The sequence below is a fragment of the Chiloscyllium punctatum genome, chromosome 5 (genome assembly GCF_047496795.1).
Source record: "Chiloscyllium punctatum isolate Juve2018m chromosome 5, sChiPun1.3, whole genome shotgun sequence".
Classification (NCBI taxonomy): Eukaryota; Metazoa; Chordata; class Chondrichthyes; order Orectolobiformes; family Hemiscylliidae; genus Chiloscyllium; species Chiloscyllium punctatum.
Window position 1 is genome coordinate 5,471,855 of NC_092743.1, and position 101,706 is coordinate 5,573,560.

General features: G+C 41.9%; 1 protein-coding gene across 7 annotated transcripts; it reads left to right on the forward strand.

Annotated features, from left to right (window-relative positions):
* The first annotated feature begins 213 nt into the window (after nucleotides 1-213).
* Nucleotides 214-71,371, forward strand: LOC140476849 (uncharacterized). Of its 7 annotated transcripts, XM_072569690.1 has the most exons (8): nucleotides 214-308; nucleotides 19,814-19,933; nucleotides 24,330-24,403; nucleotides 24,732-24,768; nucleotides 32,884-33,049; nucleotides 33,149-33,202; nucleotides 50,511-56,105; nucleotides 70,522-71,371. In XM_072569690.1, exons 5-8 carry the CDS (start codon nucleotides 32,905-32,907, stop codon nucleotides 71,211-71,213), a joined length of 6,486 nt encoding a protein of 2,161 aa, XP_072425791.1. In that variant the 5' UTR covers nucleotides 214-308; nucleotides 19,814-19,933; nucleotides 24,330-24,403; nucleotides 24,732-24,768; nucleotides 32,884-32,904; the 3' UTR covers nucleotides 71,214-71,371. The 7 variants fall into 7 exon arrangements, with proteins under 7 accessions (XP_072425791.1, XP_072425786.1, XP_072425787.1 ...); XM_072569685.1 differs by lacking the exon at nucleotides 24,732-24,768; XM_072569686.1 differs by lacking the exons at nucleotides 19,814-19,933; nucleotides 24,732-24,768.
* The last annotated feature ends 30,335 nt before the right edge of the window (nucleotides 71,372-101,706 follow it).

A 101,706-nucleotide genomic window follows, 5' to 3' on the forward strand; every position in this document is an offset into this window, starting at 1 on the left:
GGCGGGGTTGCCGCTGGGTGTCACGTGCCCATTGAGGCAATGCCGCGCCTGCAATCACGTGCTCATTAATGACGTCCAAATGGGCACGTGACTGAGCCGCTGCATTACGTGACGGTGGGTCATATATCCATTGGGGGCGGAGTTGATATAGTCACATGCTCATTAGGGGGGCGGGGCACGGCTGTCCGCTACGTGTCAGTTGCGGGGCGCTGACGTGAACAATCTCCTGTGTGTTTTGAGGCTGCGCAGGCGGATAATTTTCAAAACGCGTTGAGCGTCTGTGAGAGGCAGTGGGCTACGGAAAGCCGGTAGGTCCATAGCGAGAGCAAACGTAGCACGGTGAGAGGGGTAAAGGGAGAATCAGCTGGGACTCGACATCCAACAACAAACACATCCCACTCAACTCAAATCCCCCATCCCCACAGACACACACTGCCCTGATTGGTGAGTGCAGAGCAAGGGATCATTTTGCAGTCAATTGGGATCTGGGGATCACTTTGCAAAGTATTGGGATCTGTTATCACTTTTTAGGGAGGTGCAATGTGGGTTCACATTGCAGTGATTTGGGATCTGGGGTTTATTTTGTAAAGTGTTGGGATCTGTTGATCTCTGTTATTGAGTTAGGATCTGAGGGTTCACATTGCATTGAGTTAGGATTTGAGTGGTGACATTACATTGAGTTAGGATCTGAGTGGTGACACTGCATTGAGTTAGGATCTGAGTGGTGACATTACATTGAGTTAGGATCTGAGTGGTGACATTACATTGAGTTAGGATCTGAGTGGTGACATTACATTGAGTTAGGATTTGAGTGGTGACATTATATTGAGTTAGGATCTGAGTGGTGACATTACATTGAGTTAGGATCTGAGTGGTGACACTGCATTGAGTTAGGATCTGAGTGGTGACACTGCATTGAGTTAGGATTTGAGTGGTGACATTACATTGAATTAGGATTTGAGTGGTGACATTACATTGAATTAGGATTTGAGTGGTGACATTACATTGAGTTAGGATTTGAGTGGTGACATTACATTGAGTTAGGATTTGAGTGGTGACATTACATTGAGTTAGGATCTGAGTGGTGACACTGCATTGAGTTAGGATTTGAGTGGTGACATTACATTGAATTAGGATTTGAGTGGTGACATTACATTGAGTTAGGATTTGAGTGGTGACATTACATTGAGTTAGGATTTGAGGGTTCACATTGCATTGAGTTAGGATCTGAGTGGCTCCACTTCAGTGAGTTGGGATTTGGATATTCACAGCGCAATCAGTTGGGATCTGGAGGATTATGTAGCAATGTACTGATATCTGGGATTCTGAGTTGGATCTGAGTGGTTACTTTACAGTGATTTTGGTCTAGCTTTCACAGTTCAATGAGATATAGTTGCAATGAATTGGAATTTGGGAAGGTCACTGCCAAGAACTGGGATCTGGGGGTTATTGTTAGTATTTCAGAGTTCACTTTGCAATAGTTTGAAATGTGGATGTACAAGTTGCAACAACTTGTGATCTGGGGTGCTTTTCACAATGAATTGGGATCTGGATATGAAGGTCACAAAAACCTGGGATCTCAGGGTCACTTTGCAATGACCTGGGAATGTATGAGTCATTTTTCAATGAGTTAATATCTGGGAGTTTCACATCAAATGAGCCAGAATCTATGGGTTCACATTTTTGTGAACTACGAGCGCAATGAATTGTGATCTGGGGTCAACATTCTGTCTAGATATTGATATCACAGTGACTGGGTTTTCACATCAGATTGAGGTAGAATCTGGGTGGCTTAAGTTTGCAATGAATTGAAGTCTGGGGAGGGGGGTTACATTCCAATGAGGTGGGATCTGGGGACTACTTACCAAAGAATTGGGATCTGTGTGTTAACATTGCAAAATGTTAGGATCTGGGTGTTGACATTGAGTACGCTTCCAGCACACTGAGTTGGGAACTGGAGATTCACTTTGCAGTGGGGTAGAATCCAGATTTTACATTGTAATGAGGTGGAATCTAGAACTTCTGATTGCAATGGGTTGAGACCTGGGCATCTCACTGCAAAGAGTTGAGGCCTGTGGGTCATGTTATGATGTGTTTGTAACTCAGATTTTTTTAATGAAATGAGTTGGAATAGGTGATCTCTGCAACGAGTTGGGATTAGCAAGTTTGGAGAGTTGTAGCTCAGGTTGAGGTTCTAGATGTAAGTTTGCTCGCTGAGCTGGAAGGTTCTTTTACACCACACTAGGTAACATCATCAGTGAGCCTCCGGTAATGCACTGGTGTTATGGCCTGCTTTCTATTTGTATATTTAGGTTTCCTAGCATGGTGACGAAATATCTGAAAACAAACCTTCCAGCTCAGCGAGCAAACTTACATCCATGAATTGGGATATTGTTGCCTTTGTGCATTGAGGTGTGATCTAGGGGTCTCAGCACAGTGAGTTGGGATTGAAGGTCTGTGCAGTGTTGTGTGATTGGTGGCTCTACATAATGAGCTGTGATCTGAGGGCATTGTGTATGAGGTCAGATCCAGGTATTCAGTGCAGTGAATTGGATTCATGGGTTCCTGTGACATGAGCTAGAATCTGAGTGACTCCTGTGCAATGGATTGGGATCTGTGGAGGTTCTGCACAGTCAATTTGGGTCTGGGAAGCTGTGTGAAATGAGTTGGGATTGAAGAGCTTCATTAGTGAGTTGAGATCTGAGGGTTCTCTGCAATCAGTTGGGATCTGGTAGAGGGTCTGATGGAGTTTGTGCAATGAATTGGTATCTGACAGACTGCAGTGGTATGGAGTCCATGTGTTTTATGTTGGTTATGATTTGAGTGTTAATATTGCTGCAAAATCAAGGTCTATGGTGTGAATTGGGATGTGGGCATTTCTGTGCAATGTGACTAAATAGTGGAATAGCTTAAGATTAGTAAATATTGTGAAGTGGTTGAGCACCAAGATGCCTGACTTTACCAGCTTGATTCAGAAATAATTACAAAAATCAAATGAAAGTGGTGATAGTGCCAACTTGTTATTTGTTCACTGAATGTGGGCATCACCTTGATAAAAGTTTAGATGAGATTAGATTACATTACATTATAGTGTGGAAACAGGCCCTTCGGCCCAACAAGTCAACACAGACTCGCCGAAGCACAACCCACCCATACCCCTACATTTACCCCTTACCTAACACTACGGGCAATTTAGCATGGCCAATTTACCCGACCTGCACATCTTTGGACTGTGGGAGGAAACCGGAGCACCCGGAGGAAACCCACGCAGACACGGGGAGAACGTGCAAACTCCACACAGTCAGCCATCTGAGGTGGGAATTGAACCCGGGTTTCTGGTACTGCGAGGCAGTCTGTTACCTCTCTGATGTAGGTACATTGTGCTAAGCTTTGATCCAGAAGCAGCACAGTTGGAAAAGAAACTGTAATTACGTTAAAATGTCTGTGGAATCTGTAATTATGTTTGAGATTGTATGAAAAGAACTTTTTAAAAGGTAGGATCAGTTGTAAATGGATCAAATGTACCTTTCTTGGATAATATTAAATTTTGTTCAGTGTGACCCGGTTAATTCTTGATTGGAAGCAGTACCAACAACAATGAAGTTAAGCTCGAAGCTATGCGACCAGGCACAAAGGAGAGCTACAAGCAACTGGGAGGAGAAAGGCGCAGATGCAGTCATAAAACCAAATCTCAGACCGAAAAAGAAACACAGCAATTTCTTGTGAGGAAAAGCAAATCTCTCTCAGAACTGGGTTCTGGAAATTCACATTGCAGTGAATTGCGATATGGTTGCTCACATGTCAGCCCTCAAGAGGTGTTTTCTTTGGTGTTAAAGGAGACAAGAGCTGTTGGAACACTTTGCAAATTTACACAGATTTCCAAGTTTTTTCAGTGAATAGTGCAGAAATGCTGCAAGGCTTTGTGTTTTTCTAAAAGTCGATTGAAAAGAAACTTTAGAAAATTACACCATTAGGGCACATAAGGTTCATAGAATTGTATCCTTGAAATCTGAAGGAGAAACCTGTTATCAGCTAACACATTTGGAACTCTAACGCTACAGCAAGCCAAAGATATTTAAAGGGAATGTTTGTAGTTGAAGAATATGTATCTTTTTTTTTGTCTATCATTTGTATGTTAATTGATGATAGATTTGATTCATACTAAAGTAAAAGTTACCATAAGTAAAGTCTTGTTAATTTTTTGGTTTGGTAAATGTCCTTAGGAGCTTAGGAAGAGAAGTATGCCACTCAGTCCGTCAGGACTGCCACACCATTCAGTACGATCATGGCTGATTGATCACTTCTTTGCCATTACTTACCACATCTCCACAACTCTATATGTGCCACTAGTAATCAGAAACACGGGCTTCTACCACAAACAACCCATTGCTAGCCACAAATGGTCCCCATTAACAGCTTTTGATTCTCCCAAATTGACCTTTACCTATTCCTCTGTCTGCCCAACTTTTGTTCCTCTCTTCGCTTCATTTCCATTTATCATTTATTCCCACATCCCACCTTCAGCATATATGCTAATCTTTTCCTAGCTACAATCAATTCTGATGAAGGGTCACTGGATCTGAAATTTTAACTTTCTCTCCACAGATGCTGCCAGACCTGCTGAGTTTTTCCAGCATTTTCTGTTCTTGATTTCTTTCCCTAGTTCAGTAACGATCACCAATTGTGCATTGATCTAAAGCAGATTGTCATCAGACAATAATGCCTTGAATTTATTCATTCCTAATTCCTATCCCTCCATACCTTCACTCCCTCCCTTCCTTCCTTCCCTGTAATCACCAACACCTGCTGTTGTTCTAATTAGAGTCATAGAGTCATCGAGATGTACAGCATGGAAACAGACCCCTCGGTCCAACCCGTCCATGCCGACCAGATATCCAACCTAATCTAGTCCCACCTGCCAGCACCCGGCCCATATCCCGCCAAACCCTTCCTAATCATTTACCCATCCAAATGCCTCTTAAATGTTGCATTTGTACAAGCCTCCACCATTCCATACTTATTCTATACCCATACCACTCTCTGTGTGAAAAAGTTGCCCTGTAGGTCTCTTTTATATCTTTCTCCTCTCACCCTAAACCTATGCTCTCTAGTTCTGGACTCCCTGACCCCAGAGAAAAGGCTTTGCTTATTTGCCCCTCATAATTTTGCAAACTTCTATAAGGTCACCCATCAGCCTCCGATGCTCCAGGGAAAACAGCTCCAACCTGTTTAGCCCCTCCCTGTAGCTCAAATCCTCCACCCCGGCGACATCCTTGTAAATCTTTTCTGAACCCTTTCAAGTTTCACAACATCTTTCCGATAGGAAGGAGACCAGAATTGCACGCAATATTCCAAAAGTGGCCTAACCAATGTCCTATACAGCCGCAACATGACCTCCCAACTCCTGTACTCAATACTCTGACCAATAAAGGAAAGCATACCAAACACCTTCTTTACTATCCTATCTACCTGCGACTCCATTTCAAGGAGCTAGGAACCTGTAATCCAAGGTCACTTTGTTAAGCAATGCTTTCCCAAAATGCAGCCCCTCATATTTATCTGAATTAAACTCCATCTGCCACTTCTCAGTCCATTGGCCCATCTGGTCCAGATCCTGTTGTAATCTGAGGTAACCCTCTTCGCTGTCCACTACACCTCCAATTTTGGTGTCATCTGCAAACTTACTAACTGTACCTCTTATGCTCGCATCCAAATCATTTATGTAAATGACTAAAAGTAGAGGACCCAGCACCGATCGTTGTGGCACTCCACTGGTCACAGGCCTCCAGTCTGAAAAACAATCCTCCACCACCACCCTCTGTCTTCTACCTTTGAGCCAGTTCTGGATCCAAATGGCTAGTTCTCCCTGTATTCCGTGAGATCTAACCTTGCTAATCAGTCTCCCTTGGGGAGCCTTGTCGAACGCCTTACTGAAGTCCAAATGGCTCACATCTACCGCTCTGCCTTCATCAATCCTCTTTGTTACTTCCTCAAAAAACTCAAGTTTGTGAGACATGATTTCCCATGCACAAAGCTATGTTGACTATCCCTAATCAAATACTGGATTAGTGGTGCTGGAAGAGCACAGCAGTTCAGGCAGCATCCAACGAGCAGCGAAATCAATGTTTCGGGCAAAAGCCCTTGGCCTTTATTCCTGATGAAGGGCTTTTGCCCGAAACGTTGATTTCGCTGCTCGTTGGATGCTGCCTGAACTGCTGTGCTCTTCCAGCACCACTAATCCAGTATTTGATTTTCAGCATCTGCAGTCATTGTTTTTACCTTGTTGATTTTATCCCTAATCAATCCTTGCCTTACCAAATACATGTACATCCTGTCCCTCATGATTCCCTCCAACAACTTGCCCACCACCGAGGTCAGGCTCACCAGTCTATAGTTCCCTGGCTTGTCCTTACCACTCTTCTTAAACAGTGGCACCATGTTAGCCAACCTCCAGTCTTCCGGCACCTTACCTGTGACTATCAATGATACAAATATCTCAGCAAGAGGCCCAGCAATCACTTCTCTAGCTTCCCACAGAGTTCTCGGGTACACCCGATCAGGTCCTGGGGATTTATCCACCTTTATCCGTTTCAAGACATCCAGCACTTCCTCCTCTGTAATTTGGACACTTTGCAAGATGTCACCATCTATTTCCCTACAGTCTATTTCTTCCATAACCTTTTTGCATCAGTAAATACTGATGCAAAATACTCATTTAGTATTTCCCCCATTTTCTGTGGCTCCACACAAAGGCTGCCTTGTTGATCTTTGAGAGGCCCTATTCTCTCCCTAGTTACCCTTTTGTCCTTAATGTATTTGTAAAAAAACTCTTTGAATTCTCCTTAACTCTATTTGCCAAAGCTATCTCATGTCCCCTTTTTGCCCTCCTGATTTCCATCTTAAGTATACTCCTATTTCCTTTATATTCTTCTAAGGATTCACTCAATCTATCCTGTCTATACCTCACATATGCTTCCTTCTTTTTCTTGACCAAACCCTCAATTTCTTTAGTCATCCAGCATTCCCTATACCTACCAGCCTTTTCTTTCACCCTAACAGGAATATATTTCTCTGGATTCTCGTTATTGTACTGAGCAAATCACCAAGAAACCTTGAAAAGCATCTTCTAAACCCATTACCTCTGCCATCTGGAAGAACAAGGGCAGTACATGCATGGGAACACCATCACTTCATGGTCTGTAAACGACAAATCTTCCTGACATGGAAATATATCACTCTCCTTCCAGGAGGTGTAGGAAGACTAGGACAAAATCCTGGATTTCCCTCCCCAGTAACAGGATGTGTGTCCCTGGAAGCCAAGGTTTGTACTGGTTTACAACATCTTACCACCACAATTTCCATGGCAGTGAGGGATGGGTAACAAATGCTGGTCTTTTTGATACTGCAAAAGAAATATATAGTCTCTATTGCATCCTCAACTCCAGTATTTCAACTGTTACCCCAACGCTGAAGACTCCCTTTCAAACCTTTCCACCTTTCAGTTTTTGGCTGTCCACCCAAATGTGCTCTTTGGCTCAATATCTGTGTTTTTAATTTGTTATGTGTCTGTGCTGCAGCTTGGAAAGTTTTTCTTTTGTTTTAAAATACAGGAAGTGCTATTGAATGGCGATTGTTTTCTGCACATTTTTCAAGGTTGTGCTTAGATTATTTGGCCAGACTTCATGCATCCTGTGACATAGAAACATAGAAGGTAGGACATTATAATAACCAATCAGCAGTTATGGTCCAGAAAGATTTTTTTAAAAATAATTTTAAACTTTTTTTTGAATGTGCTTTGCTGTAGCTTGTAGTATTGGTAATAATTCAACCTCAGTTTTCCCATGAGATTATGGGAATGATCAAATACGAGGGCTTTGTTACTAGAGATATAAAATTTAAAAACCTGTTGGGTAAAGTTCAACAATGCATTTTGGGAAAGCAGGACTTATACACTTAATGGTAAGGTCCTAGGGTGTGTTGCTGAACAAAGAGACCTTGGAGTGCAGGTTCATAGCTCCTTGAAAGTGGAGTTGCAAGAAGATAGGATAGTGAAGAAGGCATTTGGTATGCTTTCCTTTATTGGTCAGAGTACTGAGTACAGGAGTTGGGAGGTCATGTTCCAGCTGTACATGACATTGGTTAGGCCCCTTTTGGAAAATTATATGCAATTCTGGTGTCTTTCCTATCGGAAAGATGTGAAACTTGAAAGGGTTCAGAAAAGATTTACAAGGATGTTGCCAGGGTTGGATTATCGGAGCTACAGGGAGAGGCTGAACAGGCTGGGGCTGTTTTCCCTGGAGTGTAGGAGGCTGAGGGGTGACCTTATAGAGGTTTACAAAATTATGAGGGGCATGGATATGATAAATAGACAAAGTCTTTTCCCTGGGGTCAGGGAATCCAGAACTAGAGGGCATAGGTTTAGGGTGAGAGGGGAAAGATATAAAAGAGACCTAAGGGGCAACTTTTTCACGCAGAGATTGGTACGTGTATGGAATGAGCTGCCAGAGGATGCGGTGGAGGCTGGTACAATTGTAACATTTAAGAGGCATTTGGATGGGTATATGAATAGGAAGGGTTTGGAGGGATATGGGCCAGGTGCTGGTAGGTGGAACTAGATTGGGTTGGGATATCTGATCGGCATGGACGGGTTGTTTCCATGCTGTACATCTCTATGACTCTAAGTCAGGCAGCATAGTAAAGAAAAGATTTGTTATCCTTGTGCCCTTTAATGCAGTTTGTTATTCGGATTTCAAAGGAGCAGGATGATGGTAGTATGGCTTCCTGAGCCTGCTCTGCCGTTCAGTCATACTTTAGTGATATATCTTAGTTTTCAAGAATCGACCAATCTCAGTCCACAGTCCTCTGCAAAGATTTAAAATGTTGAAGATAATTCTCTTCAATTTCAGTCCTAAAGTAGCTGATATATCTTTTTGATACTGTGACACTCCGATCTGGACTCTCCAGCCAAAGGAAGCAATCTCTTAGCATGCACCTTGTCAAATCTAACAAGAATTTTTGACACTTCAATGAGATTGGGCCTATATTCTCTTGAATTATTCTGTGTAATTATTTTCGTGAAAAGGTTGCTGAAAAAAATAAATACCAGCATAAACCTAGGATTAACTTTTGTCACCACAGCAATAGCTGCTTACTACTGTACCTTATCATCTGCCTGTACCCCTACTTCGGTCCATATGGTGCTGATGCCCAGCCTGACTCTAATACCATTTTATGTTAACTTATGCAGCCTTACATTGTTAACCTGTACAACGAATACACTTATATTTACTCCTCAATTCCGACCTCTTGCACAACCCTAATTAGTGGGATAAAAGCAAAACACTGCAATTGACATAAAAGTACTGGGAATATTCAGCAGGTATGATGACATCTGTGAAGAGTAAACAGCAAAGTGATCTTTAATGTTTATCACCTGCCTTACCTGTTGAGCATTTCCAGCATTTTTCTCATTCCCTCCTACCATTGTCAAGTGCACAGGACCCTTGGTTCTGTAATTCTTTCCCTGAATCACTTCAGCTTGCTCTCTCCTCTCTCACTTTCTATTCCTCCTTCCTCAAGACCCATCTTAACGTTTTTTTAACTCTGTTGTGTTATCTTAATTGGGCATGGCATCACATTTATGAAGCCCCTAAAATGTTTTACTATTTTAAAGATGCTGTATAAATGCAAATTATTGTTGGTGTGTTATGTTAGAGCATCATCTGCAGGCTGCATGTATTGACACCACTCGGGCTTGAATGTTGCAAAGTGCTCACAATAGAAAATGAGAGGATTATACTCATTCAACACTAACACAAAAGCATGAATACTTCCAGAATTTGCTGTTGGTTCTTTCTCATTCACCACTTTGAAATGTGTAATTTGATTAGGTTATTGTTATTAAGATTACAGAGTTCACAGAGCACTAGCAATACCAAAAGCAACAGCTTTATATTTAGAGAGCATCTTCTCAACCTCTCCCCTCACCTGAGGTGTGGTGACCGTCCGGTTAAACCTCCCTCTAATGAGACAGCAATTCCGGAACTTTTTGCAACATAGCAAAACAGGAGCTTCATGAATGTTACCAACCAAAATTTGACACTGAGATACAAATAATGGTCAAAGTACGTTTAAGAAGTATATTAAAAGTCTTCTTAAAGAGTACTTTTAAGTAGGGACTTCGAGAGCAGATGAAGGAACAGCTGCTAATGGTGGAGCAATTAAACTGGAAATGCTGCAGAGGCCAGCATTTTTGCAGTGCCGGATATCAGTGCAGAGAATTGTGGAAATGGAGGTCATTACAAAGAACTACAGATGAGACGACTGTGGGATTTGTTTTCATTGTTACATGGTAACAGAAGTAGGTCGCTCAATTTGTCGAGCCCACTCTGCCATTTCATTCTGATCAAAATTTTCTATTTCAAATATATTCAAAGACTGAACTTCTTTAGTCCTCTGAGGTAGAGAATTCAAAAGACCGACCCTCTGCTCTTTGAGTTGAAACATTTCTCCCCTATTTTTAAATTGTGCCCCTGGTTCTAGACTCACCAGCAGCTGGGGCTCAAATATTGATCCTTGTGAACTGCACCAGTCAATGTGCCCATGTGAGAATGACCCATTTATTCCTCCTCTCTATTTTCTGTCTGTTAGCCAATCCTTAATCCATCCCAATACATAATTGACTCAAACATTTACAGCACAGAAGAATGCCACTCGGCCCTAACCAACATTCTACACAGTTCCAGTATAACCTCCTTGCTCTTGTATCCAATGTCTCGGATAATGAAGGCAAGAATTCCATTTGCCTTGTTCAACTTATTGACATATTCTGCTACCTTCAGAGATCTGTGGGTATGTATACCAAAATTCCTCTAATCTTCTGTACTTTCCAGGATCCTAGCATTTGTAGTGTAAGCCTTTGCCTTGTTCGCCCTCCTTAGGTATATTGTCTGACATTTTTCTAGGTTGAATTCTATTTGCCATTGTGTGCTCAGTTGGCCAGAGCAGTTAATATCCATTGATATGCTTCTGCAACTTATGGCTATCCTCCTCACTAGTACCCAACCAGTTTTTGTCATCTGCTTAAATCTTGACCATATCCCCTATTTTTGCATTCCAAATTATGAATGGACACAACAAACAGAACCCCCTGGAGACAGAGACTTCTAGTCACAGAGTCATCCCTCTACTGTGACTCTCTACCTCTTGCCTTTCAGCCAATTTTGGATCTAGTGTGTCACTTTGCCTTCAATCGAATTCCTGCTTCAGAAGTTGCTAGAAAAACGTTCTGAAACAAGGTCACTGGATCTGAATTATTAACTGCTTTTTCCATAGATGCTGCCAGATCTGCAGGGTTCTTCCAGCAATTTCCAATTTTGTTTCAGATTTCAAGCAGTCCTTGATTAGTTGGTCAAGCGCGATCTTCTCAAAAGCCGAGCTAAAGTCCAAGTAGACCTCATCAAATGCTTGATCTTAGTCAAAAGGCCCAACAACAACTTTTTTTTATTTTAAAAAAATACTTTATTCATAAAAATTCTTTATATACTTAGTCGCCAGAGCAGTTCTGTTCCGTGCAGTCTTTGCATATTGGGAACAAACAAACATTAGAGTTTGACTCTCCCGATATTTCTAACAAATCCAAAGGAATTTCTTATTGATGCAACATAGTATTTAATATATATATCTATATAGAGGTACTGGGAGGGTCTGATAACTGAATGGAACTACATCATTGTACTTGGGCTGAAAGACCTTTGATTGATGGTCTTTCCCAACCGTTCCTTGGCAGCAGCTTCCCCAAACGTCAGTGCGTCCCTCGGCATGTAGTCCGGGATCTTAGAATGTGCCAGTCCGCAAGACTCAGTCAAGGTCAACTCCTTGCTCTGGAAGACAATATATTACGAGCAGACCAGAGCATCTTTCATTCAGTTGATGGCCCTCGAGGTGCGGTTGATGCTTGTTTCGATGTATCCCAGGGAATAAACCATAGAGCACAGAGTCCTGCATCACAGAGCAACCTTGTCAAAAAGCACAGCATCTCTCTCCAGACTTGCTTTGTCATATAGAGTCTTGGGATGTACAGCATGGAAACAGATCCTTTGGTCCAACCCATCCATGCCAACCAGATATCCCAACCCAATCTAGTCCCATCTGCCAGCACCCGTCCCATATCCCTCCAAACCCTTCCTATTCATATACTCATCCAAATGCCTCTTAAATGTTGCAATTGTACCAGTCTCCACCACATCCTCTGGCAGCTCATTCCATACACGTACCACCCTCTGCGTGAAAAAGTTGCCTCTTAGGTCTCTTTTATATCTTTCTCTTCTTACCCTAAACCTATGCCCTCTAGTTCTGGACTCCCCAACTCCAGGGAAGAGCCTTTGCCTATTTAGCCTAGCCATGCCCCTCAAAATTTTGTAAACCTCTATAAGGTCACCCCTCAGCCTCCGACGCTCCAGGGAAAACAGCCCCAGCCTGTTCAGCCTCTCCCTGTAGCTCAGATCCTCCAACCCTGGTAACATTCTTGTAAATCTTTTCTGAACCCTTTCAAGTTTCACAACATCTTTCCAATAGGAAGGAGACCAGAATTGCACACAATATTCCAACAGTGGCTTAACCAATGTCCTGTACAGCTGCAGCATGACCTCCCAGCTCCTGTACTCAATACTCTGACCAATAAAGGAAAGCATACCAAACGCCTTCTTCACTATCCTATCTACCTGCAACTCCACTTTCAAGGAGCGATAAACCTGCACTCCAAGGTCTCTTTGTTCAGCAACACACCCTAGGACCATTAAGTGTATAAGTCCTGCTAAGATTTGCTTTCCCAAAATGCAGCACCTCACATTTATCTGAATTAAACTCCATCTGCCACTTCTCAGCCCATTGGTCCATCTGATCAAGATCCCATTGTAATCTGAGGTAACCCTCTTCGCTGTCCACTACACCTCCAATTTTGGTGTCATGTGACAGTCTCTAGCCCCTCCACCTCCTACAGATGGTTTGAGAGCAGCATGCATTAGTGCAGAGAGGGTGGACGTTAAGGATCTCACAGGTAATGCCCTTCCCACCACAAACCAAGCGATGTCTTGGCTTGTTGGAAAGTTCTAGTGATAAGGCATTTTGCCAAGTGACTGACAGTCTGCTCAGGAAACCACCTGATAGGATCCACCCTCTCCTTTTCCCTTCGAGTCTCGAGGAGGCTATGTGTTGATCATTTCCTGATGGACCTGTGGTCAATGGTGCTTTTCTTTGCAAATTTCTGCACGAAGGACAGGTGATATAGAACAGTCCAACTAGTTGCAGCAGCGAGGCCAGGCCCATCCTTCGCAACACCGGGACAGATAAAACCTCACTACGTAGAGACACTTGATGTTTGCTTACCAAGGGTCCACACACAACATGATGCAGCAGCACACAAATGTGGCCATCTCGATGATGGTGATATTGGGTATGTTCTTCCCCACTTCATCCAGAGTTTTGTACGTTGGAGTTTGACTCTATTCAATGAAACAGATCAAAGGCATTTCTTACTTACACAGACCTCCATTTAACTTAGTCAGAAAGGCCTTTTTTATTTTAAAAATATACTTAGCCACTAACATAGTTTGGTTCTGTATAGTTGCGTGTGAAGAAAGAAACAAACATTGGATAAAAACTGAAAGAACTGCAAATGCTGGAAATCAGAAACAAAAACAGAAATTGCTGGAAAGGCTCACCAGGTCTGGCAGCATCTTTGGAGAGAAATCAGAGTTAATATTTTGGGTTCAATGACCCTTCTTCAGAACAAGCATTCTCCAACAAACAAACCAAAGGCATTTCTTTCTTGTACATAATTATATTTACATATATTTGAGGCACCAGGAGGGCCAATAACTGAAACAGACCCCTTTAAATTTCAGCAGAAAGACCTCAGACAACAGTCTTTGCCCACTGTACCTTAGCAGCAGCAGCTACCCCAAACTTTATACTCTGTGATACTGACTGACTGTCATTAGTTCCTTACCTTACCCACTCCTCTCACTGATGCTGATTGCTTTGCCATTTCACGTACTTTGTGATTTAATTTTGCTAACCCGTCTCTTGTGGGGAATCACCACCCCACTTTATCAATCTTGTTCATGACATCCTCAAAAATTCCCAAGTTTGTCAAACACGATTTTCCATTTACAAGTCCTTGCTGATTATATCAAATCATGTCACTTTTATCCAACTGTCAATTATTCATGCCCTTTATGATAGATTTTAGTATTTTTTTCTACTGATATAGGAATGGTGGGTCTAGAGTTCTGTTTTTTTCTTTGCTTCTTTCTCAAATTGTGGGTGATATTTGCAAGCCTTCAATCTGCAGAAATAATTTCAGAATTTATGTAATTTTTTAAAATGATTCCTAATGCATGAATTGAATTGAATAAAAATCTGGAATTAAGAGACTAACTGTGAATTGTTGGAAAAACCGATCTGGTTCACTGATGTCCCTCAGATTTATTTCAGTTCCTGGCTACTTTATATTTCTTTTCTTTTAATCTTTAGTAGAGTTCTTAACTTTGTTTTGTCAGCTAGAATGGACTGATCTTTTTTGAGTATTTGTACTTTGAAGGAATGTATAGTGAATTTTGAGAAGATATGTAGCTCAGGTTGAGGTTCTGGATGTAGGTTTGCTCGCAAAGCTGGAAGGTTCATTTCCAGGTGTTTCGTCACCCTACTAGGTAAAGCCTGGAGGCAGACTGAAGATGTTACCTAGTAGGGTGACGAAACGTCTGGAAATGAACCTTCCAGCTCAGGAATGTATAGTTACTGTAATTCATGTCATAAATCTTTAATGATGAGTCTATGTACAGGCATGCCTTTTACTGTATTGCTGAATACAGCTCAGCCAATTCAATCATATTCTGGTCACTCACCTCTAAATGTTCTTTTACGAGTTATTAATAAGCCTTTCTTTTCATTACATAACACCAAACCTAAAGTAGCCTGCCCTCTAATGGGATGTTCAACGTGCTGGTCTAGAAAACAATCCTAAGTGCACTCTAGAAACTCATCGTCCTAGGTGTAAGTGCTCAATTGTTTTACCCAGTCAATATGTTCATTAAAATCACCTATGAAAACTGTTTGCACATGCTACATGCTCCTCTCATCTAGTTTACGCCCTGTCCTACATTCCCACTACTATTTGGTGGCTTATAAATAATTCCAAACAATGTCTGCTGCCCCTTTCTGTCTGTTGGTTCCATTCATGCAGATTTCACATATTGCTCTTCTGACCTGAACTTTAACAATATACTGTTCCCAAATCTTATTCTCAGCACAACTCCTCCTCATTGTCGTTCTTGTTTGTTCTTTCCAAACACTGAAGATCCTTGAATATTCAGTTCCCAGTCCTGGTTACCATGCAGCTACGTTTCTGTATTATTACATTGTAACCATTTACCTCTATTAGTGGCTTTCATTCATCTCCCTTATGATGTGTGCTGTGTACATTCAAGTAGAGAGCCCTTTGACATTTTGGGCTTGGATTCTCCAGTCTTCCAATGTCCCTTGCATTGATTCTATTTCCTGATGAGCTCAACCCCACCACCCTGACAAGTTAGTTTAATCTTCCCCTAATTCGTGAGATTAGTAATTGAAACATGACTTGGTACGGCAACTGGTCCACCCAGGACTGTAAGAAACTACAGAAAGTTGTGAACACAGCCCAAGTGCAAGCCAACCTTCCACTCATTGACTCCGTCTATAAGTTTTGATGCCTCGGAAGTTCAGCCAATATATCAAAGATTCCCCTCCCGACCCAGGTTATCATCTCTGCCACCCTCTTCTGTCAGGTAGAAGATACAAAAACTTAAACACACGTACCAACAGATTCAAGAACAGCTTCTTTCCCACTGTTATTAGACTTCTGAATGAACCTCTCAAATTATAAAACCTAATGTCGATCTTGCTTTCATGACTCTGCTTTGCAGCCGTAACTTTGTATTCCCCATTCTGTTCAAACACCTTATGATCTTTCTTCTTTATGATCTGCCTGTATTGCACGCAAAACAAAACTTCACTGTACTTAGGTATATGTGACAATAATAAATCAAATCAATTTTAATTAAAATCTCCCTGTGAGGATATCAGTGCCAGTCCCAGCTGTAGAGCTTGTATGTGTCCCATCTGCCCCGGAGCCATTCCAGTTCCTCAAAAAAGTCCTCCCTCTTACACCATTCTCCAGCCATGTATTCAGTCAATTGTTCCTTCATTTCTTATGCTCACTAGTATGTGACATTGGGAATAGTCTTGATATTACTGCTTGTGGTCCTGATTTTTAATTTCCTTCCACAACTCCCTGAAGTTTTTGCTTTCAGGACCTCAATCCCTCTTGTTGCATATCTTGTTGGTACGAATGTGGGCTGCTGTTGATCCCCAACCTTAGAAGGTTGTCCTGTAGCTGCTCCATAACAATGTACCATCTTGGAGTCATGCTTCGTGCCACAGAAATATTTGTCTTATCCCCTGACAATGGGATCCTGTATCACTATTGCCCTTCAATTCTTCTCTCTCTTTGCTCTCCTGCACAGCTGAATGTCTGTGATGGCATGTTGCTGTACCCACTTACGTAAAGAACCACCACATCTACAAGTTCCAAAATGGAATACCGATTAGCAAGCATCATAGACTCACGGGACTGCTTGCCTGGTAAATACCCATTCCCTCTCTGTTTGTATATTTCTAATCTGTGGTGTGATCACATGCCTTTCCATGCCATCAATATAGACTTCTGCCTCACAGATGCACAAAAGTGACTCCAACCACTGCTCAGGTCCTGAAACCCAGAGCTTCTGTGGCTGGTGATACTTCAGGCAGATGGTGTCTGTCTGGGACACATAGTGGGATGTTCACCTGCATTTGTTGATTTGCCATCCAGTAACTCCCAAAGCTAATTGTTAGCTTTACTTAATATATAACTTACTATGAAAAGCTATCTCCATTTTGCTAGTTTTCCTTCCCAATATCCAAGTAGCTGCTTCTTTTATAAAAAATACACTTTTTTTGGTCATTATTTGCTTTGTTAATATTCTGCCCAATCTTCTGATCTGCCATATGACTTTGCACAATTATATGCTTTTTATTAAAAATCACACAGCACCAGGTTATAGTCCAACAGGATTATTTGGAAGCACTAGCTTTCGGAGTGCTGCTCCTTCGTCAGGTGGTTGTGGAGTGTAAGGTCGTAAGACACAGAATTTATAGCAAAAGTTTAACAGTGTGATGTAACTGACTGTAGACTTTTGCTCCAAATTTTGTGTCTTACGATCTTATACTCCACAACCACCTGATGAAGGAGCAGCACTCCGAAAGCCCTTGCCCTTCACTCCTCCCTAGAACATCTTGGCACCAAGAACAGTTACATAAGAATCCTACTCATTGACTACAGTTCAGCCTTCAACACCATTTTCCCCTCGAGACTGATTACTAACCATATACCCATGACTGTGTCACCAAATACTAGACTAATGCCATTTACAAGTTTGCTGATGATACCATCATAGTTGGTCGAATCTCAGGTGGCGACGAAACAAACTACATACGGGAGATGGAAGACCTGGAAAAATGGTGCACTGAGAACAACCTAACTCTCAATGCCAGCAAAACTAAGGGACTCATTAAGTTACTCATGTCTCCCTACACATTAACAGCAGAGAGGTGCTACGATTGGAGAGTGTTAATTTCTGGGAGTGGTCATTCACAACAAGCTTTCTTGGACTCTTCATATGGACGCATTGGTTACAAAGGCCCAGCAACATCTCTTCTTCCTCAGGCAGCTGAGGAAATTTGGCATGAGGGCGAATACCCTCGCCAAGTTTTATAGGCGTGCCATCAAGAGCATTCTGTCTGGATGTATCACTACCTGGTATGGCAACTGTACCATTCAAGATCAGAGACGGTTACAGAGAGTGGTGAACTCGGCCCGGACAACCACAAAGGCCAACCTCCCATCTATAGAATCCATCTCCCAGGCCCGCTGTCAAGGAAAGGCCACCAGCATTCTCAAAGATCCATCCCACCCTGGCAATGTTTTTCTACAACCTCTACCATCGGGGAGAAGGTACAGAAACCTGAACACATGCACCAGCCAGTTTTGAAACAGTTTCTACCCTACTGTTGTGAGAATACTGAATGGCCTCACAAACTCTTAACATTCGCCTGTACCTGTGTTTTTGCTTTTGCCGCTTTTTACCTATTATTTACTTATCTATGCTACTTACTCTGTCATCTGTCTGTATTGTTTGCAAGACAAAGCTTTTCACTGTGCCTCTGTACACATGTCAATAAATTCAATTCAATCCAATTCAAACTAGTGCTTCCAAATAAACCTGTGCGACTATAACCTGGTGTTGTGTGATTTTTTAACCTTGAACACTCCAGTCCAACACCAGCATCACCATATGCTTTTTTGTTTAGTTTGATTTTATCTTTAACATTTCTAGTTACTGAGTTTTTAATTAGTCTTTGGAATACATTTATTCTGTGTTTTCTGAAATATCTCCTGCTTTCCAATGCCAATTCACTTTAGTCTCTACTTCCAATTCCTCATCATTTCCCTTATTTAAATTTCAGAAATAGTCTTAGACCCATTGCTCATGAATGTAAGAATCAATCATATTATGTTTATGTTACCTAGAGGTACCGATTAGGGCGGCATAATGGTTAGCACTGCTACCTCATAGTGCCAGGAACCTGGGTTTGATTCACGTCTGTGTGGAGTTTGCATGTTCTGCCCATGTCTGCATTGGTATCCTCTGGGTACTGAGGTTTCCTTCCACGATCCAAAGGTGGATTAGCCATGCTAAAAATACCCCGTATTATCCAGGGATATTCAGGCTAGATGGATTAACCATGGTAATTACGGGGATAGGGTGGAATCCTTTTCGGGTAGGTTGGTGCAGACTTGATGGTCTCTTTCTATGTTGTTGGGATTCTATGATTCACTATGAGATCATTAATTAATCCTATCTTGTTGCACAATACCAAGTCTGGTACTGTCTGCTCTCTGGTTGACCCAGGCATGCTGTTCGAAGAAACTATGCCAAACACATTCAATGAACTCCTTATCTCAGCTTGTACTACTAGATGGTAGAGCTTTTGGTTTTGGAAGGTGCTGTCAAAGGAACCGTGATGAATTTCTGCAGATGCTTAAGAACATCAGCACCTGCAAGCTCTCCTCCAAACCACACATCATTCTGACTTTGAACAGTATTGTCATTCCTTCACTGTCCTGAGAAGCTTAAAGAAATCAATATAAGTAAAGGAATAGTATTAGGGAAATTTATGAGACCGAGTGGTGATAAATCCTCTAGATCTGACAATCTGCATAAAAGAGGTTTTAAAAGAGAAAATGGCTCCATTTATTTGATCTTGCACAATTCCCTAAATTCAAGAACAGTTACAAAGTCTCGAGTTCTACATGAGTGTGATGTTAAAGAAAGGTAATTACGTAGGCGTTAGGACAGTTTTGGTCCTTGTGGACTGCGCAGAAAGACTAACATGTAGGATAGTTCATGAACAGAAGCAAATATTTAAGGAGATATTCAATTCCTCCAAAGTAAAATATATTCCAGAAAGGAAGATTGTAAGAGGGAAAGAAAGATCCAAGGCTAATTAGGAAGTTAAAAGCAAAAATGAAGGCATACTTTAATGCAAATGTTAGAAGTTTTGAACAGACCTTGTGCATTGTATTCTTCATGATTAGTAGTTGCACCTCCTCCCATACAATTACTATGTCATTAATGAACTAAACGATATTATAGTTATACTTATGTATCATCAGATTTTCACAAAATCACAGAATTATTAAGGTGCGGAAGGAGGCTGGTACCAGTTCTATCCAAATACATACCCAATACCATCTCAAATGCCTCAACTGAATCTACTTCCACCATTATTCCAGGTAATGAATTCCACTCTCACTACTTGCTGTGTTCAGAAGCTTTTTCTTAAATCACCATTCTTTCTTTTGCACATATCTTTCAATCTGTGCTCTCTTGTTCTTGTTCCTTTTACGGGTGTTAACAGCTATTCCCTGTCCATTCTATCCAGCCAGCTCTTGACTTTGTAAAACTCATGCAAATCTCTTTTCTGAAACTGTTTTTCCTATTTTTTCATTCATTCATGAGATGTGAATGTCGCTGGCTGTTGTCCACGTGCCGTAGCTGGACCCACAATCCCCTTGGGGAGGAAATGGTGTTGATAGGAGTACATTGTTCACTCTCTCAAGCCTGCACCACCATTCAGTAGGATCATGGTTTTCCTGCTCAGTTTACTTCTTTAAATTTTAGTGTCATCTACCAACTTTGAGACTGTTGCCTCCACACCAAGATCCAGATCATTAATATAAATCAGAAAAAAGCAACAGTCTCAATACCGATCCTTTGGGAACTCCACGACAAACCTTCCTCCAGCCTTTAAAAACAATCTATTGACCATTACTGTCTGTTTCCTGTAATTCAGTCAACTTTGTAGCTATTGTCCCTTTTATACCGTGACCTATAACTTTCCTTACAAGTCTGTTGTGTGGCATTGTACCAAATGCCTTCTGGAAATCAATGCACACCCCATCAACATTTCCCTCATCAGCCCTTTCAGTTGCCTATTCAAAACACTCCAGTAAGTTAGTTAAACATAAGTTCTGCTTTAGAAATCATTGTTTCTTCCTAATCAACCAACGTCTTTCCATGTGACTACTAATTCTATCCTGAATAATTGCTTCCAGAATCTTCCCTACCACTGTGGTTTAATTAACTGATCTGTAAATGCTGGAATTATTCTTAAAACCTTTTTTGAACAAGGCCATAATGTTTGGAATTTCCAGTCTCCTGGCACCTGCCCCAAGTCGAGGGAAGTCTGAAAGATTATGGCCAGTGCATTTTCAGAAAAAGAAATGTGCTTTTGGAACAGATGCCAGAAGTCTTTAAACAAAATTCCCAAGCAGGCTTCATGCCTGAAATAGGATATTGAGCAGTAACGCTAAAAAATGGAACATTCGCCGGTGGGATTTGAAACATCAATACAAAAGAAGAATCAAAACTAAAGGGACTGAAAAAAATTACCCCTGGCAATTCCATCAGCAGGCAGGAATTGGGTACAGTCACAGGAGAATGAACTCCAGGAATGCCTAGGGTATGGCCAACAGGTGTTTTAGATTTGGCCAAAATGCCATTATGCAATTTGAATTATGCGTGACACAAAGTTTGGACGGAGAAGACGATGATATTAATAGCAGAGGTATGAGTTATAAAGAAGCTTCAGCCAAGTAATTAATTTTTTTAGTCTCAAGCTCATTCTGTGTGTTGTATTGGACAGTGAATGCGTAGTCACAATTGAATGGGTTGGTTAAAATGTTACCTAGGTTCTTTAATAATAAGGATCAAAATAGGGTTAAAGAGTTTGTAGGTTCTACATGCTTCATATTTGAGAATGACAAGTGATGATTCCCTGTAACAAAACTGAGGTTAATCACTTTAGCAGTACAAACTAACTAAACTACCTTAACTGTTGAGAAAGGCTCTCAATGAAAAAGGCTTATAAAGTGGATAAGGCAATTAGTTTTGGGAAGTCAGTGTATTGAGACAATCTGGACATTATTTTATTCCTTTAAGATAAGAACTAGGATCATGAGTAAGTGAGCCAGCTGTGCTATTTGGTTTGATCATGGCTCTTCTCATCTTGGCTGCAACATTACTTTCCTGTTCTGAGGAAGGGTCACTGGACCCAAAACGTTAACTCTAATTTCTGTCCGCAGATGCTGCCATACCTGCTGAACTTTTCCAGCAATTTCTGTTTTTGTTTCCACTTTCCTGCTCGCTCTCCATAAATCTTCAACCTATTACTAATTAAAAATCTGTTAATTTCCTCTCTAAATTTATCTAATGGCCCAGCATCCACAGCGTCCTGCAGTAGTGAATACTACAGATTTACAATCCTGTGAGAGAAGTAATTTCTCATCATCTCTGATTTAAGTCTCTATCCCTTTTCCTAAAACTAGATCTCTTGTTCTAGATTGCTCCACTTGAGAAACTTCTCTAATCCAAATATTAAGCAGGTAACTTGGCATCTGGAGATAGGCATTTAAACAAAGAAATGTTAATTATTTTAAAACTACACTGGTAAAGAATAGAGAATAGAATCCGTACAGTGTGGAAGCAGACCATTTAGCCCACACTGACCCTCTGAGGAGCATCCCACCCAGACCCACCCTATCCCTGTAACTCTATATTTCCCTTAGCTAGGTGAAAGTGAGTACTGCAGATGCTGGAGATTAAAGCCAAGAGTGTGGTGCTGGAAAAGCAAAGCAGGTCAGGCAGCATCCGAGGAGCAGGAAGATCGACGTTTTGGGCAAAAGCCCTTCATCAGGATGAATGGGCTTTCCTGATGAAGAACTTTTGCCCGAAACGTCGATTTTCCTACTCCTCGGATACTGCCTGACCTGTGCTTTTCCAGCACCACATTCTTGGCTTCTTTCCCTTAGCTAATCCACCCCAATACACCCTAACCTGCACAACCCTGGACACTATGGGCAATTTAGCATTGCCAATCCAGCCTAACCTGCATGTCTTTGGCAATTTGTCCATCCATTTTCGCACAGGTTAAAACGCCTACTAAAAGATGCAGGAGTGAGGGATGATGAGTGCACTAAAATCAAAGAAGAGATCAACAATGTAATCGAAACATTAAAAACAAGGACAAAATTGCATGGGCAATCCTTGTGAAGAACTGCAAATGTTGGGGGCTACGGTCATCGTCAATTACTTTTTTCTTCAGTGATGAGTGATCTTCCTGACTGGGGAGCAAACCATAATCAGCTCCATTTTGTCGGAGCACTTGAATACCTACCCAGTATGTAGGGAATAGGGTTTCTTAGAAAATTTGACAAGTCTTATATTGGATAAGGCCATCAGAAATACCTTTTAATTAAGGGGACCTGCTGTATCACAAAAGAAAGGTACAGGGAAGGCTAAAGGTCATGACTGAAAACATTAGTTTCCCTTGAGGTTAATTGGCACTGCTTATACCACTAACGAATATGAAGATAAAAATAGCTCTTACAAAAAAAGAGAAAAGTAAGTATATTTTGAACTCTGTATCTTAACATAATACAACTATTCAGTAACATTCTGTTTTTCATATTCCATATAATATAAACAACTCCCATATTACTTTTCTTTGAACAAAGCAAAAGGACTATTAACACATTTTTAATCATAAAACTACCTGACGAAATTTTTTTTTACAGATAACTTTTCATACTACCAAGCGTCCCTCTTCAGGGGTCTCCAATAACCTGTTAGAGCAAGTAACGTTTTCTGTGCATATACATTTGTATGAGAAGGCTGCTGTCCACGATTTGGCACCACAGTACTGACACAAAGTTCTTTCCAGTTCTTCAGCTCTTTTTATTTGGAATCTTTCATCACTATTCTTGCAGACCCCAGGCAGCAGCAGTACCACATTATCTTATAATCTGTTTGTAACCACTAAAAATTCTCAATTGGGTTTCATTGATAAATTGACTGGTTAGATAAATGGGGAAACAAATGGGACTGCTGTGCACAAGGAGCTGTAGGACTGAATAGTTAATAAACGCTATTCACAAAGAAAGATGTCTTGATTTCTGTCTCTCTCACTCGCTCGCTCGTTGGTCTGAAGTGACAAGTCTCAGAATTGCCAGGTGGCCATTTTGGACTGAGACGAAGAGCAATTTCCTCTGTCTCAACATTTGAAATTCTGTACTCCAGATAGTTGTGAGTACCAGTCATCAAATATTTTCAAGAGAGCGGTTGAGAGAGTTTTAGATTTTAAGTAAATTAATAGATATAATGGATAGTATGGGATGATAGAGATCTGGTAGCTGGGAAGGTTACCTGGGATTTTATTGAAATATGTACCAGGTTCAGTTAATAGAATGGTTCCAGCACTGAAGATGTTTGGTCCTGGTGTCCTCCCAACTCTCTGCATGCTTAACTCATTTAGTCCCACTTACCCTCATTTTCCCTGTACTTGTACAAGGTTATACAATTAAGGGAAGCTTTGAATTACCTTTTTAAAGGGGTTAACTGAATATGTACCACTATCTCCCAAGCAGTTTATTCCACATCCTAGCCACTTGATGCAGAATGACATGCCCTCTTGTAGTTGTTGCTTCTTCTATCAAACATTAGATTAATGTCCTCTAGTTTTTAATCCATCTGGCAAGGCTAAAGGGCCTATGTTTCTAATATAACATAAAAAGAGAAATTATGTATTACTGCAATATGAAAACGATAAAATTTCCCTTTAAAACTTTCCAGGGCTTTTGAAAGCGTGAAAGTTGATATGATTCATTCTGAAGAGAACTAAAAGGACATTTTTTGGTTATTGACAGGTAATGTAAAAATCTTTGACTATATTGAGGAATAGCACTTGTATGCTCAATTCAATGTACTCTTACAAAATTGGTTTAATTTTATAAAAGTGCAATACAGTGTTAGGCTGACTGCTGTCCAAGATAAAATTGCTCAAATATAAGAAATGAGGATGTGATGCTGAGGAGTTTTACCTGACACCATGGTGGTAGTTCTTTTTTAAATGCTTTAAATGACATCTTTCTGTTAAATTATAAGATAATGGCGAAAAACAGTAGACCAATACAATTTTTTATCCTAAACCTTTACTTACTTTTACAAATGCTGTCATTTAAATCCAAAATTCAGACTCTGAGTGAAGACAATTCCTAAGAAAGGACTTGCAGTAAGTAAGCAAAAGTTTTTTCCCCCCGTCTTCTTATCTGATTTAACTTAATAACGAAAAGATAACATGCTGTTGAGTATTCTGTTTTTCAGTTCACTTATCTTTTCATCGTGTGTGAAAAACCACGATCTTGCATATTTAGGAGAGTTTTCTTTGTATTCTGTTTCCAACTTCCAGTTAGCCTTCCGGCTAAATGTATTATATTAAATTCTTGTGGTCTTTTTTCCAGATTATTTTATATTAAATATTTCCTATTTTGAGTACTTAGATGTAGGCTGACACATCAGTGCAGCAGTGAGAGAGTGCTCTGTTGTGAGAGCTGCTATCTTGTGGATGATTTTTTAATTTGAGGGCCAGTCTGCTTGTTCAGGTAAGCATAAAAGATTCTAACGTAGAAGAGCAGGTAGTTCTCCTTGTGTTATTTATTCACAAATTGGTTGATGGTTGCTCATATAATATTAATTGCACTACAAAGATAATTAATTAATTGACTAGGCAGGTCATGAGGATGTGCCCTATATTAATGCAAGTAATTTCTGTCCTCCCATCTTTTCCTTCTTCCCTTTCATTTCCTTTTCCTCTTATCAGTACTGCCTTTTCCTCCTTATTCTTGCTTTCTTCTGTCTTTTAACTTGCTGCTTTCTCCTTGTTTCTGTCCAACTCCCATCTCCCATTTTTCATCCTACTTTCTTCTCTTTTGTCACTAACCCACCGTTCCACTTTTGGCAAACAAGATTTCCCTTTCATAAATTCATGTTGACTTTGTCATAGAGTTTGTCAAGGTCTACAGCACAGAAAAGTCACTTTGGCAAAAACAAGTAACAAGTACATAGCTATTGTACTTTACCAGCACTTGGCCCATAGCCTTGGTACTCCGTCAGCTACAACTGTTCAAAACAGTAAGTAGGGATGGACAATAAATGCTGGTGGTGGTATTTCCACATATCTGCTGTTTTGTCCTTCTCGATGGTAGTGGTCATGTGTTTAAAAAGTGCTAAGGAGCTTTGATAAATGCAGTGCATTTTGTAGTGCACACTGCTGCTATTGAGTATCAGTGGTAAAAGGAGAAAGGAGGAAGGTGGAAGGGCGGCACGGTGGCACAGTGGTTAGCACTGCTGCCTCACAGCACCAGAGACCCGGGTTCATTTCCCGCCTCAGGCGACTGACTGTATGGAGTTTGCACATTCTCCCTGTGTCTGCGTGGGTTTCCTCCGGGTGCTCTGGTTTCCTCCCACAAGTCCAAAAATGTGCAGGTTAGGTCAATTGGCCATGCTAAATTGCCCGTAGTGTTAGGTGAAGGGGTAAATGTAGGGGAGTGGGTCTGGGTGGGTTGCGCTTTGGCAGGTCGGTGTGGACTTGTTGGGCCGAAGGGCCTGTTTCCACACTGTAAGTAATCTAATCCAATCTGATTTGTAGATAAGGTGCCAATCAAACAGCTGCTTTGTTCTGAATGGCGATGAGCTTCTTGAGTTGTTGGAGCTGTGCCCAATAAGGCAAATATGGAATATCGCATCTTATACAGCGGAGTTCCAGCTTTTTCTACTACCATTTGGATAAAAATGTTTCCTTATTTTTCTTCTGATCTTTTTACCAATTATGTTAAATGTATGACCGGGATGTTCATTTTCTCATACTTGTCTTTGAACTCATCTTTAGCAAATGCTCCTCCCATTATCAATCAGAAACTTCAATAGTGTCCAAGTAGTCCCAATTCACTTCTCTGTGATTTTGTCCGTAGTAAACTTCATGTTCTTATTCAGTATAATTGCAAGTCACCAGATCTAAAAAAAAGTCAAATGCTGTCCTATACTGTTAGATCTATGGCAGCTACCTCAATAAAGACACATGTCAGTGAAAGACAGTGAAAAACCCTATCCATGCCCCTCTGATACCTTTCACAGTTTTCATATTTTTGCTAATTTCTTATATTCAAGTTTTATATACTTTATCAACTTTCACAGAATCACAGAAATGCCACTATGCAGTAGTAGGCCATTCAGCCCTTCCTGTCTGCACAACTCTTCAAACGAGCATTGTTTCCCATTACCAAATTCCTGCTTTCACCTCATGTCCATGTACATTACTTCTTTCCAACTATTCAGCCGATGTCCTCTTGAAAACCTGAAATGAACCTGCCTCCACCACCCCTAGCCATTCCATATCCTAACTGCTCACTGTGTGAGAAATATTTTCTCAGATCACATTTGCTCCATTTGCAAATCACTTTTGCTCTATGCTCTCTCGTTCTTGTTTCGTTTACAACAGGATCAGATGTGTGCTTTATTAACTGCTCTCTCCACCTGTCCTGCTACCTTCAATGATCTGTCCATATATATGTCCAGATTATTTTGCTCTGCACCCCCTTTAGGCTTGAACTCAGTGTTATAGAGTCATACAGCATGGAAATAGACCCTTTGGTCCAACTCATCTGCGCCCACCAGACTCTCAATCTGACCTGGTCCCATTTGCCAGCATTTGGCCCATATCTATCTAAACTCTTCCTATTTGTACATCCATCTAGATGCCTTTTAAATGCTGTAATTGTACTAGCCTCCACCAGTACCTCTGGCAGCTTATTTCAGACATGCACCACCCTCTGCGTGAAAAAGTTATTCCTTAGATTTATTTTAAATCTTCCCCTCTCACATTAAGCCAGTGTCCTGTAGTTTTGGACTTTCCCACCCTAGAGAATAGAACATGGCTATTTACCCTATCCATGCCCCTCATGATTTTATAAATCTCTGTAAGATCACTGCTCAGCCTCCGATGTTCCAGGGAAAAAGCTGTAGCCTTTTCAGCCTCTTGATATAGTTCAGACTCTCCAGTCCTGGCAACATCCTTGTAAATCTTTTCTGCACTGTCTCATGTTTAGAATGTCCTTCTTATTGAAGAGCACTCCAAATTGTACATAGTATTCCAAAAGTGGCCTTACCAAACTCCTGAACAGCTGTAACATGACAATATTCAATGCAGTGACTAATAAAGGCAAGCATACCAAATGCCTTAAAAATCTCAGCAGGTCTGGCAGCATCTGTAAGGAGAGGAAGGAGCTGACGTTTCGTCAGCTCTTTTCTCTCCTTACAGATGCTGCCAGACCTGCTGAGATTTTCCAGCATTTTCTCTTTTGGTTTCAGATTCCAGCATCCGCAGTAATTTGCTTTTATCTTTCATACCAAATGCCTTCTTCACTATCCTGTCTACCTGGGACTTCACTTTCAGGGAACTATGCACCTGCAGCCCTTGGCCTCTTTTTTGGCCACACTCCCCAGGGCCCTACCATTTACTGTATAAGTCCTGCCCTACTTTGCCTGAACAAAATGCAGCACCTCACATTTATCTAAATTAAACTCCACCTGTCACTCATTGGCCCATCTGATCCAGTTGTAATCTAAGATAATCTACTTCAGTGTCCACTACACCATCTATTTTGATATCATCTGCAAATTTACTAACCATACCTCCTATGTTCAAATCCAATACAAATCATTTATATAAATGACCACAAGCATTGGGCCCAGCACTGATCTTTGTGGCACACCACTCGTCACAGGCCTTCAGTCCAAAAACAATCCCTCCACCACCACCTTCTTTCTCCTAACTTTAATTCAATTTTGCATCCAATTGGCTAGATCCCATGTGATCTAATCTTACTAACCAGTCTACCTTGTGGAACTTTGTCAAACACTTTACTGAATTTGAAATGTAAATAGGATACAAAATGTAAATAGGGCAAACATGATACAGAATCTTTTGTTCCAAGGTCACCTTTTGTGCACATCAATGAGCGTGGGCTTAATGTCGCCTCATAGGCAAATTACTTAGTCTATTAATCAACGAAGTCAGTCTGCTGTAATATGTCTCCACTGAACGTGTATTCCTTCATTGGTAAGGAGATAAGAAAGTCACAGTAGTCTAACAAAAAAATATGGGCTGGAATAGGCCATTCAGACCTTTCAGTCTGCTGTACCATTTTCCTGAACTATCCGCACACACCTCTTCCTATTGCTTGTGTTCTTAAGATTATATGATATTCTTCCTAATTATTCTTTGGGCATTCCTCAGATTCATTTGCTTGCTTTTGGTCTTTCAATTCTGCTTTTCTGCAATAGCAGATTGCTAAAGGTTCTTGCAATTTAATTTTGTCTGTCTGACAGCTGATAGAATTTAAATTCAATTAATAAAATCTGGAATTGAAAGCTAGTCAAGCAACAGTAACCACGAAACTGAACTGAATTTTGAAATAAAATGGCCAAGGAAGCTTCTTTCAAGATTAGAGTCAGCATGGCTTCATGAAGGGAAAATCATGTGTGACCAAATTATTTGAATGCTTCGAGGAGATATCAGGCAGGATAGATAAAGGGGACGCAGTTGATGTAATATTTCAGAAGGGGTTTGATAAGGTACCATGTGTTAGGCTGTTGAATAAGATCAGAGTAGAACAAAGGTGGGAAGGCAAGTGATGAGGATGACTCTGCAGAGGGATACACAGGTTAAGCACATTTGCAAAAACTTGGGAAAATGAGCGATTATTCAATTTGGCAAGAGTAATAAAGGAACTAAAATAAAGGGAATCGAGTATAAAAATAGAGAATTATAGCTAAAACTGTAGAGGACACTATTCACCACACTTGGAATGCTGTGAATAGCAAGCTTTGAGAAGATTTGTAGCACAAGTTGAGGTTCTGAATGTAGGTTTGCTTGCTGAGCTGTAAGGTTCATTTTCAGATGTTTTGTCATCATACTAGGTAACATCTTCAGTGAGCCTCCTGACAAGCCATTGCTGATGATTCTGCTATTCCATTTATATGTTTGGGTCTCTTTGGGTTGGTGATGTCATTTCCTACGGTGATGTCATTTCTTGTTCTTTTTCTCAGGGAGTGGTAAATCGGGTCCATGTCAATATGTTGATTGATAGAGTTCCGGTTGGAATGCCATGCTTCGAGGAATTCTCGGGCATGTCTCTTTTTGTTGTCTGTATGTTTTTCACAATACATACGGACCAAATATTGCAGAGGAACTACTCAGAGCAGAGGAAAATCACCTATACAGTGTATTCAAAAAGAATGGGAACCCAATGAACACAGTTCGCAGATTTCTCAGCAACAAACCCAAACAAATAGACAAATCACGTCCAGAAACCCTAGCCATTCTCCCCTATATCAAAGACATCTCAGAAATGACAGCCAAACTACTCAGACCCCTTGGCATCATGGTAGCCCACAAACCCACCAACACACTAAAGTAGCAGCTAATGAACTTCAAAGACCCTATGCAGATAACAAGCAAAACTAATGTCATTTACAAAATACTTTGCAATAACTGTAACAAACACTACATTGGACAAACAGGCAGAAGACTAGCACCAGGATACATGAACATCAACTAGCCACAAAAAGACATGACCCTCTCTTGCTAATATCCTTACATACAGATGAGGAAGGACGCCACTTCAACCGGAACAACATATCCATCCTAGGACAAGCTAAATACAGACATGCACAGGAATTCCTAGAAGCATGGCATTCCAACTGGAAGTCTATCAACAAACACATTGACTTGGACCCCATTTACCACCCCCTAAGAAAAATGACAGGAAATGACATCACCACAGGAAATGACATCACCAACCCAAAGAAACCCAAACATATAAATAGAAAGCAGGAATTGTCAGCAATGCTTCATCTGGAGACTCACTGGCGATGTTACCTAGTATGGTGACAAAACGTCTGAAAATGAACCTTCCAGCTCAGCAAGCAAACCTATATCCAGATGCTGTGTACAGTTTTAAGCCCCTTAATCTCAGAGTAAGGGTCACCCATTTAAGACAGAAAAGAGAGGGAATTTCTTCTGAGGGTACTAAATATGTGAAATTGTTTATCACAGAATAGTTGTAGACGCTGGCATGTTAAGTATATTCAAGGTTGAAATACACATTCTGATCAGTAATGGAATTGAGAGGTAAGAGGGGGAAAGGTAGGAAAGTAGTGAATTATCAGGTTAGCCGTGATCTCATTGAATGGTGGAGTAGACCTGATGGGCTCAATAGCCTATTTCTGCTCCTAGGTCTTAACAAATGTTGATCCTGTTGGTGGTGTCCTCCTCCAGTGACCCTCAATTCAAAATTCACAAGTGCGATCATTTAAATACGGAACTTGCATCCATGATGACACATTTGGGTCTGTGCTAGAAATGGGCACATTGGATCAAAGAAGGAAATATTAATTAAATCCCTGCCCTATGACATCCATTTTGTGCAATGACATGTGATTCCTTTTAGCTTTTCCTATTAACAGTGGTACCCACTTGAATTCCCGAACAGAACTTAAAGCTGGATGTAGGTTTGCTCGCTGAACTGGAAGGTTCATGTTCAGACATTTCGTCACCATACCAGGTAACATCTTCAGTGAGCCTCTGGATGAACCATTGCTGATGATTCCTGCTTTCTATTTATATTTATATGTTTGGGTTTCTTTGGGTTGATGATGTCATTTCCTAGGGTGATATCATTTCATATGGTGATGTCATTCCCTGTTCTTTTTCTCAGGTGGTGGTAAATAGGATCCAAGTCAATGTGTTTGTTGATAGAGTTCCGGTTAGAATGCCATGCTTCTAGGAATTCTCGTGCATGTCTCTGTTTGGCTTGTCCTAGGATGGATGTGTTGTCCCAGTCGAAGTGGTGTCCTTCCTCATCTGTATGTAAGGATATTAGTGAGGGAGGGTCATGTCATTTGTGGGTAGTTGATGACCCTCTCTCACTAATATCCTTACAAGTAGATGAAGAAGGAGACCACTTTGATTGGGACAACACATACATCCTAGGACAAGCCAAACAGAGACATGCACGAGAATTCCTAGAAGCTTGGCATTCCAACCGGAACTCTATCAATAAATACGTTGACTTGGACCCGATTTACCATCCCCTGAGAAAAAGAAAAGGAAATGACATCACCATAGGAAATGACATCACCAACCCAAAGAAACCCAAACATATAAATAGAAAGCAGGAATTATCAGCAATGGTTCGTCCGGAGGCTCACTGAAGATGTTACCTAGTTGGGTGACGAAACGTCTGAACATGAACCTTTCAGCTGGGCGAGAAAACCTACATCCAGAATCTCAACCTGAGCTACAAATCCTCTCAAAAGAACTTAAAGCTATACACAGGAGCACTATTTGGGCACCATCGTTAAATCTGATCTAGCTTCATTAGTTTCCAGGGAGAGGGGCGAAATTGGTAAGTAGAAATGGAAAGTTCTGCGGGGGCCAAAGACTAAGAGGATTCTGCTCAAGCACTACTGGATGTAAAATGCAGTTTGATAACTTCATAATAATGGTAGTATTGAGTGAACTAGTGTTCTAATAGAGCTGGATATCACCAGTATCTGTGCAAAACCTGGTGTTGTTATTATGTGTGATGTCACTGAAGCATATAGCTTAAAATAGGCAGGGATCAAGCATCAGAGATAATAGTAGCATTGAAGCAGGAAGGGAAGACATTGTAGGCAAATCTCTGCTTATTCACTGATTTTCACTTGAATGGGTTGAGAAATGGAAAGGACTCCAATGTGTCTAAGTATTACTGGAATGTGTTCCAAAATGTCTGGTCCTTTATTATGTAATTTAATCACACAATCAGTTAACGTTGGAAGCTTTTGATGTAGCATTGGTGTATTAGTGAACTTTGATAGATAACATTGCTGGAGATTGTACAAATAAATTTACCAGTAATCCCTATCAAATCATGTTTCCACAGCATAAGCAATAACCATGATGTTACAGTCTGCTTCTATTAATTCAAGTTGGTACAATGTTTTTCTAGCCAAAGTTCAAAGTTTGCTCTGAAATTTATCACTATTAATTCTCGCTATGAAATGTTGTCACACAGATAGAATATTAGACTAAAGCTCTTTTGGGGCAGAATAGAAAATGTGTTCTACTCTTAAATACCTTAGTTTTCAATGTGTGCAATATCTTGTGTAGCTAGTGAAAGTACTTTTTTGTGTTGGGGAAGGACTTCACATATGAATTCAACAGTGAAGTTAATCTTGCAAAATTAAGTTTGCTGCACTAAAATCATTTTTTTTTTCCCTCTCTTCCTCTTTCGCCCTCATTCAGGTATATCATAAATTTCCCAAGATGCCTTCACACGGTAAACTTATGGTACCCGAAGGTTTGAAATCCCTGCTAGAGGCATTAGGCAGAGCAGTTGTCCAAGATCAGCCAGAAAATATCCACCAGTTTGCCTCAGCATATTTCACAGATTTGCAGAAATTTAGAGATGGTTAGTGTTCTACCTAATACATTTTTGTATTTGAATCTAAGTTTTGTATAGCCCAATTAAAATACAGATCTGCTGACTGTGTTTCCATCTGTTGTACAGGAAATCCAACTCTTGATATATGTGACCTAGTGAAAATGTTCCATTTGAGCAGAGGTAGGGACAACAAATTAATTTACTGAATGGGGAATATTTTGTTTAATTGTTTTTCTAGCTGCATTGATCAATATTTACTTATAAATCAAGAGTTGCTTTGTTGTTTTCCTCAACTATATAACAGGTGATCTGAAAGATAAGTTTGAATAACATTTTGGATTAATTTCCTGGAACAATATGCTACAGAACCAGCTACAGATTAGGAACATTTAATTTGTAAACCATGATAAAACAACCTCTGGGAAAAAGTGGTCATCATACAATTGCAATAATATGGATTAGTGGTGCTGGAAGAGCACAGCAGTTCAGGCAGCATCCAAGTAGCTTCGAAATCGACGTTTCGGGCAAAAGCCCTTCATCAGGAATAAAGGCAGTGAGCTTGAAGCATGGAGAGATAAGCTAGAGGAGGGTGGGGGTGGGGAGAAAGTAGCATAGAGTACAATGGGTGAGTGGGGGAGGGGATGAAGGTGATAGGTCAAGGAGGAGAGGGTGGAGTGGATAGGTGGAAAAGAAGATAGGCAGGTAGGACAAGTCCGGACAACTCAAGGGGACAGTTACTGAGCTGGAAGCTTAGAACTAGGGTGAGGTGGGGGAAGGGGAAATGAGGAAACTGTTGAAGTCTACATTGATGCCCTGGGGTTGAAGTGTTCCGAGGCAGAAGATGAGGCGTTCTTCCTCCAGGCGTCTGGTGGTGAGGGAGTGGCGGTGAAGGAGGCCAAGGACCTCCATGTCCTTGGCAGAGTGGGAGGGGGAGTTGAAATGTTGGGCCACGGGGTGGTTTGGTTGATTGGTGCGGGTGTCCCGGAGATGTTCCCTAAAGCGCTCTGCTAGGAGGCGCCCAGTCTCCCCAATGTAGAGGAGACCGCATCGGGAGCAACGGATACAATAAATGATGTTAGTGGATGTGCAAGTAAAACTTTGATGGATGTGGAAGGCTCCTTTAGGATTTTACCTCGTATACAATTGCAATAGTTGAAGTTTGCATGTGCTGTACTCCTGTTCCAAATAAAAAGCTTAGGTTTGAAGCTGTGTCCACGTGTTAGCAGAGAAGGGTAGGACAAGGTTGGTTCAGTAAGAAAGGGGACGTAAGATTTTCATTTTGGTAATAAAAATCGACAAGCAGATGTTTTTAAATGTGTGAAACTTGTGTGTATTAACGCTCAGAAAGAGCTAGGAAACATGTACAAAGAACACAAAGTTAGTATGCACATATAGCAAACAATGAGAATGGCAAACGGCATGACTGTCTTTATTGCAAGGAAGTTTGAATATGAGCATAAGGAAATCTTGGTGCAATTGTAGAGGTCTAAATTGAAAACACATCTGGAAAACTGCACAGTTTTGGATTTTGCATCTAAGCAATCAAATACTTACATTGGCTGTGATACAGTGAAAGCTCATTAGATTGGTTCATATTGTTCTTTGGTGAAAGGTTGAACAAACTAGGTCTGTGTTCTCTAGAGTTTGGAAGAATATGAGATGATTTCATTGAAACATGTATGAATCTGAAGGGGCTTCACAGGTTAGACACTGAGAGGTTGTTTGGCCTGACTGGGGAATCTAGAAAATATGGTAAAAGCCTCAGAATAATCATTTAGGAATGAAGTAGAACAATTTCTTAACTCAAATAATTATGAATCTTTTGAATTATTTATTTCAGAGAGTTGTGGATCCTTTGTGGTTGAGTATATGTGAGATTGATATTTTGGTTCTGAACTCTCTGAAACCAGGAATATTAGCTGCATGAAATGGAGATGAGGCAGAAGATCTGCCATGATTTTGTTGAATGGCAAAGCAAGCTCAAATGGCCAAATTATCTATTTTTCTTGTCTTTTATTTATTTTCATTTCTTAGTTGCATTTCCATCTGTTAACAGTAAACGTGCATTTACAGCGTAGTGATTGATAGATTAAAAATTACTATGCAAAACAATTCACTAACTAGCTGTCCAGTGAGGCAGACACTTGACAATAAGCAGTACGAAGGAATGAGAGAAATGGATGGAAAAAATTTGGAAACTGTGTGAAATAAATGAAAATCTTTATGTACAAATTGCATTCACACAGTGAAACCTGTGAGATTTAGAGGAACTAGTTTGACATCATATGATCTAGATGTTTAGAAAATTCATTTTTTGTTTCCAGACAAGGTAAGATGATTAATGGAGAGAATTTATTAAAATCCTCATTTTTCCTCCTCTTCATTATATTTATTTCACATCGCTACAATTTACTAACAATTTTTTAATATTGTCAACTTGCAATAGTGAATGCTAACATCTATTATTTAGTCTAGTTTTGCATTTTTCTTGTGTAAGTGCCTATTTGACCTAGGTTCATTTTTGCAACGTTACTCCTGTGTTTGTGTCCTGAAACTATTATTTGCTCTTAACCCATTCCTGAGATATACAACTGTTGCTCAGTGGTCTCTTGTTGAACAGTGTTACAAAATCTTAAAGGAAAGAATACACACAAAATACACATGATATCACTGGATTGAGGAGGGGGGAGCTACTACATCGTAAAGAGTTAAAGAAAATATCTGTAATCAACCTGGTAATGGCCTGTCATGGTTAGTATAGGGTGTTTTCTAATCAGTCTGTTCAGAGATGTTATTACACACCTCTGAAGGAGGTGGGACTTAAAGCCGGGCATCTTGGATCAGAGGTAGAGACACTACCACTGTGCTACAAGCACCCTCCCCATGGTTATCATAGGACAACTACCTCAAGAAGGGATGGTGGTTTAGACTCCTGATTGATAATTCAGGACTCATAAACATATCATGATACCATAAGAGGGATGTTAGGCATTGAGTGTTAAAATGGACATAATAAATAGATTAATTTTGTTTTCACAAATTCTTAAAAATTGCTGGCAAGCCCAGCATGTGTTTACCCAGCCCTAATGAAAGAGGTTGGCATTTTTGAAAACAGTGTGGGACAATTGTTAGGAGTGTGGATCAGTGTGGATAGATATTTTTCTAATCAAACTGTTAAAGTTAATGTTGTATACCCAAAGAACAGATGAGACTTGAACCCAGACCTCCTAGTCCAGAGGTAGTGCCATTACCACTGTGCCACTGGAACCTCAGCTGTTGTCAGAATGTGCAACCCTTGTCATGATTCAAAAACTCTCAATTACTGGTCAGATTCTTATTTTGGTTCACGTGGGTATTTTTTGAAATGGAAGCTGATCAAGTTAACTCAAGAAACTATTGGTTGGTCAATTCTGCTAGACCAGAGTTAGACCACATGTACAGAAAAAAAGTGTGTTCTGTTTTAGCTGGAGAGACCAATGTGTGACAGTTAAATATACTGTGAAGCTTTGTTTGATCATACTTGGATACTGTGCAGAGTCTGTCTCCATGTTACAAAAAAAAATTGTAAATGCTGGGGAAGGTGCTATGAGGGTCAATATCAGAATTAAGATGACAGATTGAACAGCTTAGGTCTGTTTAGAAAAGTTAATGTTATATGATTATCTTTCTGATCTCAAAGTGTGAAGGGTTTGTTGTGATGTAGTGAACTTTCCACTATATGAATATGAAAAACAAGTGACCATGAATGTAATGTAATTAGTACTAAATAAACTAAGAAATTAGGAGAAATCCCTTAACCCAAGGAGTGCTGATATTGTGGAACATCTTGCATAAGGAGTGGCTGTGATGGATAGCACAGAAGTCTTTAAAGAAAAGGTAGATAAGTTCATGAGGAGAAATGATGTGGAGCTGCCGATGTTGGACTGAGGTGGATAAAGTTAAAAATCACACAACACCAGTTTATAGTCCAACAGGTCTTTTTGGAAGTCCTTCATCAGGTAAGGAGCAGCACTCTGAAAGCTAGTACTTCCAAATAAACCTGTTGGATTATAACCTGGTGTTGTGTGTTCTTTAACTTTGTCCATGAGGAGAAAGGAAGAGAATGTTATGTTGGTATAGTTAGGTAAATTCTCCAATATTATATGTTGAGAAGAATTGCACACAACTTGGATTATGTTCCAACATAATGCATTCATATGAAATGAATTTAATTTAGAAGTACTTAAAAGTTTTTGAAATACGTCGATGCACAATTCTTCAATGACTTGTATTGTTGTTGCACCTAATTTGAAATCAATCAAATAAAACTTTAATTAACTATGGGCTCCAGAAGGAGCCACAAGGAAGTGTCTTGAATTTGCTTATTTGTGTGTTGGTGCAAGCTTTCAGCTTAACCAGAAGGAAACTTCTGCGCAGCCTTTTCAATTTACTCTTCATTTCTTGCTATTCAGAACACTGGGGTACATAAAGGTAAGGAAATAATTCTACTTAGCTTTATGATTTGTCTTAAACTACCATACCTCATGTCTTACCAATGCGTTTGGTGCACATAGACAAGACAATGGCATGGCATCAAGGAAGAAGAGTGAAACATGAACAGCTTTCCTCCTTAGAACTCCTGGGAGAAATGAAAGCTCGACATCCAAACCTCTGGGCACTCTCAAAACAATAGAGGTCCCAGCACTGACCCCGGGGCCACACCACTTGGCAGCACGAAAATGACACATCTGTGCTTTACCTCTCATTCCTATTGTTTAATAATCTACTTTGCATGGCAAATTGCTACACTCTAGACAATAAGCTTTTATTGGCCTCAATAGCTTTTGAAGTTGCACCTTATCAATTACTTTTTTGGAATTCTATGTAAGGTACATCTACTGCTTCCCTTCTATCCATAACACATTTTACTTCTTCAAAGAACTCCATTAAGTTGGCTAAGCATAATTTCCCTTTCACAAAGCCATGTTGACTGTACCTAATTACCATAACTCCTAAGTGCCCTGCTATAACATCTTCAACTTCATTCAATGACAAATGCTAAGCTAATTGGCCTGCAATTTCCTGCTGTCTCTCTTCCCTTTTTGAATAAAGGGTAACATTCTATTAGCTTTCCTAACTACTTGCTGAAACTATATACTAGCGTTTTGCAATTCTCGCAAAGGACACCTAGATCCCTCTGCATCTCAGAGCTCTGCAATCTCTCATGATATTGAAAATGTGTTTTTTTTAAATTTCCTGCCAAAATGGACAACTTTACAAAAAATGAACCAATCTAATGGTTTTCCAATCTAATGGAGTCATCCTATATCTGCCGTATTTTGGAAAATTAATTTCCTCGCCATTTTTTTAAAGCTCTAGGATGAAGTCGATCATCACTGTCAACCAACTTGCTCTGTTCTTGCAGCACAGGTCTGCCGTCTTGTGAGTGAGAGGTTTTCATTTAATGCTTAGTGTACTTCCCTCTGAGTTGCATGTGATATTTCAGCATCTGTGGAGACAAATCAGAGTTAACATTTTGGGTCCAGTGACCCTGCTTCAGAACCCTTCTACCACAGATATTGCTAAACCTGCTGAGTTTTTCCAGCAATCTCTGTTTTTGTTTCTGATTTCCAACATCTTCAATTCTTTGGTTCTTTTTTGTAAAGTTGTCCATTTTGGCAGGACATTTAAAAAAGAAACACATTTTCAATATCATGAGAGATTGCAGAGCTCTGAGGTGCAGAGGGATCTAGGTGTCCTTTGCGTGAATTGCAAAATGCTAGTATATAGTTTCAGCAAGTAGTTAGGAAAGCTAACAGAATGTTACCATTTACTGTGAGGGGAATTGAACACAAGTGTGGCGGTTATGCTTCAGTTATGCAGGGTACAGTATACATTTCTTTATTTAAAAAAGGATGTAAATGTATTGGAGGCAGGACAGAGAGGTTTGCGTTGAATGGGTAGATTGTCTTCCTTGAGGAAAAGTTAGACAGGGCAGATTTGTATCCGCTGCAGTTCAGAACATAGAGAAGTGATTGATTGTGAGGGATCTTGACAGGTTAGATGTGGAGAGGATGTCTCTTATGGGAGGATCTAGAAACAGGGAGTCACTGTTTATGACAAAGAGTTCTCTCAGAGTCTTTGAATGAATGAATGATTTATTGGTCATGTATATTTTACAGTGAAATACAGTAAAATATGGTGAAAACCTTTCATTTCTTGCCATAAACAGGTGCCATTTTGATAGTTTTTGAATAAGAGAAAATCAAAAGATATAGCCTAAAGAGAAGTCCCATCTATGTATGAGTTCTGAGCTGGTTCAGAATCATCACTGTCTTGTCAGACCCGATCCTCAGGCGTCACCTTTCATCACTATGCTGATTCACCTTTGCCATCTCACCCACTGGGCTCACCAATATTGGAGACTATTCTCGTGGTCAATGTTGCTGTGGTGCCCCTCCATCACTACCAGTGCCAGACCCAGACAATGATGACCTTCAGGTGCCATCATTCACTGCTGTGCCTACCTCACTGACATCACCTCAGGTCTCACTCTCTCCTGTGCTGGGCTTGTGCTCTCCTCCGTGTTGGGCTTGCTCTCCCCTGCATCGAGCTCGTTCTCTCCCTTGTGTGCTGGACAAGGATTGAGAGACTTTGTAACCTTCTTTCCAGACAGCAGTAAAGATTAGGTCATTGAATATTTTTAAGACAAGGGTCGTTATGGTTTTGAAAAACATCAAAGTCAGTGGATATGAAGGAGTAAACTGGATGCTGGAGTTGAGGCCACTATTAGATCAGCCTTGATTTGATTAAATGATGGAGAAGGTTCAAAGAATCTGTATGACCACTCTTGCTGAGTCTGCAGAGATGAAACAAGATTTTTAATTCACTTATATGATATGGTTGTCACTTGTCAGGCCAGCATTTATTGCCCGGGAGAGGGTAGGGGTGACCTCCTTCTTCAACTATTGCAGTCCACGTGCTGTAGGTAGACTCACAATGCTGTTAGGGAATGAAATCTAGGATTTTGACCCAGTCACATGAAAGGAACAGTGATATCTTTCCAAGTCGGGTTGGTGAGTGGATTGTAGGTGGTAGTGTTCTGACATTTCTGCCAGATGATAGTGATTGTGTGTTTGAAAGTTGCAATCTAAAAATACTTGGCATATTTCTGCAATGCATCTTGTGGATGTTGCACCTGAGCATCAACAGTGGAGCAAGGAGATGTCTGTGCTAAACAAGCAGGCTACTTTGTCCTTGATAGTGTCAAGCTTCTTGAGTGTTGTTGAAGCTGTACTTATCTAGCAAGGTAGGGAGTATTCCATCACCCTTCTGACTTCCACTTTATGGATAGGCTTTTGGAAGACAAAAAGTGAGCTACTGGCTTCTGTATTCCTAACCTCCGACTTGCTTTTGTAGCCACTCTATTTATGTGTCTAGTCCAGTTCAGTACCTAGTTAGTGGTAACCAGGATATTGATAGTGGTGGATTCATTGAAAGTAATCCCATTGAATGTTATAGGGCAGTGATTAAATTGTCTCTTATTGTAGATGGGTAATTGCCTGGCATTTGTGTGGCTTAAATGTTACTTGCCACTTTTCAATCCATGTCTGGATATTTTTCAGGTCTCCGAGGTGGAAGATGAGGGCGGCACGGTGGCACAGTGGTTAGCACTGCTGCCTCATAGCGCCAGAGACCTGGGTTCAATTCCTGCCTCAGGCGACTGACTGTGTGGAGTTTGCACATTCTCCCCGTGTCTGCGTGGGTTTCCTCCGGGTGCTCCGGTTTCCTCCCACACTCCAAAGATGTGCAGGTCAGGTGAATTGGCCATGCTAAATTGCCCGTAGTGTTAGGTAAGGGGTAGATGTAGGGGTATGGGTGGGTTGCGCTTCGGCGGGGCGGTGTGGACTTGTTGGGCCGAAGGACCTGTTTCCACACTGTAAGTAATCTAATCTAATCTAATCTAATTTTCGCTAAATATTGGCGAAATTGGCACTAGTCATGTAGCTGTTATATGTTAAGGAGATAGTGAGGTCTGCAGATGCTGGAGATCAGAGTCGACACTGCTGAAGCCAGGTGCCAACTCTAAGGCACTTCCTCTTACCACCCCCTTGACCATGACATCACCCCCCCCCATCCCCTCCCCCATCACCAAACCATCAACTCCTGGACCATACACAACCTCATCACCCCAGTATTTGGAAAGGCAAAGGATAGTCAACATGGCTTTGTGCGTGGGAAATCATGTCTCACAAACTTGATTGAGTCTTTTGATGAAGTAACAAAGAAGATTGATGAGGGCAGAGCAGTAGATGTGATCTATATGGACTTCAGTAAGGCGTTTGACAAGGTTCCCCATGGGAGACTGACTAGCAAGGTTAGATCTCATGGAATACAGGGAGAACTAGCCATTTGGATACAGAACTGGCTCAAAGGTAGAAGACAGAGGGTGGCGGTGGAGGGTTGTTTTTCAGACTGTAGGCCTGTAACCAGTGGAGTGCCACAAGGATCGGTGCTGGGCCCTCTACTTTTTGTCGATTACATAAATGATTTGGATGTGAGCATAAGAGGTACAGTTAGTAAGTTTGCAGATGACACCAAAATTGGAGGTGTCGTGGACAGCAAAGAGGGTTACCTCAGATTACAACAGGATCTGGACCAGATGGGACAATAGGCTGAGGAGTGGCAGATGGAGTTTAATTTAGATAAATGCGAGGTGCTACATTTTGGGAAAGCAAATCTTAGCAGGACTTATACACTTAATGGTAAGGTCCTCGGGAGTGTTGCTGAACAAAGAGACCTTGGAGTGCAGGTTCATAGCTCCTTGAAAGTGGAGTCGCAGGTAGATAGGATAGTGAAGAAGGCGTTTGGTATGCTTTCCTTTATTGGTCAGAGTATTGAGTACAGGAGTTGGGAGGTCATGTTGCAGTTGTACAGGACATTGGTTAGACCAATGTTGCGTGAATTTCTGGTCTCCTTCCTATTGGAAAGATGTTGTGAAACTTGAAAGGGTTCAGAAAAGATTTACAAGGATGTTGCCAGTGTTGGAGGATTTGAGCTACAGGGAGAGGCTGAACAGGCTGGGGCTGTTTTCTCTGGAGCGTTGGAGGCTGAGGGGTGACCTTATAGAGGTTTACAAAATTATGAGGGGCATGGGTAGGATAAATAGGCAAACTCTTTTCCCTGGGCTCGGGGAGTCCAGAACTAGAGGGCATAGGTTTAGGGTGAGAGGGGAAAGATATAAAAGAAAGCTAAGGGGCAACTTTTTCACGTAGAGGGTGGTACGTGTATGGAATGAGCTTGAAGAGAATGTGGTGGAGGCTGGTACAATTGCAACATTTAAGAGGCATTTGGATGGGTATATGAATAGGAAGGGTTTGGAGAGATATGGGCCAGGTGCTGGCAGGTGGGACTAGATTGGGTTGGCATATCTGGTCAGCATGGACGGGTTGGACCGAAGGGTCTGTTTCCATGCTGTACATCTCTATGACTCTATGACTCAGGGAATCTCCCACCCACAGCTTCCAACCTCATAGGTCGGGAAATCCGCACTGCCCGATTCTACCTCCTACCCAAGATCCACAAACCTGATTACCCTAGCCAATCTATCGTCTCTGCCTGCACCGCCCCACCTATCCACTTGCCTCGATACTGTCCTATCACTCCCGGTCCAGGAACCCCCCCCACATACGTTCGGGACACCCCCCATGCCCTTCACCTCCTCCAAGACTCTGTTTCCCCGGTCCCCAACACCTCATCTTCACATGGACATCCATTCCCTCTACATCTCCATCCGCCATGACCAGGGCCTCCAAGCCCTCCATTTCTTCTCCCGACGTCCCCACCAGTACCTTTCCACGGACACTCTGATTCGTCTGGCTGAACTGATCCTCACCCTCAACAATTTCTTTTTCCAATCCTATGCCACAGCTATGCCTGCCTCTTTGTCAGTTACATAAAACAGTTCATCTTCCAGAGATACACCGACACCCCCCCCGCCCCCCCCCCCACCTGTGCTTCTGCTACATTGATGACTGCAAGATGGCACCTCATGCTCCCATGAGAAGGTCGAACAGTTCATCAGTTTCACAAATGCATTCCACCCTGACCTCTAATTCACCTGGTCCATCTCTGACCCTTCCACCCCCTTCCTAGCCATCTCCATCTCTATCCACAAGGACCAACTCAACACTGACATTTTTTACAAACCCACCGACTCCCACAGCTACCTGAATTATACCTCCTCCCACCCTACTTCCTGCCAAAATGCTATCCCGTATTCCCAATTCCTCTGCCTCCACCACACTACTCCCAGGACGACCAGTCCCAGTTCCACCTCAGAACACACCAGATGGCCTCCTTCTTTAAAGACCAAAGTTTCCCCTCCGACGTGGTTGAAGATGCCCTCCAATGCATCTCATCCATGTCCCGCATCTCCATCCTCGAACTCCACCCCTCCAACCGCAACAAGGACAGAACCCCCCTGGACCTCACCTTCCACCCCACCAACCTCCGCATAAAGCACATCATCTGTCAACACATCCGCCACCTACAAATGAATCCCACCACCAGGGATATATTTCGCTCCCCACCTCTGTCCGCTTTCCGCAACTACCTGGTCAGGTGGACACCCTCTAACAAGCCACCCTCCCATCCTGGCACCTTCCCCTGCCACAGCAGGAACTGCAAAACCTGCGCCCACACCTCCCCCCTCACCTCCATCCAAGGCCCCAAAGAAGCCTTCCACATCCATCAAAGTTTCACCGGCACCTCCACCCATGTCATTTATTGTATCCGTTGCTTCTATTGCGGTCTCCTCCACATTGGGGAGACTGGATGCCTTCTCGCAGAGCGCTTTAGAGAACATATCCGGGACACCCGCACCAATCAACCCCACCACCCCGTAGCTGAACATTTCAACTCCCCATCCCACTCTGCCGATGACACGCAGGTCCTCGGCCTCCTCTATCACCACTCACTGGAGGAGAAACACCTCATCTTCCGCCTTGGAACCCTTCAACCCCAGGGCATCAATGTGGACTTCACCAATTCCCTCATTTCCCCTTCCCCACCTTATTCCCGTTCCAACTTTCAAGCTCAGCACCATCCTCATGACATGTCCTACCTGTCAATCTTGTTTCCACCTATCCGTTCCACCCTCCTCTCCGACCGATCACCTCCATTCACACCTCCATCCACCTATAGCACTTTTAGCTACCTTCTCCCCAGCCCCACCCCCTCCCATTTCTCTCTCTACCCCCGAGGCTCCCTGCCTCTATTCCTGATGAAGGATCCGGCCCGAAACGTCGATTCTTTTGCTCCTTGGATGCTGCCTGACCTGCTGTGCTTTTCCAGCAACACACTCTCGTCTATTATATGTTAAGGCAATGTACATTACACAATGTGACATTGAGCCATTTTTATATCCTCTGCAGTCTCATGGCAAAATGACACCTCTAAGAAGTTTCTTTCATAAAGTTAAGATTTTCCTTATGTCAGCATGCCCTGTAAATATCATGTATTATAGTCACAGAGTCTTATGGCATGGAAACAGATGCTTTGGTCCAACCAGTCCATGCTGAACATAATCCCCAAGAAAACTTGTTCCACCTACCTGCTCCTGGCCCATATTCCTTCATACCTTCAGGCAGCATCCAAGGAGCTTCGAAATCGACGTTTCGGGCAAAAGCCCTTCATCAGGAATAAAGGCAGTGAGCCTGAAGCATGGAGAGATAAGCTAGCGGAGGGTGGGGGTGGGGAGAAAGTAGAATAGAGTACAATGGGTGAGTGGGGGAGGGGATGAAGGTGATAGGTCAAGGAGGAGAGGGTGGAGTGGATAGGTGGAAAAGAAGATAGGCAGGTAGGACAAGTCCGGACAAGTCATGCGGACAGTGCTGAGCTGGAGGTTTGGAACTAGGGTGAGGTGGGGGAAGGGGAAATGAGGAAACTATTGAAGTCCACATTGATGCCCTGGGGTTGAAGTGTTCCGAGGCGGAAGATGAGGTATTCTTCCTCCAGGCGTCTGGTGGTGAGGGAGCGGCGGTGAAGGAGGCCCAGGACCTCCATGTCCTCGGCAGAGTGGGAAGGGGAGTTGAAATGTTGGGCCACAGGGCGGTGTGGTTGATTGGTGCGGGTGTCCCGGAGATGTTCCCTAAAGTGCTCTGCTAGGATGTGTCCAGTCTCCCCAATGTAGAGGAGACCGCATCGGGAGCAATGGATACAATAAATGATATTAGTGGATGTGCAAGTAAAACTTTGATGGATGTGGAAGGCTCCTTTAGGGCCTTGGATAGAGGTGAGGGAGGAGGTGTGGGCGCAGGTTTTACAATTCCTACGGTGGCAGGACAAAGTGCCAGGATGGGAGGGTGGGTTGTAGGGCGGCGTGGACCTGACCAGGTAGTCACGTAGGGAACGGTCTTTGCGGAAGGCGGAAAGGGGTGGGGAGGGAAATATATCCCTGGTATTGGGGTCTGTTTGGAGGTGGCGGAAATGTCGGCGGATGATTTGGTTTATGCGAAGGTTGGTAGGGTGGAAGGTGAGCACCAGGGGCGTTCTGTCCTTGTTACGGTTGAAGGGGTGGAGTCTGAGGGCGGAGGTGCGGGATGTGGACGAGATGCGTTGGAGGGCATCTTTAGCCACGTGGGAAGGGAAATTGCGGTCTCTAAAGAAGGAGGCCATCTGGTGTGTTCTGTGGTGGAACTGGTCCTCCTGGGAGCAGATTCGGCAGAGGCGGAGGAATTGGGAATACGGGGTGGCATTTTTGCAAGAGTTAGGGTGGGAAGAGGTGTAATCCAGGTAGCTGTGGGAGCCGGTGGGTTTGTAAAAAATGTCAGTGTCAAGTCGGTCGTCATTAATGGAGATGGAGAGGTCCAGGAAGGGGAGGGAGGTGTCAGAGATGGTCCAGGTAAATTTAAGGTCAGGGTGGAATGTGTTGGTGAAGTTGATGAATTGCTCAACCTCCTCGCGGGAGCACGAGGTGGCGCCAATGCAGTCATCAATGTAGCGGAGGAAGAGGTGGGGAGTGGTGCGGGTGTAATTACAGAAGTTCAACTGCTCTACGTAGCCAACAAAGAGACAGGCATAGCTGGGGCCCATTCGTGTGCCCATGGCTACCCCTTTGGTCTGGAGGAAGTGGGAGGATTCAAAGGAGAAATTGTTAAGGGTGAGGACCAGTTCAGCCAAACGAATGAGAGTGTCGGTGGAAGGGTACTGTTGGGGATGTCTGGAGAGGAAAAACGGAGGGCTTGGAGGCCCTGGGCCTCCTTCACCGCCACTCCCTCACCACCAGACGCCTGGAGGAAGAACGCCTCATCTTCCACCTTGGAACACTTCAACCCCAGGGCATCAATGTGGACTTCAATAGTTTCCTCATTTCCCCTTCCCCCACCTCACCCTAGATCTAAACTTCCAGCTCAGCACTGTCCCCATGACTTGTCCGGATTTGTCCTACCTGTCTATCTCCTTTTCCACCTATCCACTCCACCCTCTCCTCCCTGACCTATCACCTTCATCCCCTCCCCCACTCACCCATTGTAGTCTATGCTACTTTCTCCCCACCCCCACCCACCTCTAGCTTATCTCTCCATACTTCAGGCTTTATTCCTGATGAAGGGCTTTTGCCCGAAACGTCAATTTCGAAGCTCCTTGGATGCTGCCTGAACTGCTGTGCTCTTCCAGCACCACTAATCCAGAACCTGGTTTCCAGCATCTGCAGTCATTGTTTTTACCTTTTTATCCCTTCATACCTTTCCTATTCCTGTATCTATCCAAATGTCGTTTAAACATTGTAATTGTATCTACATCCACCACTTCCTCAGGAAGTTTGTTTCACATGCGAGCCACTTTGTGTAACATTTTTTAAAACTCCCTCTCCTCTTACTTCAAAAATGTGCCCCCTAGTCATGAAATCCCCCATCCTACAGAAAAGACAACTACCATTAACTCTGTCTACACCTCCCATTATTTTATGAACTTCTATCATGTTGCCTGTCAACCTCCAACACTCCAGTGAAACTTTCTTTACAACTCAAACCTTTCATACCCAGCAACATCCTGGTAAATCTTTTCTGAACTCTCTCCAGCATTTTTCTTACTGGGTGACCGGAACTGGACACAGTATTCCAAAAGAGGCCTCACCAAAGTCCTGTTCAACCTCACCCTGACTTTCCAACTCCTATACTTTAAGGACTGAGCAATGAAGGCAAGCATGTCAAATGCCTTTTTAATCACGATGTCTATATGTAATTCAAACTTTAAAGAATTTGAACTTTCCCACTGCTTACCTTCCACATTCTCATCCAAATGATATATAAATGACAAATAAAAGAGCTCGAAATTGAGAATATTAGAAGAGCATCAGAGTGTAGGAACTGATAATGTATTTAGATTATGTCACTGAATGGGCAGTATATAGATCAGATATAGGGGCTGGGGATAAATCATTGGAGAGCACTAAAGGCAATCGTACAGAAACAGGAAGAGAAGCCATAGCACGTTATATAAAGATTATCATTGGATAAATAAGAATGAAACCAGGCAAGTGCAATTCAATCCCACTGAACGGGTGTGGAGAGGTAGTGGAGAAGTATGGTGTGGGCTGCCATGACGGCTCAAGGACAGGGAAGGATCGTTTACCTTTATCACAGTCATATAGCATGTCATTTATAACTCTGATAGTTACAGAACTTTGATTGGAAGGATTCAAATATCGAGTATGTGAATACAATATTAAATTCTTAAGCGACCAGCTGTTTTACTTTGGGAAACTGAGAAGTTAATTTTCTATCACATCCTGTGTGACTTGTCATGTGATCTAATAGACTGTTTCCTTTTACAGTAAAATGATTGTCCTCAGACCATTCTTGTTGATAATAATAGGCTTCTCAGTTACTTTCTGACCTCTAACCTTTCTGTAGTTATAAAGACTGATGCTACAAAAGTAGCACGAAGAGCATACAACTGTTTCATAGTCTTTCAGACAGATTGAATAAGAATTGTGCTGCGTATGTCCAATTCTCTTGGCAATGTTGTTTAAATCATATTATTAACTCTTGGTTTATGTTACTTTTTGCCAACCTCCGTTTCCATAAAACTTACTGAGAAGCCAAAAATCCTCAGCTGCTTTGAGGCAAATGTCAGACAGCGTGACACTTCAGTGGCATGTCACTTCCGCAGACCATAAGGAACCCACTGCTCAGCTTTGCCACATGGATTGCAACAGTGTGAGGTGGGACTTGCCACTGCTCTCTCAAGGACAGATAGGAAGCAAATGCTGGTTTTGCCAATGACATCCACATCCCATGAATGAATTTAAAAACTGTTGAAGATGGTAGCTTCTTATCCGATATCCATGTGAATTTTCAAACAACACAATTCATCCCTTCTCTGTCTCTGCAATCTTAAGAAGGATGGTACACCTTCTCTTCATGCAGATCCACCACTGCAATGGGCAACAAGAAGAGAAAGTTAATGACAAAGAGAATGATGATGAAGACAAAACCACCCAGGTTCACAGTTGTCTTTTAGGATAGTGATATCAAGCATCTAGCATTACTCCTCAGGGCACCATAAGAGTAGACAGACCGTGGGAAGTGAAACCAGCAAAACGATCTTGAAATGCAGCCAATGGTGGTGAAGAACAAAAGGAATCAACCACTCCACCTAGAGGAAGCACAGAATGGGTTTTGATAGAGAATAGCACGCTTCCTCCTCAGTGCACCTGAGATGGGAAGGGAGAATGGGTCTGAATTGCTGCTGGCAGTCTGACCTTCGGAGAAGCAGTCATAGAGTCATAGAGATGTACAGCACGGAAACAGACCCTTCGGTCAACCCGTCCATGCCAACCAAATATCCCAACCCAATCTAGTCCCACCTGCCAGCACCCGGCCCATATCCCTCCAAACCCTTCCTATTCATATACCCATCCAAATGCCTCTTAAATGTTGCAATTGTACCAGCCTCCACCACATCCTCTGGCAGCTCATTCCATACACGTACCACCCTCTGCGTGAAAAAGTTGCCCCTTTGGTCCCTTTCATATCTTTCCCCTCTCACCCTAAACCTATGCCCTCTAGTTCTGGACTCCCCGACCCCAGGGAGAGAACTTTGTCTATTTATCCTATCCATGCCCCTCATAATTTTGTAAACCTCTATAAGGTCACCCCTCATCCTCCGACGCTCCAGGGAAAACAGCCCCAGCCTCTTCAGTCTCTCCCTATAGCTCAAATCCTCCAACCCTGGCAACATCCTTGTAAATCTTTTCTGAACCCTTTCAAGTTTCACAACATCTTTCCGATAGGAAGGAGACCAGAATTGCACGCAATATTCCAACAGTGGCCAACCAATGTCCTGTACAGCCGCAACATGACCTCCCAACTCCTGTACTCAATACTCTGACCAATAAAGGAAAGCATACTAAACGCCTTCTTCACTATCCTATCTACCTGCGACTCCACTTTCAAGGAGCTATGAACCTGCACTCCAAGGTCTCTTTGTTCAGCAACACTCCATAGGACCTTACCATTAAGTGTATAAGTCCTGCTAAGATTTGCTTTCCCAAAATGCAGCACCTCGCATTTATCTGAATTAAATGCAGCATCCATCTGCCCATTGTCCCATCTGGTCCAGATCCTGTTGTAATCTGATGTAACCCTCTTTGCTGTCCACTACACCTCCAATTTTGGTGTCATCTGCAAACTTGCTAACTGTACCTCTTATGCTCGCACCCAAATCATTTATGGAAACGACAAAAAGTTGAGGGCCCAGCACCGATCATTGTGGCACTCCAAAACAAAACAGTCAAAAAACATATGCAAGTGTTTTGTAGGTAGAAATAAAAACAAACACATCTCCAATAAATATTGAGGAACAATTCATTCTGCTTTTAACTTCTGAATCTGTTAATTACATGCCGAATTATAATGAGTGAAATTTGTTCCAGCTGCACTGGCGTGCTAAGTCTAGGACACTTCATCCACAGAATTTTCATGCAGCCATATGTAAGTAGAGGTAGTAGCATCACGATAAAGAACTGTTTGAGAATAACAAACAAAACTAACCAAAAGCCTAATAAATACATATAAGCATTGGTACTAGTTGCCCCATTAAAAATGCATCCATAAAGCTAATTGAAAACTGCTAAATACTGGGAAAAATGAGAAAACTTTATCTAAGGAATAGTCTGGTTCTGGAATTTCCAACATTTGAGGCAAATAGCAGAGATGCATTTAAGGGAAGCCATCATGAGGAAAGACATCGAAGGATACTTTAATAGGAAAAGATGAAATAGGAGAAGTTGGCTCTTGTGGATCATAAAGACCGGTGCAAACCAGTACAGTGGTATGTTTCTGTGCTGTAAATTCTATGAAATTCACCCCACCATTGTTTTATGTATAGTATAGTGGACTGCTGTAAATAAAGGTGTATTATATTGATAAAAAAATTTTAACATTGACTTTTAGTTTACATTAACTAAAATTACTTTCATTTTTTTCTTTACAAATTATAACAGCTATAAATATTGATGGAAAGGCACACCGAACAACCTCCGATGATCAAAATTTAAAATCACTAGCTAAGGACCCTTCACTTATTAATCAGGAAATTTTGTCCAAAATCTTTTGTGAGAAAACCCCTGATACTCGTCATGATGCTGCACCTTGTCCAACTGTGCCTGTAGTTAAGGATCCTTGTGCACAGCAGGAAGCTCCAGCTGAAGCTGCATCCGGTCCACATGAGAATTTCTCTAGGGCACCATATGTTCGTCATGAAGCTGTACCTCTTCCATATGATCCTATGATTAGAGCACCATATGTTCGCCATGAAGCCGTACCTGTTCCATATGAGCCTTTGGTTAGGGCTCCATATTATCAAGAAATCATTCCTGCTCCATATGATCCCTACGTTAGGGCTCCATATTATAATCAAGAAGGCATACCTGGCCCATTTGAGCCCGTGATTGTGGCTCCAGCTATTCGTACAGATGGTGTTCCTATTCCATATGAAACAGTGATTATGGCACAACCTGTTCGTCAAGCACCAGTTCCTCCTGCATATAGTTCACCTGTTCGTCAAGAAGGTGTACGCTCTGGATATGATGCAAAACCAGCACCTGGTTATCAGGGAAATGTACATGCTTCAACTGAAGCCAAGAGCGTAGCTGAATCTTCTTTCCGTGAAAATGTGTGTTCACCTACTCATACAGAACCAATGTCTGCTAGTTATGGAAGTAAAACCTCAGAAGTCTGTCAGGAAACAGTACAAACTGTGTCACCACCTGCTTCTCATGAGCAGTATGAAAGGAGGTCTCCATCATTTTACCAACAACCAATGGCACCTGCTCCTCCAGAAAATCAGTATGGAAGGAAGTCCCCAACTGTTTACCAACAAACAATGGCACCTCAATATCAGTCTCCGCCTATTTATTCACAACCTATACCATCTCCATTTGAGTCTAAGAGTGCAACTCACTATCAACAAGGGGCACCACCTCAATATTCAAATGTGGCACCAGTTGTTTACCAGCCCATATCACCTCAATATAGTTCTAGGTCCCCTCCTGTTTATCAGTTAGCTCCAGGAGAGACTTTAGTGTGTACATCTGTTCCACAAGAAAGTGTGAGACTTCCAACACCTACACCATTTGATGGATTAAAGAAAAGCCACTCTGCAAATGCTGCAAGTGGTAAGATCATATCTGTGTGTGAAGAACATTCATGTGATCAATGTAAGAAACCATCTTCATGTCAACAGTTAGCAACCGCTCCAAGTGGTGAGATTTCATCTGTTTGTCAAGAACATTCATGTGATCAATGTAAGAACAAGTCATCTGCACCATGTGGTGATGTCTCAGTTTGTGAAGAACATTCATGTGATCAATGTAAGAAGAAGTCATCTTCTCGTCAAATGTTAATGTCTGCTCCAAGTGGTGATGTCTTAAGTGTTTGTGAAGACCATTCATGTGACCAGTGTAAGAAGAAATCATCTGCACCATGTGGTGACGTTTCAAATGTTTGCGAAGACCATTCATGTGATGTATGTAAGAAGCCTTCAGCTGATCCATGTGGTGATGCTGCGAATGTTTGCGAAGACCATTCATGTGATCTATGTAAGAAGCCTTCAGCTGATCCATGTGGTGATGCTGCGAATGTTTGCGAAGACCATTCATGTGATGTATGTAAGAAGTCTTCAGCTGATCCATGTGGTGATGCTGCGAATGTTTGCGAAGACCATTCATGTGATCTATGTAAGAAGCCTTCAGCTGATCCATGTGGTGATGCTGTGAATGTTTGCGAAGACCATTCATGTGATGTATGTAAGAAGTCTTCAGCTGATCCATGTGGTGATGCTGCGAATGTTTGCGAAGACCATTCATGTGATCTATGTAAGAAGCCTTCAGCTGATCCATGTGGTGATGCTTCAAATGTTTGTGAAGACCATTCATGTGATTTGTGTAAGAAGTCTTCAGCTGATCCATGTGGTGATGCTTCAAATGTTTGCGAAGACCATTCATGTGATCTATGTAAGAAGCCTTCAGCTGATCCATGTGGTGATGCTTCAAATGTTTGCGAAGACCATTCATGTGATTTATGTAAGAAGCCTTCATCTGCTCCATGTGGCGATGCTGCGACTGTTTGTGAAGAACATTCTTGTGATCAATGTAAGAAACCTTCATCGGCGCAAAGTGGCAATATCTCAGTTGTTTGTGAAGGACATTCATGTGACCAATGTAAGAAGCAGTCATCATCTGCTCCAAGTTCTGATGCTTTATCTACTTGTGAAGAGCATTCGTGTGATGTATGTAAGAAGAAATCATCAACCTGCCAGTTGTCATCATCTGCTCCAAGTGGTGATGGCTCACCTGTTTGTGGAGAAATTTCATGTGGTCAGTGTAAGAAACAGTCATCTACCTGTCAACAATCATCTTGTCCTCCAAGTGGTGAAGTCTCACCTGTTTGTGGAGAACATTCATGTGATCAATGTAAGAAACAGTCGTCCACCTGTCAACAGTCTTCTTCAGCTTCCACGGGCGATCCTTCATCTGTTTGTGAAATGCACTCATGTGATCAATGTAAAAAAAAATCACCTACCAGTCAACAAAATTCTTTGGCCCCAAGTGGTGGTGTCTCACCTGTTTGTGGAGAACATTCATGTGATCAATGTAAGAAACAGTCATCAACCTGTCAAGCATCATTTTCTGCTCCAAGTGGTGATGTCTCATCTGGTTGTCAAGATGAATCATGTGGTCAATGTAAAAAGAAGTCATCTACCTGCCTGGTGTTGTTTTCTGCTTCAGGGGGTGATGACTCATCAGGTTGTCAAGATCATTCATGTGATCAATGTAGCAGGACATCATCGACCTGTCAACAGGCTTCATCTGCACCAAGTGGTGATTTCTCATCTGGTTGTCAAAATTCTTCATGTGGTCAATGTAAGACAAAGTCCTCAACCTGTCAACAGACTTCATCTGCACCAAGTGGTGATCCCTCATCTAGTTGTCAAAATTCTTCATGTGGTCAATGTAAGACAAAGTCCTCAACCTGTCAACAGACTTCATCTCCACCAAGTGGTGATCCCTCATCTAGTTGTCAAAATTCTTCATGTGGTCAATGTAAGACAAAGTCCTCAACCTGTCAACAGGCTTCGCCTGCTCAGAGTGGTGACACTATATCTGGTTGTCAAGATCCCTCATGTGGTCAGTGCAAGAATGTGTCAACTAAACATCAAGAGACTTCATCCAGTTGTCAAGCCAATTCATGTGATCAATGCAGAAAGGTGTCCTCTACTCATCAGGATTGTTCATCTGGCCCAAGTACCTCATCTAGTTGTGAAACTCATTCATGTGATCAATGCAGGAAGATTTCATCTACTCATCAAGATTATTCATCTGGTTTGAGCACCAATGCCTCATCTGGTTGTCAAGACCTTGGATGTGATTCATGTAGAAAAGTTTCATCTACTCATGAAGATTATTCATCTGCTCTAAGCACCAATGCCTCATCTGGTTGTCAAGACCATGCATGTGATGCTTGCAATAAGGTGTCATCTACTCATGAAGATTATTCATCTGGTTTAAGTACCAATGCCTCATCTGGCTGTCAAAATCATGCATGTGATGATTGTAGAAAGGTGTCATCCACCCATCAGGATTATTCGAGTGGTCTCAGTGCCAATGCTTCATCTGGTTGTCAAGACCATGCATGTGATGCATGTAATAAGGTGTCATCTACTCATCAAGAATACTCATCGAATCTAAGTACCAATGCTTCATCTAGTTGTCAAGATCATGCATGTGATCAATGTAATCGGGTGTCATCTACGCATCAAGAATCTTCAAGTGCTCCAAGTACCAGTGCCTCATCTGGAGGTTGTCAAGGACATTCATGTGAACAGTGTAAGCCGGTGTCATCTACTCATCAAGAGTATTCAAGTGCTGCAAGTACCAATGCCTCATCTGGTTGTCAAGATCATGCATGTAATCAATGTAATAAAGTGTCATCTACTCATCAAGATTATTCAAATGCTACAAGTGGCAATTCCTCATCTGGTTGTCAAGATCATGCATGTGATCAATGTAATAAGGTGTCATCTACTCATCAAGACTATTCATCTACTGCAAGTGGCAATGCTTCATCTAGTTGTCAAGAACATTCATGTGATCAATGTAAGAAGACGTCATCTACTCGTCAAGATTATTCAACTAACTTGAGTACCACTGCCTCATCTGGTTGTCAAGATCATGCATGTGATCAATGTAATAAAGTATCATCTGGTCAAAGTTATTCTTCCACTAAAAGCACCAGTGCTTCATCTAGTTGTCAAGATCCTTCATGTGGTCAATGTAAAACACCATCTACTTGTCAGGATAATTCAACTGCGCCAAGTGGTAAGACTTCAACTAGTTGTCAAGATCCTTCATGCGGTCAATGTAAGAAAACATCATCTACTCGTAAGAATAATTCGACTGCTCCAAGTGGTAAGACTTCAACTAGTTGTCAAGATTCTTCATGTAGTCAATGTAAGAAAACATCATCTACTCGCCAGGATAATTCAACTGCTCCAAGTGGTAATGCTTCATCTGGTTGCCAAGATCCTTCATGTGGTCAGTGTAAAACCTCATCTACTCGCCAGGATAATTCAACTGCTCCAAGTGGTAAGACTTCATCTGGTTGCCAAGATCCTTCATGTGGTCAGTGTAAAACCTCATCTACTCGCCAGGATAATTCAACTGCTCCAAGTGGTAAGACTTCATCTGGTTGCCAAGATCCTTCATGTGGTCAGTGTAAAACCTCATCTACTCACCAGGATAATTCAACTGCTCCAAGTGGTAAGACTTCAGCTAGTTGTCAAGATCCTTCATGTGGTCAGTGTAAAACCTCATCTACTGACCAGGATAATTCAACTGCTCCAAGTGGTAAGACTTCATCTAGTTGTCAAGATCCTTCATGTGGTCAATGTAAGAAGGCATCAGCTACTTCAAAAAGCAATGTCTCATCCACTGGTCAAGAACATTCATGTGACCTCTGTAAAAAAGACTCATCTCAGCAAGAATCTAATCCATGTGCCGTCTGTAGTGAGTGTGCCCAAAAACCCTCTCAACAAGACTCAAGAAGTCCCCAAGATCCTACACTGCAGTGTTTGTATAAAGCCCCATCATCTGCATATGGTGCATCTACTGATCCTTCTACAACATTTAGTCCACAAAATAGCATGTGTAAGGCTGCACCAAGTCCTGGTGGAGGTAATGGTGATACATTACCCACCAACAGGCCCATTTACATGCATCTTTCTACAAAATGTTGCATTGTGAACTATAGTGATTCATCAACTTGTCTTGAGCCCATAACTGTGTATCATGAATCTACCATTCATCGAGTATCAGAAATACACTTTAGGGATGAACCTGAAACAGGCAGTACTCAATCGAAAGATGATGCTGGTGTATGCTCTGCTGATGGTACTGCATCAAAGGGCAAAAAGGTTGAGGCAGCGTCACCTGCTCCTCCCTCTGAGGAAGACACTTCTTGTCAAAGCTCTGCAGATTCTGTATGTGGGGGAGAAGGAGAAGCAAAGGAAAAACCATCAGCTACTTGTGAAGGAGATGCTGGTAAGGAAAATGCAAATTAGATGAAGAATAAAAGATTTGATAAGAAGTTTTGAGCATGAGAGTTGAGAATAGGAAAAGTGATTTTGCCATTCATGTCCTTTTGTAGACCATTGAAACCTAACCTTATCCAGTAATAACTTTCCTGAGCTAGCCAACGCCAGTTTTTAATTGCAACGCACATGGACACTCACCCAAAGCTGCACTCATGTCTAAGTTAAGATTGATTTCATTGATTTTGCTGTTCATGCAGCTGTTCCTAACATTCACCCATTATTCTTCAGATGCAAATTTATAGTTTAATGTAACTTTAGGGAAAATGACAAAAGCATTTAAATAAGTTGATGGAGCTCCAGTGATTCCACTGGTGCCCAACTGCATCAGCATCCTGAAATCTAAATAAAGATTTCTCTATGATATAATGAATCCAGGATCAAATGGGTATGTTTTCAGAATATTTTTTCAAGAGCCTTGGTGGACCATGTATGTTCTTCAACTGCAGAAAGAAATATTTGCATCTTTCTGCAGTGGACCTTCCATATCTTCTGCAAACACAATCTTTGTTGGATAGCCCCACCCCATAAAAGACAGTGCTGAAATTCATTTCCTCTGCTCCGCAGTAGCATTCTCTAGCCATCGGATTTTCATAGTCATCTAGCTGCTTCCTGATGACTTTAAGGCCACTTCGTTAGTGGAAGTGACAATGACATGTTCTTTGGGTCTGGATGTTGAAACCATCTGGGGCTCCTCCTTTCCATTTTGATTGCATGGTAGGCTGAAAATCAGTCTAGAGTTAAAGCAATTATGGTTCCTTCAAACAGTTGGCATGTTATTCCTTTGTAGCAACTTTGGTATTTAATGTAAAATTAGGAAAAATGGTGAAAGAATTGCATTCACAACAGGACTGGATATAAGAGGATTAAATATTTTTGTTCTAATGAAATGATTAGGAATAAGACTTTGAAATTACTGAAACAATTTGGATGTAGGGATGCAGATACTATAGCCAAATTTGCAAATTACACTAAAATAGATGGTGGAAGTAAATTGCAATGAAGAAATAGAAATTTACAAGTAGATCTGGAAAGTTGAATTGGTCAAAATCTGGTAGATGAAGTTTAATGTGGGTGTGAGGTTATCCATTTTGGTCAGAACAATAGGCAATTTATTATGTAAATACAGATAAACTTAGAGTCCTTCAGTTGAGAGAGATCTGGGTGTTCTTGTGCATGAATCATAGAAAACTAGTATGTAGGTACAGCACGTAGATAGATTGGTAGATAGATCCTCTTGCAAGGGTGCCTGCCTTGAAGAAGTTTTCCTCCTCTCTCTCTACAAGATCTCAGTGAGTCTCTGTCTCTCTCACTGCAACCCCCAGGTCATCTCCTCTGCACTGAAGCTCTTCAACCATGTCCTGAAGCTCTATTCCTGATGAAGGGCTTTTGCTCGAAACATCGATTTTCCTGTTCCTCGGATGCTGCCTGACCTGCTGTGCTTTTCCAGCACCACTCTAATCTAGACTCTGGTTTCTAGCATCTGCAGTCCTTGTTTTTACCCAGATAGATTTTTGTGATATTTCTACCTCTTTACTATTTTCAGTGATCCAGCCTCCACAGATCTCCGTGGTAGAGAATTCTGAGAGAAGAAATTCTTTTGCATCTCAGTTTTAATTGAGTGTCCCCTTATTCTGTAACTATGTACCCTAGGTGAGATTCTAGGAGAAAATGAGGACTGCAGATGCTGGAGATCAGAGCTGAAAATGTGTTGCTGGAAAAGAGCAGCTGGTCAGGCAGCATCCAAGGAGCAGGAGAATTGACATTTCGGGCATGACCCCATTCCTGAAGGAGGGCTCATGCCCGAAACGTCGATTCTCCTGCTCCTTAGATGCTGCCTGACCTGCTGCACTTTTCCAGCAGCACATTTTCAGCCCTAGGTGAGATTCCCCCACTACCAGAAACATCATCTTAAAATCTACCCTGTCAAGCTACCTCAGAATCTTGGATGTTCCAATAAGATCACCCTTCATTCTTCTAAATTCAAATGAAAAATGAACCTGTTTAGTTGTTCTTGATAAGTCAACTCCTTCCTTCCAGGAATCAACCTAATGACTCTCCTTTGAACTGCCTCCATTACATCCTTTCTTAAACATGGGGGCCAATACTGCACATAGTATTTCAGATGCAACCTTACTGACCTGTACAATTGAACAAGACTTCTCTATTTTTAAACTCCAGTTCCATAGCAATAAAGGCTAAAAGTGCATTTACTCTCTTAATTAGTTGTTGCATCTAATCTTTGTGTTTCATGCATTAAATTGTCCAGATTCCTCTGTGTTGTATTTTTGGAATCTCTTTCTATTGGATAATAATCTGCATTTCGATTCTTCTACCAAAATAGATGATCTCACATTCCCCTATGTTAAACTCCATCATGAAAGATGTTGCTCAATCACTTTTCCTCTCTGTGTTTCCTTGCAGATTCCTGATATCTCCATCTCTAGACTCCCTCCCCTATTTTTTGTGTCATCATCAAAGTTTGATATTCTGCCCCCTCCTCTAAGTTATTAATGTAGACATTAAATAATTGTGGCCCCCAGGGCTGATCCTTGTAGCACTCCACAGGTTATGTATTTCTAACCTGAAAAAGACCCATTAATCCTTATGCTTTGTCTTCTGTGTATATTAACCTACCTCAGTCCATGCCGATGCACTACCCCCAACAGGGTGAGCTCCTGTCTTATATAATAACCTTTAACCTTTAATGTTGCAATGTATCGAGTGCCTTCTCAAAATCCAAATACACTATATCTACTAGTTGTCATTTACAACTTAATTTGTTATATCATCAAAATCTCAGATCAAATCTGTCAAACTTCCTTCCACAAAACCATTTTGACTCTGTTTGATTGTATTCAGCTTTTCCAAATGTTCTGCTATTTCTTCTTTAATAATGGATGCTATCATTTTCCCACTGGGAGATTTTCGGCTAACTGGATGATTGTTCACTACTTTCTGTTTCCCTTTCTTCTTAAACAGGGGCATAAGGGTACATTAGCAGTTTTCCAATCCACTGGAACCCTTCCAGAACCCATTGAATTCTGGAATATTTCAACCAATGCCTGTGCTATCTGCAGCCACCTCCTTTAAAACCATTTTGTGCAGGCAATCCAGTCCTGGCAACTTGGCTGCCTTATGTCTCATGAACTGGTTGGACCAAAGGGTCTGTTAGAACATAGAACATTACAGTGCAGTACAGGCCCTTTGTCCCTCAATGTTGCGCCAACCTTTGAAACCAATCTAAAGCTCATCTGACCTACACTATTCCATTGTCATCCATATGTTTATCCAATAACCATTTACATGCCCTTAATGTTGGCGAGTCCACTACTGTTGCAGGCAGGGCATTCCATGCCCTTACTACTCTCTGAGTAAAGAACCTACCTCTGACATCTGTCCTATATCCATTACCCCTCAATTTAAAGCTATGTGCCCCTGTGCTAGCCATCACCATCCAAGGAAAAGGGCTTTCACTGTCCACCCTGTCTAATCCTCTGATCATCTTGTATGCCTCTATTAAGTCACCTCTTAACCTTCTCTCTAATGAAAACAGCCTCAAATCCCTTAGACTTTCCTCATAAGACCTTCCCATCATGAGGCAACATCCTAGTAATCTCCTCTGTACCCTTTCCAATGCTTCCACATCCTTCCTATAATGCGGTGACCAAAATTGTACGCAATACTCCCAAGTGTAGCTATACCAGAGTTTTGTACAGCTGCAGCATGACCTCATGGCTCCAAAACTCAGTCCCTCTACCAATAAAAGCTAACACACCGTATGCCTTCTTAACAACTCTATCAACCTGAGTGGTAACTTTCAGGGATCTATGCACATGGACTCCGAGATCTCTGTGCTCATCCACACTACCAAGAATTTTACCATTAGTCCAATACTCTGTATTCTCCCTTGCTCCTTCCAAAGTGAATCATCTCACACTTTTCCACATGAAACTCTGTTTGCCCCCTCTCAGCCCAACTCTGCAGCTTATCTATGCTCCTTTGTAACCTGCAACATCCTTCCGCACTGTCCACAACACCACTGACTTTAGTGTCATCTGCAAATTTACCAACCCATCCTTCTATGCTCTCATCCCGGTCATTTATAAAAATGACAAACAGCAGTGGCCCCAAAACAGTTCCTTGCGGTACACCACTATTAACTGAACTCCAGGATGAACATTTCCCATCAACCGCCACACTCTATCTTTTTACAGCTAGCCAATTTCTGAACCAAACCAATAAATCACCCTCTGTGCCTCTGTATTTTGTGCCATAGCCTACCATGGGCAACCCAATCAAACGCTTTTCCCTCATCCACTTGTTTGGTCACCACCTCAAAGAGATGTACCTATGCTGTAATGACTTGTCCCTTGAAAGAGAAAGACTGTAAAAGACTTTCCTACTGTTAGCATCTTGCTTGTCTGATATCTCTGAAACTTCTATGAAAATTGATGCAAAATATTGGTTTAAAATATCTGCTATTTCTCTGTTCCTCGTTATCAGTTCTCCAGTCACATCCTCCAAAGTTCCTACATTCAATTTAGTTACTCTTTTTTTTTGATCTGTAAATGCTCTTGCTGTTTGTTTTAATATTTCTTGCCAACTGATTTTCAGAATTAGTTTTCTCCCTCTTTATTAGCTTTGTAGTCAATCTGCTGTCAGTTTCTAAAATATTTCTGGGGACAGTAAAAATGTACTTTGTATCAAAGGTTATGTTGGCAGGCTGTTGTCAGGATTAAGTACATGTACTTAGAGCTGGGGAGGAACTTGGGTTGCGAGGGTAGGGATCAAGTTGTCATCACCCATTTGGCATCGATGACCTTGACAGAACTGGAAAGGAGGCTGTGATGAAAAAAAAATTGAACAGTTAGGATTAAATTAGGACTAGCCAAGAGGAAAAGGTCCAGGCAGCTAAGTACAGAACGGGCCTTGGAGGAATATAGGAAGAGTAGGACCAATTTTAATCGAGGAATCAAACTGGCTAAAAGGGGTCATGAAATAACTTTAGTGAGCAGAGTTAAGGAGAATCCCAAGGCCTTTTATTCTTATACAATAAGAAAGAGGGTAACCAGAAAAAGGGTTGGTCCACTGAAGAATAAAGAAGGAAGGTTGTGTCGAACCTGAGAAAATGGATGAGATTCTCAATGATTACTTTGCGTCAGTGTTCACTGAGGAACGGGAGATGGTGAATGCTGAGATTAGAGATACAAGTTCGTTTACTTTGGATCACGTTGACATAAGGAGGGAAGACATTTTGGGTAGGCTAAAGGATATTAAGGTGGATAAATCCCAGGACCAGATGGGATCTATCCTAAGTTGCTGAGGGAGGCAAGGGAGGAAATAGCTGGGGCCCTGACAGATACCTTTGTAGCATCCTTAAACACAGGTGAAGTGCCAGAGAACTGGTAGGTTGCTCATGTTGTCCCCCTGTACAAGAAGGGTAGTAGGGATATTCCAGATAACTACAGACCAGTGAGCCTGGTGTCAGTGGTAGGAAAGTTGCTGGAGAAGGTATTGAGGGATATAATCTATTTATATTTGAAAAAGAATGGGCTTATCAGTGATAGGCAACATGTTTTTTTGCGGGGGAGACTTATCAACATAATAGAGTTCTTTGAGGGAGTGACCAAGTTGATAGATGAAGGAAGGGCTGTAGATGTCATATACTTTAGTAAGGCGTTTGATAAGGTTCCCTATGATAAACTAAGGGGGAAAATGAAGTCACATGGTGTGCAGGCTGTTCTAGCTAGGTGGATAAAGAACTGGTTGAGCAACAGGAGACAGAGAGTAGTAGTTGAAGTGAGCTTCTCGAGATGGAGAAAAGTGACCAGTGGGGTTCCACAGGGATCAGTGCTGGGGCCACTGTTGTTTGTAATATACATCAGTGATCTGGAAGAGGGCATTGTTGTTCTGATCAGTAAGTTTGCAGATGACATGAAGATTGGTGGAGTAGCAGAAAGCATTGGGGACTGTCAAAGAATACAGGAGAAAATAGACTGGAGAGTTGGGTGGAGAAGTGGCAGATGGAGTTCAATTCAGGCAAATGTGAGGTGATGCATTTTGGAAATTCTAATTCTAGAACGAACTATACTGTAAATGGAAGAGCCTTGGGAAACATTGATGAGCAGAGAGATCTGGGAGTTCAGGTCCATTGTACCCTGAAGGTGGCTGTACAGATGGATAGAGTGGTCAAGAAGGCATATGGTATGCTTGCCTTCATCAGACAGAGTATGGAGTATAAGAGCTGGCAGGTCATATTAAAATTGCACAAGACATTGGTTCGGCTGCATTTAGAATACCCTATGTACAGTTCTGGTCGCCACATTACCAAAAGGATGTGTATGTTTTGGAGAGGGTGCAGAGAAGGTTTAAGAGAATGTTGCCTGATATGGAAGGTGCTAGCTATGAAGAGAGGTTGAGTAGTTTAGGATTATTTTCATTAGAAAAGGGGAGATTGAGGGTGGACCTAATTCAGGTCTTGAAGGGTATAGACAGGGTAGATAGAGATAAGCTTTTTTTCCCAGGGTGAGGGATTCAATAACAAGAGGTTTCACGTTCAAGGTGAGAGGTGAAAAGTTTAAGGGGGATATACACAGCAAGTACTTCACACAGAGGGTGGTAGGTGACTGGAACATGTTGCCAGCAGAGGTGATAGAGGCAGGCACAGTAGATTCATTTAAGGTGCGTCTGGACAGATACATGAATAGGTGGGGAGCAGAGGAATTGGACGATAGGTTTAGACAGTGGATTTGGATCGGCTCAGGTTTGGAGGGCTGAAGGGCCTGTTCCTGGGCTGTAAATTTTCTTTGTTCTTTGTTCTTCGTTCTTCATTAAAAGTGGGACCTCCAGGGTAATAATCTCAGGATTACTATTTGAGCCGCGTACAAACTGGCAATATAGTAAATAAAGTCAAGGAGTTAAATCTATGGCTCCTCAGAACTGAGGAAGGATCGCAGGACCCAAAAGGTTATCTCTAGTTTCTCTTCACAGATGCTGCCAGACCTGCTGAGCTTTTCCAGCAATTTCTGTTTTTGTTTCTGATTTATAGCATTTAGAGAATAAGGTTGTTGTCTAGAATCATACACATGTATGTTTTCAGATTAGTGTGTGTCCCATGATAATAAAGAAAGTAGCTATTCAGATAATGAATGCACTGGTAGTAACCTCCAAAGAATCCTTACATTCTGGAAACATACCAGAGCAAAACAGAAAACAGCCAGTGTAAAAGCCTTGCTCAAAAAGGGAGGAGACTAAAAGAAACTATAGACCTGGAAGCTCAATATTCAAAATTGGAAAACTGGTTAGAGTCCATTATAAAGGATGTACTAGCAGAGCATTTAGAAATACATAAAATAATCAAGCACAGTCAACATGGCTTCATGAAGGGTAAATCATCCTAACAAATTTATTACAGTTATTTGAGGAGCTAAGAAGGAGGTTAGATAAAGGGGAAGCAGTAGATGTAAAACATTTGAATTTCCATAAATTTCAATGAAGTACTACGTATAAGGCTACATACATACAAGTACTACATATAAGAGCCCATGGCGGTTGGGAGTATTATATCAGCATAGATAGAGGAATGGCTAACTAATAGAAGACAGAAAGTTAGGAATAAGAGGGCATTTTCAAGATGGCTATCAGTAAGTAGTGTTGTGCCAAGGGAATGAGTGCTGGGGCCACAATTATTTACAATATATATTAATGCCTTTAATGAGGCGGGTTTGTGGATGACACAAAAACAGGTGAGAAGAATGCACAGAAACTCTACAGAGGGATGTTTAGTTAGGAAAAACTTAGAATCATAGAGATGTACAGCACGGAAACTGACCCTTCAGTCCAACTCATCCTTGCCGATCAGATATCCCGACCCAATCTAGTGCCACCTGCCAGCACCTGGCCCATAACCCTCCAAACCTTTCCTATTCATATACCCATCCAGATGCCTTTTAAATGTTGTAATTGTACCAGCCTCCACCATTTCCTCTGGCAGCTCATTCTATACACGTACCACCCTTTGCGTGAAAACGTTGTCCCTTAGGTCACTTTTATATCTTTCCCCTCTCACCCTAAACCTATGCCCTTTAGTTTTGGACTACCCCCACCCCAGGGAAAAGACTTTGTCTATTTATCCTATCCATGCCCCTCATGATTTTATAAACCTCCATAAGGTCACCCCTCAGCCTTCGACACTCCAGGGAAACACAGTCCCAGCCTATTCAACCTCTCCCTATAGCTCAAATCCTCCAACCCTGGCAACATCCTTGTAAATCTTTTCTGAACTCTTTCAAGTTTTGACAGATATATAGCGTGGCAGAATGTGAGGTCATGCACTTTGGCAGGAAAAATGGAAGAGTTGATCTTATTTAAAGAGAGAAAGATAGCAAAAAGCTGCAGCACGGGGATTTGAGGGTTCTCTTGCAAGAATTACAGAATATTAGCCTCCATGTTCAGTTTTTAATATGAAAGGCAAATAGACTATTGGCCTTTCATTTCAAAACAAATGTAACATAAAATTTGGAAAGTATTACTAAAACTATAAAAGAAACTAGTCTCTCCCCACCAAGAATACACTCAGATAGTGGTGAATCTGTGGAGCTTTTTACTACAGAGAGCTGTCAAGGCTGGATTCTTACAATAACACAAAGCTGAGGCAGAGTTTTCATCAGTAAGGGAATCAAGAGTTATAGGGAAAAGACAGCAAAATGGAGTTGAGAATTATCAAACCAGCCATGATCTCATTGAATAGCAGCACAGAATTAACAGGCCAAATGGCATATTTCTACTCCTATGTCTTATGGTCTATGAAGAGATTTGCAAGAATGTTTCCACATCTTGAAAATTGCAGCCATAAGGCAAGATTGGATAGGCTAGAGCTGAGTTCTGCAGAACAAAGGATGCTAAGTAATGATTTAATGGAGGAGTAAAAAATAATGAGAGGATCAGATGGAGTGGATGGAATTGACTGGTTTCCTCTGTGATTAGTGGAGTGCCTCAGGAGTTGTTGATGTGCACATTGCTGTTTGTTATATATATCAAAGATATGGATGATAATGTACAAGGTATGATTAGTAAGTTTGCAGATGACACTAAAATAGGCGGTATTGTGGACAGTGAGGAAGATAATCAGAAATTGCAGCATGACCTTGATCAGCTGGGCAAGTGGGCTGAGAAATGTCAAATGGAGTTTAATATAGATAAGTGTGAGGTCTTGTATTTTGGAAAGTCAAATTAAGATAGAAGTTTCATAGTGAATGGCAGGGCCTGAAGGAATGTAGTGGAGCAGACAATGCTGCCCCTTTAACAAGGTTATTTTGTCCTTTTTTATTTCAAGAGGGGTCATAAAGGCAAAGATGCCATTATGTCTGGAAGTGGCTACTTCAAACAATGTCAGGGAAGTGGCCATTTCTCCCAGTTCAGGGTCTTTACTGGTTTCGTTTGTTTTAGCAGGCAGTCAGAATCTGCTGGGAGCAGACAAACTGCTGCAGTGAAAATAAGGTTCCATGCTTCAATAGATTTTTTTTTGCCTGAGTCTTCTCTCTGCAATCTCTTCTGCCTGTAAGAACCTGAGTTTGAATTTACCATTTGCCAAGGGGTGTGTTCCTTGGAATGTGGCGGGTATTGGAACAGCTTCTTCGTTAAGTTGTGATTTTGAGTCAGTTGGATTTCCAAATAGTTGTTATTCTAATTTCTGTTTTCTTTTGTTCATGTTTCAACCGTAGTGTGTAAATAAATTCTGTTCTTGCTTAAAGCTGAGTGATTTGAATCATTCTACATCTGCCTTTAAAATATGAAAAAGTTAGGGTCTGGGTTACTTTAAAGTGATTTGAGCGGGTCTGGCCTGATCCATGAAGAACAAACTAAGAACAAAGAAAATTTACAGCCCAGGAACAGGCCCTTCGGCCTTCCAAGCCTGAGCCAATCCAAATGAACTGTCTAAACCTGTCAATCCCTCTGCTCCCCACCTACTCACGCATCTGTCCAGACGCATCTTAAATGAATCTGCCATGCCTGCTTCTACCACCTCTGCTGGCAACGCCTTCCAAATGCCCACCACCCTCTGTGTGAAGTACTTGCTGCGTGTATCCCCCTTAAACTTCCCACCTCTCACCTTGAAAACATGACCTCTTGTTATTGACTCCTTCATACTGGAAAAAAAGTTTATCTCTATCTACCCTGTGTATACCCTTCGTGATTTTGTAGACTTCAATTAGGTCCACCCTCAATCTCCCCTTTTCTAATGAAAATAATCCTAACCTACTCAACGTGTCTTCTTAGCTAGCACGTTCCATACCTGGCAACATCCTCGTAAACCCTCTCTGCACCCTCTCCAAAGCGTCCACATCCTTTTGGTAATGTGGCGACCAGAACTGTACACAGTAGTCTAATGTCTTGTACAATTTTAACATGACTTGCCAGCTCTTATACTCAATATCCCGTCCAATGAAGGCAAGCATACTATATTCTGGATTAGTAGTGCTGGAAGAAATCCTAATGAAGGGCTTTTGCCGGAAACGTCGATTTCACTGCTCCTTGGATGCTGCCTGAACTGCTGTGCTCTTCCAGCACCACTAATCCAGAATCTGGTTTCCAGCATCTGCAGTCATTGTTTTTACCTCACAAGCATACTATATGCCTTCTTGACCACTCTATCCACCTGTGCAGCAACCTTCAGGGTACAATGGACCTGCATTCCCAGATCTCTCTGCCCATCAACTTTTCCCAAGGCTCTTCCATTCATTGTATAATTCGCTCTAGAATTAAACTTGCCTAAATGCATCACCTCACATTTGTCTAGATTGAAAGCCATCCCCACTTTTCCGCCTAACTCTCCAGTCTACCTATATTCTCCTGTATTCTCTGACAGTCCCTTATGCTTTCTGCTACTCCACCAATCTTTGTGTCATCTGCAAATTTGCTGATTATACCAACAGTGCCCTCTTCTAGATCATTTATGTATGTTACAAACAACAGTGGCCCCAATACTGACCCCTGTGGAACACCACTGGTCACCTTTCTCCATTTTGAGAAACTCTCTTCAACTACTACTCTCTGTCTCCTGTTGCTCAACCAGTTTTTTATCCACCTAGCTAGAATGCCCTGCACACCATGTGACTTCACTTTCTCCATTAGTCTATAATGGGGAATCTTATCAAACGCCTTACTAAAGTCCATGTATATGACATCAACAGCCCTTCCTTCGTCTATCAACTTGGCCACTTCCTCGAAGAACTCTATTAAGTTGGTAAGGCACGATCTTCCCCGCACAAAATCATGTTGCCTATCACTGATAAGCCCATTCTTTTCTAAATATAAATAGATCCTGTCCTTCAGTACCCTCTCCAGCAACTTCCCCACCTCCAATGTCAAGCTCACTGGTCTGTAGTTACCTGGAATATCCCTACTACCCTTCTTGTACAGGGGGACAACATGAGCAACCTTCCAGTCCTCCGGCACCTCACCTGTATTTAAGGATGTCACAAAGATATCTGTCAGGGCCCCAGCTATTTCCTGTCTTGCCTCCCTGAGCAACCTGGGATAGATCCCATCCGGTCCTGGGGATTTGTCCACTTTAATAACCTCTAGCATACCCAACATATCTTCCCTACTTATGCCAATGTGATCCAGACTAATCAAACTTCTATCTATTCATCATGTTCCTCTCCTCAGTGAACACTAATGCAAAGTAATCATTCATAATCTCATCCATTCTCTCAGGCTAGGCACACAGCCTTCCTTCATTATCTTTTAGTGGACCAATCCTTTCTCTAGTTATCCATATGCTTCTTATATAAGAATAGAATGCTTTGAGATTCTCCTTAATTCTGCTTGCTAAAGTTATTTCATAACCCCTTTTAGCCCGCTTGATTCCTTGTTTAAGACTTGACCTACTCTTCCGATATTCCTCCAGAGTCCTTTCTGTTCTTAGCTGCCTAGACCTTATGTACGCTTCTCTTTTCTTCTTGGCTAGTTGTACAATTTCTCCTGTCATCCACGGTTCACGAATCTTGCCTTCAATGGGACATGCCTATCCTGCACTACCGTTAACCTATCTTTGAAAGCCTCCCACATCTCAAATGTGGACTTCCCTTCATTTCCCAGCTTCTGCCATAACAACTAATAATAGAGAAATCCAAGTTATGTTTTGGGGAACCGGCTCAAATCCTACTTGGTCTGGCTTACATGTCACTTGAAAGTCAAACTTGGGAATTAGGAATGGGCAATAAATTCCATATCTTTTTAAAAAATAGTTAACAGCAATAAGACTAAAATGCTAATACAGTGCCTGAAATAGCCATGTTTTCTCGAGAGGAAAGGTTGGACTTGCTGTGCTTACATCCTTTGGCATTCACAAGAATAAGGGGTGACTTGTTGAAACATTTAAGGTCCTTGGGGGCTGACAGGGTGAAGTTTAAAATGATGTTTCCTTTGATAGAAGAATTTACAACTATGAGTCATTGTTTTAATAAGAGAATGCCCGTGTAAGACAGAGATAAGGAGAAATTATTTTTCTCGAGGGTGTTAAGATGCTTGTGATGGACAGATTTCTAATCATTAAGGGAGTTAAAGGTTAGAGGATAAGGAAGGAAAATGGAGTTGAGGATCTCACTGAATGGCAGAATGAACTCAATGGGCCAAATGGCATATTTCTTCTGTGGCTTATGGTCTTACAGATAAAGACTTTGGAAATCTCTTTTTCAAAGTATTTTTAAGGCAGTGGTGGATAGATTCTTGAGAGGTAAGGTGTGAAAAACTTTTGAGAGGTAGGTGCAAAGATGAAGTTGAGATTACGATTAGATCAGCCATGATCATCTTGAATGTCAGAGTAGTTTCAGGGATCAAATAACCTAGCCCTGTTCCTATCTCTATCATATCAATTCATCTTGGATTTCAGACTCTAACTGACCTCAAGTGAAATGTTACATTAAAGATTCTTTACATATATTTGTCAGAAAAACTTCTTTGACAAGCTACTGCACAGGAGGCTGCTAAATAATAAGCAAGTACTGACATGAATAGAAGATTGGCTGACTGGCAGAAGACAGAGAGTGGGAATAAAGGGATCTTTTTCAGGATGGCAGCCAGTGACTAGTGGAGTTCCGCAGGGGTCAGTGTTGATACCAAAACTATTCATGTTATACATTGACAATCTGGACAAAGGAACTGAGGGCATTGTTGCTAAGTTTGTAGATGTCACAAAAATAAGTGGAGGGACAGGTAGTATTGAAGAAATGAGAGAGGCTGCAGAAGGGCTTGGACATTCTGGGAGAATGGGCAAAGAAGTGGGAAATGGAGTATAATGTGGGAAAGTGTAAGGTTATGCACCACGCTAGGAAGAATAGAGGCATAGAATATTTTCTAAATAAGGAAAAGGTTTGGAAATCTGAAGCACAAAGGCACTTGGGAATCCTGATTTAGGATTTTCTTAAAATGCTGGCTCGGATGGCAGTTAGAAAGGCAAATACAATTTTAGCATTCATTTCAAGAGGGCTAGAATACAAGAGCAGAGATTATAAAAAAAAGCAGAAATTGCTGGAAAACCTCAGCAGGTCTGGCAGCCAACGCAGAGTTAACATTTTGGGTTTGGTGATCCTTCTTCAGACCTGCTGAGTTTTTCCAGCAGTTTCTTTTTGGTTTCTGATTTTCAGCATTCGCAGTTCTTTTTTTAAATAGCAGAGATGTACAACTGGGGCTTTATAAGGCTCTTATCAGTCTTTACTTGGAATATTGTGAGGAGTTTTAGGCCCTATACATAAGGAAGGATGTGCTAGTGTTGGAGGGATCCAGACAAGGTTTATAAGAATGATCCCAGAATGAAGGGCCTGTCATATGAAGAGCAGTTGAGGACTCTGGGTCTGTACTCAATGGAGATTAGGAAGATAAGGTGGGATCTCATTGTAACTTACAGAATACTGAAAAGTCCAGATAGAGCGGACATAGAGATGCTTTCACTAGTAGAAGAGATTATGACCTGAGGGCATTGCCTCAGAGTGAAAGGCCAATCCTTTAGAACTAAGATGAGGAGGAATGTCTTCAGCCAGAAGGTGGTTAATCTGGAACTCATTGCTGCAGGGGGCTATGGAGGCCAAGTCATTGAGTGTATTTAATATATAGAGAGAGAGGTTCTTGATTGGTAAAGAGATCAAGAGTTATGAGGAGAAGGCAAGAGAATGGGATTGAGAATTGTATCGGCCATGATCGAATATTAGAGCAAACTCGATGTGTCTAATGGCCTAATTCTCCTCCTATATTCAGGTTGTGAGTTTGCTCGATGACCTGGAAGTCTGCTCCTATATTTATGGACTTAAAGGCTCAGTTGTTATTAATTTCACTCAATTTGTGGCCTTTATTTTCTAATGTAGGTATCCAGGACTCTGAACTGATTGATGAAAGCTGCCCAATCTACTCCATAATGCGTAAAGATGCGAGCTCAGAGGGGAAGACAACAGATCAAGATGAATCTTGCCCTGTAGAAGAAAGTTCTTCACAAACAGCAGAAGAGAAGACAGGAGAAACGGATGATACTTGCCCTGGAGAAGAAAAAACAGGAGCAGCTGCAGCACAGAAGAAGGCATCTGAGGAAGGTGAGTCTTGCCCTCTGGAAGAACTTTCAAAACCAGAAGAGGCTGCAGCAGAGGAGTCTTGCCCTGTAGAAGGAACTTCTTCAAAAACAGAAGAGGCTGCAAAGACTGAAGAGACGAAGAAAACTGAGGAAGATGAGTCATGCCCTAGAGAAGAAAATGTTTCTGAGGCGAATGAGCAGGAGTTGCCTACAATTGTTGACAAAGGCTTCAAACGGGTAAACTGCAGAATTGATGCATTGGGGAGCAAGATGGATGGTCTGATAGATAGCATTAAATCACTTGCTGATGTTATGAACAAAGAGGATGAGAAACAAACCAGAGGAGAACAAGAGCCAAAACAAAAATCACCACAAGCATCACCAGAATCGAAATCACCAACAGCACCGTCTCCAAGAGCAACAACCCCAGAAGAGGCGACACCTGCAACAAAGTCGGCAGAAGAAGGGGAGGCAGAAACAAAAGCAGAATAAATGATGGAACCAGGACAACAGTGCAATCCATACTCTTCTAACCTTTGTGAAGAGACACTGTAAGGTTGTGTCTTCTTAAGTAAAACACTCTCTAAGGAAAGCCTGAGACAGTAGTTACGTTAGTGAACCCTGGTACATTAAAAAGAAACTTGTAAGAATCTGTGCAATAAAGATCTTATTGCCAATTTGTTCTGATTTTAGATTCTTGTTTATTAATATTTGGAAATGACTGAATTATAATTCTAGTAATTGCAAGAGAAGATACTTAATTCCTTGAAAAGTTTTGGATATGTTGGGATATATATATTTGGATGTCCATTCTCAGGGAGGGTCACTAGATTCCTGATGAAGAGCTTTTGCCCGAAACGTCGATTTTCCTGCTCCTCAGATGCTGCCTGACCTGCTGTGCTTTTCCAGCACTACACTCTCAACTCTAATCTCCAGCATCTGCAGTCCTCACTTTCGCCAAAATGTTAACTCTGCTTTCTGTCCACAGACGCTGCCAGACCTGCTGAGTTTCTTTCAGCAATTTCTGTTTTGTTTTGAATATATTGATGTCTTGCTTTGATTTCACAGATTGAATTATTGGCCTTAGTTTCTAAACGAGTATTTAAAGGAAAATAGACACACGGGTGAAACCTAAAGAAATCTGGTGATGGTTAGATCATTAGATCATAAGAGATAGGAGGAATAGGCCTTTTTGCTCCTGGAACCTGTGGTGTCTTTCAGTAAAACCATGTGTAATCAGTAAAATCAAACTGATGTGACTCTAGGGGTGGCACGGTGACTTAGTGGTTAGCACTGCTGCCTCACAGCACCAGGGTCTCAGTTCGATTCCAGCCTCGGGCAACTGCCTGTGTGGAGTTTGCACATTCTCCCTGTGTCTGCGTGGGTTTTGTCTGGGTTCTCCGGTTTCCTCCCATGATCCAAAGATGTGCCGGTCAGGTGAATTGGCCATGCTAAATTGTCCATAGTGTTAGGTGCGTTAGTCAGAGGGGGGTGGGTTACTCTTCGGAGGGTCGGTGTGGACTTGTTGGGCCACAGGGCCTGTTTCCACACTGTAGGGAATCTAATCTAATCTAGTCTTAAATCCTGCCTGTTCCACATAACCGTTAACTCACTTTTCAATCAAAAATCCATTTGAATATATTCAAGGCTGGTCAATGACTGAGAACCCACTGCTTTCTGTAGATGAGAACTCCAAAGATGAATAAACCATTGAGAGACGAAATTCTGCCCCCTCTAATGAGAATGCCCAAACCTTTAAATGGTGTTTCCTCATTCTAGATTTCTCAACATCATTTACCCTATCGAGCCCCGTCAGAAGTTCTGTTTCAATAAGTTTGACTTTCATTCTCCAGAACTTCAGTGCATCTAATGAGAAAGGTTCAGCAAGTTGGATTAGACTATCCCTACATCCCAGGCAAAAAGTGATATGATGTGTTTGGGAAGAGCTAACAAGGTAAGGGATTGCACGATGAATGGTAGAAACTTGGAACGTTCTGAAGATCGGAGACCTTGGTGTGCATACCACAGATCTCTGAAGATAGTAGGGTAGATGGTTAAGGTGGTTAAAAAGGCATGTAGGATACTTGTCCTTCTTAGCCGAGGCATAGAATAAGGAAGTTATGCTGGAACTATGTAAAACACTGGTTGAGCCTCAACTAGAGTAAAGTGTGCAGTTCTGATCACATTACAGAAAGTATGTGATTAAATGAGAGAGGAACAGAAGAAATCTATCAGAATGTGGCTGTACTGGAGGGGTCAAGATATGGGGAGATTTAAATAGATTATTGTTATTTACTTTGGAATGGTAGGGAACCTAATAGAGATGTATAAGATTATGAGGGGCACGCATTGAGTGTATGAGAAGGCATTTTTCTAACATTGGAAGGATCAATAATCAGGGTATAGATTTGGGGTAACAGGTAGAAGGCTAAGAGGAGAGTTGAGGATTTTGTTTTTCATTCTGACCTGCTGGGAATGGCTTTCATTTAACATGGCAGGGAGATGGAAGCCAAGAGAATATTAGAGAAGAATACTACAATCACAACATATGTGGAGATACTGTTGTATTGGTCGAGAGAATTATAAGTTAATAGGTGAGGTCTGTAAGTGACAAAGAAATTAAGTCTAAATCAAGATTACTGTACAGGTATGTGAATGTATGGATTATAGTAAATGGAGTTACAGGTACAGATTATATAGAAATATGTTTTAGCGATAACAGAGATCTCACTTAAGGAAGGGCAAAATGGCTATTAAATATTCCTGGGTACAAGGTTTTCAGAAAAGGTAGAAAACTAAGGAAGAGGGGCAGTAGTATTGGTGAAGGAGATTGTTGGAGTACTGAAGAAAGAGGATGATTCACAGATTTCAAGTACTGAATCGATTTGGCTGGGACAAGGACCAAAAAGGATATAATTAGAGTCATACAGTCATACACCAGAGAAACAGACCCTTCGCCCCAATTCATCCATGCCAACCAGGTATCCTATATTGAACTAGTTCCATTTTCCTGTGTTTGGCCCAAATCCCTCTAAACCTTTTCTATTCAAATACCTGTTCAAATGTCTTTCAAATGTTATAATTGTAGTAGACTTTACCACTTCCTCTGATGGTTCATTCCACACCACACCATTCTCCATATGCAAAAGTTGCCCCTCAGGTCCCTTTTAAACTCTCCCCTCTCACCTTAAACCTATGCTGTCTAGTTTTGGACTCCCTTTGGGTATTCACTTTATCAATGCCGCTCATGATTTTATGAACCTCTGTAAGGTTTATAAACCCTCAGCTTCTGATGCTCCAGGGTAAAAAGTCCCAGCCTATCCAGCCTCTCCATATAACTTAAAGCCCCCAGTCCCAGTAACATGCTTATATTTTTTTTCTATACCCTTTCAGCTTTAACAACAGAATTGTATGTAGTATTCCAAAAGTGGCCTCATCAATGTCTTGCACAACTGCAACATGATGTCCCAATTCCTATACTCAGTGTTCTGACCAATGAGAGAAAGCATGCCAAGTGCTGCCTTCACCACACAAACCAAAAACTGGGCAGTCATTTAGACTCAAAATATTAGCTTGCTTTCTCTCCATGGATGCTGCCTGACCAAGAAAGAAACACTCTCACTGAAAGCTTTCAAAATTAATAAAGAAGTAATCTTGGATAGACTGTTCTACTTAATGTTGACAAAATACCAGAACTAGATGACATGCATCCAAGGATACTGAAGAAAGTGAAAGTGGAAATTGCAGGGACACTATGAACTTTAAGCCCTCCCAAGGCTCAAGAGATGTGTCAGAAGACTGAATAATTTCCAACACAACAGCTTTGTTCAAGAAAGGTTGGTAAGAAAAATCCTACAGTTATGGACCAGTCAATGTAACTTCAGTGATGGGAAGTTTGTAAGAACTATTATTTGGTAGTCACATGGAAAAAGATGGCTTGAGTAGGAAGAGATAGCATGGAATAATGAAAGGGAAGTCAGGTATAACTATTGGGGTTTGATGAGGTTAGTGTTGATGCAGTATTCTTGGATTTCCAGACGGCTTTTGATACAGTGCCCGACAACAGACTTGAGAACAAATTATAGATCATAGCGTATAAAAAGGACAGTAGCAATGTGGATACAGATATTTTCTAATAAACTTGTTCAGAGATATTATGACACACCTCAGGATCAGGTGAGTATTGAACTCAGGCCTCTTGGTCCAGAGGTAGGGATACTACTACTGCATCACAAGAACCTGCAGCAACATGGAAACAAAATTAGATGAGTAATCTGAAAAGGACAGTCATAATCCATGGATATATTTCAGGCTGGAACAAGGTTTGTAATGAAGTTCCCCAGAGGTCAGTATCTTTTCTTTTTGTAATGATGATCTGGATCTTGGCATGCAGAGACAATTTTAAAGTTTGTAGATGATACTAAGCTTGGAAGAATTGGAAACTGTTCCCCATATTATGGTATTAAATGAGTGGTGTTTTGGATACTGTAGCAGGAGTGCCACTACAATAGTGTTTTGGATATTGTACGAAAAGCTATTGTTTCTTCTCAATCTATAAAGGAGGATTTGTAGACGTATGGTTTTACGCTTTTACAATTTGTTTAAAAATCTTTCAATCTGTGTTGTAAGTAGATCGTTTGGATTATTCTGTATTAACTTCTTTTCATTTAAGTGCTGTTTATTCTGAAGTAAGATTTGCAGCATTCTGTACTTATGTTTCAGCAAGAGTACTTTTTTTGTTAAATCAAACAAAACAAAAATCCATCAAGCCAGGCTCCTGACTTGGATCTGACTTGTTGGCACTAACGTCTTTGGAGATTATAACACAGTAGAGCTTAAAAAAGCATTGTTAAATTAGTGTAGTGTTTGGATGGGTCGAAGATGAAGTTCAACATGGACAAGTGTGAGGTAATATATTTTGGTACAAAGAACATAGAGAGAGACGGTACAAAATAGAGTACGATTCGATAAAGTGTGTGAAGGAGCAGAGAAACTTGGATGTAAATATGCATAAGTCATTGAAAGTGGCATGACAGAAATTGACAGCTGTTTATAGTTTTTTAATAATGTATTTATGGAATGTGGGCATCGTTGGCTGCCAAGCATTTATTGCCAGTCCCTAGTTGTCTCTTGAGAAGGTGATGGTGAACTGCCTTCTTGAATTGCTTCAGTCCACCTGCTGTGGGTTGACCCAGCCATTAGGGAGGGAATTCCAGTAATTTGACCCAGCAACAGTGAAGGAATGGTGATATCTTTCAAAGTCAGGATGGTGACTGGCTTGGAGGGGAACTTGAGGGTGGTGGTGTTCCCATATATCTGTTGCCCTTGTCCTTCTTGATAGAAATGGTTGTGGGTTTGGAAGGTGCTGTCTGAGGATCTTTGGTAAATTTCTGTATTGCATCTAGTAGATAGTACACATTGCTGCTGCAGTATCAATGGTGGAGGGAGTGCATGTTTGCTGATGTGGTGCCAATCAAGTGGGCTGCTTTGTTCTGGATGGTGTCAAGCTTCTTGAATGTGGGAGCTGCACTCATGGCTGTACAGGCACTGGGGAGTCGGGGGGTGAGTTACTCGCCTCAGCATTCCTAGTTTCTGACCTGCTCTTGTAACCACTGTGTTTGTGTGTCCAGATGAGTTTCTGTTGAAGAGTGTGGTGCTCGAAAAGTACAGCTGGTCAGGCAGCACCCGAGGAGCAGGAGAGTCAACGTTTCTAGCATAAGCTCTTCATCAGGAATGAGGGGGTGGCCCAAGGGGGCTGAGAGATATATGGGAGGGGGTGGGGTTGGGGAATGGTGGCTGAGAATGTGATGGTTAATGAAGGTGGGGTGAAGGTGATAGGTTGGAGAGATGGGTGGAGCAGATAGGTGGGAAGGAAGATGGACAGGTAGAATTGTTCAAGAGCGTGGTGCTAAGTTGGAAGATTGGATCTGGAATAAGGTGGGGGGGGGGAAGGGGAAATGAGGAAATTTAATCCACGTTGATCCTGTATGGTTGGAGATGTTCCATAAGTTGGTATTGTCTCTCCAATGTAGAGGAGACCACATTGAGAGCAACGGACACAGTAGATGATGTGTGGAAGTACAGGCAAATCTCTGCCAGGTGTGGATGTATCCTTTGGGGCCTTGGACGGGGGTGAGGGGGGACATGTGGGCACAGGTTTTCCCACTTGGTGCGGTGGCAGGGGAAGGTGGAGGGTGGGTTAATGGGGGGTGTGGACCTAACAAGGGAGTCTCGGAGGGAATGGTCTCTACAGAACGCAGATAGAGGTTAGGCAGGGAACTATATCTCTGGTGGATGGGGTGTATTTTTAGGTAGCGGAAATGGTGGAAGATGATGTGATGTATCTGGAGGTTGGCAGGGTAGAAGGTGAGGACCAGGGGGTTCTGTCCTTGTTGTGATTGGAGAGGTGGGGTCAAAGGTGGAGGTGCAGAAAATGGAAAAGATGCACTGGAGGAGTGTTTCAGAGAAAATCTCAGGGACACACGCATTAAACCCTGTAGCCGAACACTATAACTCACCCTCCTACTCAGTCTAGGACATGTAGGTCCTGGGCCTCCTCCACTGCCAAACTCTAGCCATCCAACACCTGGAGGAAAAAGGCCTCATCTTCCCCCTTGGGACCCTCCAACCACATGGGATCAATGTGGATTTCACCAGTTTCCTAATTTCCCCTCCTATGTTATCGCAGATCAAACCTTCTAATTCGGCATTGCCCTCTTTAACTGTCCTACCTGTCCATCTTCCTTTCCACCTAGCCACTTCACCATCCTCTCCAACCTGTCACCTTCATCTACCTATCACACGCTCTGCTACCTACCCCCCCCCCCCATCCCCAACCCCCTCCAATATATCTCAGCCACCTTGGGCCACTCCCTCATTCTTGATGAAGAGCTTATGCCTGAAACGGCGAATCTCCTGCTCCTCTGCTGCCTGACCGGCTGTGCTTTTCCAGCACCACATTCTTCAACTCCGATCTCCAGCATCTGCAGTCGTCACTTTCTCCCAATTAAGTTTCTGGTCATGACAGCCCCCAGGTCATAGATAGTTGGGGATTCAGTAATGGTAAGACCATTGAATGCCAAGGGCCAGTATACATTGTACCATATTCTTGGCTCTATTACTGGGCCATGGAGTACAAGAGTAGCAAAACTATATAAATTTATATATCAATATATAGACTTACCTGGAGTATTGTGAAGGTTGGAGGCATTATACTGTAGGAACCATGCGATGCATAGGTAGGACTGCAGAAAATAATTGAGTGAATGATTCCAAGGATGAGACAGTTCAATTAGAAGGAAAGATTGGAGAAATAGTAGAGGCTGGGTTATTTAGCATATTCAGTACTGACATGGACAGACTTTTATCTAGAAGTGCATCAAAGGTTATGTGAAAAAGGGAGGAAAGTAAAGTTCAGGATTATCTTTTTTCTTGCTTCCCAAGTAATAGCCGATGCTTACCCCAACTAAAGATGATTATTGCAAGTGATTTCTAAAGGAACATGCTTTACTCTGATTCCCACTGAAATAACTCCACAGACGCCAGTATCCCACCACAAGTCACCCTCTATTTATGCATGGGGAGTCCTTGACACTGGTCCAGCTCCCTCACAGCCAGCTGTCAGATTGACAGAATGTCTGACACTCCTGTTTTCTTTTGTCCTTTTTTTTGTCTTTTTCTCTTTCATTTTTTTTCCTTTTTGTTTTTTTTCCCATTACCCCCACATTACTGCCTACCTGCAGTAATGCTTACTTTTTTCCCCAGCATCCATGTTGTGTGTGTGCAGGTGTGAGACACAGTAAAAGACACAAGGTGCACAAATCTTTATTCAATTTCCACCACCAGGAAGAAACACCCAAGTGGCCAGTGACAAGCAATGCCCCTCACATCAAAGGGCAATGCTGCGTGAAAGTTCAGGATTATCAGATCAGCCACGATATATTTGATTGGCAGAACAGACTCGATGGGCTGAATGACCTACTTCTGCAACCTCTGTCTTATGGCCTAAGTTGTTACTGGTTTCCCTGGAGAGGATAAAGTTAAGAAGAGATTTGATAGAAGTTTTCAAAATCATGAGGGATCTGGACAGAGTAGATAGGGAGGGGAAAAAATGTTCTGAAGAAGGGTCACTGGACTTGAAACAGTAACTTTGTTTTCACTCCACAATTGCTGCTAGATCTGCTAAGGATCTCCAACAATTTCTGGTTTTGTTGTAGACGGTGAAAAACTGTTCCTGTACATAAAAGGGATGAAACCAATAACGCACAGTTTTTTTTTGGAAAGTAAATAAATGCAGGATGAGAAAAAAACGTTTTCACATAGTGAACGTTTAGGGTATGGAATGCACTGCCTGGAAATGTGGTGGAGGCAGGTTCAATTTAGACTTTCAAGGAAGCTTTAGTTTTTTAAAAAAATAGAAACAATGTGCATGGTTCTGAGGAAAAGGTGGGGATTCACACAAAGTTAAATGTTCATTTAGAGAACCAGTGCAGCCACAATGGATTGAATGGCCTCCTTCTGTAATAATTGTGTGATTCAGTGAGTAGAAATCAGCCACTCTTATTCCACTAAGTACCTGTCATCTGAAAATCATAATTAAACCATTCTTGCAGAACTTTCACCCTTTGAGTTACAGGTGATGTTAACTTAATGGAAAGGTTACTGAATTTGTAATATTGAGGCCTGGACAAATGCTCCAGAGACATGAGTGAAAGTCGTATAATGGCATTTAAACTAAATTAATTGAGAAATCTGGATTAACAACAACTAGTCTCAGTAATAATGAGTATAAAATTACTGGATTGTTGTAACAGCCTCTCTGGTTCATGCAGAACCTCCACATAAGACAGTAAGACTAATGTATAGCAGGATTAGGCCATTTGGTTTGTTCAGTCTGCTCTGCCATCCCTTATATTCTAGCCCTCTTAAAGTGAATGCTAACATTGTATTTGCCATGCTAATTGAAGCTGCATCTTAACCTGAAGAGAATCCTGAACTAGGTCCCCAATTCCCTTTGTGTTTCATACTTCCAATGCATTTCCCCATTTATGTCTCTTTTATTCCTACCAAAGTACATTATCTCACACTTTCCCACATCGTTTCCATCTGCCACTTTGCTAACTCACAGTCCTCTGCAGCCTCCCCACTTCCTCAACACTATCTGTCCCTCCACCTATCTTCATGTCAACTGCAAACTTATAAACATTGCCCTCATTATTTTGTACAGATCATTTCCCAACACTGATCCTTGCAGATCTCCACAAGTCACTGGCTGGCATCCTGAAAAAGACCCCTTTATCCAAACTCTCTGCCTTCTGTCAGTCAGCCAATCCTCTATCCACGTCAGTACCTTTCTGCTAACACCATGGGTTCTTCTTTTATTTAGCAGCCTCCTGTGTGGCACCATGTGAAAAGACTTTCTGAATGTGTGATGGCATGTGATACAGATCCACAGCAAACTGGTTCTCTTAAATGCTTTCAGAAATAACTGAGCAAGCCAATCATTTGTAACAAATCACAATAAACGTGGAAAAAGAATACAACTGGACAGATCGCCGAGAATTGACCTGGAACTGGAAACTACAAAGGCACAGAGTCACTGCAAAGCCCTCACAAGTATTTGGCATGTGCTGTCCCACTGGCAGGATAACCCACAAAAGTTGGCGGCACCTGATATACGAGTGTGAGAGAATGGTCCTGTAGTCCACAACATTGACAGAGCACTGGAAAGCCAAGAGAGAAAATGTCCAATGCTCTCAACAAAAGTCAGACCACGTTGCAACCTGAGACCTATTTAGAGGAGTTGTCACCTTAATCGAATGCAAATGACTATTGTGACAATGAATATTGTGGCAACTGCACACATTTACACATAAGTACAGAAATTATGCCTTCAATGTAGGCAGCTGGTTGGGAAGATGTTAAAGTTCAGTCACTTTATGATAATTTTAATTGCTGACAATTCATATTGGAAACTCAACAGTTCAACCTTGGGCAAGGGAACCAACTAGTGGTTACCACCAACTGCCCTTCCTTATCTTATGAATTAGCACTCAACCATTTTCAATGTCATTTGACATGAGTGAACTAATCTACAGTTGGGGAGGGGGAGGATATCAGGATTTTGATCCAATGACACTGGAGGAAGTTTGGTATTCCCAGGACAGGAGTTGCTTAGAAGGGAACTTTCAGGTAGTAGTGTGCCCACAAATCTGCTGCCCTTATCCTTCTGGATAGAATTTTAATGGGTTTGGAATGTGCTGCCTAAGAAGCCTTGGTGGATTTCTGCAGTGCATCTCATAGAAGGTACACACTGCTGTTCCTGAGAGTTGATGATGGAGTGGATATTGATCTGATACCACTCCATTATGTGCAATGCTTCAAGAAGGCGGTTCACCACCACCCTTTTGTGGACATTTAGAGATGGGTAATAAATGTTGCCAACACCAATGAAGGAAAAAGTTAATAAAAAGCGTATGGTATGATAATGTCATGGGAGCTGCGAACTGCACGGGATTGCAGTTAAAATGGGCTGGCTCAAAGAGAGAGGTTGAATGGGGGTGGGGGGGGGGGGGGGAGCTGGCAAAGGGCTGAATGACAGCGATGTTGACATTGAGGACCAAACCCAGTGACCCTGTGTGGTTGTTCCGTCACGTGCCTCCCAGAGCGGAGCGATGACGTCGACAATAAGGCACGCGCGGTCCTGACCGTTACAGTTCAAACGGCGTCGCGCGGCCGCCGAGCGAGGCATCGATTCCGCGAGCCGGCGCCGGTCACCCATCCTCGGACCAACTACTACAAGGTGCGTGCACGTAATGTCGATGATTGCGGGTTGTAGGCCCGCGGAGCCAATGGGAGATTACACCCGACTGTGGATTCGTCAATCACTTTCCACTTGTCTTCTCAAAACGAAACCGTTCCGACTGGTGTTTCGTTTGGAGAAAGCTCGAGACCCGATTGCTGGTGTTTTTCGACAAAACTTGGACAACAAATTGGCGGGAAGAAAGAGCGCCATTTTCACGAGTGTGCGCACGCGTCAAGGGGCGCTGGGGCCTAGTCACGTGCTCAGTGCTGTCTGTCGAATGTCTGGCAGTGGGCACAGCCCAACCCATCCACCGACCCCAGCTTTTCATTTTTGCTTTACATTTGTAAGAATGTCATTATGGGAGGTTGTGGGGCCATTAAATGTTGTTGCTCATTTTGTTAGGTTTAATCAGGTTCAACGTGTGTATTTTTTTGTGTGTAGAGAACATGTGTTATATGTGGCTTCCAGTACGTGCAAATACACTACACTGTCCACTCAACTGACATTTTAAATTGGTTTTTGGCATAATTCTTAGCATATTCAGAATTATGTAGCAGTTGTTACCCTATTGTCAATCATATAGAATATTGAACAATGTTTCATAGAATCCTGAAAGTGTGAAAACAGGCCCTTCAACCCAACAAGTCCACATCGACCCTCTTAAGAGTAACCCAACCAGACCCATTCCCCTACCCTATAACTAAAAATTTACTCCTGACTAATGCACCTGACCGACACATCCCTGAACACTGGGCAATTTAGCTTGGCCAGTTCACCTAACCTGCACATTTTTGAATTGTGGGAGGAAACCGGAGCACCCAGAGGAAACCCACGCAGACACAGGGAGAAAGTTCAAACTCCACAGAGACAGTCACCTGAGGCTGGAATTGAACTTGGATCCCTGGTGCTGTGAGGCAGCAGTGCTAACCACTGAGTCACCATACTGCCCCCAAATGTTTTGAGATTACAAGCATACAGCATAGAAACAGGCTCTTCAGCTCACCTTATTATGCTGCCAGTTTGGTTTGCTTAGAACATAGAACAATACAGCACAGAACAGGCCCTTCGGCCCACGATGTTGTGCCGAAAATTTGTCCTAGCTTAAGTGCGTGTCCATGTACCTATCCAATTGCCGCTTAAAGGTCACCAATAATTCTGACTCTGCCACTCCCACAGGCAGCGCATGCCATGCCCCCACCACTCTCTGGGTAAAGAACCTACCCCTGACATCCCCCCTATACCTTCCACCCTTCACCTTAAATTTATGTCCCCTTTTAACACTCTGTTGTACCTGGGGAAAGAAGTCTCTGACTGTCTACTCTATTTATTCCCCTGATCATCTTATAAACCTCTATCAAGTCACCCCTCATCCTTCGCCGTTCCAATGAGAAAAGGCCTATCCTTGTACGACCTATTCTCCATTCCAGGCAATATCCTGGTAAGTCTCCTCTGCACCCTCTCCTAAGCTTCCACATTTTTCCTAAAATGAGGTGACCAGAACTGCACACAGTAGTCCAAATGTGGCCTTACCAAGGTCCTATACAGCTGCAACATCACCTCACGACCCTTGAATTAAATCCCTCTGCCAATGAACGCTAATACACCATAGGCCTTCTTACAAGCTCTATCCACCTGAGTGGCAACTTTCAAAGATCTATGAACATAGACCCCAAGATCCCTCTGCTCCTCCACCTTACTAAGAACCCTACCGTTAACCCTGTATTCCGCATTCTTATTTGTCCTTCCAAAATGGACAACTCACACTTGACAGGGTTGAACTCCATCTGCCACTCCTCAGCGCAGCTCTGCATCATATCTAAGTCCCTTTGCAGCTGACAACAGCCCTCCTCACTATCCACAACTCCACCAATCTTCGTATCGTCTGCAAATTTACTGACCCACCCTTCGACTCCCTCTTCCAAGTCATTAATAAAAATTACAAACAGCAGAGGACCCAGAACTGATCCCTGTGGAAGTCCACTTGTAACTGGGCTCCAGGCTGAATATTTACCATCTACCACCACTCTCTGACTTCAACCGGTTAGCCAGTTCTCTATCCAACTGGCCAAACTTCCCACTATCCCATACCTCCTGACTTTCTGCATAAGCCTACCATGGGGAACCTTATCAAATGCCTTACTAAAATCCATGTACACTACATCCACTGCTCTACCTTCATCCACCTGCTTAGTCACCTCCTCAAAGAATTCAATAAGACTTGTAAGGCAAGACCTACCCCTCACAAATCCATGCTGGCTGTCCCTAATCAAGCAGTGTCTTTCCAGATACTCATAAATCCTATCCCTCAGTACCCTTTCCATTACTTTGCCTACCACCGAAGTAAGACTAACTGGCCTGTAATTCCTGGGCTTATCCCTATTCCATTTTTTGAACAGGGGCACAACATTCGCCACTCTCCAGTCCCCTGGCACCACCCCCATTAACAGTGAAGACGAAAAGATCATCGCCAACGGTTCTGCAATCTCCTCTCTTGCTTCCCACATAATCCTAGGATATATCCCGTCAGGCCCGGGAGATTTGTCTATCCTCAAGTTTTTCAAAATGCCCAACACATCTTCCTTCCTAACAGGTATCTCCTCTAGCTTACCAGTCCGTTTCATACTCTCCCCTTCAACAATACGGTCCCTCTCATTTGTAAATACTGAAGAAAACCACTCATTCAAGACCTCTCCTATCTCTTCCGACTCCATACACAGTCTCCCACTACTGTCCTTGATAGGACCTACCCTCGTTCTCGTAATTCTCATGTTTCTCACATACGCATAAAAGGCCTTGGGGTTATCCTTGATCCTACCCGCCAAAGATTTTTCATGCCCTCTCTTAGCTCTCCTAATCCCTTTCTTCAGCTCCCTCCTGGCTATCCTGTATCCCTCCAACGCTCTGTCTGTACCTTGTTTCCTCAACCTTATGTAAGCCTCCTTCCTCCTCCTTCCAAGACATTCAACCTCCCTCGTCAACCAAGGTTCCCTCACACGACCATCTCCTTCCTGCATGACAGGCACATACATATCAAGGCCACATTTCAACGACATCCTTCCCTGATAGCCTATGCTCCCAACTTATGCTCCTCAGATCCTGTCTTGCAGCATCGTATTTATCCTTCCCCCAATTGTAAAACCTGCCCTGTTGCACGCACCTATCTCTCTCCATAACCAAGGTGAAAGTCACAGAATTGTGGGCACCATCACCAAATTGCTCACCCACTAACAAGCCCATCACTTGTCCCGGTTCGTTACCAAGTACCAAATCCAATATGGCCTCCCCTCTGTTCGGACAATCTACATACTGAGTTAGAAAAGCTTCCTGGACACACTGCACAAACACCGTCCCATCCAATCTACTTGATCTAAAGAGCTTCCAATCAATAGTTGGGAAGTTGAAATCGCCCATGACTACTACCCTGTGGCTTCTGCACCTTTCCAAAATCTGTTTCCCAATCTATTTCTCCACATCTCTGCTGCTATTGGGGGGGGCCTATAGTAAACACCCAACAAGGTGACTGCTCCTTTCTTATTTCTGACTTCAGCCCAGACTACCTCCAAAGGCAGATCCCCCTCGAACTGCCTTTCTGCAGCCATTATACCATTTCTAATTAGCAAAGCCACCCCCCACCCCTCCTTTTTTATCACCCTCCCTAATCTTGCTGAAACATCTGTAACCAGGAACCTCCAACAACCATTCCTGTCCCTCTTCTATCCACGTTTCCGTGATGGCCACAACATCGTAGTCCCAAGTACCGATCCACCTTAAGTTCACCCACCTTATTTCTGATACTCCTTGCGTTGAAGTATACACACTTGAACCCATCTCTGTGTCCGCAAGTATTCCCTGTCAGTGCTACCTTCTCCACAGCCTCCCTACATTCTTGGACATCCTGAAAAACAGCTAACCTACTTGCTGGACTACAAGTCCGGATCCCATCCCCCTGCCAAATTAGTTTAAACCCCCCCCGAAGAGTGCTAGCAAACCTACATCCCAGGATATTGGTGCCCTTCTGGTTCAGGTGCAACCTGTCCTGCTTGTACAGGTCCCACCTTCCCCAGAATGCAGTCCAATTGTCCAAATACCTGAAGCCCTCCCTCCTACACCATCCTTGCAGCCACGTGTTCAATTGCACTCTCTTCCTATTCCTTGCCTCACTGTCGTGTGGCACCGGCAACAACCCAGAGATGATGACTGTCCTAGCTTTTAGATTCCAGCCTAACTCCCTGAGCTCCTGAATGACCTCCCCACCCCTCTTCCTACCTATGTCGTTGGTGCCAATGTGCACCACGACTTCTGGCTGCACACCCTCCCCCTTAAGGATTCTGAAGACACGGTCCGAGACGTCTCGGACCCTGGCACCTGGGAGGCAACAAGTCATCTGAGAGTCTCGCCCATGTCCACAGAAACGCCTGTCTGTCCTTCTAACTATAGCGTCTCCTATAACTCGCGCTCTCCACCTCTCCCCCTTTTCCTTCTGGGCCTCAGAGCCGGACCTCGTGCCAGAGACCCGGTCACTGCAGCTTACCCCTGCTAGGCCATCCCCCCCCAACAGTATCCAAAGCGGTATACTTATTGTTGAGGGAACGACAACAGGGGATCCCTGCACTGCCTGCTTCCTCCCCTTCCCACCTCTAACTGTTACCCAGCTACCACTGTTCTGTGATAACTATGTCCCTGTAGCTTCTATCTATCACCCTCTCAGCCTCTCGAATAATCCTCAGTTCATCCAACTCCAGCTTCAGTTCCCTAACACGGTCTGTGAGGAGCTGGAGCTGGCTGCACTTCCTGCAGGTGAAGTCGGCAGGAGCATCGGTGATCACCCCTACCTCAAACATCCTGCAGGAGGAACATTCCACTGCCTGCGCTGCCATAGTCTCCAAAACAAGAACACTAAGTAGCTTACCTGTTCAGCCGACTGAGTCCTTTTCTTTGTAGGTTAGAGGAGGAGGGAGGGTGGGAGACACTGCACGTGTAGTGTCTCGGGTTCCTTCTCCACTCAAACTTCTTACCTTCCCAGAAGCCTCTGTTGACGACTTCTGGGTTTCCGCTCCTAGTTGAAAAAAAACAGACTACGAAAAGAAAAGCGTTAATTTAAACTGGTCTCCGCTTACCTTCCGGCTCCCCTCTCTGTGCGCCCGCTGTAGCACTGTAGCTTTTTGCAAACTGTTTCAAGAGACACAATTTGATCCACCAATGTTTGACTTTCTGCCTACATATCAAGCACTACACTGACATTGAAATTTAAATACCACATTAATCATTTGTGTCATGAGTAGAATGTCTTTTTGGCATGATCGCAACACCACTCATGTTACTAATGCATAACAATATGAAACAACTCGCTTCACATTGGTCAAATTTTGAGAAATGTTACCCTTCCATGAAATTTGAAATAAACTGGGCATTTTCAGAAATGAAAGTAACAGTCCATTCATGAGTTTGTGCAATACCTAGTAAGAAAAGATCTGATCAGAGTAACCATTCCCATTGGAAGATGACTTTGATGTATCCTATTTCAGATAATTTATTGAATATCACGCAAACCCCTGAGTGGGCCTAAACTTTAAAGTAGACAACAAAATTCATTTCTCTTGCCAAGGCATTGCCCTATCAGAGTCAACCTACCTTCTTTATATGTAACTGAAGCTTGATAGTTAGCTGTCAGTCATCATCTAACTGATGCACTGTTAGAGGACTTGTCACGTAGAGTCAGAGATCACTTGCCAAATCTCAAGAGTATTTTAAAATGAGCTTAAAAACAAAACATTTACAAATGTTTTAATGAATCAAATATGCAAAAAGATACTAGTAAAGGTAAAAATGTAACTAGCTTAAGCAAATGGAAGATAAAATTTTTATTTTGCACATGCCCATTCTTTTTCCTTGATTCAGAAGTACTGAACCAATCCTATCAAGATGGCTTGCAGTAAATCTGTAATTCCTTATGGCTTCAAGACTCTTGTCGAAACACTAGGCAAGTCTGTTTTGCTTGAACAACCTGCGGATATACCCCGGTTTGCCTCAGTCTATTTCAAGAAATTACTGGAGTTTCGAACTGGTTTGTGTTCAGTTCCTTGTTTATTTCTATGTAATACAGTGAGTGTTTCAAAAAAAAATTTTGTATCCAAATAATTAAATACAGTTTTAGTAAGGCTGAAGAATATATCTGCTACAATAATATATTTCCTCTGTCATGCAGTTAATCCAACTCTTGATTTAAAAGAACTGGTGAAATTATTCTATTTAAACAAAGGTAAGAAAAATAAAGTTAGTTAACTACTTTCACCTATCTGTTTAAAGGTTAATGTTTTCCAGCTACAATACTTTTTAGAAAAGCTGCATTGCTTTTAACATTACAAGCTTGTGATGAATTTAAGAGGATTCCTGATGGGAAATAATCTTGACTTGCCACCATCCCTACATTGACAGCCACACAATGTCCATGGTATTATAACAACAAAGCATATTTATATATGCTTTAATATAATGAATTTCAAAAGTTCCACAAGTTTAGTAAAGCAGAATTTTACACAAAGCAATGTTATTGACAGCAGGAGCCAAAACCTTAGTTTTTTTAAAAAAAAGTAAATTTGCTTAAATTTTCTTCAGGGAGAAAAGTGAATTGGAGAAGCACAAGTTTAGTGAGGAAATTCCAGAACGTAGGCTTTTGGCACTTGAAGTCACAAATGTAGAAATTAAAAGTAGAGATGCACAAAAAGCCAGGATTAGAGGAGCATGAAACATAGGAGGTTGAAATGCTGAGATTACTTGGAGAGGGAGAGATGAGACCATAGAAGACTTCAGAATACAGAGGCACATGACAGGCTTGTGATGAGGGCTGTAGGTCATGGTATAAAGAGGACAGCAGCAACATGGATACAAAATTGGCCTCGGGTTAGGAAACAGGAATAGTCACTGGATTATTTTTTAGGGCTGGAGAAAGATTTGTAGTGGGGTTTCCCCAAAGACTGATGGGCTGAGTGCCATAACAATTCTATGATTCTGCTATTGAAATGTATAAGATTTTGAAGAGAGCTAGGGAGATGCTTTCCCTCTGGAGGAAAGTAGGACTAAGGATGTAGCTTTCATTTTAAGATGAAAGCTAGCAAAGAGATTGCGGGGGCCCTGATCTGGTGAAGTGCTAGAAGACTAAAGAGTGGCTAATGTTGTGTCATTGTTTAAGAAAAGCTGCAAAGTAAGGCCGGGCAACTATAGACCAGTGAGCTTGCTGTCAGTCATAAGTAAGTTGTGGAGGGGATTCTGAGAGGTAGGATGTATGTACATTTGGAAAGGTAAGGACTGATTTGGGATAGAATGGTTTCATGCATGGGACATTGTGTCTTATAAATTTGAGGTTTTGAAGAGGCTACTAAGAAGATAGATGAAGGCAGCACTGTAGATGTTATCTATGTGGACTTTAACAAGCCTACAACAAGACCTCCCATGGTAGACTGGTTAGTAAGATTAGATCACATGGAATCCAGGGAGAACCAGCTCATTGGATAGAAAATTGTCTTGATTGTAGAAGAGAGGGTGGTGGTAGAGGAACTGGAGGTCTGTGACCAGCAGTGTGCTATAAGGATTGGTTCTGGGTCCACTATTATTGAAAGCAACGATTTGGATGGTAATATAGAAGGTATGGTTAGTAAGTTTGCGGATGACACCAAACTTGGTGGTACAGTGGACAGTGAAGAAGGTTATCTCTGAATATAACAAAATCTTGATCTGATAGGCCAATGGGCTGAGAAGTGGCAGATGGAGATTTAATTTAGACAAATGCAAGGCTTTGCAGTTTGGTAATGCAAACCAGGGCAGGACTTCTACTGTTAATGGAAGGACTCTAGGGCGTGTTGTTGAATATAGGCACCTTGGGAAGGAATGTATATAGTTCCTTGAAAGTTGATAGGTAGACAGGGTGGTGAAGAAGACATTTGCCATTTGTCTTTATTTATCAGAGCATTGCTTATAAGAGTTGAGAAGATTTGAGATTGAGATTCTGGATGTGGGTTTGCTTGCTGAGCTGGAAGGTTCGTTTTCAGACATTTCGTCACCATACTAGGTAACATCATCAGTGAGCCTCCAGATGAAGCACTGGTGGTATCGGCCGCTTTTTATTTATGTGTCTAGGTTTCCTTGGGTTGGTGACATCATTTCCTGTGGTGGTATCAGTTCCAGTTCTCTTTCTCAGGGAGTGGTAAATGGGATCTGAGTCAATGTGCTTTGTTGATAGAGTTCCGGTTGGAATGCCATGCTGCTAAGAATTCTTGCGCGTATCTCTGTTTGGCTTGTCCTAGGATGCATGTGTTGTCCCAGTCAAAGTGGTGTACTTCCTCATCTGTATGTAAAGATACTAGCAAGAGTGGGTCATGTCTTTTTGTGGCTAGTTGATGTTCATGTACCTGGTGGCTAGTTTACTGTGTTTTTTTCCAATGTAATGTTTATAACAGTTCTTGCACAGTATTTTGTAAATGACATTAATTTATTTTGTCTGTATTGGGTCTTCTAACTTCATTAGCTGCTGTTTTAATGTGTTGGTGGGTTTGTGGGCTACCATGATGCCAAGGGCTCTGAGTAGTCTGGTAGTCATTTCTGAGATGTCTTTGATGTAGGGTTGAATGGCTAGGGTTTCTGGACATGTTTTGTCTGCTTGTTTGGGTTTGTTGCTGAGAAATCGGCAGACTATGTTCGTTGGGTACCCATTCTTTTTTAATACACTGTATAGGTGATTTTCCTCTGCTCTTCATAGTTCCTCTGTGCTGCAGTGTGTAGTGGCTCGTTGAAACAATATTCTAATGCAGCTTCATTTGTGGATGTTGGGATGATTGCTTCTGTAGTTGAATATTTGGTCTGTATGTGTTGTTTTTCTGTAGATGCTGGTTTGAAGTTCCCCATTGGCTGTTCGCTCTACTGCAACATCGAGGAATGGCAATAAGAGTATTATTGATGGTCTTGAAGGTTTCTTCTAATTTGTTTTGTTGAGTGATGACAAAGGTGTCATCCAAGTCACAAACCCAAAGTTTGGGTTGGATGGCTGGCAGAACTGTTTGTTCGAGTCTCTGCATTACTGCCTCTGCTAAGAACCCTAATATTGAAGATCCCAACGGTGTTCCATTGGTTTGTCTGTAGGTTTTGTTGTTGAAGGCAAAATGGGTGGTAAGGCATAGGTCCACTCACTTGACGATTTTGTCCTTGCTGATGAAATTGGTGGTGTTTGGTGTATGTGTCTTTGGTTCTTCCAATAGTGTAGTCAGTGTTTCCTTGGCCAGGTTGATGTTGATAGATGTGAACAGGGATGTTACATCAATGGAGGCCATTATTTCATCCTGGTGTCTTTGATGGTCTTCAGGATTTCTTGGGTGGAGTGGTGTGAGTCTTCTACTAAGTGTTTTAGTCTTTGGTGTAGCTCCTTGGCTAATCTGTAAGTTTGTGTTCCAGGTAGCGAGACTATGGGTCTGAGAGGGGCTCCTGGTTTGTGATAATCCATAGAAGCATGCTGCGTTGGATCTGTCTGGTTTCATTTTTTTTTGAAAGTCAGTCTGATTTATTTCTCCAGATTTCTGAAGTCTTTTGAGTAGGGCCGTGATTCGGTTCTCTAGATATGGGGTTGGATGTATCGCCACTTGTTGGTAAGTGTTGGTATCTGCAAGCAGTATGTTCAGTTTCTCAATGTAGTCTCTTTGATTTAAAATGACTGTCAAGTGTCCTTTATCTGCAGGTAGGATAACAATGTTTTTATTTTTTTTAGTCCTTCTCGTGCTTTCTTTTCTTGTGTGTTGAGTGTGTTTCCTTCCTTTTTCCTGCTTAATGTTGGTGCGACTGTCTGACTGATGGTTTGCTGGGTTTCTACTGTGAGTTTGTTGCCTTTCAGTGTTGTTTCAAATGCTGCTAAGAAATCTTTCTGGTCCACATCCTACAAGTGAGTAAAATTAGGGCGCACGGGATTGGGGGCAAAGTACTAGATTGGATAGAGAATTGGTTGGCTAATAGGAAACAAAGGGTAGTGATTAACGGCTCCATTTCGGAATGGCAAGCAGTGACCAGTGGGGTACCGCAGGGATCCGTGCTGGGACCGCAGCTTTTTACAATATATGTAAATGATATAGAAGATGGTATCAGCAATAACATTAGCAAATTTGCTGATGACACAAAGCTAGGTGGTAGGGTGAAATGTGATGAGGATGTTAGGGGATTACAGGGTGACCTGGACAAGTTAGGTGAGTGGGCAGATGCATGGCAGATGCAGTTTAATGTGGATAAATGTCTGGTTATCCACTTTGGTGGCAAGAACAGGAAGGCAGATTACTACCTCAATGGTATCAAATTAGGTAAAGGGGCTGTTCAGAGAGATCTGGGTGTTCTTGTCCACCAGTCAATGAAGGCAAGCATGCAGGTACAGCAGGTCGTGAAGAAGGCTAATAGCATGCTGGCCTTCATAACAAGAGGGATTGAGTATAGAAGCAAAGAGGTGCTTCTGCAGCTGTACAGGGCCCTGGTGAGACCACACCTGGAGTACTGTGTACAGTTCTGGTCTCCAAATTTGAGGAAAGACATTCTGGCTATTGAGGGAGTGCAGCGTAGGTTCACGAGGTCAATTCCTGGAATGGCAGGATTGCCTTACACGGAAAGACTGAAGCGACTGGGCTTGTATACCCTTGAGTTTAGAAGACTGAGAGGGGATCTGATTGAAACGTATAGGATTATGAAAGGACTGGACACTCTGGCAGGAGGGAACATATTTCCGTTGATGGGGGAATGCCGAACCAGAGGACACAACTTAAAAATACGGGGTAGACCATTTAGGACAGAGATGAGGAGAAACTACTTCACCCAGAGAGTGGTGGCTGTGTGGAATGCTCTGCCCCAGAGGGCAGTGGAGGCCCAGTCTCTGGATTCATTTAAGAAAGAATTGGATAGAGCTCTTAAAGATAGTGGAGTCAAGGGGTATGGAGATAAGGCTGGAACAGGATACTGATTAGGAATGATCAGCCATGATCATATTGAATGGCGGTGCAGGCTTGAAGGGCAGAATGGCCTACTCCTGCATCTATTGTCTATTGTCTATTGTCTAAGATGTAATTTAATCCACTTACTTAGATGGCTTTTTCAGTGTCTACTAAGGGTCGGTCAGATAAGTTTTTTTTTATCCATGCTTCTGTGTTATTTGTGTTGTTACTTTGTGTAAATATGTCTATTTTTTTCTGCACGTATAGTTTTGTTTTCCTTTTCTGTGTCGCTGTCTAATGTCTATGGCTTATTGTACTGCGTCTGTCCATTCATGGTCTGTTGCATTACTAAATTACGTTTTTTGGCGTGAAATTTCCCAGTAGTGTTTACGGAGTCTGTTGTGGGTATCATTAATCATAACTCTAAACATTCTGTAGCTGTTTTGCTCTGCTATTGAATTTATTAGTCAAGACACTGGATACAAATGCAGCACGGTTATGATAGAGCTGCCTAAGCCATTACTAAGGCTACAGTGGGAATACAAAGTGCAATTCTGATAGCCACATTAAGGAAATAAGTGATCGCACCAGAGAGGGTGCAGAGAAGATTTATCAGTACGTAGTCTTGGTTGGAGAGCATCAATGAATGAATAGAGACTGAATAGCTTGTGGTTGTTTTCTTTCAATCTTGAGATCTTATTGAGGTTCTGAATGTAGGTTTGCTTGCTGAACTGGAAGGTTCATTTCCAGACGTTTCGTCACCCTACTAGGTAACATCTTCAGTGGGCCTCCGGGCGAAGCACTGTTGATAGTCCCTGCTTTCTATTTATATGTTTGGGTTTCTTTGGGTTGGTGACATTATTTCCTGTGGTGATGTCATTTCCTGTTCTTTTCTTCAGGGGTGGTAGATGGGGTCTAACTCGATGTGTTTGTTGATAGAGCTCTGGTTGGAATGCTATGCTTCTAGGAATTCTCTTGCATATCTCTGTTTGGCTTGTCCTAGAGTGGATATGTTGTCCCAGTCGAAGTAGTGTCCTTCGTCATCTATATGTAAAGATACTAGTGAGAGAGGGTCATGCCTTTTTGTGGCTAGTTGATGTTCATGTATCCTGGTGGCTAGTTTTCTGCCTGTTTGTCCAATGTACTGTTTGTTACAGTCCTTGCATGGTATTTTGTAAATAACATTAGCTTTGCTTGTTGTTTGTATAGGGTCTTTCAAGTTCATTAGCTGCTGATTTAGTGTTTTGGTGGGTTTGTGGGCTATCATGATGCCAAGGGGTCTGAGTAGTCTGGCAGTCATTTCTGAGATGTCTTTCATGTAGGGGAGAGTGGCTCAGGTTTCTGGATGCGTTTTGTCTGCTTGTTTGAGTTTGTTGCTGAGAAATCTGCAGACTGTGTTCATTGGGTACCCGTTCTTTTTGAATACACTGTAAAGGTGATTTTCTTCTGCTCTGCGTCATTCCTCTGTGCTGCAGTGTGTGGTGGCTCGTTGGAATAATGTTCTGATGCAACTTTGTTTGTGGATGTTGGGGTGATTGCTTCTGTGGTTCAATATTTGGTCTGTATGTGTTGTTTTCCTGTAGTCTACTGAATCTAAAACTGCAAGTCATAGTATTCTGTGAAGCTACTTTTAGTAGATAACCTGTTGTAGTCATGACCAAGGCAAGGGGAGTACACCATCACTTCAGTACTGACTATTCCATGTCAGTAATGTAATAATTCATATTCCTTCTAAATATTTCCAAATCAAAGCCAGAGTCTTCAGGAAAAGAGAGAAAAAAAGTCTCTGCAGATATTGGCTTTCTAAAAAACACATTTTGGCATAGGGATTATTCTTGACGGCAAAAGTATAACACATAGAATGTTCTAGAATCTGTCGCTGATATTTTGGCTAGAGTGATCCAGTCACTAAGCATGCATGGTTGTCTCTGAAGTCTTGCAAATACAGCTTGCTGAGGAAATACAATCTCAATGTTTCTTCAGTAGCTCTTTCAAGAGAACAAATAGTTTTCACCCTGAATTCAAAAGCTTGTTTTGTTTTCAGAAATTAGAACAATCAGCTGAAAGCTTGTTACTTGCAAACTTTCCTCAAACGCGGCTTATTCTTAGCAGGCTTTACTCCAACTTAGCTTGTTCTTAGCATATTTTCCTCCAACTGAACCAAATAAAATAAGCTCCTCTTCAAACTAGTCGTTGTTGAAAACGGGGTCTGTAGGAAAGTAATCATCAGTCATGACAAAACAAACCCCTGTCTATAATGAACTTTATCACCTCCCCTAAAGAAACCACTCCAGTTATTTTCACAGGTAAATCCATTTTCCCCCCCATCCTTCAAACTTCAGTCTTCTACACAATATTAAATATAATTAATCTTTATGCCACTGTATATGATGTAATGGGAAGGTCACATTAGTGTTTTAAAGCTGAGCTTCCAGTTACTAATATCCACTTTAAGTCACAATTTGTTTGATGTTTTTATGTGTAGTAATACAGTCAGGCACAGAGGAGAGAAAAAAGTGGCTATCAGATTCAGAAGAACCAACTTATCAAAGTGGAACTACGTCATCCAACATGCTTGCACCCACTAATCAAGAAGATGGTTTTCTTAATAAGGAAACTTCATTAGAAGATGTACCTATTTTGCATGAGAATTTAAGTCCAAGTCTACTAATGAGTGAAACCAGTTTAAATAAATCTAATTTGGTTTCTAAAAAAGAGATTTCTGAGATTGTAAATGAAGAATCACCTAGTTTTGTGTACATTTACACAAATATTTGTTCTGTCAACCAGGATGAATCTGGATTTACATACATTTATACGAATGCTTCTTCAGCGAAACAAGACAATGAGTCAACTAGCATTGAATGTGAACCAGCTCATCTCGAAGTAGAAACAGGACCTGTGATAAATAATGCACTTCTCACCAGTTATGAGTCTACACCTCAACAACAATTCAACAGCCCTTCAGCTTTAGCTCAAGGACAGAGATCCAAAGATGATTTTAGCACCACTAAACAAATATCTGCTCACAAAAACCAACTGATGTCACGTAAATCAGAATCAGTTCCAGAGACGTTCTCAGTTCATAGTTTTTCTTCACTAGGCACAGCAGTGAACCAGAAAGTTGTTCCTGTGGCACACAGAGCAGTTCCAGTTCACACTGAGGCAATTCCAACCCATACTGAGCACACCTCAGCCCTGTATTCTGATGGGTCAACTCTGAATAGTTACAAACAACTTTTATTTACTCTTGGAAGAGTTTCAAAAGCAGCATCAGCTGAAATGGAACTTTGTCAGACAGACTCACCAGTGTACATGGTTGACATGACAACAGGTGACCATAGAAACCAACCTGAGAAATGTAATTCTGGTGAACACTTTTCGGTCCTCAAAACTAGGAAAACCAAGAATGAAAAGCTGGGAAGTTTTTTGTACGCCAAGAAAATAGATGTGAATGAAAAAGATATAAAGAAGATGGAAATCCAGAAGGAACTTGGTAAGTAAAGGCAATATTCTTCAAATGCTGCAAATATGAAATAAAAGCAGATAATGCTGGGGAAACTCAGCATGTCTGGCAACATCTGTGTCCAAAGCCATCTGCAGCATAGAAGAGAGCTAGAAAATGATGGGTATTATGTTGTATATTGTGTGTATGAGGAACAAGTAAAATAGTTGGTGAGGGTGCTCAGAGCTCAAGGCAAAGGGATGTTTACTGGCAATAAAGGAAAGATTGAGGTATGAAATAGGTCTGAATAGTAATTTAGAATAGGCGATTTAGAAAAGCCAACAAGAAACATTTGGCGTTCACATTAACTACTATTACCACTGGTATCTAATTACATAGATTCTACTTCACTCCAGTTTTCACAAATATTTTAAGTAAAATAATGGAATAAAACTCAAGGGAAACACAAGATACTATGATGAAGGTTTTTGATATTATTATGATCATCATTATTATTTGGAAATTTGAGTCCTGAAGTGGACAAAATCTTGTATTTTTATCTAGTGTTAAGAATGAAGAAAACCTAGAACTTAGTCTAAAATAAAACTAAAACTGAGTGGTGCATGGTGATCTGCCATCTGTTTATATGCATTTGATATTTTGGAAGAAAAACCCTTATGAATGGTTCACTCTTTCATAAATAGGTAGAGTGAGAACAATAGATTTTTTTCTGGCAGTAGAGCATTCTATGAAACAGGATGACGGTGACACGAAAATAAGTTCTTTTAGAAAGACAGAACCATTCCCAAAAGTCAGCGAGTGTTGAGGCTGTCACAGAGAAAAGCAGGAGATGGAAAAAAGGCTTGTATATTCAGCAGTTCAGTTGAGCCATTCCAAAATAGGGCAGACAAAATCTTGAGTGGCTTAGAAGTTAGTAAGAGCAAAGCTCTAGAAATAGAGGGCTTTAAGGTGCCAGAGAGGAAAACACTCCTAAAGGCTGTTGAATGCATGAATTTAAGGAACACATTTTAAGGAATGTAATGTGTTAGCAGTTTGTTTAAACGGTTTCAGGAAGAGATATTAATTAAAGAAGATGGCGTCAAGTAAATGGAAATGTTTGCTGAATGAAAACCAAATAGAGCCTTATCCCCTTAAAAAAACACTTTAAAGCAGGGTGACCCTTCACATAAGTTCCAAGTATCTGATATTTGTAACAAGCCCACTTTGAGTCATTCTTATGCTGTGTAAAATAGTTTTTTTTAAATCTTGTGTAGCAAATTTGTCTTTGGCAGTCTTTTGTGGATATATTGTGACTGACCACATGGTTTAAAAAAATTGTTCATTAGCCAAGTTTCATTCTGGGGCATTACTTAAGGTATTATATCAGAGGTTATAATAATAGTATTGATGTCAAATTTTTGAAATATTACTTAAACTGCTGAAGAACTGGAAAAAAAGTAGAAATTATGAATTATGAATCCTCGAAGACATGCTTTGAATTCAAAGTGAACTTGTGAATGGAAATATTTAGGGCCCAAAAATGCAAGAGTCCATTTATCAATGTGGTCTCATTCGATGAGCTTGCAACATCAATTCAGCATTTTATTTTTGAAAGTTCCAATTGTCCTCAAAACCAACTGGAAAGACCAGAAAAAGTGGGAAAAAGAGGAAGTAATCAAGAAAGTGACAACTCCCACAGAATGGATTGATGAGTTGATTGGAAAGGGAGCCCAGAAGAGAAGATAGTGGAGCAGGAATGGCAGGAGTTTCTGGGACTAATTCAAGAGGCACAGCAGAAATTCAGAGTCGAGAGTATGTTGCTGGAAAAGCACAGCAGGTCAGGCAACATCAGAGGAGCAGAAAAATTGATGTTAAGGGCCAGAGCCCTTCAGTAGGCTCTGGCCCGGAACATCAATTCTGCTCATCACATGCTGACCTCCAGCATCTGCAGACCTCACTTTCCCCCACAGCAGAAATTCATCCCAAGGAAGAAGAAACATGCTAAGAGGAGGATGAGGCAAGCATGGCTGACAAGGGAACCCAGGACAGCATAAAAGCAAAAATAAAAGCATATAATGTGGTGAAGATTATTGGGAAGCCTTTAAAAACCAGCAGAGGACATCTAAAAGAGCAATAAGGAGGAGAAGATGAAACATGTGAGTAAGCTAGCTAATAACATAAGATAGCAAGAGATTTCTTCTCAAAAGCTAAGTAAGAGTCAGGAGTGGACATTGGACAGCTAGAGTAGTAATAATAGGGAACAAAGAAATGATTGAGAAACTGAATAGGTACTTTGCATCAGTTTTTCACGGTGAAAGATCTCAGCATACTAAAGCTTCAAGACAGGTCAGGGGGCAGAGGAGATTAGGGTAGTGATTATTACTAAAGAGAAAGTGCTGGGGAAGCTGAAGGTGGATAATTTACCTGGAGCAGGTGGACTACATCCCGGAGTTCTGAGGGCACAGCCTCAGAGTGAAGGGATGAGGAAGAACTTCTTCCCCCAGAGGGTGGTGAATCTATGGAATTTGGTGCCTTGGAGAGCTGTGGAATCCAAGTTAGTGTTTTTGAGACAGAGAAGATAGGTTATTGATTAATAAGGGACTAAAGGGTTACTTTAACTCTGCCTTCAGTACCATAATTCCAATTGAACTCATCTCCAAACTCCAACACCCAGGACTCTGCTCTGTATTTTGCAACTGGATCCTCGACGTCCTGACCTGCAGACGACAATCAGTAACTGTAGGCGACAACATTTCCTCCACACCGGTTCCTCGCAAGGCTGTGTACTTAGCCTTTTACTAAACTCCAGATATACTCACAACAGTATCGCCAAATTCAGCTCTAACTCAATTTACAAATTTGCAGGTGACATTACCATTGTGGGTCAGATCTTAAACAGCAAGACTGAATTCAGGAAAACATAGCTTTGTGGCATGGTGTAAAGCTAACAGTTTCTCCCTCTGTCAGCAAAACGAAGGAGCTTGTCATTGACCTCAGGAAGCAGAGTAGAGGACATGCTCCTATCTGTATCAATGGTCCTGATGTGGAGATGATAGAAAGGTAAATATTACTAAACTGTCCCAGTTCATTCACATTGACAGTATGGCAAAGAAAGCACATCAAAGTCTATTGAGGAAGTTAAAAAGAAGTTTGGCATGTTCACAATGACTGTTACCAATTTTTATAGATGCACCATGGAAAGCATCCTCTTCCTAACTGATTGGATCACAGCTTGATGTGACAACCGGTTTGGCCAAGATTACAAAAAGTTGTGAATGCAGCCTGGTCCATCGTGAAACCCAGATCAGAATGCTTCACTGATTCTTAGCTATTCTGTAAAATGGAGGAGGGGGGGGGCAGCAGTTTTGAGATGGTGGATTACCTACTCCTGATATTGTGCAGTCTGTTGGTAAGAGTCTATGTTCTTCCTTCAGGCTGATGTAGGGGACTCCTATTCTTGGATCCTCTCTCTCCTTCATTCTTCCCACCAATGCCTGTTTATATCTTATTTTGGAGGTTGGCCTCAATGTTGTTGCGATCACCTGTCTAAAACCACTGCCAATGAGCATGGGCAGCTACTTATGATACCAGGATAACTGTTGTCCCCTTGTCCATCTGCATTTGAAGGTAAATTACATTGCTTTAAGAACAAAAAATGACAACATAGCTTTGCAAAAGACTGCATGAACAAATTTATTTATTGATAGTGAAAAGTGTTTTATTGCCACGATCCATACCATTAAGATACAATAACAATCTGTTCAAATTGAGGTCTCATGGCTTCTATTGTTCAGCTGTGCTAACATTTCCTTCAGTCCAAGCTCCAGGTTTATGGCCACCAGGAGTCCCCACTGTTGACAGTCGTAGCATCCAAAGTCCAGGCTCCAGGCCTGCCTCGGCCAGGATTTTCAATGCTGCAGCAACTGCCCTGCTGACACCGCTCGAGCCTCGAAGATGAAGGAAAGAATAAAGACAAAGTACATAGAAAATACAATGTTGCTGGCCTGGAGTTGATGGACTCCGGCAAGTAGGTTCTAGGCTAGTGCCATCTTGTGATTCAAAAAGGATAGGGTTAGCGTGACTGCAGTTTATTTTCTTATACTAGAGACCTGTTAATGTTTACAGAAGTCTAATTACGGCTGGAACACAGGCTGACACGTGCATTCCTGTCCTCTAGGTGCCTTTTAGATTAGATTACTTACTTGCAGTGTGGAAACAGGCCCTTCGGCCCAACAAGTCCACACCGACCTGCCGAAGTGCAACCCACCCAGACCCATTCCCGTGCATTTACCCCTTCACTTAGCATGGCCAGTTCACCCAAGTTGCACATTTTTGAACTGTGGGAGGAAACTGGAGCACCCGGAGGACACCCATGCAGACACGGGGAGAACGTGCAAACTTCACATAGTCGCCTGAGGCGGGAATTGAACCCAGGTCTCTGGCGCTGTGAGGCAGCAGTGCTAACCACTGTGCCTTCAACTACCTTTAATTGCAATTACACTCTCCTGAACCTGTGGAATTCTCTACCACAGAAAGCTGTTGGGGCCAATTCATTAGATATATTCAAGAAAGAGCTGGATGTGGCACTTGCAGCTAAAGGGATCAAGGGGTATGGAGATAAAATGGGAGTGAAGTACTGAAATTGCATGATTAGTCATGATCATACTGAATGGTGGTGAAGGCTCAAAGGGCTGAATGACCGACTCCTGCATCTGTTTTCTGTTTTCTATGTTTCTATTCAACACCTCTTCCATTTCCTTGTTCTCTATTATTATTTCCCCAGTCACATTTTGTAAGAGGCCTATGTTCACTTTTGTGTCTTTGCCTTCTTTTGTGTATATTTAAAGAAGTTCTTACAATCCTGTTTACATTACTTGCTTGCCATAAAAGCTTATTTTCTTTAGGTCACCTTTTTGTTGAGAAAGATTTAAAAACCAATGTTCTGGCTTACCACTGATCTTTGACACATTGTGTTTTCTAAAATGTTTGACACTATCCTTAACTTCCCTAGTTAACAATTGCTGGTGTATCCTCTTCCAAGAATCCTTCCTGCTGATTGAAAAAAAAATCATCTTTGCAAGTCATGAACATTTAAGAACATGGTTCATCAACTGTCTTTTCCCAGTTAACTTTAGCTAACTCATTCCCATGTAATTACCTTTATTGCAGCTTAACTCGGTTGTTTCTGATTTCGTTTCACTCTCTCAAATTGAACACTAAATTCTACGTTGTTAGGATCACTGTTCCTGAGAAGATCTTTTATTCTCAGATCATATATTGAATCTGCCTCGATACACATTACTAGATGCAAAATAGCCTGATCATTAATTCTTCCTTGTTGCTACTTTTGCCAGTTTGATATTACTCATCTATTCTAATGAAGATTAAAGTCAATCAAGATTAATATAGTGCCTTATTTTACATCTTCATTATTTCCTAAATTATTCTTTGCCCTACATCTTCAATTAAGGGGCCTATAGGCTACTCTACCAGTGTCATCTTGTTTTTTTTGTCTCTGCCTGGAATAATGAATCAGACTCTGCAGCGTAAAAAGTACACTGGCAGTCCCTTGCATATATATTCAGTGCTGATCTCCATGGTAAACAAAAAGTAAAACTTTAATGGTCTGTCAAGCCAGGTTCCACTTGGATCTAGGTTGTCCAGAACTACCATCAACTGGAATCTTAACACTCAAATTCACAATTAGCAGTATTGTTCTGTTCCATCTTTCAATAATTATTTATTGTTATTAATTTAATACTGTTTCTGATCTGCATTTCCCAATGT

Bases quoted from the DNA above. Each gene is read 5' to 3' on its own strand.
- LOC140476849 (XM_072569690.1), top strand. From the start codon at position 32,905: ATGCCTTCACACGGTAAACTTATGGTACCCGAAGGTTTGAAATCCCTG. The intron at 33,203-50,510 runs GTAGGGACAACA...AAATTATAACAG, and splicing joins AATGTTCCATTTGAGCAGAG to CTATAAATATTGATGGAAAG. The intron at 56,106-70,521 runs GTAAGGAAAATG...TTTCTAATGTAG, and splicing joins TACTTGTGAAGGAGATGCTG to GTATCCAGGACTCTGAACTG.